The sequence below is a fragment of the Phacochoerus africanus genome, chromosome 14 (genome assembly GCF_016906955.1).
Source record: "Phacochoerus africanus isolate WHEZ1 chromosome 14, ROS_Pafr_v1, whole genome shotgun sequence".
NCBI classification, from domain to species: domain Eukaryota; kingdom Metazoa; phylum Chordata; class Mammalia; order Artiodactyla; family Suidae; genus Phacochoerus; species Phacochoerus africanus.
In genome coordinates this window covers 25,620,779-25,764,550 of record NC_062557.1, presented here as the reverse complement: position 1 = coordinate 25,764,550, position 143,772 = coordinate 25,620,779, and the positions used below count along the sequence as shown (strand labels likewise).

General features: G+C 46.7%; 1 protein-coding gene across 1 annotated transcript; it reads left to right on the top strand.

Annotated features, from left to right (window-relative positions):
• The first annotated feature begins 39,440 nt into the window (after nucleotides 1-39,440).
• Nucleotides 39,441-101,312, top strand: ZNF652 (zinc finger protein 652). The gene is made up of 6 exons (XM_047756874.1): nucleotides 39,441-39,759; nucleotides 84,123-85,296; nucleotides 88,381-88,528; nucleotides 88,890-89,005; nucleotides 89,521-89,665; nucleotides 99,700-101,312. Exons 2-6 carry the CDS (start codon nucleotides 84,385-84,387, stop codon nucleotides 100,209-100,211), a joined length of 1,833 nt encoding a protein of 610 aa, XP_047612830.1. The 5' UTR covers nucleotides 39,441-39,759; nucleotides 84,123-84,384; the 3' UTR covers nucleotides 100,212-101,312.
• The last annotated feature ends 42,460 nt before the right edge of the window (nucleotides 101,313-143,772 follow it).

Here is a 143,772-nt window from a genome sequence, read left to right as displayed (position 1 = left end):
TCAGCCTTTGAAGGGGGGCCGGGTTTATGTACTTTGAATGGCAGAGAGGGAAAGCCGACCTGTGACCGAGAAATGAGCCAATGCCAGTCCCAGTTCAGATCCTCATAGCAACAAAACGGCGACGGCAGCGTACATTGAGCCCTCACCTTGACTGTGCTTTAACCTCTGCTCTCAGGTTAATCCCTGGCTCACCACCTGGCCAAGGAGAGCCGTCTCTTTAAGAGGACGCCGCGAGCTGGTCTCTGACCTGGATCCTGCAGTTCCTCTCCCAGGGTGATGGGCCGGCTGTCAGCTGGGAAAGGTGGGGCCTGAAGCGCAGACTTGGGGCAGGCCGGGGGCCAGTTCCCGCGCTGCACTGTGCTCCCCTCCCAGGGCCTCTCCGCTGGGGTCTCGTGCCTTCCCACCCCTTGGAGCTCTAGGACAAGGGCACGACGGGCTCCCCACCCTCGGCTGACCCTCCCACCAAAGCCTCGTTCTGCTTGATGCTCGGGAGCCTCGTCCAGCCCATCTCCCCACTGTCTCCCTGGCATCAGTTAGCCTAGGATATGTCTTCCCACTTGCGGGGTTTTGTTTCTTGGTTTTTGGGTTTTTTTCCTGTAAGAATAGTGAGGCCTGCAAGGTGCCTGGACTCGCAAAGTGCGTGAAAGATGAGCAGAAAGAGCATGACTGCTAAATAGGTTCCAGACCGGCTTCCACTCAGCCGCCTTCCTCCTTTCCTGCTGTTTATTGCCTTGGACGCCCGTGGGGGGTGAGAGCAGGAGGCTACTCTTCCCCAGGCCCTTTTTAACAGAGCAGTTGTGTTTCTTGCAGTCGGCAGGAGATTGGGTTTCTCACCCAGGTGTGCGAGGGGGGCCCTCCCCAGCTTCTGGGGTCCTCCTGCCTCCAGGTCAGCCCTTTGGCAGTGGCAGCGGCAGGCAGGCAGGTTCCTGCTGGGTTTGCCCCGAATCCTCCCTGCCACGGATGGTGCCAGTGGTGGCCCAGGGGCCTCCTTCTCCCTTGACTTCCGCCAACTGATTCTTTTCACAAATGTGCTAGGGCTGTGAACTGGCTGCTTAGCCCCAGAGTTCCCCCCGATGGCCTCCGGGTTTCTCCAGAAGCTGCCACAATGGGCCTTTATCAGCGAGGGATTCCCTGGGCCTCGGATCAAAAAAGCCGTGTCCTGTCCCGGCCGGGGAGGGGGCCAAGCTGGGAGTGTCTTCATCCCTCTCCCCCTCGGTCAGGCTCAATAGTTCCCTTGTTCAGGCCCGAGGGTCTCTGACTAGGAAGGCAGTGGGCGTTGGACATGGGATAGGAGAGAAAAAACCCTCCCGGGCTTGCCGTTTTCCTTATGACGGCTAGTTTTACACAGGTTCTGCCAGTGTGGACTGATGGGGTGGGGAGCTGTGCTGTCCTCCCCAGGTGGGTCCATTTGAAGGACAGGGAGAGGCCATGGGGTGTCAGTCAAAGCCTGACTTAGCAGATGCTGCTCTGATCAGCCAGTGGTCCAGCAATCAGGGGGGGCTTGCGGTGAGGCCCTCCCCCGACCTCTGCCGTCCACCAACACTGTGAGCAAAGCAGCCTGCCCTGACGGTAGCCTGGGTGAGAAGGTCGCAGGAGGCCATACTTGGTGTCCCCGCCTTTGCCAGGCCTCGGGTTCATCCTGAACACCGCTCTGAACTTCGTTTTTCTAAAGCAGATCTCATCCTCTTCCTCTTGAAAAACCTTCCGCAGCCACTCCTCCCTCCCTGGCTTTATAAAGTGCAGATGCCTCATCCTGGCTAGAGTTCTAGGCCCTCCGCTTGCTACCTTTCTAGTCTAGCTTCAGACTTCACTGGCTGCCTTTGCAGGCCAGCCTCGGGGCTCCCGTGTGATAGGGAGTGGTGTTGGAAGACGCCAGTGGGAAGGGGCAGCGGCGACTGGCACTTGATGGTGGGAAGCAGAGGTGGTAGGGATGCTATAAGACCTCCTTTGCATGGGGAGTTCCCGTCGTGGCTCAGTGGAAGTGAATCTGACTAGCATCCATGAGGACGCAGATTCAATCCCTGGCCTCTCTCAGTGGGTTCAGGATCCAGCGTTGCCGTGAGCTGTAGTGTAGGTCATAGACGCGACTCGGATCCGGCGTTGCTGTGGCTCTGTCATGGGCTGGCAGCTACAGCTCCAGTTCAACCCCTAGCCTGGGAACCTCCATATGTCGCGTGTGTGACCCCAAACCACCCTCCCAAAAAAAGACCTCCTTTGCGTGGGACAGAATCACACAACAAGAAACTGGCCCCAGAGTTCCCTTCATGGCTCAGTGGTTCACAAGTTCACAAACCGACTAGCATCCATGAGGACACAGCTCTGATTCGACTCCTAGCCTGCAAACTTCCATATGCCTCGGGTAGGGCCCTAAAATAGCAAAAAAAAAAAAAAAAAACAGCCCCAAAGTCATGCCAGGGACACCCCCCAATTGAAAACATGCGCCCAACTGAGTTCCTTGCTCTTGTCTGCATACCCCCCACTTTCACGGCACGCCCTCTGCTCACGCTGCCACTAGAGAGCCCTTCCCCCACACTTCACGGGACCAGATGTCCCCATCCTTTGAGCGCTAGCTCAGATGCTTTCTCTGACACAAAACTTCCGCTGATCCACATTCCCGTGAGGCATCTAGTGCTCGCCTGGGTTGCAGGTGTGTGTGTGTTCTCTCTCCAACCCTGCATTTATGGAGGGCGAGATCCTTATAGGATTCGACGTTCCGCCTTCCTCTCTCCCTCTTCTTTTCCCCTCATCACCCCTAAGCTTTTTCCCACGTCAAACATGCCTGGCTCTTGGTGGGAGTTCCTCAATTTGTGAGTTAAAGAGCTGAAGAAATAGATGTATAGGACTGAGGTTAGACGTTCAGGCTGGGGGAGTTCCCACTATGGCTCAATGGATTACAAACCTGACTGGTGTCCAAGAGGATGCGGGTTCGCTCCCTGGACCTGCCCAGTGGGTTAAGGATCCAGTGTTGCCATGAGCTATGGTGTAGGTTGCCAACACAGCTCAGATCCCACGTTGCTGTGGCTGGGGCATAGGCTGCAGCTCCATCTCCAATTCGACCCCTAGCCAGGGAACTGCCACACGCTGTAGGTGCATCCCCCCCACCCCACCCCCAAAAAAGCTACTTCGGAAGAGAGAGTAAAGCTGCTGAAAGGGCAAGGCTTCTTTGGAGGACCTTAAAGCTGTTATCATCCAGAGAGGATGAGACAAATCACCTGGATTAGCCAGGGAATCCTTTCCTCAATGAAAAATTTGGACCATCTAAGTTTGGCTGAATGAGCTGCAAACACTTGGATGAAGGGCTGGCAAACTCTGGTACATGGGCCACATGCAGCTCACCATTTGTTTTTTTTGCTTGTTTGTTTTAGCTGTGCCTGTGGCATGCAGAAATTCTGGGACCAGAGATCAAATCCAGGCCCCAGCAGCAACCTGAGCCACAGCAGTGACAATGCTAAATCCTTAGCCCACTGAGCCACTGGCAAACCCCCAGTGCTTGTTTTGCATAGCTCATGAGCTAACAGTGGTTTTCACACTTTTAAATGATTGGGAAACATTGAAAGAATACTATTTCATGACACATGAAAATCACAGGGAATTCAACCTTCATAAGTAAGGTTTTGCTAGAACATAGAGCTATGCACGTTTGCACTGCAGCAGCAGAGCTGAACAGATGCAACAGAGATTCTGTGGCCTGCAAAGCCTAAAGTATTTACTCTCTGTCCCTTTATAGGAAACGTTTGCTGACCTCTGACTTTAGAGGATTAGGTAGCCTTGGAGGGAAAACCCTGGAATTTGGAGGTCTCAGGCCCCAAGGGAGGGCTGAGGGCTTTGTCAGACACAATTTTTTTTTTTTTTTTGGTCTTTTTGCCATTTCTTGGGTCGCTCCTTCGGCACATGGAGGTTCCCAGGTTAGGGGTCGAATCAGAGCTGTAGCCACCGGCCTACACCAGAGCCACAGCAAAGCAGGATCCAAGCCGCGTCTGTGACTTACACCACAGCTCACGGCAATGCCGGATCGTTAACCCACTGAGCAAGGGCAGGGACCGAACCCGCAACCTCATGGTTCCTAGTCAGATTCGTTAACCACTGAGCCACGACAGGAACTCCAAGTCAGACACAATGTAATTGTCACCTTGATCATGTCCAAGGCTGCAGCGAACTGGGGAGAACTGTGTCACAGTGAGGCCCTGGCACACAGATTTTTAGCACGGTCTGCCTTCCATGGCTGCACAAGTTTCTGGACAAGGAGAGGGTGGGAATGGGGGCAGCAAACAGATGGGAAGTAGGAGGGAAGAACTTAGTAGTCCCCTAGAGGACTGAGGGTCTGCAGGCCGGGAGTAAAAACCACTTCTCTTTCACTCCTCTGGCCTCCAGGAAGGGCTTGCTGCTGGTTGTCCTTCCCAAGCCAGGAGAGGCCACAGCCAAGGAAGGGAGCCCAGTGCACCAATGACTCCAAGATGGTGTCCTTTAGCCTCTGGGTGGAGGAGTCTCTTGGTTAAGACTGTAACTACTGTAAATCAACTATACTTTAAGTAAAATTAAAAGACTGTGTCTAGGAGTTCCCACTGTGGCTCAGAGGTAATGAACCCGACTAGAATCTATGAGGATTCGGGTTCGATCCCTGGCCTCGCTCAGTGGGTTAAGGATCCCACGTTGCTGTGGCTGTGGTTGTAGCCTGGCAGCTGCAGCTCCGATTCAACCCCTAGCCTGGGAACTTCTATATGCCGCACATGTGGCCCTAAAAAAAAAGAAAAAAGCAAAAAAGACTATGTCTATCCTGGACTACCAGAGACCCCAAAAGAACCCACACATGCTCCTCATTGTAGATGGTGCCAACCCTAATATCCACCAAGCGCTCAAGAACAGATGAGCCACCCAGTCCTGGGTATCTATCCAGACAAAAACCGTGATGCAGAAAGACATGTGTGTTCCAATGTTCACTGCAGCACTATATACAACAGCCAAGATATGGAAGCAACCTAAATGTCCATCGACAGAGGAGTGGCCAAAGAAGATGTGGTACACATACACAATGGAATATTACTCAGCCATTAAAAGGAAAGAAATAAGGGCATCTGCAGCAACATGGAGGGACCTAGAAATTATCAAGCTAAGTGACGTCAGAGAGTGAGACACTGACAGCAGATGCTATCACTTACATGTGGAGTCTAAAAAAGGACACAGTGAACTTTGCAGAACAGATCCTGACTCACAGACTTTGAAAAACTTATGGTTTCCAAAGGAGACAGATGGGGGAGGATGGGCTGGGGGTTTGGGATGGAAATGCTATAAAATTAGGTTGTGATAATCATTGTACCCACTATAAACATAATAAAATTCATTGAGGAAAAAAAAGCACAGATGGGCACAACTTTGTAAGTCAACTATACTTAAAAAAAGGAGTTCCTGCTGTGGTGCCATGGGTTAAGAGTCCGACTGCAGCAGCTCTGGTCACTGCGGAAGCTCGGGTTTGATCCCTGGCGGATCACAGTGGGTTTGGCACAGCTGCAGTGTTGTTCGAAGCTGCAGCTCAGATTCAGTCCCTGGCCCAGGAACTTCCGCATGCTGTGGGCACAGCCATAAAAAAAAAAAAAAGAAAGAAAGAAAAGAAAGAAAAAGACCAAATGAGCCAGTAGCCGCCTCTGGCCTCTCTAGCCCTCCCGCCTCCCTCACTTCCTTCAGGGCTCCTTTCCTGTCAACCTTCACCCCCACCGGAGTCGCAACAGCACAGGAAGCTCTTGGATCCTCAGGAACAACCCCTTCATTTGGTGGAGGAGGGGGAGGAGATGTGCCCAGTGTCCCATGGGAAGCAGGTGGCAAGGCCAAGGGTGGGATCTGGGGGTCCACACTCTGCCTAGTACTGGTTCCATCCCATCTCTCAGCTTCCTGTATCCGGGGCCCAAAGTTCTGTAAGTAAAGCCTTTGCTGCTGACAGGTGAGCGAGTGCATGTGGGGACTTCATTCTCTTCGTGGACATGTCCATCCCCGGCTGGACCATCCCAGGCGGGGGGCAGAGACAACGCCTGCTCCTTCGTAAGGCCCTTGCCGCCAAGGAGCTGCAGCCATCCTTGCCGACAATGTGAAACTCCGACCTGGCCTGCAAGTCCCAGACGTCTTGCCCCAGAAGGCAACAAAGTTAGTAGAAAGAACATGGGTTCTAGAATTACCAAGATCTGTGTTTTGACTCTGGCTCTGCTACCCTAACTAGCTTGGGAGACCATGAGTAAATTACTTAACTACTTCAAGCATCCTTTTTTTTTTTTTTTTTCCTTATCAAATCTAAGGATATTAAGGGGTTCTCTTGTGGCACAGCAGGTTAAGAATCCAGCCTTGTCACTGTAGGGGCTTGGATTGCTGCTGTGGCATAGGTTTGTTCCCTGGCCTGAGAACTTCTATATGTCACAGGCACAGCCAAAAAAAAACCCCAAAAAACAACAACAAAAAAAACCTAAGGGTGTGAATATCCACGTTGCAGTGGGGTTCTGTGTGTGCTCGAGGGTTTTTGTTTCATTTTGTTTTGATTTGTTTTGTTCTGTTTATCCTTAGGGCCACAAATGGGGCATATGGAAGTTCCCAGGCTAGGGGACGAATCAGAGCTACAGGCACCGGCCTACGCCACGGCCATGGCAACTTGGGATCTGAGCTTCATCTGCAACCTACACCACAGCTTCTGGCAACGCCAGATCCCAACCTGCTGAGCAGAGGCAGAGATCGAGCCCGCATTCTCATGGATACTAGTTGGGTTCTTTTCCGCTGAGGCACAACAGGAACTCCTGTGAGTTTTGTTTGTTTGTTTTGGCCACACCTGAGGCATGTGGAAATTCCCAGGCCAGGAATCAAACCCCTGCCCCGGCAGTGACCTGAGCCATAGCCATAGCAACATGGAATCTTTAAGCACTAGGCCACTAGGGAACTCTGCCACATTGCAGTGTTGTTGAGAAGTAAGCAAGAGGACAGATGTGAAAGTGCTTAGCACAGGACTCAGCACACAGGAGATGCTCCATGTACTTCTTCCCATGCCTGCTTGTGTTCTAAGGGGCTTCCTGCCTCTCCCTAGAGTCAGAGATCAGGAAACTTCTTGGACTCCTGGGAGAGCAAAGCTCATCTACGTGCCCCTCCCTGATTCCACGCCCACTACTGAGAAGGGAGCAGGGGGACCACCATGGCTCTGACCCTGGTTAGATTCAAACAAGAAGATGGAGGAGTTGAATTCCTCCTCCTCCCAGGAACCCAGATGTCTTGGGGTAGGTGGCTTGACCTCGCATTTAGGAAGCCTGTCATCAGGCCTTCGTTATTTGAGGTTGTGGGTGCAGGTTGACTGCACAAATTCCGAAGCGATTTTGCATAAAGATTGTTGCAAAGGAGCTCCCTGGTGGCTCAGCTCATTAAGGATCCGGTGTTGTCACCGCTGTGGCTCGGGTTGGATCCCTGGCCTGGGAACCTCCTCATGCTGTGGGTGTGCCCCCCCCCCCACAGTTTCCACAAGTCCCTTTATATCATCAAGTCTCCTTTTCCCCATCCTTACAATGAAGGGGTAAGCCTATCAGCTCTTTGCCAACTGAGCGCAGGGGAATGTGGACCGGATTCAGAGGGGCCCTGAGTCCATCCATCCCCTGCTACAGCCAGAGCAATGTTGAGTTCAGCAGTCTTACAGGAAGGCCTCAGTCACTTCCGCTATTTAATGGAAGGGTTCCCCGGCTACCAAGGTTTGAAATCCGCTGTCCTGGAAGCTGTTCTCAAAGGTTCCTTCCGCCTCTCAAGTCTGTTTCAGGCCCAGCCGGGTGAGGCTGTGGCCTCTCTTCTCCACCAGATGGCAGCAGCCTGCCTGCTGCTGCAGGTGCCAGGCTGTGTTGACAAGCACAAGACGTTCAGAAAAAGATCCCAGGGAAGGGACAAGGAGGACCTTAGGGCCAGCTCTGAGGGTAAGTACATAGATGGAGGTGACCCCCTGCAAACAACTTCCTGACAGAGCACCCCCGGCATCTGCGGCTGTAAATGTACCAAGTGCCCGGCCCCAACCACCATCCAGACTGGTGCTATCCGTCTCTTTGCCAGGTGGGAGATCGCCACCCAGCTCAGTTTTAACTCTTCCTAAAACCAGGGAGGCTCTCAGGACACTGGATACTCAGGCAGCCTGAAGTCAGTTTGGGGAACTCATCCAGTTGTTAATGAATAAGCGAGACTCGGAGAGGCTTATCCGCTTCTCTTTCAGAAGCCCCAGGAGTTCCCTTCCAACTTCCCCAAACACTCATGAGGAAACACAAAATCAAATCTGATAGGCTTGGGGGCAGTTTGACCTTCCATTTTGTGGATGCTCTACAAATGAACAGACTAGAACAAGCGTCAGGTACCCAAGTTGGTCTGTTGATTCATCCAACAATTATTGAGTACCTACTGTGTGCAACCTGAGCTAGATGTGTCAGGGGATTAGAGCATAAATCAGACACAGGTCTTTTATAATGAGGTGAATAGGAGCTCCCGCTGTGGCCCAGTGTGTTAAGAATCTGACTTCAGGAGTTTCTGCTGTGGCGCATGGGATCCTAAGCGTCTTGGGAGCCCTGGTACATGGGTTTGATCCCCAGCCCACGGTGGGTAAAGGATCTGGCATTGCTGCAGCTGCGGCTTAAGTCACAGCCGAGGCTTGGATCTGATCCCTGGTCCCAGAATTCCACATGCCTCGGGCAGCCAAAAATTTAAAAAAAAAAAAAAAAGAGGAGTCCCCGTCGTGGCGCAGTGGTTAACGAATCCGACTAGGAACCATGAGGTTGCGGGTTTGGTCCCTGCCCTTGCTCAGTGGGTTCAGGATCCAGCGTTGCCGTGAGCTGTGGTGTAGGTTGCAGACGCGGCTCGGATCCCGCGTTGCTGTGGCTCTGGCGTAGGCCAGTGGCTGTGGCTCCGATTCAACCCCTAGCCTGGGAACCTCCATATGCCGCGGGAGCGGCCCAAAGAAATAGCAAAAAGACGAAAAAAAAAAAAAAAGAATCTGACCTCGGTGGCTTAGGTCTCTGCTAAGGCACAGGTTCAATCCCCAGTCCGGCCCAAAGGGTAAAAGGATCCAGTGTAGGTTGCAGCTGAAGCTGGGATTCAATCCCTGGCCCAGGAATATCCATGTGTCAGGGGTGTGGCATTAAAAAACAAACAAAGAGGGGAGTTCTTGTTGTGGTGCCGTGGAAACAAATCCAACTGGGAACCATGAGGTTACGGGTTTGATGCCTGGCCTCACTCAGTGGATTAAGGATCTGGCGGCTCAGATCTGGCATTGCTGTGGTGTAGGCAGGCAGTTGTATCTCCAATTATACCCTTAGCCTGGGAAGCTCCACATGCTGCAGGTATGGCCCTAAAAAGCAAGGAAAAAAAAAAAAAGCTAAACCTGTAAACCAACCGTAGTGGAAAAAATAAAAATCATTAAAAATTAAAAAACAAACAGACAAACAAACAGTAGCTGGGACATGAAGATCGACGCTGAAGACCAGCAGCTCAGCCCAGTATGTGTGGGGAGTGGGGTGTGAAAAGCTGGCCCGTGGTGCAGACTCGGCGGGGCGTTCTCTTCCATTCCCGTTTGCCCAGCTCTCCAGAAGTGGTCCATTGTTATCTGTCCACAACCACCTGCCTCAGGATACATCAGCTCCTTTACAATCTGCTGCTGGCTGTATGATCTTGAATGAATTGGTTAGTATATCTCAGCTTAAGTTTCCTCAACTGTAAAACAGTGTCAATCAAAGGGCCTCCTGGAGGAGTTCCCGTCATGGCTCAGTGGTTAACGAATCTGACTAGGAACCATGAGGTTGCGGGTTCAATCCCTGGCCTCAATCAGCAGGTAAAGGATCCAGCATTGCCGTGTGCTCTGGTGTAGGTCGCAGACGTGGCTCGGATCCCGAGTTGCTGTGGCTCTGGCGCAGGCCGGCAGCAAGAGCTCCCATTCGACCCCTAGCCTGGGAACCTCTATATGCCGTTGGCTGTGGCCCTAGAAGAGGCAAAAAGACAAAAAAAGGGGTGGGGGTGGCTACTGGAGTTCCCTGGTGGCTCAGTGGTTTAAGGATCCAGTGTTGTCACTGCTGGGGCTCTGGTCACTGCTGCGATGCAGGTTCCATCCCTGACCTGGGAACTTCCACATGCCCTGGGCAAGGCCAAATATAAGAGGTGAATACAATTTAATCCAAATGACAGGGGAGCAGGTTGTGTGTATTGGAGTCATATCGTATATCTTCTCCCTTCGGATTTCTGTTTCTTTTTTTTTTGTCTTTTTTTGCTATTTCTTGGGCCGCTCCCGCGGCATATGGAGGTTCCCAGGCTAGGGGTCGAATTGGAGCTGTAGCCACCGGCCTACGCCAGAGCCACAGCAACGCGGGATCCGAGCCGCATCTGCAACCTACACCACAGCTCACGGCAGCGCCGGATCGTTAACCCACTGAGCAAGGGCAGAGACCGAACCCGCAACCTCATGGTTCCTAGTCGGATTCGTTAACCACTGCGCCACGACGGGAACTCCGGATTTCTGTTTCTTATTGTTTGATTCAGGTCAAAAGTTAAATGATGAGACCATGAAATGAGGGGAGAAACAGGGGAAAACTAGTACAAAGGAAACCAGAGACAGCTCAAACATTTGCCATAAGGAATCCGCAAAATAGAGGGTTGAATTGGCTCCGCTGTTACTGATGTGTACAGATCTTAAAGCGAAGTATTTTCCCCACCTCCTCCCAACAATTTTCCTGGAGAAAGTGGGATCCTAGCTCTACCCTGTTTCATCTTGCAAATGATTCTTTAGGTTGGCTTAAAAAATAATAATACTTATTATTTTCCCTGGTGGCTCAGTGGGTTAAGTTCTGGCACTGGCACTGCAGTGACTTGAGCCTAATATTAATAATAATAATACTTATCCGTTTGTTTTATTTGTTTATTTCCTATGGCTGCACTTGCGGCATATGGAAGTTCCCAGGCTAGGGATCAAATCCGAGCTGCAGCTGCCAGCCGCAGCCACAGCGACACAGGATCTGCATTGCTTCTGCAACCTATGCCACAGCTTGCAGCAATGCTAGATCCTTAAGCCACTGAGTGAGGCCAGGGATGGAACCAGCACCCTCACAGAGACTAGTCTGATTCTTAACCCCCTGAGCCACAATGGGAACTCTTGCTACTTTTATTTTTATTTATTTATTTTTCTCTCTGGCCACCCTTTGGCTTCTGGAGTTCTTGGGCCAGAAATCAGATCCAAGCTACAGTTGCGACCTACATTGCAGCTGCCACAATGCCAGATCCTTACCCACTATGCAGGAACAAGGATTGAACCTACGTCCTGGCTCTGCAGAGACACTACCAATCCAGTTGCACCACAGCGAGAACGCCAATACTTTTTATTTTAAAAGATACAAAGAAGTGAAGTTCCCGTCGTGGCGCAGTGGGTTAAGAATCTGACTAGGAACCATGAGGTTGCGGGTTCAATCCCTGGCCTTGCTCAGCGGGTTAAGGATCTGGTGTTGCCGTGAGCTGTGGTGTAGGTTGCAGACGCGGCTCGGATCCCTCTTGCTGTGGCTGTGGTGTAGGCCAGCGGCTCCAGCTCCAATTCGACCCCTAGCCTGGGAACCTCCATATGCCACGGGAGCAGCCCTAGAAAAGACCAAAAAAAAAAAAAAAAAGACACAGAGAAGCATAAAGAATAAAACAGAATGGGAGTTCCTGTCATAGCTAAGCAGTTAACAAACCCAACTAGCATCCATGAGGATGTGGACTCAATCCCTGGCCTCACTCACTGAGTTGCGTGACCTGAGGTGTAGGTCGCAGATGTGGCTCAGATCCTGCATTGCTGTAGCTGTGGTGTAGGCTGGCGGCTACAGCTCTGATTGGACCCCTAGCCTGGGAACCTCCATATGCCGCAAGTGCAGCCCTAGAAAAGACAAAAAAAAAAATGATGAAAGGAAAGAAGGAAGGAAAGCCATGCATTCAGGAGCACATACGTGTGTCTCTAAGCCCAAGTGAACATGTTCTCTGCCATTCTGATTGTTTACAGAAAAGGGTTCACACTGTTCTGTATCTTGCTGCTTCCATCTACTGAAATATCTTGGACATCTCACCACAGTAGCACAAACAACCCCCCCCCCCACCTTTCTTTTTCACGACTACAGCGTTTCCCTTGGTATGGATCTATCACAGTTCGTTATGTTGTCACTTTGGCTTTTGGATGATTGGTGGTGGTTTCTGCTGTTGCAAACAAAACCACAATGCATGCAGCCCAATTTTTCAGAGGGTCCAGGGGTCTCGGTGCAAGGTTTCCCTACAAGGCAAAAGGGTTGTGCCCAGAGTCCCAGGAAATAATCTTTGGGGTGGAGGATGGCGTTAGCGGAGCCCGCCCCGGGAGCTGCCCGGAGGCTTTATATCATGAATGTGTGACTCTGACTTCTTTGGGGGAAGTCGTTACTCCACCTCCTGTTCCTGCCAAGCTGGCGTGGCTGCAGGCAGGCCAGCCATCCAAGCATGGCTGCCCCCGATGGGTCCCAGCTCTGGAGTCCTGGCTGGTTGAGGGCTTGCTGGATCAGTCGGCGGGCTCCCTGGAGCTCCTGGCTCGGGCCTGAGTGGCTCTGCTTGGCGGGGGGGCTCATGGCTTCACCGTGCTGCTCTGAGATTCACAAACAAACAGGAAACCAGGCCACTTCCTCCTTGCTGGGGCTGGTCCCCCGTCCTTATCTCCTCGTTGGCCCAGAGGGAAAGGGGCAGCCAGGGATTCATCAGGCAGCTTCCTGACAGAGGTGGCAGGGGAAATGTGGGGCCCACTGCCAGGATGAGCTCCCCGGCCCCGTGCACCTATTTGCCCTGCTGGGGTGGCCTTACTGAGAATTAAAGCTAGGCTCCAACCTTGCCCTTTCTGGAAGACTTTTCTGATGAAGCCCACTCTGTTTGGATCCTCCTTAGCCCCAGAGGGCTCTTTCTGAGATGGAGTTCTTTTAAACTTTCACTAAGTGGCTCTCTGGGTGTCTATGGTGAGAGAGGGTTTTTTTTCCCTCAAGGTAATATTTTCTTCTGCCTTTTTCCAGTACCACCCCACGTGGCATCCTCATGGGGGATGCCCAATAAACGACTGAACAACACACCAGCTTCTAAAGGGGTACCAGGGGGAAGCTCTCCTTGTGGGTCAGCGATGACGAGCCCAACTAGTCTCCATGAGGACATGGGTTCGATCCCTGGCCTTGCTCAGTGGGTTAAGGGTCCAGCGTTGCCATGAGCTGTGGAGCAGATTACCAACACAGCTCGGATCCCACCTTGCTGTGGCTGTGGTGTAGGCTGGAATCTACAGCTCCACCCCTGGCCTGAGAGCATCCATATGCTGCAGGTACGGTCCTAAAAAGCAAAACAAACAAACAAAAATGGGTGCCAGGGCATAAGGGAGACATCAGGGTTGCAGTCATGGCTCATGATGGGGCCAGAAAGCATCCATGCTTCAGGCCTGACCGTGAGCAGCTGAACAGGAGGGAGGGTGGGGTGGGGACAGTCAGGAGTGTGTGAAGCAGAGGTGTGGCTGGGGCGGAGGTCGGAGATGAGGGTGCAGATACTCTGTCCGGTCCAGAAATCGCCAGCAGACCTCAGGGACATCAGTTCCCTGGCTTTCGGCCTGTCATCAGTTGGTTACTATAATATGTGTTATTCAGGGGTGCCCTTTGTAAGGCATGACACTTTTTAAAAACACGGTCAACATAAAAACAATGATGAATATACTTAATCCTTCTCAGTGACTCAGAGGGCGCAGTAGGATACTTGGTGCCTGGCCTGGGGCGCTCCTTACGCCTATCAATTATTTTAGAGAACATTAGCCGTGGGCCAGCAGCCTGTGGTGAGTCACTGTCAGTCACTTAGGAAAAAAAAAATCTCGGCTCTCAACTCATTTAGTTGCCACTGTTCTTTTTTTTTAAAAAAAGCCGAGCAGAGAAACCAAACTTAAAAACAAACAATAATAACTCAGAAAGCCTAAAAGCCCAGTGATCTTCTTTTTTTCTGCTTCCTCTTCAGCCACACCTGCGGCCTATGGACGTTCCCAGGCCAGGGATCGAATCCAAGCCACAATCCAGCTGCAGCAAGGATCCTTAACCCACTTTCCCCAGGCTGGGAATCAAGGTTGCCACCGGATCCTTAACCTGCTGTGCCACAGCGGGAACTCCCCCAGTTATCTTCCCTTTCCAGGTGTTTGGGCTTCAGACAAAAGTTTCCCTGTTTCCCTGTGAAGCACCTGCAGCCCAGAGAAGCCTGAGACCCGTGGTGGGTAGAGGCCGCGCCCCTCCCCCATGAGGATGGCGCAATGGGGGTGGGGTGGGGTGCAGGCTGGGACTGAGGCAGAGCATGAAGCAGGAAGGGTCTCCTGGCAGCGGAGTGCTCAGACACCACAGGAAGGCAGAGAGGGAGCTCCCGGAGCTGCATCTCCAAAGCTTCAGAGGTGGCAGATGGCACAGACCAAAGATGGTAGCCCCACTGACACCTCTTGATATGGGTGCCACCGGGAGACTGAAAGGTGACCTTGGTGGCCTGGTGAGGTCAAGGGATGGTGATCCTCACCTGGCTCCATATAGGGTCTCCCAGCGTGGCAGGAGGGGGTCACCTCCCTACGTGCCCCATACAGCTCCCAAATCTTCATCTAAAGGCCACTTTAGGGTGTTTCCCCCAGAAGTGGAGTAGGGAACGCTAAGCGTGAGAGCAGAGCCTGGCCCCAGCAGGGAGGCCGCCAACTGTAGCCTCCAAGGCTGGCAAACCACTGCCAGTAGCCCCGCCTCGTCCCAACCGGACAGTAAGAGGTGAGTGGAAACCTCAGGTTAAAAATACCCAGCCTTGTTGTACAGAGAAATAAGAACAGGAAGGAAGTGTGAAGAGGCAGGCAAACTAGACAACAAGCCTCAGAGAAGGGGAGTGAGAGGTTATGAATGGCGGGAAGTTGATCAGGTAGCACAGGCGGGGGAATGCCCCCCAGGTGCCTGAGGGGCAGGTGGGCAGGGGATGGGCTCGTGGGGCATGGTTCAGGCAGACCCTTCCAGAGAAGTGGTTTGGACCCACGGAGGCCAGGATTCAGATCCCCGCAAGGAACCCTGGCCCAGGAATGGAAGCCAGAGGGCTCCCCTGGAGAGTGGGGAACAGGGGACCAGAGGAAGGCGGCCCTGTTGGCCCTTCTCTCTGGAGGAAGAAGAACCACCCGAGCCACCCTCAGAGTGGAAGGGTGTTCAGCTGGCCTTGGGAACAGCAGCTGCTCTTGCGGAAAGGGAGCAGAGTGAGAAAGCTGAGTGAGGGGACACGGTACTGACTCTATGCTGGCCAGGTTACAGTCAGGGCTCTACCTTCAGGAGGCTGAGTTTGACTCCTGACTCAGCCACGTGACCTTGGACGGATGTATAACTTCTCTGGCCTTCAGTTTCCTCGTCTGTAAAATGGAGATGCCAGGAGTGGTGACCTCATGGTATGGGGTAAGAAGTAAATGAGCTAGCTATTACCCAATGCTTCTAGAACAGTACTGAGTACCTACTATTGCTTTTCAAGTGTTAGCCATTGGGGGAGTTCCCATTGTGGCTCAGCAGAAATGAATCTTACTAGCTCCATGAGGATGCAGCTTCGATCCCTGACCTCACTCAGTGGGTTAAGGTCTGGTGTGACCTTGAGCTGTGGTGTAGGTTGCAGACGCGGCTCAGATCTGGCATTACTGTGGCCGTGGTGAAGGCTGGCAGCTACAGTGGGCGATTCGACCCCTAGCCTGGGAACCTCCATATACTGCAGGTTCGGCTCTAAAAAAGATTTAAAAAAAAAAGTGTTAGCCTTTGGGATGGAGTAAGGAGTCGGGCAGGTGATGGGTAGAAAAAAGTTTCCAACATGTCATGTCCAGGGAACATCCCTTCCCAGAGAACCTGCAGCCCAGACTAGGAGGGAGCACAGGAAAGGAGGGGATAGAGACAAGAGAGATGTGGCCTAAGTATTCAGGAACCAATGGTTTATGGCGGATTGTAAGAGCTAACCAATCACATTTCAGGAGATTTTTGTACCAAGTAACTTTCCCCACCTCAGCGTTTGGGAGTTGCTGGGCCCAGTGGAGTTAAAGTAATGTGAAGTCAGCAGGGGGACCATAGCGTTCAAGGGGGTGGCTGCTGGGTGGCTGGCTGGAGGTTGGGGGGGTGAGGGTGGCTGGGAGTGACGATTTAGAAGGGTCCTTGGGACCTGGCCTTCCAATCCTCTGCCAAGAGTTTGAAATTTATCATGTAGGAGTTCCCATCGGGGCACAGTGGAAGAGAATCCGACTAGGAACCATGAGGTTGCGGGTTCGATCCCTGGCCTTGCTCAGTGGGTGAAGGATCTGGCATTACCTTGAGCTGTGGTGTAGGTCACAGACGCAGCTCAGATCTGGCATGGCTGTGGCTATGGCTGTGTTGTAGGCCAGCAGCTGTCGCTCCCATTCAACCCCTAGCCTGGGCACTTCCATGTACCACAGGAGTGGCCCTAAAAAAAAGGAAAAAAAAAGAAAGAAAGAAAAGAAAGTGGACTCGTTTGGAAAGATGGTAAAGAGGAAGGAGGGGAGACTCCGCTGTGGTTCTAGTCTGGGCAGCAGAGCATTTGGTGGTGTCCTTATTGGAGGCAGGAAAGAAAGGCAGCTAATGGGGCTTGATGAAGGTTTCGAAAGGGTGAGTTTGAGGTGGCTGAGATAGCCAGGAGAGGGTTGGAGAAGAAGAAATGGCAGTGCAGTGATAAAACTGAGATGGTGAAATAGAGCAGGACCCTGTGGTCCTTCCCAGCCATGTCCTCTGCCTGCCTCTTGTCTGTAGAAAAATTTTAGTTAGGAGTTCCTGCTGTGGCATAGTGGGTTAAGAATCTGACTGCAGCAGCCCAAGCAGCTGCAGAGGTGTGAGTTTGGTCCCCAGCCCAACACAGTGGGTTACAAGATCCAGCATTGCCGCAGCTGTGGCATAGGTTGCAGTTGCGGCTCAGATTCAATAGCTGGCCCAGGAACTTACCCATGCCAAGGTTGTGCCCATTAAAAAAAACAAACAAACAAAAAACAAAACTTTAGTCAAAGAATAAATTTAATCAGAGAAGTAAGAAAATGCAGAAAAAAAGGGAAACAATCAAATGAATCCAAATATCAATAGTTTAGTCATTAAATAAAGTCAAGGACTTTTAGTTCTTCCTCCAGGGCAACATTCTAAGCCATATCCTTTGTGCTGTTTTATAGAAACTAAAACCCCTACCAGGTGGAAAAACTTAACTACGTGATGACCAGACTGTAGCCATGACATAAGCTGCCACAATTCTGAGAACTGGCCTCAAAGACATGGAAACAAACTGATCCTGAAACTGAAGGTTACTGTATTTAAAACAATCAAGATGACACTGATCAGACCACAGCCTGACCAAGTTCAAAATGATGGTCAGAACTGACTGTGCTATTTCTGCGTCGAGCCCCCTCCTTTCGCCTATACACCCCTGAAACTCCCCTTTTAAAAGCTCTTGCTGGGAGTTCCCACTGTGGCTCAGCTGGTTAAGGATCTGGCATTGTTGCAGCTGTGGTGTAGGTTGTACCTGTGGCTCAGATTTGATCCCTGGCCCAAACTTCCATATGCTGCATGTATGGCTGACAAAAAAAGAAAGAAAGAAAAGAAAGCTCTTGCTGGGGGAGGAGTTGGCCTTTGGAAACAAGTCCACCCTCCCCCCAGTTTCCAGCCTCTGAAATAAAGCGAACTTTCCTTTCCACCAACTTTGCTCCCCCCTTTGTTTTGTCTTTTTAGGGCCGCACCGGTGGCATATGGAAGTTCCCAGGCTAGGGGTCAGATCAGAGCTACAGCTGCCAGCTTACACCACAGTCACAGCAACACAGGATCTGAGCCACATCTGTGACCTACGCCACAGCCTTGTGGCAACACCAGGCCAGATTCTTCACCCACTGAGCCAGGCCAGGGATCAAAGCTGCATCCTCATGGATGCTAGTCAGATTCGTTTCCACTGAGCCACAACGGACACTCCCAACTTTGCCTCTTTATTGGCTTTTGAGCAGCAAACAGCTGGACCTCACTTTCAGTATCAGTGGGGTTGCAGGAGACTCCCTTCAGATTGAATCAAGGAAGCTTGCACACTGAGCTGTGGGCCACATGTGACCTGCAGAGCCTGCTAGGGAAATGTAGCGGTGCACCGGAGGGGCTGACAGGCCTCCCTCACGCCCTAGCTGACGGTTAGAAAATTGCAAAGTATCACAGTTTCCATTGAGTGGTTAAATGACATTATGGATTATATTATCTAACTTGAACGAAATTAACTTTCACAAAATGGACGTGGGGGGGGGGTGGGTGTTAAAAGATCCCTGCCCAGGAACTGCAGGTTAACGATCACCCTGATTCAGCAAACACTAGCATGCAAAAAAAAAAAAAAAAAAATGGCACAGCTGGCACTTCTCAGACTTTGTTTAAAAAGGGACAATCCGATCAGGCCTAATGCGATGACAGCCACAAAACTTGTTTTGTAATTTGTTTTGGGGGGTTTTGTTTTTCTTTTTAGGGCTGCATGTTCGGCATATGGAAGTTCCCAGGCTAGGGGTCCAATCGGAGCTACAGATGTCGGCCTACACCACAGCCACGGCAACACCAGATCCAAGCTGCCTCTGCAACCTACACCACAGCTCATGGCAACGACAGATCCTTAACCCACTGAGTGAAGACAGGTTTCAAACCCGAATCCTCATGGATCCTAGTCGGGTTCGTTACCACCCAGCCACAAAGGGAACTCCCTGTAATTTGTAATTACCACGGTGACTATTTGAAATGTTAATTACGCTTCCCACCATTGTTAAAAACAAACCTCACCCAAATGTATATTGTGTCTTGAGATGTAATGATAGCAGGCTGTGCATACAATTTGTAAATAATTCAACATATATCAAGGGCACATGCTCAAGTTTTATTACTGAGGAGATGTAACTTCTCAGTATGAGAGTTGTCATCTCGTGCAAGGTTTTGATTTGGGGGAAAATTCATAAGTCATAGGTTTCGGGTCCCAGGGCATGAACTGGTTTCCTACTTTATCTGTTCCACACATCTGAAATACTATGTATTGCATTTACCTCTTAGAACAAAGGATGCTTGTACTCAAATTGTAGCCGCAATGGCTCACTTCCCTTTCATCGCCTTGATCCGTCTCTTCCTTCTGGAGATGAGGCAAAGATTAGTCGCGCTCCCTGGAGAAAAGCATTAAGTAAATACAAGGCGTTGCTGACGTTATGGTTACTATTATTAACAACAGCAATAGGCAGCAGCCGTGAACAGTGCTCCAAGGTGTTCTCATAAGGATCCAGGGGAGAGGTTCCTAAAAACATCCAAGCCCTCACCTCTTAAGGATCCAGGGGAGAGGTTCCTAAAAACATCCAACCCCTCACCTCTTAACAACACTTGAATCTCAGGGTCCTGCTGGCGTTTGAGTCCCATGGGGCAGCGAGGCTGCTGGGGCTTCAAAAAACCAAAGCCCCCAAGGGATGGGATTGCCATTCTCTGAGGGAGGAAGAGCTCACCTCCTGAGAGGCAGACTCCAAGATCAGATGGGACTAGCAACTGCTGGAGGAAAGATCTTTCTCAGGTTGGCCCAATACCCGGGAACTAAGGTACCAGACCCTTGGGTACCTGCATCCCACTACTGAGGAGAACCCACATGCATAAAATTTTACATTAAAATAATTACTTTGGAGGCATCCCCATTGGGGTGCAACTGAAATTGGCGGCATCTTGGGAGCACTGGGACGAAGGTTCAAGCCCTGACCGGGCACAGTGGGTTAAGGATCTGGCGTTGCCACAGCTGCAGCTTAAGTTGCAATCCTTAGATCTGATCCCTGGCCTGGGAACTCCATATGCCAAGGGGCGGCCAAAAATTAAAAAAAAAAAAAAAAAAGAAAAGAAAAGAATTCCTTTGGAGTTCCCGCTGTGGCTCAGTGGATTAAGAACTCGACATAGTGTCCATGAGGATGCTGGTTCCTCTCTGGATTTGCACAGTGAGTTAGGGACCTGCCAATGCTGTGGCTGTGGCATAGGCTGGCAGCTGCAGCTCCCATTCGACCCTTAGCCCAGAAACTTCCATATGCTGCGGGTGCAGTCCTTAAAAAATAAATAAATAAATAAAACCCTCACTTTTAGGAGTCCCCTTGTGGTGCAACAGATTAAGGATCCACATTGTCGCTGCAGTGGCTTGGGTGGCAGCTGTGGTGGTGCAGGTTTAATTCCTGGCCCAGGAGTTTCTGCAGGCCGCAGGTGCAGCAAAAATAATAATAGTAATAAATAATTATTTATTACTTTTACTTTTTCAAAGTACATCTGTGTGAGGAGGTTAATTAATAGGGTGGAGATGATTATTTGCCGCCATTTATGCCCGACACATATTACCGAGCATATGTCGTGTATTCAGGGTGCTGTCCTCGGCACCAGGAGGACACCCAGCTGGAGACCTGGACTCGATGAGGACCCGAAGCACAAGTCAAGAAATGCACATAAGCAGTTCCCGTCGTGGCTCAGTGGTTAACGAATCCGACTAGGAACCATGAGGTTGCGGGTTCGGTCCCTGCCCTTGCTCAGTGGGTTGAGGATCCCTGAGCTGTGGTGCAGGTCGCAGACGCAGCTCAGATCCCATGTTGCTGTGGCTCTGGTGTAGGCTGGCAGCTACAGCTCCGATTAGACCCCTAGCCTGGGAACCTCCATATGCCACAGGTGTGGCCCTAGAAAAGATTAAAAAAAAAAACTAGATTTTCAATAGCCACATGCTGGATGTTAAGATTCAGTTTATCTTCAGTGAGCAAGGGGGACCCTTGGAAAGTTTTGGGACAGATGAGGCAGTGAACGCAAAGACATTAAAAACAAAACAAGGGAGTTCCTGTCGTGGTGCAGCGGAAACGAATCCGACTAGTATCCATGAGGATGTGGGTTTGACCCCTGGCCTCACTCGGTGGGTCGGGGATCCAGCATCGCAGTAAGCTGTGGGGTAGGCCACTGGCATGATTCGGATCCGGCGTTGCCGTGAGCTGTGGTGTAGGCCTGCAACTGTAGCTCTGATTGGACCCCTAGCCTGGGAACTTCCATATGCCTCAGGTGCAGCCCTAAAAAGCAATAGACAAACAAAAAACATGCCCAGGGTCCCACGATGAGTTAATTTGTGGCCCAGCCAGGACTTGAATTCAAATTGGGATTGACACAAGCAAAGCTCCTGGACCTCAGGCTGACCAGACACAGATGTGTCTGTGGGAAAGTGCTCCAGGCCAGGGGTGGCCAGCCGGCTTCTCTGGGAAACAAGGAGCCGGACAGCCTCCTCTGCTGCTGGCTTGGGTCTTGTCGCGCAAACTCTTCCCAGGAAACCTGGGTGGTGGATGAGCAGGTAGCTGGACTTGGGAACCCACATGGGTTGGGCTGGGAATGGCTGCATGTGGGATCCTTGCAATAAAAAGAAGGGAGAGGAGGCTTCGGAGTGTTCCGGGGTGTGGGGAGCACAGGGCGTGGGGCCTCGCATTCCCGGATGGTTGAGACGCCACAGCTGATGATTATCATTATTATTCCAGCTCTGGCTCCTCTGCGCTTTCATCCTGCAGGACCCTGCCTTGCTGGCCGGGCGTCACCAACTCGTAAGTCCTCCTGGGGTGGGGCGGGGCGGGGCGGGGCGGGGCGGGGCCCATGGCTCCTGGCTTCTAGGGAGCACAACAGGACTTCGGGTCTCTTCCCCATCAAGATTGGGGAACTTCTTAACCCTGGAAGCAGGGGCAGAGTTTCTCAAGGGGGGAAACTCAGGCACAGAGTTGGGGAATGATCTCTCTAAGGTCCTCAAGGACCTCCCTCTCCTGTGCCTGCTCACGAGAGCACGCTTAGCCTTCCCCAACTGGATCAGATCTTGTCGGGCTGGGAGGGGAGCCAGGGAAGGTGTGGATCCCAGAAGAGAGAACTGGGTTGGGGCCAGGACAGCAGAGCCGGTACCCTCCTTGCCAGGCGCTGCGGGCATCATGAAGTCAGGCTCCTGGTTTCGCGTCTCTGTGGAAGGTCCTTCCTTATGGGTGGATCAGCCCCCCAGCCCCTGAGGGAGGCCAGACACAGATGTGCAGAAAGCTAGGCTTGCTCGCATCAGACACTTCATTCAGTGCCCACCCGGAGAGGAAGAGCCCGGGTCTCAAAGAGGAGCCAGGCCACGGGCAATTAAGGCCAGGCCACGGGAGTTCCTGTCGTGGGGCAGCGGAAATGAATCCGACTAGGAACCATGAGGTTGCAGGTTCGATCCCTGGCCTCGCTCAGTTAAGGATCCAGGGTGGCTGCGGCTGTGGCTGTGGCAGCTACAGCTCCGATTTGACCCCTGGGCTGGGAACCTCCATATGCTGAGGCCCTAAAAAGCAAAAAAAAAAAAAAAAAAAAAAAAAAAGAAGACCAGGCCATGGCTCTGAGATAGGGAAAGGGGCAGGGGTGTGTGTGTGTGCACACATTTGCTAACACCAGGCTTCCAGCAGTAACGTGTCCCTGCCTGCTCAGATGAAATCAAAGAAGAAAGGCTAGGATGAAAGGTGAATGGCAGCCTGATGACTGGGTGGGGGGCTGTGTGGGATCCTAGCAGCAGTGGGAACCCCAAGGAGAAAAGAGAGAGTGGCTTGAGCAGCTGAGGCTGAGACCCAGCACGGAGGTGCTAGAATCACTTTCCCTGCTCTTCACTGTCCACCTAGAGAGCAGCGATGTTTGGGAACCTCTTCTGGCTTAAACCAGAGGTAGGACCACACAGAAGAGAAGGCTGAGGAGGCTGGAGAAGAGAAGCCTGTAACCAGGGTTTCAGAGGCCTCCCCAAGCTCTCACATCCTCACTGCCTCCCAGAGCCAGCCAACCGACCCCAAGCATTCATTTATCCAATATTTATTAAGCAGCTACTCTGTGCAAGATGCTCTGCTTAGAGCCATGGGTTTAGATGCCTTGAGACATGGCCTCTGGGGGGAGTTCCCTGGTGGTCTTGTGGTTAGGATGCGATACCTCCACTGCTAAGGCTCGGGTTTGACACCTGGTCTGGGAACTGAGATCCCACATCTCAAACCCCTGCACTGCCCAGCCAAAAAAAAAAAAAAAAAAGACATAACCTCTGAGCTTAGAAGGATTCAAAGCTTCCTATATGGTTTCACCCCCACTCTACACAGAGCAACGCCTCGCCAGAATCCTGGGCTGAGTTCCGAGGTGTCATCCTCCTCCTTGGCCATTTTTAGCCCTGGCTTCACTGGTCCTTGCTTCTGTTCCCACCACCAGCTCTGAGTTCACACAGGAGCAAGGCTCACTAGAATTTCTCACCACTTTCTTGACACTCACCTGGCTGAAACATCCACCCTTCAGCCACAGAAGTCATCTCTTGAGCTTGCCACTGTGATTGGGCTGCTCCAAAAAGATGCCCTGTCCTTCAGGTGTCCCTGTCTTCTTCCGGATTATATATGGTCCACAAGACTCCCCGCTCCCGGCACTGCTTGGCATCTCCTATCTGTCAGGGACCCAAAGAAATTGCAGTGGTTTCTTTTTGCTCAGCAGATTCAGTTGGAAGTTTCGGGCTGTTTTCCAGAGCCCTCCCATGTATTTCTCGCTCTTTTTCTTTCTTTCTTTCTTTCTTTTTTTTTTTTTTTTTTTCCTCTTTATTAGGGCTGTGGGTGCAGCATATGGAAGTTCCCAGGCTCAGGGTCGAATCAGAGCTATAGCTACCAGCCATGGCCACAGTCATGGCAGATCCAAGCCTCATCTACAACCTACGTCACAGCTCACGGCCACGCCAGATCCTTATACCCACTGAGTGAGGCCAGGGATCGAACCCGAGTCCTCATGGGTGCTAGTTGGGTTCGGTACCACTGAACCATGACAGGAACTCCCTCTAGCTCTTTTTATCATTACCCAACAATGTCCCTTCTCGTTCTCAGCACGCCCATCCTGTAACCCTACATCTGAGCCAGAACGAAGAGCTCTTGAAGGGGATGACTTCCACATTTATAGATGATTTATTCACCAAATAGTTACTAACAGTCTCTATTTACCAGGTACTGTGACACATCAACTGAAATGGCTCTGATGGTGAGTAGGGCAGACGTACCTCCCGTCCTGAGGAACCCATGAACTAGCCGGTAAGACAGATACTAATAATGAAAACAGAATTGGGGGGGAGGGTGCGGTCAGGCTGGATGACCATATGGGGATCCTGAGAGTCTGGGCATTTCCACTGTGGCTTCATAGGTCTCTTTTACTTCCTACCTGGATTTTTCTTTGTCTTTTTTTTTTCTTTTTAGGGGCACACCTGGCATATGGGTGTTCCCAGGCTAGGGGTCAAATCAGAGCCGCAGCTGCCGGCCTACACCCCAGCTCACGACAACACCGGCTCCTTCACCCACTGAGCAGGGCCAGGGATCGAACCCGCGTCCTCATGGATCCTAGTCAGGTTCATTACCACTGAGCCACAAAGGAAACTCCCTGGATTTTTCACAGCAGTGTGCCTTGCTGGGGAGGAGTGGAGAATGTTCCAGCAGGATGTCCACATGGTGAGACCTCAAAGGGATCAGCCTCCCGTTCTGTTCTCCCCCTGAGGGCGAGGGCCTGCCCCGTGTGAAGTTGGTTTCCTAGGGAAGTGACACAGGAAGCAGAGATGGAATTAAGAGCTTAAGAATCCCACGTACAAACAAACCATTCAGGCAATGAAACCGAGAATGGCTGCAAAAGGCACTTCCCAATTTCACCACGCTGGGGAATACCAGATCCCGCCACCTCTCCTAGAAGCAGCCACCCTGTTGAGGGGGAACTTCACCCGCCTCTGTTCTCTGACTACATTGCCCAGGAGAGGGGGTGCCCTTGTGTTTCATTTTGAAACTTGTCCGTGAATGAAGGCTCTAACCTCTCATGCAGTCGTTGGAGGTTGACTCAGTGTTTAACCACTATAATCAGCAGAAAAGTCCTCCAACTATCTAACCAAGACGAGACGCTGCTCATTCCACCCTCTGGCTCATCCACCGCCCTTGGTGGAACGGGGAAAAGAAGGAAAAGTTATATTCCCGACTCTGAATGTTTCTAGAAAACTTGTATAAGAGTGGCAGAAGTAAAAAGCTTTCAGATCAGATGAACCTCATTCTAAGGGTCAGCATCCCATTCGGAAAATTTTTTAGAGGAAGTGATGGTGGGGTGGGGGGTTGGGGTGCCTCCCATATTCTTGACTGCGAGCCTCCAGGGAGCTTTCCTGGGGCCCTCTCCTGGTGGGGTTCTCTCCCCATGTGGTGCCACTGTCCCCCTGAGGGGGGTGACATTCCTGGTGGTGGAACTGGAATGGGCCCTGGGAATGCGGTGGGGGTGGCGGGGGGCAGGGGGCAGGGCTGGCATAGGAAATGCAGGGGTAGAGAGTTCCTTTTTAGGTGTGCCTGGTAGAAGTGAAAGTGGCTCGAGCGCTAAAACAAGAAACGCATGAGTGAAATAGACATTTTTCCAAAGGCTGCTGTCCTAAGTTTATGGGAGTTTCCTAAATCAACAGGCAAAGCCCTACACCAGAAAAGAGTTCCTTTCCTCTTTCCTCCTCCCTCCCTCCCTTCCTCCTCTCCTTTCTTCCTTCCTTCCATCTTTTTCAATAGGAACACCTCCCTTCTCCGGCCCAGCCTCGATTCTCTCTCTCTCTCTCTCTCTCTCTCTCTCTCTCTCTCTCTCTCTCTCTCTCTCTTTTCCGAGGCATATGGAGGTTCCTAGGCTAGGGGCCCAATCAGAGCTACAGCTGCTGGCCTACACCACAGTCACAGCAACGCAGGATCCGAGCCGCGTCTGCGACCTACACCACAACTCACAGCAATGCTGGATCCTTAACCCACTGAGCAAAGCCAGGGATCGAACCTGAAACCTCATAGTTCCTCATTGGATTCCTTTCCGCTGCACCACGACAGGAACTCCTAAAGGCTAATCTTTTTCATGCACCTTTCCCATCTAGCCAATCTGGGTTGTCCCCTCCTTTCTCTGACTTCCCATTGAATTTCATCACACCCTGTGGTTTAGTGTGACTGCACAACGCTTTGTGTATCCCAGCTGTTTCATGCATATGAATCTCCTCTCCCCAACCAGGCTGTCAATGTCGAAAGGGCAGAGGCCATTCCTTAAATCTGGGAGTCCTTTGGCCCAGGGCTGGGTGTGTCACGGGCCTTTACTGAGACCTCCAATCGCCTTTTCGTTCTCATTAAACATCTGAGAATTCATACAGGAGAAAACATTCACACATGCAATAAACGTGAGTCTTCGTTTGGGTGGAGCAGGCACCCATCTCATACAACATCAGACACTTCTGGAAAGAACCTGATCTGATGTGTCCATGGGAGAGCCCTCAGGGGAGTCTGGAAGCCTGGAAGGTACACCTGACTCAGTGTCACGGAACGCAATTACACTGAACGTGACTGTGGGGAAACCTTCGCTCAAGATGATGCCAACAACGGCAGGTAGGTGCGAGAGAAACCCTGAGTCTGAAGACTGTGGAAAAACCTCCCTCAAGATCTTCACCAACCAACATCAGAGCAAGAGCAAGAGCAAGGCGCAGTGTAGATGCAGGGGGTACAATAGGGCGTGAATTGGCCATAGCTCCTGTCCGCAGGTAACTGGTCTCTAGACCCATTTCCCAGCTGAAGAAACTGAGACTTGGAGAGGAAGCACTGTCTTCCATGGGACAACTGGAATAGGACAAAACTCTGACGCGTACTTTTTTTTTTTTTTTTTAACTTGAAGGACTTCCACGTCTGCTTTCCTTTGTCGTCATCTCTCCCTAGAGAAGGGATGGCTCCCCCCAACGCTTGTTATCGACGGATAAGGTGTAGGGGCTGCATCACTGGTCCAACACACAGGTCAGGATGAGAGCTCTAGCCTCTGGGGATGTTTCTTTTTCTTTTTTTTTTTTGTCGTTGTTGTTGTTGCTATTTCTTGGGCCGCACCCACGGCATATGGAGGTTCCCAGGCCAGGGGTCAAATCGGAGCTGTAGCCACCTGCCTACGCCAGAGCCACAGCAACGCGGGATCTGAGCCGCGTCTGCAACCTACACCACAGCTCACGGCAACGCCGGATCGTTAACCCACTGAGCAAGGGCAGGGACCGAACCCGCAACCTCATGGTTCCTAGTTGGATTCGTTAACCACTGCGCCACGACGGGAACTCCTGGAGATGTTTCTTTGAGGCACCTGGGACCATGCTAGGTGCGAAGGGGTCCCCAAGGTGAAAAGAAAGGTCCTATGCCCTCAGATAGCTTATAATCAATCCCAGGGAGGGAACAGACGGGTCCTTAAAACACTGCTTTAATGGGAATGCATATTTTCATGAGCATGTAGCAGAGGCAGGAAAGGAGCCCTATGTTCTTTGGGGGTTAATACGAAAAGCCTCACAGAGGAGGTATTATTTTAGCTTAGACATCAAGGATGAGGAGTTTGCCAGACAAATAAGTGAGGAGAGGGCATCCAGGTGCAAGAAACAGTGCATGCACAAAGGCATTCACATAAGAAAGGGCAAGGCGAGTTCCCATTGTGGCTCAGTGGAAACAAATCTGACTAGCATCCATGAGGATGCAGGTTCGATCCCTGGCCTCGCTCAGTGGGTTAAGGATCCCACGATGCTGTGAGCTGTGGTGTAGGCTGGCAGCTGTAGCTCTGATTTGACCCCTAGCCTGCGGGTGCTACCCTAAAAAAAAAAAAAAAAGAATTCGGAGCAGGAGAGTGGTGTGGCTGCATGGGAGTGTTGGGCAGTATAGCATTGCAGTTAAAAGATTAGGCTCAGGACTCTGACCACCTGGGTTTGATCCTGAGTCTGCCCTGTAAGCCTTAGGTGACTTCACATCATTTTCTGCTTCATTTCTCTCTGCTTTGGTTTCCTCACCTGTGAAATGGGGATACCTACGGCAAAGGGTAGTTGGAAGGATGCTATGGGGATAACAGAGGTGAAACACTTAGGAAATGGAGATCACCCAATAAACTGGGAACACGTTAGTGCTCCGTATGTGCAAAGACAAGCACCCTGGTCGGAAAAAAGACATTCACAGTCCATGTCAGGCAGAGAAGGACCTAGCTTCCTGCAGGACCATTCACGCAATGGAAGGATTAACAGCCAGGGATTCTCTGAGACAGAGGAAATATGCAGCCCCTCTGCATGGCACCACCTTGCGTAGGGAGGCACTCAGTTCTTCTCTGCTGGCAAAATGAAATGTGGGACGGAAGCCCCTATCCCTTCCCATTCTTAGGTGGGCTTCCATTTGTGCTGGATAATGTTATAGAATGGGTGATGTTTTGACTTACACTTTTTCCTGAGTCTCTGAAACAACTGTTTGGTTTGACCCCGGGGCCAGTGGAGACGTGGCAACATCTTACTCAGACACCCAGGGCAGTGGTGAGCGTGCGTCTCAGAGTCAGTGGGTACTGCTTTTAGGCCTCTTGCTTCCCTGTCCTTTCTGTCCCCATTTTCTGGTACCAGTGAACCTGAAGCTATCAATGTATCTCTCTCAGTTGAATCTGAACTTCAGATAAACAATCTATAATTTTAGTATAAATATATCTCAAACGTTGGTCTCTGTCTAGTGCTACTTTAAAAGCCAGATTAGGAGTTCCCACTGTAGCGAAATGGGATCAGCAGTGTCTCTGCTGCGTCAAGGATGCAGGTTTGATCCCTGGCCCAGCAGAGCGGGTTAAAGGATCCCACATGGCTGCGGCTGTGGTGTAGGTCAAAACCGCAGCTTGGATCTGATTCCTGGCGCCGGAGCTCCATATGCCACAAGGCAGTGAAAAAAAGAAAAGAAAACATAAATAAAAGAAAAAAAAAAGAAAAAACAGATTATTTGCTTGACAAGAATACTCCGTTGCCCAAGTTCACCATAGAACACTTTACTGTATATTCTCTGATGTAACCTACAAGGTCAATTGCTATTCACACCCTGGAAGTTCTAGTACCTTCTTACAGGTGACTTTCTCTGCAGTAACTCAGGAATGGGAGGGAAGGCTATGGTTCTAGAGAGATGGCAAGGGTCAGATAGTGAGGACTGGTCCCTCTTATTTCCCTGATATGAATGGGGATAGCACTTTAGCTGTGACAGTTTCTTCTTCTGCCCAACTCTGAGATTCAGAGAAGCTCAGCTCCTGCTCTTTATCTGCCACCCTCTTCATAAATGGGGTGTCATCCCTGCTACTCCAGGACCTCAGGATGACCAGAGCACCCATTCTGTTTAAGTACATTGGGTTTTTCTGCCTACATTGCTGTCTTTTTTTTTTTTTTTTTGCCTTTTAGGGCCTCACCTGCAGCATATGGAGGTTCCCAAGCTAGGGGTCAAATCGGAGCTGCAGCTGCCAGCCTACACCACAGTCACAGCAACGCTAGATCCAAGCCGCATCTGTGACCTACACCACAGCCAGGGCAACACCCGATCCTTAACTCACTGAGTGGGGTCAGGGATCGAACCTGAGTCCTCATGGATACTAGTGGGATTCTTAGCCTGCTGAGACACAATGGGAACTCCCTGTATTGCTGTCTTTGATCTTGACTAGGATAATGATGAAGACCCTCACTTTCACTTCAACAGGATGGAATCGAAAGTGTCTTTGGAGTGAGTATGTATAATTTGTCGCTGTTACGTGAAGCACACACACAAAAGAATGGTTGACATCTATAAGGCTACTTACTGCTGGCATTAGGTTTGCTCAAGGTTTGGTTCCCAGACTCCCTCTCACATAATGCCCCCAATCTAGAATAACCTTCCTCCTTTTTTTTTTTTTTTTTTTTTGCTTTTTAGAGCCTTCCCAGGCTAGGAGTCAAATCGGAGCTACAGCTGCCGGCTATACACAGCCACAGCAACACCAGATTCGAGCTGTGTCTGCAACCTACACCACAGATCATGGCAACATGGGATCCCCAACCCACTGATCGAGGCCCAGGATCGAACCCACATCCTCACGGATACTAGTCCTATTTGTTTCCACTGCACCTGGAAGGGAACGCCCGACCCGTCCTCTTTTTACTCACCTGGCCCTCACTCTAAACTTTGCTCCTTGGTTGTTGGGGGAAAACTCCTGAAATCCTTCCATTTACCTGGTTTGCAGGCCAAGGCTCAGCCCTGCCACCCGTTAGGGCTTCAGTGACTCCAAGGTCACTCCCTGGTCATCTCCAGGGCACTTTCCACTGAAGCATATTGTTTAGCCTTGGATCCGTCAGGTAGGACACGAGATCTGGGGGAGGGTTGTTTGTTTGTTTTCATTTTTTTGTTTTTTTAGGGCCACACCCATGGCGTATGGAGGTTCCCAGGCTAGCGGTTGAATTGGAGCTGTAGCCGCCGGCCTCCACCACAGCCACAGCAACATGGGATCCAAGCCTCGTCTGCGACCCATATCACAGCTCACAGCAACATCGGATCCTTAACCCACTGAGCAAGGCCAGGGATCGAACCTGCATCCTCATGGATACTAGTCAGATTTGCTTCTGCTGAGCCATCATGGGAACTCCAGGACAAGTTTTCACATCAAAGTTATTTACGCAGCTCTGGTGGCCAATCTCTACATTTCTGTACTCACCCCATTTAGGCATCATTTCAGACTCTAAATAAATGCAAAAGATTTAAAACAGTTTGTGAAACTGTAAGGGAACCCTGGATTTTTGCACCTCTGCGTGTGAACGCTCCCGCCCAGCCAATGGCAGGAAACCCGACTGCACAGGATTAACTGCGCCTCCATTACTTCTAGAAGAAGGTGGCCCTGAGGGCCAGGGGAGTTAATGACTTAATGCCTTCAAAGCTCTAGGAACAACTTGCTGCAGTCTCATTATCGCTAATTGTTGTTATTATTATTGTTATTGTTGTTCTTAACCCAACTCCTGTGAAAAGCTGCCACAGCTTTGTTAAGGACCTCAGGTCACAGGGTTTAATGAATACCTCTTCTGAATGCCCGAGGGCACCCCCCCTTATTTCCACCTCCACACCCAGGCTCCACCTCCTCTGAGCTCCATCCTCAGGGTCCTCTCCATCATTGTTTGGTTTTTTTTTTTTTTTTGGTCTTTTCTAGGGACCTACCCATGGCATATGGAGGTTCCCAGGCCAGGGGTTGCAGCTGTAGCCGTCTGGGGATCCGAGCTGCGTCTGCAACCTACACCAGAGCTCACTGCAATGCCAGATCTTAACCCACTGAGCGAGGTCAGGGATCGAACCGGCAACCTCATGGTTCCTAGTCGGATTTGTTAACCACTGCGCCACAACAGGAACTCTGGCTCCCTCATTCTTCAGTCCTGCTAACAACTCCAGCTCCCATTCCAGCCCCCAACTCCAGACAACTTTGTCTCCTTTGCCCCCTCCCCCCCAATCTCACATGACTCCCTTGGCCTCTGCCTTCCCTTTTCTGCAGTTCCTGACCCCCCAACACATTCCTTTTTTTTTTTTTTTTTGGTCTTTTTGCCATTTCTTGGGCCATTCCTGTGGCATATGGAGGTTCCCAGACTAGGGGTCAAATCGGAGCTGTAGCTGCCAGCCTACACCAGAGCCACAGCAGCACGGGATCCGAGTCGCGTCTGTGACCTACACCACAGCTCACGGCAACATCGGATCGTTAACCCACTGAGCAAGGCCCAGGGGCCAAACCCGCAACCTCATGGTTCCTAGTCGGATTCGTTAACCACTGCGCCAGGACGGGAACTCACCCAATGCATTTCTTTCCGCACCCAAACAGCTCTCCAGAGCCACCGAGCCTCTTGAAGGTCACAAAAGCTAACAGAAGGTTCCCTGAGCCCTGTCCTTCCCGCTGGCAACCCCCACATCCTGTGCTGCATCCCAGGTCTCCCATCCTACCTCTGCGAGAACTTCAGGATTGTTCCTTGGGTGGTGAGGCCGGTTGGGTGGGTTGGCTGGTTTAGGGTTACAGAGTTTGGCACTAACTCACAGCCCCGTGCAACTGCCTTCTTTAATTAATTCATTCCAATTTTTATAAAACCATCGCTTCAACTGGACCTCAGTGCGTGCCTTGGGGGCATATGTCACACCAATTACAGACAACAATTAAGCATGCTGCCTAAAAGAATCTGCGAGCCTCTTTCAAGACTCAAACTTTAAAGACTCAAACACAAATCGGACCTAGATCACTTCCGCTGCTGTAGACAGACCCTGAGGGAGAACCCCCACAGGGGGAGGAATTGGGCTGCGACAGTCCACGCAGAGATGGGAGATGTCCCCCCCCGTGGTGGGTCCCTGCCCTCGGCTGCCCACACTCCCTGACCCCAGGGTTCCTCTTGGCCTTTGCTTTGGTATCTAGGAAGCTAAGCTATCATAGGTGGTGTGGTGGCCTGATTTCTCGGGGGTTGTACCCATGTCCCTCAAATGCCAAAGCCCACCGCCCCACTGTCCTACCTGGCCATCTCGCATGGCTAACAGTGAATCTCAGGCCCTCATACCACAGGACAGGACGAAGCTGATCGGTCCTTCCAACTGTAGAGCTGGTAGAGGTGTGGTTATCTGTAGTTTGAATTAGGAAAATGGTTACAAGTGTGGCTTGAGGGTAGAGATCATTTCTTAATGGTCCTTGAGTCCCACCTTGTAAGACAGACACTTGGTAGATATTTCAGAAAGGCTGATAGAATGGTGAAGATAAGGGGAGGGAAGAGCAGGCAGTGCGGCTACAAATAGTTTTCCCTCTTCAAATTCAAGTAGGCAGGAGCTCCCATTGTGGTGCAGCAAAAACGAATCCAACTAGTGTCCACCATGAGGTTGCAGGTTCGATCCCTGGCTTCAATCAGTGGATCAGGGATCTGGTGCTGCCATGAGCTGCGGTGTAGGTCATAGACAGGGCTTGGATCTGGCATTGCTGTGGCTGTGGTGTAGGCTGGTAGCTGCAGCTCCGACTGGCCCCCTAGCCTGGGAACCTTCATATGGTGCGGGTGTGGCCCTGAAAAAAGAAAAGAAAAAAAAAAAAGCAAGTAGGCAGATGAAACTGGCCTCATTAACACTGTCCTTTCTACCCAACTGGATTTTTGTTGTTGTTGTTGTTGTCTTTTTGCCTTTTCTAGGGCCGCTCCTGTGGCATATGGAGATTCCCAGGCTAGGGGTCGAATCGGAACTGTAGCCGCCAGCCTATGCCACAGCCAACAGCAACACAGGATCTGAGCCACGTCTGCAACCTACACCAGAGCCCATGGCAACGCCGGATGCTTAACCCACTGAGCAAGGCCAGGGATCAAACCTGCAACTTCGTGGTTCCTAGTCGGATTCGTTAACCACTGCACCACGATGGGAACTCCTACCCAACTGGAATTTAAAAAACATTAATAGGCCAGGTAAACATGGCTTTCCTTATCTATTTTACTCATTTCTTTATTGGTGTACAGGAGTTGACTGTGAATCACTTTGTCCTTTTATGTTTGCTAGAACCGTGGCTGTCCGTTTGAGTCCAAACCTCCAGAGAAAGTTCCACTTGCTTTGTATGATGTCCAGCAAAAGGCTGCAGTATCGTGTCACAGATAAGTCCTGGACTTGGACCCTGGAAACCCAGGATTTCGTTCTGGCCATGTTCTCCTTAAAATCTGGACCTTGTTTTTATTTTATTTATTTATTCATTTTTGCTTTTTAGGGCTGCACTCACAGCATAAGGAGGTTCCCAGGCTAGGGGTTGATGGACCTTGTTTTTAATTCAATGTTTTAAAAAATAGTAGAGGAGGCGTTCCCGTCGTGGCGCAGTGGTTAACGAATCCGACTAGGAACCATGAGGTTGCGGGTTCGATCCCTGCCCTTGCTCAGTGGGTTAACGATCCGGCGTTGCTGTGAGCTGTGGTGTAGGTTGCAGACGTGGCTCGGATCCCGCATTGCTGTGGCTCTGGTGTAGGCTTGCAGCTACAGCTCCGATTAGACCCCTAGCCTCAGAACCTCCATATGCCGTGGGAGCGGCCCAAGAAATGGCAAAAAACACACACACAAAAAAAAAATAGTAGAGGAGTTCCCATCATGATGCAGCGGTGACAAATCCGACTAGGAATCATGAGGTTGCGGGTTCGATCCCTGGCCTCGATCAGTGGGTTAAGGATCTGACGTGGCCATGAGCTGTGGTACAGGTCTCAGACATGGCTTGGATCCTGTGTTGCTGTGGCTCTGGTGTAGTCCAGCAGCTGCAGCTCCAATTCGACCCCTAGCCTGGGAACGTCCATATGCCGCAGGTGTGGCCCTGAAAAGCAAAAAAAATAAAAGTGGAAAAAAAATAATTGAAACATTTTCTGCCCTTCCTACCTCCCAGAGTTGAGGGAAAGAGTAAATGAAGTATTGTAAAAGAAAGTTTCTAGAAATTGTCGTATATATGTGGCTTTTAAAAAATTATAAAATGTGGGCGTTCCTGCCACAGTGCAGCAGAAGGGAACCCGACTAGTATCCATGAGGATGTGGGTTTGATCCCTGACCCCTCTCAGTGGATTTAAGGAGCCGGCGTTGCCTTGAACTGTGGTGTAGGTCTCAGACGAGGCTTGGATCTGGCATTGCTGTGGCTGCGGCTAGGCCAGCAGCTGTAGCTCCAATTTGACCCCCAGCCTGGGAACCTCCATATGCAGCCAAAAGAAAAAAAGAACAAAAGAAAAGAAATTACAAAATGTATTTTGATGATAACGACACTGGAGTAACCATAACCCAAACTCTGAGATGTTTCAAGTGGAGAAAGGGGTGTACAGAGGCCATAGGGGGCTAAGAACCAACGGATGGTCCCAGGCCGGGCTGCAGCTAAAACCAGCTGAGACCTAAATGACCCTGGTTATCTCAAGAACCTCCCTCACCTCTATCCTCAAAGCAAAACAGCTCCACTTACACATCTGGCCTTTTAGTGCATCTTCCTTTCTTCTTCTGGAGCATCCTGACCTTTTTTTTTTTTTTTTTTGTCTTTTTTAGGGCCACACCTGTGGTTCCCAGGCTAGGGGTCAAATCAGAGCTGTAGCCCCTGGCCTACGCCACAGCAACTTCCAGATCCCAACACCAGATCCCAACCACAGCTCATGGCAACGCAGGATCCTTAACCCACTGAGAGAGGCCAGGAATCGAACCCACAACCTCATAGTTCCTAGTTGAATTCATTTCCCCTGAGCCATGACGGGAACTCCCAAAAGCATCCTGGCCTTGATTTTAACCTTTCACTGGAACTTAAGCGGGAGTGGTGGGAGCTGAGGAGGCACAGCATGAAAGTGCCCACAAACCACATCCCTTTAAGATGGGGCATATACATATCTACATGTGCCCAAGTGCACCTACAGAGACAAGCCTTGGGGCAGACAAGCCAAGAGTCCAGCTTTCTGGACTGTCTCCAAATACTATCACTTAGAGATCTAAGGGGGGAAAAAAGTGAATATAAAAAGGGAGTCCAGGAGTTCCCATTGTGGTGTAGTGGTTAACGAATCCGACTGGGAACCATGAGGTTGCGGGTTCGGCCCCTGGCCTTGCTCAGTGGGTTAAGGATCCGGCGTTGCCATGAACTGTGGTGTAGGTTGCAGATGCAGCTCGGATCCCACGTTGCTGTGGCCCTGGTGTAGGCGGGCAGCTACAGCTCCAATTCGACCCCTAGCCTGGGAACCTCCATATGCCACGGTGCGGCCCTAGAAAAGGCCAAAAGACAGAAAAAAAAAAAAAAAGAGTCCAGGTCAGCATCATCCATTCTGTAAAAGGGGCAGTTTCCTACAGGAAGGGCTTAGAGATGAGAATTGGATAGTAACTCTTTGGAAAGAAATGGAATTACAAGGTATTAACAAACACAGCCAACTTTCTAGACTAGAATCCTAGGTATCAGCTAAGGAAGGTTTTAAGAGCCATATAATCCCTTCTTTTTACAAAGCCTCAAAGGTGGAGCAATTGAACAAAGGTCACAGCCCTACAGGTGTGAGGACCTAGGAGACCATGACCAGGGCTCTGGCCCAAGTCTGCCATGGTAGGACGAGGTTGCCTTAGTTAATGGGTGGGCAGGGAGCCACAGCCACTGCCCCTCTATAAGTACAGGTGGTAAGAGCTCTTACTGACTGGAGGGTATACGCCTGGAAACTTGGGAGGCAAAGCAATGCAGTGAATAGGGAGCTTGTACCAAGCTATCCCAGGGGCAAGTCCCAGGGTCCTGGATAGAAAAAGGAGGGAAAAAAAACATTAAGTTAAAGGAGATGCAGACATAGAACTGAATATTAGAATTATTAGAATTATTCTCCCTCACATGCCAAGGCTACCAATTTTCCCTCCACAGGAATATGCAGCCCATTTTCCAAGAAGGCCTGTTAAACCCTCTCAGAGGACAGCGCACTGGGAATCAGAAGACCAGGTCCTGTTCTGCCTCCATTGCTGACTGGGCTGGGTGACATGGGCTGAACCAGTAGACATATCTTGGCCTGAATTTCCTTCATTGGGAATAATACCTGTCCTGCCTGCTTTACCTCTCTGTAAAAACCATGAAGCACACTTCAAATGGAAGGTAATAATATTAATATTCCAATGACAAGGAGCCCTTCAGAGGGTTGGCCTATAGGTAGAGGTTCCTGGAGACTTGGAAGGTCATCTTGGGTTTTTTAAATTTTTATTTATTTATGTATTTATTTGCTTTTTAGGGCCGCACCTGAGGCACATGGAGGTTCCCAGGCTAGGGGTCCAATGGGAGCTACAGCGGCCGGCCCACACCATAGCCACAGCCACAGCAATGCAGGATCCAAGCCACGTCTGTGACCTACACCATAACTCACAGCAACACCAGATCCTTAATCCAGTGAGCGAGGCCAGGGATCGAACCCGCAACCTCATGGTTCATTTCCGCTGCACCATGACGGGAACTCTGGTCACCCTGTTTCTTTAGCCATCACTCTGCATACTTCTCTTCCAGGTAGAATGGCCCTGACAGGCAGAGGGTGGGGAGTGGATCAAATGTCCAAGAAGGCAAAGCTAGACATCTCGGTCAGAGGCTCTGGGCTCACAAGCCCCCACGGATGCTAAGTTCTTTCTTCCACTGAATCAATCTTTCCTTTTACCACTTAGGCTTATTTCTTCATGTTCTGCCTGAAGGTTTTCTCTCTACCTGCTGAAATATGACATCATTTTTAGTGTTTATCCACAGAAGACACTTTCTATTGAAGAACATGACCCAAAGCTGCTAAATTGTGAGCCCTGGGGTCTGGAGTCCAAGCGTAATAAAAAAAAAAACCAAGCACCTGTTTTTGGAAGGAGCCAAGGATAGAGCTAGCCCTTGAACCTCTTTGTTTATAATTTTTTTTTTATTTTAAACTTTTTTTTTCGTCTTTTTGCTTTTTCTAGGGCCGCTCTTGCGGCATATGGAGGTTCCCAGGCTAGGGGTCGAATAGGAGCCTATGCCAGAGCCACAGCAATGTGTGATCCTAGCCGAGTCTGCAACCTACACTACAGCTCACGGCAACGCCGGATCCTGAACCCACTGAGCAAGGCCAGGGATCGAACCCGCAACTTCATGGTTCCTAGTCAGATTCGTTAACCACTGAGCCACAACGAGAACTGCACTTTGTTTATAAAATTTCAATCTCCTCCCTAACCTTTTCCCAGACTCAGGTCATTTTACTTCCCACAGGAATTTTTTTTGGGGGGGAGGTGAAATTTTGGGGAGAAGTAGCTGTATCTGTATTAAAAATGTCTAGAGAGGTCAGCCTTAGGGCAAGAACATGTGTGTGGGGTTTTTTTTGTTTTGTTTTTTGGCTTTTGCCTTTTTAGGGCTGCACTCATGGCATATGGAGGTTCCCAGGCTAGGGGTCTAATTGGAGCTGTAGCCACCGGCCTGCACCACAGCCACAGCAATGCGGGATCCAAGCTGCGTCTTCGACCTACACCACAGCTCATGGCAACGCCGGATCCTGAACCCACTGAGCAGGGCCCTCAGGGATTGAACCCGCAACTTCATGGTTCCTATTCAGATTCATTACCACTGAGCCACGACGGGAACTGCACTTTGTTTATAAAATTTCAAACTCTTCCCTAACCTTTTCCCAGACTCAGGTCATTTTACTTCCCACAGGAATTTTTTTTTGGGGGGAGGTGATATTTTGGGGAGAAATAGCTGTATCTGTATTAAAAATGTCTAGAGAGGTCAGCCTTAGGGCAAGAACATGTGTGTGGGGGTTTTTTTGTTTTGTTTTTTGGCTTTTGCCTTTTTAGGGCTGCACTCGTGGCATATGGAGGTTCCCAAGCTAGGGGTCCAATCGGAGCTGTAGCTGCCGGCCTACACCAGGGCCACAGCAATGCGGGATCCAAGCTGCATCTGTGACCTACACCACAGCTCACGGCAACGCCGGATCCTTAACCCACTGAGCAGGGCCCTCAGGGATTGAACCCCTGTCCCCATGGATACTAGTCGGGTTTGTTAACACTGAGCCACGACTGGAACTCCGATGTGTACTTTTAATAATGGAAGGAGAATAAGGAGTTCCAATTAAGATAAGATTTGAAAACATCACGGAAGCTTGGTTTATGGTAGGAAAGGTCATGCCTTGGTTCTACTCCACCCAAGGCCTTTGCCTTGCCTGGTTCATTTCCCCCCTCTGTACTCTAAGCACTTCCAGCTATGGACACTTTCTCTTGGCTCTGAACTTGGATAAATGCTACCTTGTTAGCTAATAGTACCATTAATTATATTAATGATTAATAGCTAATTAGTCATAACGCTGTAATACTTAAATGGAGGCTTCCTTTCTTTTGGCAGCTCTATGTCTCAAGCGCCCACACACACACACACATCCCCTTCCCTATTCCTGGCCACAGAACAAGCGTGGCTCTACATGTGTTTTTCTGACCACTCTGGTGATCTCTAAATTTCTCCAGTTTTTATTGAAGAAAGCTGTCAATAACAGTTGAAAGCTGTCCCATTCATCTGGGTAATGACGGACCACTACGGCTTATATTTTGCCTCCTTTATTTCTATCCCCTGTCACTCCCCCTGCCCTTCAGTAACAAGGAGGCCAGCGTCAAGTTTCTTTTTTTAACCTTCTTTCACAAACCCAAAAAGCTCTTTGACTTATAAATCTCACTTGGGCCTACGTCTCTACTCTGGCCCCCTTTCTCCACTTTCCCTTATACCAAGCCGCCCCCTACTTCGTGGAACCCCACTCCCCCAGCCCAAAGCTCCCTCCCACCTCTGCGTTTTGGCTTCCTTTCAGCAACCACGCCCCCAGAACCCAAGGCGTGTTTTGCGCACGCGCACTTCACGCCTTTACCTGGGCGCTCGGGAGTGGGCGGAGTGGGGGAGGCTGGGGTGGAGCGGGAGTCGGCGGTTATGTGGGCGGCGGAGCGCTCACAATGTGGCAGGAGGGAGAAAAGGTGCGCCAGGGGCCGGCCCCGAGGGCTGCGCATGCGCGCCGCCGCGCCCAGTGGCCGAGATGCCAGGGGGGCGGGCGGAGGGAGGTGTCGGGCTCCCTGTTGGGCGGGGGGGCCGGCGAGGGAAGGGGCCGCGGGCGCGCGCGCGCTCTCGCCGCTGCTCGCCCTCCCTCCCTGCCCCCCTCTCCGCACACACAACCACACACGCACACCCCCTCCCCTGTCTCCCTCCCCGCGCGCCGCCCGCCCCGCTGGCCCCGCTCGCCCTCGCGCGCTCGGAAGGGAGTCGCGAGACGTCGGAGCGGCGGCCACGTAGCGCTGCGGCGGCGGCGGCGGCGGCAGCGGCGGCCGAGGCCGGGTCTGCGGAGCGGCCCTGAGGACAGACGTTGGGCAGGGGGGAGGGGCCGGCCCGGCCGGCGGTTGTTACTCGAGCGCCGCGGCTACAGGCCCCCCGCCGCAGGGATGGACCGCCGAGGCGGCGGTCGGGGCGGCGGAGGCGGAGGCGGCCGGCCCGGGTGAGTAGGGGCCCCTGCCCCCCACGCACACGCCACAGTCGCGGCTGCGCCCCCGGCAGCAGCCCTTCCTCAACGCCGCCCGCCGAGCCGACCCGGGCTCTGGGCGCCGGGTTAACCCTTCGCCGAGGTAGCTGCGTGCACTAGGCCGGAGCAGCCCCCATCCGGCGGGGAGGCCCGGGGCGCTGCGCTCTTCTGGCCCCGAGCCTTGGGCCGGGGGCGCCCGCTTCTGTCCCTTCGCCCCTTCTTTTCCAGACCCGGGCTGGGCTCTAGTTTTGCAGAGTCCGCTCGCCCCGAGGCCCGAGGGGAGGCTGAGGTTGCACGGGTTAGCGGGCTGAGGGGAGATTTGCACCGGTCCTCCTGCGAACATTCTCCTGCCCTGCAGCTGGTGGCTTGCACCCACTGCCTCCCCTGCCCTGCGGCTGCGCCCAAGCCACCAACCCCTGGGAGTATTGTGCTGCCCGAGATAAAATGCATCTAGTGTGTACACCCGCCCAGCACTCACCCAGAGGGTAATGCAGACCTTTCTCCACCCCCACCTCCTCCTCCCCTCCAATCAGGCTCTACTTAAGATTCTTAGATGGGAGCCACTGAAGGTAGTGACACCCCCCTCCCCGTTACATCTGCACAGAACATGTTCATTGTGAAGCATGTCTCCTGTAGACATGATAAATGCCCCTGCCTCACCCCTTTAGACTGTCTTCACGATTTAAGATCCCATATGCTCTTCTTGAAGAGGGGCAGTCTTTCATCACATCTAGCATATCCCTCCCCCATAACACACACACACACACACACACACACACACACACACACACACACACTCTTCCTGATTGCCACACAGCCCCTGTCATCTCGGATCCATTGTCAGGAATGGCTTGTGCCAATCAAAGGAATGTGCTTTTTGCCTTTGGAGAAGGGTGCTTTCCACAACCATGTTCTCAGGATGTTGCTGCGTGAGTCTGTCTTTGATTGTCCCCAGCTTGTCCCCGTATTCAAGCATCAGTGTTTCCCTTATAGGCATCTCCCGTGGACCCTCTAATACCTGAGTGATGCTTTTTTCCCCCCAGGTAATTAGGTACAGATGGTGTGTGGGGATTTCATTGATTTTGTTGTAATGAAGGCATAGTCAATAATACAGCTTGATATTTTGAGAAGAATGTCTGTGTATTTTTTCCCAGAGATGGCCAGGTCCGTATTGTTCTGGGAATGGCAACTAGCACATGCTTTGTTGACAACATGTGTATGCTTACGGAAGGAAATGCTGCTGTAGCTGGCATGTGAGTGTGTGCGCTGAATGCAGGTGATGTTCCCGTCTAGGGCTGATTTGAAAGTGGTGAGCAGTGCTGGGATAGGGCTGGCAGGCATCTTGGATGTTTGTAGCAGGACTGTGCACATGTATGCCAATGCATACTGCCTTTAATTTTGTTTAAAATGTTTGCTGAGTCTTAGGGATCCTGGAAATGTCTACTTCAGTGGTTCTTAACCAGTCTTTGGGGTCATGGAAGGCATTAGGGCCCTCTTCTCAGTAAAATAGACAGTACACAGTTGTGGATACATTTAGAGTCATCTTCAGCCTGGCCTTGGGACCTCAGGTTAAGATCTATATTATGCAAAAGTGAAAGGAATGTGAGTTTTGTGTTTTGCTTTGTTTTGTTTCTCTCTTAAGAGCTGTCATTATTTTCCTCCTGAGGGATAAGCAACAAAGTAGATTGTACATGTATCCTTGTGTTTTGTTCTTTGATTGCAGTGAGTTAGTAAGGTATCATCATGTCCCTGTCTTCCTGTAAAGAGATGTATTTGAGAGTTTCAGAAAAAGTTAAAACCGGAGTCAAAATAACCTGTCTAAATTCGACCAGTTGATAATGTATGTTCCTTGTGCTGTCTTCTAAAATGTAGCACATTTCAGCAGCAAAGTCAGTGGTCTGTTTTATGATGCCTATCTGGAATCCTTATGTGTTGTTTGAGGTTGATCTGATCTCTTAAAAAGAAGGCTTTATCAGGCTGGTAGTAGAGCACCTGCTCTGTGAGGATTTTCCAACTTTATGAAATGTGATTTCATGTCTTTATTCAAGGTGATGTTACCATCAGAATTATCCACTTTAAAATTTTGTTGTAATGGAAGGGTTTTAATTATAATTAGGGAATTCGATCTCCATGTTTAAAGTCTAGAACTAGGCATGACTATTGCACCATTCTAAAACAAGCAGGGGCTAAATACCAGCTTTTCTTGTTTAAATCACTCTGCACTCAGCCTTTTGGTCATAGTTCAATCAAGAGACGGTGTGTGATAGTGTTGTGATGGGCAGTGACATAGAAGAAGCAGGTCCCCAGCTCTCTGGGAGCTTATGATTCTGACAGTATTTTTCACTTAAAGAATCTTTTGGGACCTTCTTCTTCTTTTCTTTTTTTTTTTTTTTTTGGTAGTGGTTGGGTTCTGAGAAGCTAAGGGATTTATGATATTAACAGCTTTTTGGAAGACAAGGGAACCTTGGAATCTTGCATAGAATCTGTTTCATGCGCTGAAGAATAGCATTTATTTTACTAATTATGCATTGTACCCTGTGAAGTTTGAAAGCACACAGAGATTGCAAATATTGCATTTTTAGTATCTAATAAACATGATTGAAGTGGTTTATGTTACAGGTTATATTTTTTTGTTCCTGTCATGCCTAAAGTTTTACTGTCAGAAATTATTTGCCTGTCCTAAACCCAAACTGTTTCAAAGTTGCAAATATGTTACTTTTTTGTTGTCAGTGTGGTAGAGTGACAAACCATTAAAATCTCAAGGGGCAGTGCGCTTCCTTAATTTCATATCACAGAACCTCTTCTCACCAGTCACCTACCTAGTTAAACACCCACACGTCGCAAAGCAGCCGATCATATAACTTGTAAGACTGCGAGAACAGCATTCTCTCTGCCAGATTCAGAGCTTGGAAGCTGGAAAACAATTGCACAGCAGTGAAACACTTAAGGAGTAGTGGTGCCAGCAGCTCCCTCTCATTAATACAAATAGCTTGCTTTAGTTTTTTCGGCGCTCTTCTTCAGACACCCGTCTTCAGACACCCTTCCCTTAGGAGGTTTCAGAGCAGCAGCTCCTCCTCAAGGGAAACAGCACCTACTTTCTGCAACTGTGACCTCAAGATCTGATTCGTGACACTCAGAGCTGTTTCCATTTCTGCTCTAAGTATGGGAAGTAATCTTGTAGCGTGGTAAGAAAATACTTTTCAAGTCTGTAGAAAAAAATTGATTAGTAATGCCGCTGATGTGATTTTGTTTTTTGAATGTCTGAAGCCTATCGAAGAAGTAAATTGTAACAGTGAACTGTTGTTAAAAATTACCCTTTCCTCAGTTTTAGAAAATTGCACCCAAAATGTGACTATACCCTTGAGTTTCATTTCCCTTGTTTTAAAAAGTCACTGGAGAGACAGCCAATAACCAAAAAAACCCAAGTGTGGATTTTCTTGTGTTTTGAAACATAGCCTTTGGAACTAGTTAAGCTAAAGGAGGTGACTGTGTTTCCTTGCTGGGAGCTCCTGAATCTTGTGCTGCAGTTTTAGGTATGATATTTTTCTCATCTATTGTCATCATTTCAGATAGTCAGCTCTTGAATTTACTTTGGTAAAGGTGAGCTGGTATTGCAGTCAGCAACTTTAGCTGAAGGAGGATCAGGGAGAGTGGTCTTTGGAGCCAGGCAGAACTAGGTTTGAATAAAGCTCCCTTGGCTTTATGGCATTGGACACGGCACCTTGACCCCAGTTTCCTCATCAGCAGAATGGGATTTGTTATGAGTGTTAGAGATAATATCTGTGCACTTCTAGAACAGTTCCTGGTGCATGTACACGTTAAGGACACAATAAGTGGTAGGACACGAACGATGTGGGGGTAAAACTACGGATTATTGTGGCTTACAGGATTTAGAGCTCTGGCACTGTGATCTGCATACTTTCATTTGTGCAGACTTGGGATGAAAAAATTGCAAATATTTGACTTGGAGCATACCTAAGTCTTGCAGGTGCACCGTGCTTGTTGGAACTTTGATTTGTTGCTGGATGGTCGGCTGAACTTGGTGGAGACAATAAAACTTAGCTCCAAATTCTACAGTGCTATCCACAGACTGGGCCTGTTTTAAGCCTATTCAGAGCTTTTGTGGTGAAAAGGGTGTTTTAGGACATTAACATAGCTCAATGAGTTCTGTGTCCAGAGTGGAATCACGTGCAAAGCCTTGTATAAATTTTCATGGTTAATGCAAGCCATAAAGTGCTTGGTGGAATCAGTGAGGACATCAGATGCTTATTTTAGTTCATCTGTTTGTTTATACAGCAGTTATCTCTGATTTTTGAAAACACTTTATGGACATTTTTTTCCTTAAAGAATTCCTCTTGCTTTTTTGAGGTTTTGATCATAAACTATTATTAGGGCTGTAGGTTTGAGTGCTTTAGGCATTTTTTGCTTTATTGGGTGAAGGAAAGAAGAATAAAGTCCCTTTACCTGTCAAATTTTAATCAGCTGTCCACTTTAGGCCTTTACCTTTAGAGTGTGTATGTAGTTTCTAGTCGTGTTTTTAGTCGAAAAGGCAGTTTTATGGTAAAATATGACATATTTTTCCTTTTTTAAACCTAGCTTAAGAGATTGGTTACTTTGGGAGTTCCCTGGTGGCTCAGCAGGTTAAAGATCTGACACTGTCACTGCTTGGCTTGGATCGCTGTTGTGGTGTGAGTTCGATCCCCAGCCTCAAAACTTCTGTATGCTACCAGCATGGCCTGAAAAAAAGATTGGTTACTTTGAAAAGTAGATTCAAGGCGATGTATACACTTCTATTCAGTGCATAGAGCTTTAAAAATGGGATTTCTTCGGTTTTCTAGAATTAGGTTATTCTGTCATTTTTGCAGAATATCACCGTGATAAGCCCGTGAACCCACAGGTTAGCTAGAGACTTTTCAGATAAGATAGACACATACATCAGTAATGCATTAGGATTTACCTCAAGGGAATCTGCTAAGCCTTGTTTTCTTTTATTATTGAGCCACTTATGGGTCTGCCCATCAGTGGAGTCAGTCACTAGTATTGGATTGCTGATAAAGAAAGATTGGCAAATAATGATCTTAGACTCTCCTTTGATTTTGCAGAACACTTGAAAAAACTTAACTTTGGCCAAAATGTTTAATAACAACACAGCACTAATGCTGTGTGAGCCCAGAGTGATTACACAAGTAAAATTTGGATGATTGAGTTATATATATATATTTTTCTCAACTGCAGTACATTTTTCTAAGTAAACTTTTTCTTCAGAGGGGAGTGCTTTAAAAAAATTTTTTTTCCCTAGTTTACTAGAGTCAAACAGCTTAGCAGATAGCTAGTTACCTCTGTTAGTTTCTTGATAGACAGACCAGTCCGTGTGTGGTGAGAAGGGATTGTTGCAAGAGAACGGAAATGGAAATAATGCAGAGAATGACTCCGTAGCCTGACTTCTTGATCTTTACCATCATATGGCCTCAGAGGGTTGTGACTCTGGATCTCACTAAGATATGCAGTGTTGGGTGATTTCTTTTTGTCTTTAATGCTGGTGAAGGGTATAGTCTTTAACACATATTGTTCAGTTTGGGGGATTTCAGTGGAACATCACTTCTCAGTGACACTGCGTGACCTATAAAATGAAATTTATTATCTAAAACTAGGCCCTTGTGAATTGTTTTCACCCTTTTGAATGTATCATTTTATTATATCTAGAGTAGTATCAGAGGCCTGTGAGCGTTGGTGAAGTGTTGCTTTGTTTTGTTTTTTGAGGGGGCGGTGAGGAGACTGTTTATGATCTCAGTTTTGTGGATAAATCTGTATTTTTTCCCAGTTCCTCTTAAGACTGTGACCCAGATGCCCAGGGACTTTTCCTGTATTAATACACCAGGAGCTGGAGACTGACATTACCTTGCCTGAAAGATACTCCTTGTAGAGAGCCCCACAGTTTTCTTTTGGGCATACCAGGCATATAACATCATTTAAATTAACTCAGCCAAAGTTTGGAAAAAACCTAAATGTCCATCAGTATACAGTTGGATAAAGAACTTAGGGTATATTCATGCAATACATTTTACATAGCTACAAAAAAGAATGAAGAAACTATATTGCTGTGGGAAATCTCTAAGCTATATGTGTGTCATAAAGTATTACTTATTTGTGTATGGCTTATAAGATTCACCATTAGTTTAGTCTCACATAACATTCCATTGTGTGCCTATATTATAATTTATTTCTCCATTCTACCATAGATGGACATTTGGATTGCTTTTTGATTTTTTTCCTTTCTTTTTTGGCAGCCTCATGACATATGGAGTTCCCAGGCCAGGGATCAGATCCAAGCAGCAGTTGCAACCTGTGCGGCAGCCGCAGGAACGCTGGATCCTTTTAACCCACTGTGCCGGGCCAGGGATAGAACCTGTGTCCTAGCACTCCAGAGATGCTACCGATCCTGTTGTGCCACAGCGAAAACTCCCAGATCTTGAGTAATGCTGCTCGATTCACTATATTCTCTTCCATACTTAAACTTTTTGATCCATGTGAGTATATGCCTACTAAACAGTTTAATTTAAAAAGTATCCCCAGGAGTTCCTTCATGGTGCAGTGGGTTAAGGATCCAGCGTTGTCACTGCTGTGGCACAGGTTCAGTTCCTGGCCCCGGAATTTCCACATGCCATGGGTGCAGCCAAAAAATAAATAATTAATATCCCCAACTGATCTATAGGAAAATTACAGTGGCCTGTTTCAAATTAAATATTGAAATATTTGGTTGAGCAAAACAATTTCAAACCTTTTTTTTTTTAAGTGCATTCTCAAAGATCTAGCTTGGACTTTTACAGTATTAAGAGAGTTCTCAATATTAAGAGCAAACCTGGTATTCTTTTATCCTTAAAGAAAGGTTAAATATGATGGAAAATGTCTCTAAAATAATCACAACTTGTGAAATATTTGTTTGTGTAACTAAGTTTCTTTTACTGTCATTTCACAATACTGAAATCATAATCCTTCCTGCTTTGCTAATTATTAAAAATTTTTACTTAATACAGTTTTTATAACTGCCATGTGTTTAAATGTTTCGGAAACCCAAAGTTTTGAACAAGTAGCAACATGAAAGACTTACCTAGATATAGTTAACCTTGTCTTGAATATTTTGAAATTTGGTAGACCTGTCAACTGCTTGGTTGGTGGAGTGTAACTCCATGTACCTATGCACTTTAACAACTCCTGGGATATCATCATTTCTATTGAAAACAGTGTTTGATCAGATTTTTTGCTTTAATTACAGTAATATCATTTCCTCCTCTCTTACCCAAACATGGGAATAATGATTAATGTGTAAACCTGCAAAGCAGTGGTTCCCAGCCAAGGGCAGTTTTGCCTCCAGGGGTCATTTGGCAATGTCTGGAGACATTTATCACCAGTGGGGCTTAGGGTGAACTACTGGTATTTGGTGGGTAGAGGCCAAGGATGCTGCTAAGCATCCTGCAGTGCACAGGATGGCCCCCACAACCAAGAATTTGCTGGTCTAAAATGTCAGCTGTGCTGAGAAACCCGGCTGTAATGCAGCCTCACTAAACTGATGCTCCTAGGCAGGTAGCAATTTTAGCCTTGACTTTGTTAGATTTAGCACATGAAACTCATACTACTGCGTTTATGTAGTCTAGAGAAGAAATAAGCTAGGTAATTTTCTAAATAGGAATAAGGTTTTAAATATAAAGACTGGTTTTGGTCAACAAATCTTTTTTTTTCCTTCCTTTTTTTAGGGCCTCAGGTGGGGCAAATGGAAGGAAGTTCCCAGGCTAGGAGTTGAATCAGAGCAGTAGCTGCCAGCCTATACCACAGCCATAGCAACATGGGATCCGAGCCGCGTCTTCGACCTACACTACAGCTCACAGCAATGCCGAATCCATAACCCACTGATCTGGGCCTGGGATCAAACCCGAATCCTCATGGATAGTAGTCGGGTTCGTTACCACTGAGCCAGGAAGGGAACTCCCCGTCTTTTTTTTTTTTTAATTGGCTATTTGTATCTTTTAGTGGATAAAGCCAGATTATTTTGGAATTATAGCCATTATCTAAAAGGTTATTCCAGGAGTTCTCGCCATGGTGCAGTGGAAATAAATCTGACTAGGAACCATGAGGTTGCAGGTTCGATCCCTGGCCTCGCTCAGTGGGTTCTGGATCCTGGTTTTGCCGTGAGCTGTAGTGTAGGTCACAGACGCAGCTCAGATCTGGTGGTGTTGTGGCCGTGGCACAGGCTGGCAGCTGTAGCTCCAGTTAGACCAGGGAACCTCCATATGCCATGGGTGTGGCCCTAAAAAGACAAAAGATATAATAATAATAAAATAAAAATAAATAAAAGGTTATTCCAAAGAGTCAAAGTCTTTGTAAATATATTATACAACAAAGACTTTTAGGGGTATAATTTTTTTTTTTTTGTCTTTTTGTCTTTTTGCCATTTCTTGGGCTGCTCTCGCAGCACATGGAAGTTCCCAGGCTAGGGGTCGAATCGGAGCTGTAGCCGCCAGCCTACGCCAGTCACAGCAATTTGGGATCTGAGCCGCATCTTAGACCTACACCAAAGGTCACAGCAACGCCGGATTGTTAACCCACTGAGTAAGGGCAGGGATCGAACCCGAAACCTCATGGTTCCTAGTCGGATTCGTTAACCACTGCGCCACGACGGGAACTCCTAGGGGTATAATTATTTTTCAAACACAGATACATTTTTTACTTTTTTGATCCTGATGTGTATCTTGCTCTGCTCTAAAAGAAAATATTTATTTATTTATTTATTTATTTTTTTTTTTGTCTTTTTGCTATTTCTTTGGGCCGCTCCCGCGGTATATGGAGGTTCCCAGGCTAGGGGTCGAATCGGAGCTGTAGCCACTGGCCTATGCCAGAGCCACAGCAACGGGGGATCCGAGCCGTGTCTGCGACCTACACCACAGCTCACGGCAACGCCGGATCGTTAACCCACTGAGCAAGGGCAGGGACCGAACCCGCAACCTCATGGTTCCTAGTCGGATTCGTTAACCACTGCGCCACGACGGGAACTCCTAAAAGAAATTTAATTGCTTGACATAAAATGTGTTTAAATCTTGTATAATATGGTAAGTTAAAAAAAAAAAACTTATTATCGCCAAGTGAGAAGATGTTCAAACTAGATTTGGAAAATACATTTATGGTGGGAAAATTAGCTAATTTCAAGTGGCCAGTTTCCTCCTGTCAGGTTGTAGTAAAGAACATATACACTTCTGCATCCATTCCAGCTTTTGAGGAATTGTAACAAGACCCAAAAGATAGTTTGTCTTGCCATTCAGTCTCTCCTCAGCCTTTTCCTCACCTCAGATGGCAACTTAGATTCTTTTTCTTTAAAAATGACTTATGCCTCTAAGGTCAGGTGGCGCAGTAGGTACTAAAACACATGTCCTAGAAGCCAACTGTTGCAGGGTTGGATTGTTCTAAATCTAGAATTGTTATTTATTTGATTCCCTATAGCCCTGTTCCTCCAACATTTGGTCCATGATCCACAATAAGAAGCCGTGTATGCGTGCCCACTTGTATTCACTCACATGCATATACCCCCAGCCAGCCCTGAAACAAAACCTTCTTGAGGCCTTACTCTTCCTATCTGTAAGGCAGTCTGCTCTTTCATTCTATTTCATTTGTAAACACTGAGTTGGAATGGGCAGTTTGAAAATCACTGCCCTAAATAGAGCTTGACAAAGTATTTTCTCGAAGTAGATGCTAAGCAAATGCTTACTGGTTTAAAAGGGGGTGGGGCGTGGTAAAATTAAAAGCTGTGCTTAGAGGTATGGGTTTGAAAGAGCACGCTAGGAAATGTGTGTGTGGTGAAGAAAATCATCGTATTTATGACCTTCCTTACTCCATATACAGGGGTGCTTCTTAAAGACCTGTAACTCCTGAAGAGTTAAGGCGGATCCTCATTTTGCTTAGCATTTAAGCTATTTTCTTCCAGGATGTAGGGCAGCTACTATTGCTTAACACATTCTCTCTTTCTCTCACTACCTGTTTATTCATTAAGTCAGGTAGAATCGAGAGGATTAGTGAATATATACAAAGAGATTTTTAAAATAAACTCTGGAGCATAACCTTCTTTAAGACAGAGCCTGGTTTCAACAGCAATTTCCTTGTGTAGTTACAGAATAAAAATACATGAAGGACTCAGTGAAATTTTCACTTCTGTGGAAAGCAGACTCTGGGCTTGGACTGTATTTCAGACAGCTCAATCAGCAAAGCAGTCATCGGAACCTGGTTCTTCAGAAGGACAGAACTTAAAAGTTACTTGGGGAGTTCCCGTCGTGGCGCAGTAGTTAACGAATCCGACTAGGAACCATGAGGTTGCGGGTTCGGTCCCTGCCCTTGCTCAGTGGGTTAACAATCCAGCGTTGCCGTGAGCTGTGGTGTAGGTTGCAGACGCGGCTCGGATCCTGCGTTGCTGTGGCTCTGGCGTAGGCCGGTGGCTACAGCTCCGATTCGACCCCTAGCCTGGGAACCTCCATATGCCGCGAGAGCGGCCCAAGAAATAACAACAACAACAACAACAACAACAAAGACAAAAAAAAAAAAAGTTACTTGGTTGGAGTTGTCCTTCATTCCTGTGTCTAAAGTTATGTATACTGTGAATAAATCTCTTATTTTTATTTATTTACTTATCTACCATATCTGCCATTCAGTCCTCATATAACGCTTCGAGGTCGGTATTATCATCCCCATGTTACCAACAGGGAGATGAAGACAAAGTGAGATTATGTAACTTGTCAAGTTGAATGTATTCTTTTCTTGGCATTGAGATTTTGTAAGGAAAAACCCATGAAGTCATTTTATTTTGCTAATTGAAAATTTCATTTTAAAATTGAATTTTAAAATCCGTAAATCTTTCTGGCTTTTAGAAACCAGAGACTGAGTCGTTTGTTTTAATTTTTAAATTAATGTCCAGTAAAATTGACATTTTGCTCTGTATACAGTTCTTTTTGTATCGGTGCCTGTATAGATTCATGTAACCACCACCACAGTCAGGATACAGAACAGTTCTATCACCTCAAAACTCCTTCCTGCAATCCTTTTGTGTTCATATCCTTTCCTATCCTCCAATCCTGCAACCATTGATCTGTTGTCCACCTAGTTTCATCTTTTTTGGAGAATTCTGTATAAATGGGATCATTCAGTATGTAACCTTTTGAGACTTGCTTCTTTCACTGGACATAATGCCTTTGAGATTCATCCAGGTTTTTGTGTATATTGACACTTTGTTTTTATTGCCAAGTAATATTCCACTGTGGCACACTGTGATGTATTGCAGATTGTTTATTCATTCACCAGTTGAAGGACATTTGGATTATTCCGGTTTGGGGTGAATATAAGTTGTCATTTCTCTAGAGTAAATACCTAGGAGTAGGATTGCTCGATTGTATGGTGTATATGTTTAATTGTATATGAAAATACCACAATGTCTTCCAGAGAGAGTATGCTCTTTTGCATCTCCACCAGTAATACATGAAAGTCCCATTCATTCTGCGTCTTTGCTAACACTTGATATTGTTGATATTTTTTATTTTAGCCATCCTAATAGGTATATAGGAATAATTTTTTGAGGCCAGAATCTGGGTGGTAGGCCCAACTCTGCCATCAACTAGCTGTTGACCTTACAAGGAACCATTTAACTTTTTTGAGCCCCTTTCCTCATCTCTCTTATAATAGAGAATATTGAATGTGATATAAGTTCTCTTGCAGCTCCCCAGTTCATTAGTATGGAAAAATAAATCCTTGGCAAGACTACAGATTTGTGTTGCTTGTGCAAAAAAAATCTATTGACTGATCTCAGCTAAAGTACCAACACTATAAGCATTATACATAATTATGTATAGAATGCATATGAAATAACTTGATATTTATAGCTATAGTTTAGCTCCAGCCAAGCATAATAGTATTGTGACATGTGTCATGTCTGTAAGCTAAAATTATATAGCTAATGCGTTAACATTGACAACCTAGGATCTTTTGACTAATATTTGATGTTTTTTTTTTCTCTTTTTGTCTTTTTTGTTGTTGTTGTTGTTGTTGTTGCTATTTCTTGGGCCGCTCTCGCGGCATATGGAGGTTCCCAGGCTAGGGGTTGAATCGGAGCTGTAGCCACCGGCCTACGCCAGAGCCACAGCAACGCGGGATCCGAGCCGCGTCTGCAACCTACACCACAGCTCACGGCAACGCTGGATCGTTAACCCACTGAGCAAGGGCAGGGACCGAACCCGCAACCTCATGGTTCCTAGTCGGATTCGTTAACCACTGCGCCACGACGGGAACTCCATATTTGATGTTTTTATCATTATTTATTAGCTTTCTAGGGTTATAATTTATAGTAAGTTCAATTTTCAGTCATGAATAGGGGATCACTTTTTCAGAAATCACATATTTGGATACTTTAATATCTATTTGAGTGTGAAATTGTTTCTATATAGCATTGTGAATAGCTTATCATTTTTCTAAAAAATTATACGTATTTATCCAAAATTATTTAAGGATTACAGAGAAATAATAAAGAAAAAAGTAAAATATCCTCTGCCCTACCCTTACCCCTATCCTGAGATATCTCTGGATATAAGCATATATATGCATAATTGTATGCACATAGTTTTACATAATGAGATTGCATAATTTCATTCCCACATGTTCTTTAGTCTTTTATTTTTCACATGTGGACATATTTCTGTGTCAGTTAATATAAATCTATCTCTTAATTTTCGTAGCTATTGTAGTATGCCAGTGTCTGTGTGTACCATTATTTATGTTTGTTGGTTGGTTGGTTTTGCTTTTTAGGGTCACACCAGTGGCATATGGAAGTTCCCAGGCTAGGGGCCAAATTGGAGCTGTAGCTGCCGGCCTACACCACAGCCACAAGGCAGGATCCAAGCCATGTTTGTGACCTACACTGTAGCTCACGGCATCACCAGATCTCCGCCCCACAGAGTGAGGTCAGGGATCGAACCTGCATGCTCATGGATGCTAGTTAGATTCCTTTGAACTCCATTATTTATGTTTTAAGTTTTGTTATATTAAATAGTGCTATAATGAATGCCCTTGGGAGTTCCCGTCATGGCTCAGTGGTAACAAACCCGACTGGTATCCGTGGGGACATGGGTTTGATCCCTGGCCTTGCTCAGTGGGTTAAGATCTGGCATTGCTGTGGCTGTGGTATAGGCCGGCAGCTGCAGCTCCAATTCAACCCCTAGCCTGGGAACAGCCCTAAAAAGAAAAAAAGGAAAAAAAAAGAAGGAAAAAATAAATAAGAAATCAAAGTTAAAAAAAAAAAAAGTCGGAGTTCCTGTCATGGCTCAGTGGAAACAAATCTGACTAGGAACCATGAGGTTGCGGGTTCGATCCCTGGCCTCTCTCAGTGGGTTAAGGATCCAGCACTGCTGTGAACTGTGATGTAGGTCATAGATGCAGCTGGGATCTGGCGTTGCTAAGGCTGTGGTGTAGGCCAGCGGCTAAAGCTCTGATTTGACCCCTAGCCTGAGAACCTCCATAGGCCGTGGGTGCAGCCCTGAAGAACAAAAAAAAAAAAAAAAAAAGTCAGTTTTGTGGTTTCCATTGTGGCTCAGCAGAGAACCCAACATAGTGTCCATGAGTTAAGGATCTAGCATTGCCACAAGCTGCGGCATAGGTCGCAGATTTGGCTCAAATCTGGCATTGCACTGAGGCTCTGATTCGACCCCTTGCTTGGGAACCTCCATATGCCATGGGTGCAGCTGTAAAAAGGAAAAAAAAAAAAAAAGTCAGTTTTTAAAATAAAAACTCACTTTTGAGAAGAGCTAATAAAGCAACTTGCTTCTTTAATTCAAAGAAAATCTTTTTTTTTTTTCTTTCTTTCTTTCTAGGGCTACACCCGCGGCATATGGAGGTTCCCAGGCTAGGGGTCTAATCGGAGCTGAAGCCGCCAGCCTACACCACAGCCACAGCAATGCCAGATTCAAGCCATGTCTGTGACCCATGCCATAGCTCACTGCAACACCGGATCCCTAACCCATTGAGCGAGGCCAGGGATCGAACCCGCAACCTCATGGTTCCTAGGTGGATTCATTAACCACTGAGCCACGACGGGAACTTCTCAAAGAAAATCTTTTAATTAATGAGACTATAATTATTTGTGTTTAATTTTCGATTTTCAAGAAAAGTTGCACAGAGTGTACCCATTTACCACCTCATTGTTAAAGTCTTAAACTAAGAAACCAGCACTGGTACATTACTACCAGTTTAATTCCATATTTAAGTCAGATTTCACTAGTTTTTCAGTTAACATCCTTTTTTATTTGGATACATCCTAAATCAAGCTTTTAAACCCTGCTTAAATAAGCATCAGTATCTGTTCATAGATTAGTTTTAGTCATGCATTGTACGTATGTGTGTACCATATGTAATGTATCTGGGTCTCTGTATTTGTTTAGACAAATTTATGTTATCTTTGACATTATTATCTTAGAAGATCATCTTTTGATGTTCACAGACACTCTGCCCAAGGCCATTTTAGGTAGATCGAAGATCTTTTTCTCCCACCCTTTTTGTGACTATACATAAACATGACTGATGCCATCAGTGAATGTAGCTCTTGCACAGGGGTACCCTTTTCGGTACAGTTACAAGTCCTTGTCTCCAGGAGCGCTTGGAAGATAGCCATCTTTTGTTTACTAGAAAGTTAACTTACGGAGTTCGCCTGTGGCACAGTGGGTTAAGGATCCGGCGTTGTCACTGCAGCAGCTCAGGTCACTGCTGTGTTGCGATTTGATCCCTGGCCCAGGAACTTCCATGTGCCGTGGGCATAGCCCCACCCTCCACGGGGCTATGATGTAAGTTAAGAAAAATTAACTTACACCATATGGTTACTGTCTTGCAGTGTGTGGCTCTGAGAGAATATAAGTACTAAGCGGTTCTTGAAGAAGAAAAAGGTCCTGGTCTTGAGGCAGAATTACCACCAGAGATGGGGTAGTACCTGAGTACCTTTCACTCCGAACTTGCTGATGCAAAGAATCCCTCCTGAGGCAAACTATGGCATACAGACTCACTGTGCTCATTTGAATCATTCCTTGAAGCAGTTTAGTTTATGGAAAAAGAGGGGGAGGAAAAAGGAGGAAGAAATTGGAAACATCATGTAGATATGGATTTTTTAAAAATCATTTTCCTCCCAGCTTAAATGGAACTCTGGAGTATTCCTTCCATTAGCTTACACATTTTTGTCAGGGCCGTACCTGCGGCACACAGAGGTTCCCAGGCCAGGGGTCCAATTGGAGCTACAGCCACCAGCCTACACCACAGCCGCAGCAACATCAGATCCGAGCCACATCTGCGACCTACACCACAGCTCATGGCAATGCCGGATCCTTAACCCACTGAGCGAGGCTGGGGATCAAACCCAAAACCCCATGGCTCCCAATCAGACTCATTTCCACTGTGCCACAGCAGGAACTCCAGCTTACCCTTTTTTTTTTTTTTTAAGGGAAAAAAAAAATCCTCCTGGAGTTCCCGTTGTGGCTTAGTGGTAATGAATCCGACTGGTATCCTTGAGAATGGGGGTTCCATCACTGGCCTTGCTCAGTGGGTTAAGGATCCAGTGTCACCGTGAACTGTGGTATAGGTTGCAGATGCACCTCAGATCTTAGTGTTGCTGTGGCTGTGGCATAGGCTGGCAGCTACTGCTCTGATTCAGCCCCGAGCCTGGGAACCTCCATGTGCCATGCCTGTGGCCCTAAAAAGACCAAAAAAAAAAAAAAAAAATCCTCAGTATTCTAGGAAACAAAAAATAGTGGTCAAGAAAAGCTTCACTTTTGAGCTGGATCTTGAAAGATGGATAGGATTTTATAATCATATGGGGGGATAATGATGTTCTAGGTAGAAGGAAAGAATGATATAATCAAAGGTTTAGAGGTGAAAAAAAATCAAAGTGTGTTTGAGAAATGGCATGAGGATTTTAGGTGGGAAGGGAAGACTGGGAGCCAAGACTGAAAGTCGCTTGGGCTCAGAGGGTGGAGGGCTTTTGAATGCTTTGCTAAGGAGTTGAACTTTATCCCAAAGCTCTTGAAACCAATAAAGGTTTTGTAGCTAGGGAGTTACATGATCCAAATTCTTTAGAAAAATGTAGTTTCGAAGATCTCTGTGTAAATTGGTAAAGGGGTTGAAAAGAGGGAGGCAGAATGACTTAAAATCTGTGTAGGAGGCAATGGGCCTGAATTGGGAGGTCATGTTAGCAGCTGGAACAAGAAGGGCAGGCAGTTTTTAAAAACAGGACTATTGGTTCACTAGATACTGGGGTAAATGAACATGAGGTTTGAATCCTCAGTCAGAGACTATAGCTTCTGCATTTGGATCTTCCACAGGCTTGACCATAAAATGAGAACTTAAAATCAGTAGCATCCTAGAACTGAGGGAAAGTATATTACTTTCTTTAGAATCAGTAAAATGTGCAGCTTAGAACAAAGAATGATATTTTTATATTTGCTGACTCAGGATGGAGGAGTGAACCAGGGAAGGAAGAAGGTAGTTTTTTTTTTTTTTTTTTAATTTAACAGTGAGAACTGTTGCTGTGGCCTGTGTTTAACATCTGATTGTTATACAGTGAAATGCTTCAGACCACTGTTCTTATCATAGCTCATATCAAAAGGTTAGAGGTAATTGTAGTTTTGTTATAAAGCATTTTTTCCCCATTGTTGTCAGGTTATAGTGTCCTGTCTGTTTCTAAATTATCATTTTTGGTCTTTCAAAACCCTTTGATGTTACAGAAATTCTCAAACACAGAAAAGGGGGGAAAGTATAATGAACCTGATATACCCCTCTCCCAGTTTCCACAGTTATTAGTACATGGCTCATCTTATTTCATCTACACTCACCCTCACTATATTCCCCTCCCTCCAGTTACTTTGAAGCAATTTGAGACATCACATCTTAGTATTTATATAATGACAATTCTTTTTTTTTTTTTTTTAAAGACAATGCCATTATTGTACTGAAAAGTTTTCTGGACATCAGGTATTAAGTGTCTATTCTTCCCAGCTGACTCATAATGTTTTTCAGTTTGTTTTTTCAACATTGAGGACACAGGCTAGAATGTTGAAATAAGGTCCAAAGAAGAGTGATTAGTTAATATGTCTGTTAAGTTTCTTTAAGTCTATAGGTTCTCCTTCCTTTCTTCTCTCTCTGCTTTTCCTTGCAGTTTTTGTTGAAGAATCCATCTTTTGTTGTGTATTTTCCCAGAGTCTGGATTGTGTTAATTGTATCCATGTGATATCATTTCACATGTTCCTCAGTCCCTTTTAGTTCCCGTAAATTGGCTTTTAGATCTACAGGCTTGATGAGATTAAGGTTCCGTTTTTCTTGTGGATATGGGACAAAACTAATAGTCGGTGGTGTTTAATTGTACCAGCAGACATGCAGTGCTGGTTGTTTCTTATTTGGTACTGTTTATTTGCCCCTGATCATCTTTGTGGAAACAAATCTGACTAGGAACCATGAGGTTGTGGGTTCCATCCCTGGCCTCGCTCAGCGGGTTAAGGATCTGGCATTGCTGTGACTCTGGTGTAAGCCGGCAGGAACAGCTCCAATTGGACCCCTAGCGTGGGAACCTCCATGTGCCACATGTGCAGCCCTAAAAAGGCCAAAGACAAAAAAAGAAAGAAGGAAAGAAAGAAATTCCTCCCTCAACAAATATTTAGTTTTCTTAAGGTACAAGTCTGTGGGAATGGCAGACCAAATGCTTGATTCTTGCCCTTCACTTATCTGATTTCAGAAGAATGAGTTGCTTCTCTTAGCATCTTCTCAAGGTGAGCAGTGGATTTAAGCATATTTGATGTGTTTCAGTCCACTGCTGTTATTAATCCTGTTGCCATTCACTTGTCCTATTTTTGTCTTTTAGGAGCTTATCAGGCTGGCTCCTGAGCCTTTGTGACCAACCTTGGTAATCTTTGATAGCTTCCTCGATTTCCACTTAGACAGATGTTCCAGACTTACTTGTTTCTTGTCCTGTTTCCTTTTAGTGGGAAATATCTGGATCACAGTATGTTCTCAGTATTGAGCTAGACACAGGCTAGAATGTTGAAATAGTACTTTATTAATTGATTTTTTGGCCATGCCCATGACACATGGAAGTTCTGGGCCAGCACCTGTACCACAGCTGCGACCCAGGCGACTGCAGTGACACCTCTGGATCTTTAACCTGCTGCGCCGCAGGGAACTCCCTGAAGTAGTATTTTTAAAAGAACTACTTGTCCTTACATGGCTTATATAATCTTCGAATTTTTAAATTCATTTATTTACTTTGTATGCATTTTGATGTGATAAAAGCAGATTTTGATTTTCTCTTACTTGATTAAAGCAAGCCTTTGGGAATGCTTCATGGCATTGTGGCTCAGTGGTAGTGAACCCAGCTAGTATCCATGTGGCTGTGGCTGTGGCCAGCAGCTGCAGCTCTGGAATCGACCCCTAGCCTGGGAACTTTCATATGCCGCGAGTGTGGTCCCCAAAAAAGCAAAAAATAAAAATAAAAAAGAATCTTTGATTTTATGTATGACAGGTATATATCAGAATAAGGTGAAGGTCTAAAATAAGTTATTTTTTATAATTTAAGAAAATTTAATGCATAATAAAAATGAGTAAAATGAACTCAAAAAGATAAAACTTGGAAATGATATAAATTTTACAAACCTCTTGCCATGTAGGAACAATCGTATATTTGTCCTTGCATAAAAGGGTAACAATATGGTTAATTGTCCAGATGAGGAACTATGTGAGAGGGACATTATTAATAATTACTGCAGGAGAAACAGGTATAAACCAGGTCTTTGCCCAGCAAAGTAGGGTATGTGGCCACCCTGTTTGTAAACTAATGAGCAATATCACACGCTTCCTGAGGCCAGGGATCGTATGTATCATGCTCATAGTCATGTCTGTAGCACCTTACACATGGCAGGTGCTTAGTAAACATTAGTTAAGTGCTACTAAAAGTCTGCTGATATTCTGAGGCTTGGTGCAAATTTAAGGGTTTTTTTTATGTTTAGTTAAATTATGTTGGAGTTCCCGTCGTGGCGCAGTGGTTAAGGAATCCGACTAGGAACCATGAGGTTGCGGGTTTGGTCCCTGCCCTTGCTCAGTGGGTGAATGATCCGGCGTTGCCATGAGCTGTGGTGTAGGTTGCAGACGTGGCTCGGATCCCGTGTTGCTGTGGCTCTGGTGTAGCCTGGTGGCTACAGCTCTGATTGGACCCCTAGCCTGGGAACCTCCATATGCTGCGGGAACGGCCCAAGAAATAGCAAAAAGACCAAAAAAAAAAAAAAATTATGTTTGCACTTTTTTCCAACTTTCTTTCATCAATGCTTGCATCCGAATGATCTTTTTTTCTTCCAGTTTTATTGAGATATAATTGACATACAGCACTGTATAAGTCTAAGGTGTCCAGCACAATGATTTAACTTAAATGTATCATGAAATGGGAAGTTTAGTGAATCTCCATCGTCTCATATAGATACAAAATTAAAGAAATAGAAATGTATGATACCTCTTAGGATTTAGTCTCTTAACAATTTTCATATATAATATACAGCTGTGTTAATTATATTTATCATGTTGTACCTTAATCCCGCATACTTATTTATCTTATAACTTGAAGTATGTATGTTTTTTTGCTTTTTAAAAATAATCACTTTTTTTTTTCTTGCTTTTTAGCGTCACACCGGCATGTGGAAGTTCCCAGGCTAGGGGTCGAATTGGAGCTACAGCTGCTGGCCTACGCCACAGCCACAGTCACATCAGACCCGAGCTGCACCTTCAACCTACACTGCAGCTCACAGCAACACCGGATCCTTAACCCACTGAGCAGGGCCAGGGATTGAACCCACATCTTCATGGATACTAGCCGGGTTCGTTTCCACTGAGCCACAACGGGAACTTCAAAAATAATCACACTTTTAAAATTTTTGTTTTGAAGTATAGTTGATTTACAATGTTTTGTTAGTTTCAGGTATGCCGCAAAGTGACTCAGTTATACGTATACATTTATTGAGGTGTTGGTGGTTCACTAGTAGAATTCTTGACTCCCATAGACATGTATCCATTCTTTTTCAGATTCTTTTCCCATATAGGTTATTACCGGATATTGAGTAGAGCTGAATATGCTGTACAGTAAGTCCTTATGGATTGTCTATTTTATATATAGTAGTGTGTATATGTTATTCCCAAACTCCGAATTTGTCCCTTCACCACCTTTCCCCTGCGGTAACCATAAGTTTGTTTTTTGAAGTCTGTGAGTCTGCTTCTGCTTGGTAAATAAGTTCATTGTATCATTTTTTTTCTTGAAATTCCACACTTAAATGATATCACATGATATCTGTCCTTCTCTGTCTGACTGACTTCATTTTCAGTGATCTTACACATTGGTTTGATTCATTTGGTTTTTAAGTTTAAGATTCGCTGTTTTGTTTATTACAGAAATAATACATGTTCATTGTAAAAATAGTAGAAAATCCAGATTACCTCTTTATCAGCAGCCCACTTCTAAAAATAAAAAAGAAGAAGAAGTCATCTATTCTCTTGTTGGCTTTTATTCTAAGGGAGAAAAAAAGCAAAGCAGTTTTTTATATTCACCTAGTTCTTAATCTTTCAGAGTCTCTCTCACCTTTTAGCCAGAGGGCCTTTGTTTCTCCTGTTTATGAAAGAGAATACTTATTTGACAGGAACTCTTAGATAAATGGGTTTTTTTTTTTGGCTGGGAGGAGCTGGGAAAGGAAGGAACAATTACTTGAGCAATGTTTCTGTGACCTAAACTCGCTTTGGTTGCTCTAGCCACATGTCATAAAGGTAGGGCTGAAAGTAAGTGATAGAAATTCTGCATTGATCTGAAAACGCTTTGATTTTGGTAAGGGAAGTATATTTAAAGATGTTGCAATAAAAATCCATCTTAGTAATTAAAATCTCTTCTTCAGTATAAACGATGAAGGCAAATTAGTCTTGGTCCTATGTCCCCAGGCCTTTAACTGGGTAGCCTGCTTGGTCACCTTGGCTTGGTTACTTTGATCACTTGTTGGATTTGGATTATGACGAAAGTTGTTTAAAAACAAAACAAGCAGGCAGAGAACTATTTATTCAGGTTTTTGACTGATTGCATCTATTTATAGCACATATATTGTGAAGAGCTGTGGTTTTCTTTAGATTAAGAAAAGCGTCTTATAAAAATCATCTTCCCCACATAAATGTTTCCTCCACCTACTCATCTGTCTGCAAGGCAGGAGTCTGTTCACTTCCTCTTAGACTCAGTGCCTTTGCTCAGGCTCACTTTTTAGACATTCCAGTGCAGTTAAAATATAAATGTCTGAAGTGTGTGTTGTTACTAATTAGTTTATTTTATTCCCTCAAAGTAACTTCTCTGGGGCTTATGGGGAGATGGTGTCTTGAAACAGGTTATTCACTCAGAAATGTGGGTGTTTGGGATTTTTTTTTCTTCTTTTTTTACCTTTTCTAGGGCCGCTCCTGAGGCATATGGAGGTTCCCAGGCTAGCGGTCTAATCGGAGCTGTAGCCACCGGCCTACACCACAGCCACAGCAACACCAGATCCGAGCCGCGTCTGTGACCTATACCACAGCTCACAGCAACGCCGGCTCCTTAACCCACTGAGCAAGGCCAGGGATCGAACCCACAACCTCATGGATTCGTTAACCACTGCGCCACGACGGGAACTCCTGGGATTTTTGTCTTACTGAAATATGCACAGTCACTCATAGTTCAATATAGAGAACCGTATTTTGGGGAACGGAATTAAGAACTTTATGTGGGAAACCTTTATATAATTTGAGTATCTTCCTTTTTCTGCTCAAGGTTATTACTGACCAGTTGTTAAGGCAGGGAGCAAATAGCCAAGAATAATTTTGTATGATGCTGAGGGATTTTTGCTGCTCACAAGCAGATTGTTAAATTGCTTTAATACAAGAATGTATTAAAGGCTGAAAGTTTAGCCTTGAGTTAAAATTTGGGGGTTAAGTCACCAATAACAGAAGTTTGTCGGTATGATACACGGATATGTGTGCTTGTTTGTGTATGTATGTGTTCGTAAGGAGAAGCTTTTCTTCCCATAAACTGAAGAGTTGAGATGTTGTTATAGCATAAAGATGTATTGACTTTTTTTTCCTCCTTTGCTTTACCTGTTATCTGGCATTTAATGAAAAAATCTTGCTCGAAAGTTGCAGATCCCTTAAGGGCAACAAACACTACATTCAAAATGAAACTAGGTTACAGTTTCTGCAACATGCAGTGGTTTGCATCAAAAGCTGTTTTGGTCTTAACTTTGATATTATCCCCTTTTCTTTGAAGTGGTTGTATTTTAATTTGGAGTGGTTTTAAATTTTAGAATTTCCTGAAGTGAACATTAAAATATTTTAATATTTTCTTATGTGGTTATCGTACACAAATTTATAGAATGCTTATCTCCAGACAGCGTATTTCTTCAATAAGACCAAAGGGGGGAAATACTTCAGACTTAAGAATGTATTAAAAACTGAAAGTGTTATAGGAGGATATTCCAAATGGTTTCAGATAGCTGTGTTATAGATTTCCTTAGCTTTAAAAATATCTGAGCTTTTATGGTTTAGTGCTTTGTGTTTAAATATTGGAATCATCTTTATAGTATAACCAAGAGGAAATTACTATTACCATTTATTGGTAATAGTAATTCATTTACTATTACCATTTATTGTCATAGGTAATCTTTTGGTTGGCATGTTCTGAAAAGAGATGGAGTTTAAGATTGTAGCTTCATCAAACTTTTCTTCTATATACAATGTGTTAAAGCTTTATGAACTAATAACCTCCTACTGTCATGAATCCCAAAATGTTTTCTTGTAATGAAGCTTTTTTTGTGGTAAAAGGTATACCTTCCCAACAGCATTTAAACACAGTCAGGTCTTGCCCAGTCTTTTTTTTTTTTTTGTCTCTTGTGTTTTTCGAGCTGCACCCATGGCACTTGGAGGTTCCCAGGTTAAGCGTCTAATCGGAGCTATTGCCACTGGCCTACACCACAGCCACAGCCACACCAAATCCAAGCCTGCGAACTACACCACAGCTCACGGCAATGCCAGATCCTTAACCCACTGAGGGAGGCCAGGGATCGAACCTGCAACCTCATGGTTCTTAGTTGGATTCGTTTCTGCTGCTCTATGATGGGGACTCTTCTCCTAGTGGTTAAAATCGGACTCAAACCCTTTTTCCATTTGGAGCCCTATTGCAGCTTTCATTCCTCCCCCTCTCAGGACAGTCTGACTGCTTGAGACGTCCCATGCTGGGAGTGGTAGCTCCAGAACTCAGCCCAAGCCTGCGCCCTGAAATCTTTTTTTTTTTTTTTTTGTCTTTTTGCCATTTCTAGGGCCACTCCCGCGGCATTTGGAGGTTCCCAGGCTAGGGGTTAAATCGGAGCTGTAGCCACCTGCCTACGCCAGAGCCACAGCAACGCGGGATCCGAGCCGTGTCTGCGACCTACACCACAGCTCACGGCAACGCCGGATCGTTCACCCACTGAGCAAGGGCAGGGACCGAACCCACAACCTCATGGTTTCTAGTTGGATTCATTAGCCACTGCGCCACGATGGGAACTCCTGAAATCTTATATCAATAATTCAAGAGGGCAGTTTTTCCAGAGAGAAGGAGGCTGTGGAAGGACACGGGGGCCTTCGTGTTAAGGAATTATTCAGCCACTAAATTTTCTCTGTTGTAGGTAGTCAATGGTTTAGCAGCATTTGATACAGTTGACCAGTTCTTTCTTGAAAACAATTTTTATTTATTTATTTATTTTTCTGCCGTACAGCATGGGGACCAAGTTACACATTCATGTATACATACTTTTTGAACATAATTTTTTTAATCTCTTGGCTTCTGTCCATCGCAGTTCAATGTTTTCCTTTCACCTCAGGGTTAATTCCTTCTCTCTTCCATATTGGTTTTTTCTCCTCTGTCCTTAGGGTAAAGCACTTAGGGTGCTTTAAAGCTTTCTTTACTCCATTAGTAGTCCTGTCTTTCTAGCCCTCAAATTTAAATTCTTTCTGTCTGCTAAATGTATAGCTCCAGTCCTGACGTCTCCCCATCTTCTATCCAATTGATTACTTGACATCTCTGCTGAGATGTCTAATTTGCATCTCAAACATGACTGTATAAATTAGGATGCCTTGGACTTCAAATGAGAGAAAATCCAATTCAAAGTAATGTGAAAATAAGGAAAATTTATCATAACAAGGAACAAGATGCTTCAGTCTAGGATTAGTTTAAATCTGTGGTTTAGTGATGTCATCAAGGACCTACATTCTTTCCACTTTCCTGCTCTGCCGTCTTGGACTTGTCTGCTTTGTCCTTTGGCAAGGACGTCATCCTGAATGCAAGGTGGGTACCATGGTTCCAGGCATCATATTTAGGCCAGACGACATCCAGCAGAAGGTGGTGGTTAGTGTTTTCCTATGCTTGAGAATTTGGAGATCTTTCTCAGAATCCCAACCCCCCAGCTGACTTCCAGCTAAATCTCACTGCTCAAAACTTAATCCTGGGCACTGGCATGGGATCTAAATCAATCACTGGTAATGGCAATGTGGACTTAGAAATACATTTTATATAATACAGGATGAAGTAAGTGTAATAAAGCCAGTTGTAGTAGAGTGGAAATACACACAGGAAAAGTGATAGGTGCTGGGAAATTTCAGGAAGTATAAGTGGTATTTGAACTGAATATTGACAGATGGGTGAGATTCGGTTGATAGGGAGAGAGATAAGGGCATTCTTGGCTGTCAGGATATGAGACGAGTGACTGACATGAGAATTTATATGTCACACTTAGGGAACACTGAGGAGTACTGAGTAGACAGACCCTGACAGGGTTTGTAGAGGGATATGGAGGGAAATGAGATAAGAAAGGTAAAGTGAGGGCTGATCTTTTTGTGTGTGTGTGTCTTTTTAGGGCCTCACCCGTGACATATGAAAGTTCCCAGGCTAGGGGTCAAGTCAGAGCTGCAACTGCCGGCCTCTGCCGCAGCCTCAGCAATGTCAGATCCGAGCTGCGTCTTCGACCTACACCACAGCTCATGGCAATGCTGGATCCTTAACCCACTGAGCGAGGTGAGGAATCAAAGCTGCATCCTCATGGATGCTAGTCAGATTCGTTTCCTCTGAGCCATGACGGGAGCTCCATTGGACATAATTTTTTGGCGTGGTTGTCATTGTAAAGGAATTTTAGGAATATCTAGCAAAAGCTTATTTAATCACTGTATAAGAGATAGAACTAAATACTGTCTCTGAATTTGGGACTGATGGTCTTAACAGCAGTAAAAAATATGTGCCAATACAATAATTCTTTGAAGGACTAAATAAACATCTTCTCCTTGTATTAGACTCTTGGTGCTTTGCGGGTCAAAGCCCGTGAAGAAAGAGTGGAGTGCAGGAACTAGACAGAAAATGCTTAGTGGATAAACCCTTTTGACCTATAAATTTCTCCTTGTAATCAGAAAAAATAAAAAGCAGAGTTCCCTGGTGGCTCAGTCGGTTAAGAATCCAGTGTTGTCACTGCTGTGCTGAGAGTATGCCCAAAATAATAAAATACATAAAAAGCTCTTTCTCTTTTTGGAGGAAAGAAGGTGGTCTGGGTGTTCACAAGTAAACCTCATGTCTGAGAAGCAGCAGTTTTAACAAACAGAGTCCCATCATTTCCAAACCGTGACACCCTGGATGTCTCATGAGGTTAACTCAGTGTGGTGGTGTTACCACCAAACCCCAGGATCAACCTCTTCTCTGTGTTCAGCTGTACCTCCCCAAAGGGAGGGAGGAACCATTGGTTTATTTGCCAGCATCCAGCGTAGGCCCCCCTCTCGAGTAGAGTTGAGCTTTGTACCACCTACAGAGTAGGTGGCTGCTTTGGCCTTTAATTTTGACACAGTTGTAGCATTGCTACCTGATTTTGTTTCACTCAGCCTACAATGTATATTTTTAAAAGACCATTAAGGAGTTCCCATTGTGGCACAACAGGATGGGTGGTGTCTCTGCTGCGCCAGGACATAGGTTCGACTTCCAGCCTGGCACCGTGCGTTAAAGGATCCCGTGTTGCTGGAACTTCGGCTTAGGTCACACTTGTGGCTTGGATCTGATCCCTGGCCTGGGAACTCCATTTGCCGCAGGGTGGCCAGAAATGGGGGGAGGGGGAGACAGCGAAAGTAAGGTGGCAGTGGCTGCGGCAGGTATCTGAGGCTTCATTGATTTCTTCTACATCACATTTGACAGATTGCCTTAAGTGCCCTCTGGTCAAGGCAGAGGATTATTAAGTAGAATCATCCAAAGAATGGTGTTAAGTGTGGTCATGTTTCCCTCTACCCTGGAGAAGTGTGGTGGACTCAGTGTTGTTTTTGGAGAAAGTTACCTATACCCTGGTTAAGGCTATGGACCCAGTCCCATTTAATGTCATACTTAGTTCAAGACTGTAGATGATATATTCCCCTAACCCAGGCATCCCCCAGTGTGAGATTAATAAGCTAATTTTAGTGTTCAGAAAGTCAAATGGAAGTTATGTTGTAAAAGTTGGACAGTCTAACCAAAAAGTTACGATAAGCTATTTTTTTACTTTGGTTCGTAAAAAAATGTTTAAACTTTGATCTCAATGCAAATTCTTGGACACAGCTTTTAAAGACGGTGCTCCCTGGGAACAGGGCAGGGGCGTGGGGAGGGTCGGGAGGGGAGTATGTGATAGCCCTTGATGCTGAAAAGGTTGGGAATGCTGTGCGGCAGTAGGTGACCAGATGAACTGGGCAAGAGACTGGAAACAAATAATCAGCAGTAAATGTCATTGGTGGAAGGGAATCCCTTAAGTGTATAGTTGAGAAAACCAGGAGTTGGAAAAGTAAAGTAACCTCCAAGCAGTGTGGAAGGGCCCCCAAATCCAGCTGGTCCAAATCCTCCAATGCTCAGCACTGTGCATGGTTTTAAATTTTCTATTCAGTCTGGTTACATTACTGCTGTTAGAGCACAGTTCATCATTTGTGACCAATTCAGTAAATCATTATAAAATAAATATCTAATTTTCAGATAATCTTTTGTTTCAGAATGTCTTTGAATTGCTAGCTAGTATCCATCCAGATAGCCTATTTCATCTCATTTCATTTATTTATATACTTATTTATATTGAGATATAATTCATCTACCATATGACTAGTTCACCACTTGAAAGTGTACAATTCAGCCTGTTTTAGTATATTCGGAAGGTTTTGTAACCGTCACCAATAGCTATTTCCAAAACATTTTCAGCACCTGAATAAGGAACCTGGAACCCATTAGCAGTCACTCCCTGCTCCTCCCTAACCTCAGCTCCTCGCAATCACTAATTTACTTTCTCTCTACAGGGATTTGCTTATTCTGGTCATTTCATAGAACTAGAGTCATGCAGTGTGCAGTCTTTTGTGTCTGGCTTCTTTGACTTAGCAGAATGTTTTCAGGATTCATCTGTTTCATACAAGGTATTAGTACTTAGTTCCTTTCTATGACTGATAGTATTCCATTGTGTGGATATACATTTTATGTGTGCGTTCATCCTCAGCTGATGTATATTTGGATTGTTCCTACGTTTTGGCTTTTCCGAACAATGCTGCTATGAACACTTGTGTACAGGTTTTTGTATGACCATGTATTTTCAGTTCTCTTGAGCACATACCTAGGAGTGGAATGATATAGGTCATATGGTAACTTGGTGTTTGATATTTTGAGGAACTGCCAAACTGTTCTCAAAAGTGGCTATACCAGTTTATATTCCCATTAGTAATGTATGAAGCTTCCAGTTTCTCCATATCCTGGCCTACACTTGCTTCTTTCCATTTCTTTTTTTTTTTTTTTTTTTTATGAGAGCCATCCCTAGTAGGTGTGGATATCTTTTTGTGGTTTCAATTTGCATATTTTAACGATGAAAGGTATTGTGCATCTTTTCCTGCACATATTGGTCATTTGTATATCTTCTTTGGAAGAGTGTCTATTTAAGTGATCTGACCATTTAAAATTGGGTTGTCTCTTGTCTAGTTGTTAGAGTTCTCTATATATTCCTTTCTTTCATCTTCATTGCATCATAGTCACTATGGAAAATGCATGGAACAAATTCTAAAACCATGTAAATCTCTGCTCTGCCAGCCATAACCGACAACTTCCTTAGAAACAATCATCTCAAATAGGAAGGAGAAAGGAGTCAAGCACTGAAAGCCGCCTATGGGTACTGGGAACTTTGCTCGTGCTGTCAGATTAAATAGATGTGGGTACTCTTACTCTAGTTTTACTGGGGAACACACTGAGATCGAGTGAGATTAATTGACTTGGCCAAGGTCACACATCTATCTGGTTAAATAGCACGTTGGAGCTCATACTAAGATTTTTTATTCTTCATTTAATGATGTTACTCAAAATTCAACAGTTAATTCATTTACGACCATAGATAGGCTAGAAAGATTGAGAGAAAAAAAAATAGGAAGAAGAGCAAAGGAGTTAAAAAATTTTTTAATTTACAAACCTAGTCAAAATGTATATTACAAACACAGAAAACTAAAATTTTAGACTGCGCATACTCTTTAGAATTGCATGTAAATTTTTGTGTGTTCATTTTTGGAGGAGAGAAGATTTATAGTTTTCCAAAGATTCTTTAAATTTTAAGAATTGGAGTTCCCGTCTTGGTGCAGCAGAAACGAATCCAACTTGGAACCGTGAGGTTGCGGGTTTGATCCCTAGCCCCGATCAGTGGGTTAAGGATCCAGCATTGCTGTGAGCTGTGGTATAGGTTGCAGACATGGCTCGGATCTGGCGTTCCTGTGGCTCTGGCGTAGGCTGGCAGCGGTGGCTCCAATTAGACCCCTAGCCTGGGAACCTCCATATGCAGTGGGTGTGGCCCTAAAAAGACCAAAAAAAAAAAAAAAAAAGTTTAAGAATTACTGCCAAGGAGAGGAACATACAGCCTTAGGGGAAGGAAAAGGCAGGTTATACATTAGCAGTTTGTCTCTTTCCATTGGACATGTTTTGGGTATGCCATGGTTTGGGTTAAACCTTCCTATTTGGTTTCAATTCATTTTTTTTTTTGGCTGCACCCACAGTAGGTGGAAGTTCCTGGGCCAGGGAGTGAACCCTTGCCACAGCTGTGACCTACACCACAGCTGCAGCAAGGCTGGATCCTTAACCTGCTGCACCTCAAGGGAACTTCCCAAGTATTTTTGTTTTGGATTATTTGTTTAAAACTGGTTTAAGACTAGTTCAGTTAAACTTTTTTTCCAAATGTTAATTTTGAATTCAAAGTTTCGAATGTCAGAATTTTTTTGCTAACAAGAAAACAGCAACAGTCTTTTGTATTTTGATAGGTCAAATATATAAATTCCAACATTTCCTGGTGGCATTCACATATCTAAAATACTTGTGATTTTTTGTTTGTTTGTTTTGGTAAAATACAGGAATGTAATGAGAGCACTTCTCAGCTGTTTTCATTTTCTACATAAGTTTTTAATTCAAGTTCACGATGATCTAGTCAAATTGACATGTATGTAGGCCTCTCGTAATGGCTTGCATTATAGGGAGTAGCCACAGTGTGAACATCTGTGTCTGCTAAATATATCTCAGTTCTTTTAAGATGTTACAGTTAGGAGTTTAAGAAAAGAAAGAGTCACAAGGCCTTTTAAGTCTATGATTTTTCTTAATAAGGCTAATAGGCAGGATATAAACTAATATCAAGACACTTCTATTGATAGTGATTTTGGTAATGGACTAGTGCATTAGTTAACTGCATTCCACAAAACAACCTTTGGTCAAAAGTAGACAGACTTTCTAATATTATGATCTTGTCAATATGTTTTCCTGATTTTTTTTTTTTGGTCTTTTGTCTTTTTAGGGGCGCACCCGTGGCATCAGAAAGTTCTCAGGCTAGGGGTCAAATCAGAGCTGCAGCTGCCAGCCTACACCACAGCCACAGCAATGCCGGATCCGAGCCGCGTCTGTGACCTACACCACAGCTCACAGCAACTCCAGATCCCTGACCGACTGAGCAAGGCCACGGATCAAACCCACATCCTCATGGTTACTAGTTGGATTTGTTTCCGCTGCACCACAACAAGAACTCCCTCTCATGATTTTTTTTAGGGTACCAAAAGTGTTTATGTACCCTGGGCTCTATCAGTATTTTAATGGAAAAGGCAACAATAATACAGTACTCTTACTCTTCTTTTTGAAATAACTCCTTTGCAGGGAATTCATCTGTGGTGCAGTGGGTTAAGGGTGCAGCGTTGTCACTGCAGCGGCTTGGGTAGCTGCTGTGCCACCGGTTCAGTCCCTGGCCCAGGAACTTCCACATGCTGCAAGTGTGGCCACAAAAAATAAATGAATAAAATAAAATAACTCCTTTGTTTAAATTATATTCTCCTGTCTGTAGATGATGTTTGTGAATAGAATAATGGAAAGATGTTGTGAAAATACATTGTGATCATCCAGGTCTGGCAGTGTCGCCTACTTGGTATTTGATCTCTACTTTGGCCCTGGGAGGTTACTGGTGAAAGTTAAGGTTGCTTAAGCCAACTGTGGGATGAGTAATGCACATTAGTTTTTATTGTCTTATATGGAAGTGCGGAGACTGTTGATGCTTGAAGGTAATTAGGTAGTACCTAGGAGGAGCACCTCTCCTAGTTTCACGGGCATTTTACTGAGGAAACACAATGGCCGTCTCATTTAAATGCATAGGTAAAGGATGACAGGGAAATTTTATTTTTACAAAAGCTTTGTCTAAAATTGGTAATAACAGGCATTTCTCAATTTCATTTCTTACAGATAATGAACTGCTTAAAACACAATTGACATTAAATTTTGTTAGAGGGGATTACATTAAAATTAGTTCTATTACAACTATATAAAGTATAGGCATCTGAAACACTTTATGTTTATCTAAAATATGGTCCAGTGATATATGTCATTTGGGGTTTTGTTTGCTGTAAAGTTGACTTTTACATGTCAGTGTTGGTAGCTTTTCTAGTGCATCCCAGGTTGATTTTCTGAGCACCTTTGAAAATGAAGGACATTTGTGAATCTGCTACAGATCCTTTGAACTCAGTGGCTCCAGCTCCTACAGTCCTTACACACTGTAGGCACTTAATAAATGTTTAACAAACGGATCATCAATATGCTTTGTGTAATCTGTAGAGCATCGTGTAAGTGCATATTATTATCACCACTACCATATGCGTTTTTGTAGATCAGAGAGTATTATTCACCAAGCTTTTCAGTTTTGCAGTTTGTTTTCTTGGCTTCCACTTTTGAGATTGGCCGACCGAGGCATGGATTGATAAAATTTTAGGGTTGACAGTTCCAAAATTTCGGTTAAAAATGAATCTTAGTTATCCACAGCAACGTGGGATTCCATTCCGAATGCATCTGACCTACATCACAGCTCACGGCAACGCCGGATCCCCAGCCCACTGAACAAGGCCAGGGATCAAACCTGAGTCCTCATGGATCCGGTCGGGTTTGTTACCGATGAGCCACAATGGGAACTCCTTTTTTTCTTTTTTTTTTTTAATTCTTCTGTTTTCTTCCAGTTTTATTGACATATTGTTAATATATGGCACTACATAAGTTTAAGAGGTGGAACATAATGGATGTGAGGGCGATCTGGCTGCGACCTCTGTTATCTCATTGATCTCCAGGGTTGATCTGACTGATCCGGCTGTTTAGTGGGTGTCCCCTTCCTCCCTCAACACCCTATGTGTATCTTTCCCAAAGTTGCATGCTCCATGGAGAAGGAGGACCTTCTTCCGTCAAGGACATACGAGCAGCCGCACTCCCCTCCTAGAACCTCCAAACAAGTTCTCAAGATGTATAGCATAATGACATGACTTGCTGTGCATCATGAAATGATTACAATAAGTTTAGTGACCATCCATCATCTCATATAAATACAAAATTAAAGAAATGGAAAAAAATTGGTTTTTTTGATAGAAAAATAGAAAAAAGATTTGTTGCCTTGTGATGAGAAATCTTAGGATTTGCTCTTAACAACTTTCAGATGTGACATAGCAGTGTTAATTGTATTAATCACATACGTTACATCATAGTACTTTTTTATCTGTTAACTGGAAGTTTGTGCCTTTTGATTAACTCCCTCCAGTTCCCCCTCTCCCCAGGCCCCCACCTCTGGTAAAGGCAAGTCTGATCTCCTTTTCTACACGTTTGTCTATCTGTCTGTCTGTCTGTTTGTTTGAAGTATGATTGACCTACAACACTATGTTCATTCCTGGTGCCCAACGTAGGGATTCGGCATTTCTAAACATCTAAAAATGATCACCACAATAAGTCTAGTTACGAGTACGTCACCATACGAAGACATTACATAATTGTTGACCGTATTCCCCACTCTGTACATTTCAAACTTGTTACTCATTTATTTTGTAACTGGAAGTTTGTACCTCTTAATATCCACTTGTTTCTCTCCTTTCCCCACTCCCTTTCCTTCTGGCAGCCACCTGTATCTATGTATCTATGTATCTGTTTCTGTTCTGTTTGTTCATTTGCTTTGTTTCTTAGTTTCCACATATAAGTGAAATCATACAGTATCTTGTCTTTCTCTGACTTATTTCATTTAGCATGATACTTTCTGGTCCATCCATATTGTCCCAAATGGCAGGCTCTCATTCTTTCTCATAGCTGAGTAATACTCCTCTGTGTGTGTGTGTGTGTGTACACTGTATTAAGAAAAACCTTTTAGTGTGGACATGTCTTAAACTAGTTTGATTACTATGTAGGGAAAATAAGTAATTTTTCATAAATAAAACGTTTTTAGGGCCACATCTGCAGCACATGGAAATTACCAGGCTAGAGGTCAAATTGGAGCTGTAGCTGCCGGCCTAGGCCACAGCCACACCAGTTCGGAGTCATGTCTGCAACCTACACGACAGCTCACAGCAACACCTTAACCCACTGAGCCAGGGCCAGGGATTGAACCCACATCTTCATTGATACTAGTCGGGTTTGTTACTGCTGAGAAACTCCAAAGAACGCATTCTTGTAAAAAAAAAGTTTGTAAAATTACAACTCGGATATTTTAAATTTTATTGTAGTCAGTACTAATACAGGATTTAGTATAAAATGGTTTGTGCTTTTCGTTTTGTTTTTATCCTAATTCCTGGTATTATTTTCCCTACTTCTATTTTTTCTACTTCAATCTCTTATTTTAAGTTTATTCTGTTTTATTTAATTGTATATTTATCATATATATGTTTCAAAGATATACTTAAATATAGGTCTACAGTTGTTTGCTCTTGTATAATTTGACCCCTAAAACACAACTCTAATTGTGTTAGTTCCTTCTTTAAAATGCTTTGATGCTCTATCTTGTCATCCATATGAACTGCAAACTCTTCAGCCCAATCTTCAAGATTGGCCATAGCATGGCAATGAATTTCACCTATCTTGTCACCTCTCCCTTCATAAAGCCCTGTATTCCAGCAAAACTGAACAGCTTACACTGTCTCTTGTTCAGAAATATATATTCTATTATCCCATCCTAGTTCTCCTTTAGTAGAGATGACTTTTTCTGCTAGCCTAAAACCTGCCAGCCCTTCAGGTTTTCCTGAAATGTACTTTCACAAAAATGTTCGTGGTTTACCCACCTGGATGCAATTTCTCTTCCAGACTTTAACATTTCTTTTTTTTTGTTTTTTGTTTTGTCTTTTTGCCATTTCTAGGTCCGCTCCTGCGGCACATAGAGGCACATAGAGGTTCCCAGGCTAGGGGTTGAATCGGAGCTGTAGCCGCCGGCCTACGCCAGAGCCACAGCAACGCCAGATCCAAGCCACATCTGCGACCTACACCACAGCTCACAGCAACGCTGGATCCTGAACCCACTGAGCAAGGCCAGGGATCGAACCCGCAACCTCATGGTTCCTAGTCGGATTCGTTAACCACTGAGCCACGACGGGAACTCCTATTTTTTTTTTCCACTCATATTAAGCATAGAGTAGTTGTTGGAGTTCCCGTCATGGCACAGCAGACACAAAAAGACAAAAAAAAAAAAAAAAACCATATAGTAGTTGTTAAATAATTACTTGACCATCTAAAAACGTTGAAATTAGTTATTTGACAAATGTGTCACTAACATACTTTCTTGATGAGAAAAATGAATGGCCTTCAAAAGCAGCAAAGCTTTGACCAGAGTATCTGACCATATCGCAAACCCCAGTGTCATCATTCTAGTGGATCATTTTTTTTAGAAGAACTTTGCTGAGATGCATTTATCTTTCCCTTCCTTGTTCCTTTCCATTTCTTGGTGGTTTTAGTTTTGGCTTGTTCCTTGTAGGTAGCTGTATGCCTTAGAAACCTCTCCATTCATGCAGGACCAGGGTCTGGCAGTGCCTGGGTCATCTGAGCATTGGAAGTGGGTCAGGGGACGTGGCTCTGAAGGAGGTGGAGTAAGCAGAGGTACCAGCTTGATATGCCTTCCGGGTTGCCTCTTCCACTTGAAATGACTTGTCCCAGACAGAACCTTTTCAACATACAAGGAGGATGCATCAATACATTTTTTTAATAGAAAAAAATGTTAAATTTGTCAAAAGTAACTAATTAGCTTAATCAATTGATTAAACTTCAGAGGACAAAATTACTTTTCTTTTTCTCTTTTTGCCTTTTCTAGGGCCGCTCCCGTGGCATATAGAGGTTCCCAGGTTAGGGGTTTAATCGGAGCTACAGCTGCCGGCCTATGCCACAGCCACGGCAACACCAGATCTGAGCCGAGTCTGTGACCTGCACCACAGCTCACAGCAACTCGGGATCCTTAACCCACTGAGCAAGGCCAGGAATCGAACCCTCAACCTCATGGTTCCTAGTCGGATTCGTTAACCACTGAGCCACGACAGTAACTCCCTTCTTTTCTTTTTAAAACTAAATTTAAATAAACACTCTTGAAGACTGTGTAAAGTTATTTTGTAGTCTACATGGGAAAAAGTGCCATTGAAAAAAACATTCTGGAAGGTGTGCTTTATATGTGTTGTCATATTTTCTAACTTTTTCTTCAGAATTTTACTTTCTTCCGAGTAGCTGGTCCAGCAGGAGTGGTTGCTTCTCAGTTTGTATACCCCTCAACATAACACCACATTTTTCCCCCAAGTTGTGTGCATTAGTATACATGAATTATAGCAAGACACTAAGGAATGACCCACTTTATTTTGTGTTTGCTTTTGTTTTTTTAATTTTTATGCCACAGCCATGGCATGTGGAAGTTCCCAAACCAGGGATTGAACCTGAGCCCCAGCTTCAACAATGCTGAGTTCGGGCCAGGCATCTACCTGCACCTCTGCTTTTTTTTTTTTTTTTTTTTAATTTTTCGGGCCACACCCATGGCATTGGCAAGTTCCCAGACTAGGGGTTGAATCAGAGCCGCAACTGCTGGCCTATGCTACAGCCACAGCAATGCAGGATCTGAGCTGTGTCTGGGACTTGCACCGAAGCTTTCGGCAACTGGGGATCCTTAACCCACTGAGCAAGGCCAGGGATCGAACCCACATCCTCGTGGATACTATTCGGGTTCTTAACCTGCTGAGCCACAGTGAGAACTTCTGCAGTTGATTCTTAACCCACTGAGTCACAGCAGGATTTATTTGCCCCTTCTCTTTACCTTCAGATTCTTAGAGCTCAGTATATTCAATTAGAGACATGGAAGGTTCTAATTTCCCTAATGTGGTTTTGGTTTTATAAAGGTTACTCTGTTGTGCCCTTAGGAGGTATTTTAAGTTTTCTGGAAAGAGAATAAAGGAAGATTATCACCAAAACTCAGATAAGGGAGAGGGAGCCAAAATCAAATGGAGAAAGTCAAATCTGGGCAGAAAGCCTATGTGTGTTTCAAAGTGAACAATTAGACTGCATCTGCTATTCTGAAAGTGTGATTTGTTGATGTTTCTATGATCTTTCCTTGTTTTAATAGTGATGAGATGTCACTTTCAGGCTCATATGGAATCCCCATATGTTTACATCATTTTAAATAGAATATAAATAATATCACTTCTATGTGGAGTCTAAAATACGGCACAAGTAAACCTATCTACAAAACAGAAACAGACTCGCAGACATAGAGAACAGACTTGTGGTTGCCAAAGGGGAAGGGGAGGGAGTGGGATGGACTGGGAGTTTGGGGTTAGTGGATGCAAATTCTTACATTTGGAATGGATGAGCACTGAGATCCTGCTGTATAGCACAGGGGACTATATCCAGTCTCTTAGGATAGACCATAATGGAAGATAATACAAGAAAACGAATGTATAGGAGTTCCCATCATGGCACAGTGGTAATGAACCTGACTACCACGTATCCATGATGACATGGGTTCAATCCCTGGCCTGGCTGAGTGGGTTAAGGATCTGGCCTTGCTTTGAGCTGTGGTGTTGGTCTTAGACGTGGCTCAGATCTGGCGTTGCTGTGGCTGTTGGTGTAGGCCAGCAGCTGTAGCTCCAATTCGACTCCTGGCCTGGGAACTTCCATATGCCGCAGGTGTGGCCCTAAGAAGACCAAAAAAAAAAAAAAAAGAATGTATATACGTGTATGACTGGGTCACTTTGCTGTACAGCAGAAATTGGAACAACATTGGAAGTCAACTGTAATTTTTTAAAATGTAAAAAAAAAAAAAAAAGAATAAGAGTTCTTATTGTGGCTCAGCAAGTTAAGAACTGACTAGCATCCATGAGGATGTAGTTTCGACCGCTGGCCTTGCTCAGTGGGTTAAGGAGCCGATGTTGTAGGTTGTAGACATGGTTTGGATGTGGCGTTGTTGTAGCATAGGCCAGCCGCTGCAGTTCCACTTCTCCCCTAGCCTGGGAACTTCCATATGCCGCAGGTGCAACCCTAAAAAGAAAGAAAAAATTTAAAAAAAAGAATCTGACCACAGTGCCTCAAGTTGCTGCAGAGCAGAGGGTTCAGTCCCTGGCATGACACAGTGGGTTAAAGGTTCCAGTGTTGCCGCAGCCGAGGCTTGGATTCAGTACCGGCCTGGGAATTATGATATGCTGCTGGTGCATCCAACAAGAAAAATGAATGAATGAATTTATAAAATAGAATAATGTTACTTTAACTTTTTTTTTTTTTTGGTCACACCCTTGGCACATGGAAGTTCCTAGGCCAGGGATTGAACCTGCACTGCAGTTGTGACCAGCACCAAAGCTGGGGCAACACAGGATCCTCAACTTTTGACATCACAAGGAAACAAACTTCCAATTCTAATTTTTTAAAGAAGGAATGGTCTTATTTTCTAACCTATTAAGTAGAGAATTCCCCTGTGAATTGAGCCCTTTGTCTTTGTGATCTTTTTAATTTGTCACCTAGTATTTCAGTCTCTGCTGTCTAGCTTAAAACTGAGACCATTGAAGAGTTCCCTGGTAGCACAGCAGATTAAGAATCCAGCTTTTTCACTGTTCTGACACAGTTTCAGTCCATAGTCTGGGAACTTCCGCATGCCATGTGAATGTGGCCAAAAAGATAAATAAATAATTTAAAAAATGGAGTTCCCGTCATGGCTCAGTGGTTAACGAATCCAACTAGGAACCACAGGTTGCAGATTCGATCCCTGGCCTCGCTCAGTGGGTTAAGGATCCGGTGTTGCCAGGAGCTGTGGTGTAGGTAGCAGATGCAGCTCGGATCTGGTTTGGCAGCTCCAATTGGACCCCTAGCCTAGAAACCTCCATATCATGCGGGTGTGGCCCTAGAAAAGACAAAAAAAAAAAGTCTGAGACCAATTTATATATGTAATACATATCCATATTCATAAAGAACTGTGTTAGCTAGGTTATGTCGCAGTAACAAACCACCCCTCTATCTAGGTGGCTTAAACAATGAAGGATTTTTTTCTCGGTACATGGCCATTTAATAGATCAGCAGGGAAGCTTAGCTCATATCACTCACTGAGCCAGGCTGATGGAACAACCACCTTCGTGTACACTGCTGGTCACTATGCCAATGGGGAAAAGAAAAGTCCCAGCGGTCTCTCATTAGCAGTTAAATACAGTAGCTCAGAAGTGACTCACATTGCTTATTTCACAACATAATGATGGCCAGAACTAGTCATGTCCCGCATAACTACACAGGGCCAGGAAGCACAGCACTGCCTGTGCCAGGGAGACAGCTGAAAACATTTGATACACAGCACCATTCTTTTGGTCACCAGATAGTCAACCCATTCTCCCTCACTGGTAAAATACACACACGTCTCCCCCAAGGAGAGACCCCCCCCCCAAGGTCCCGTCCAGTCATAGCTCGTTTGACGTCCAGGGTCTCTTGAGTGATGCGAGGATGTGATGAGGGGTGGGTGGTCTTTCCTGGAGATGATGCATAGTAGTCTCTGTTGCTCTTTTTCTTCTTTATGTTGCTCTTTTTGATCCATAGATTTATGAGAGAAATTGACAAATGATTTGTGTCCCTCATATGCAGTGTACAGTGGTGACTAGTGACAGGCTGATAAATACTCCCATTTGAAAGGGGAGGAGCAGGAGGCATACAGCAGTCAGTGGATTGCAGCAGATTCTGCTGTCCCTCTGAGCAGCCGTTGAGAGGGCCCCTCCAAGGGTGGAGAATGTTCCTGGGGAGACCCTAACCTGGCTGCTTAGCAGCAGCTCACTTTTCTGTTCTTTCTTTGCTTTCTAGCTTCATCTTCTTGGACCTCGTTCTCCTCCTTCCTTTTTCCCTGTTCAATTCCTTGGCTCTACCCCAAATGGACAATGAGGAATGTGCCGCTTTAGGGGGATGAACAGCTTTCTTAGTCTACTTCTTGCCATACATGCTTAGGAACCCAAGCATCATTTAAAGAAGTCTTGAATAGTCACAGCCTCTCAAGCCCAGGCTGGTAGTTTTTTTGGCAGTATGACTCTCAAAAACTCAGTGGCATTTTTACTTCTTTGTTTCTGGTCAGCTCCTTGTGCCCTAGCCATATCCACGGTTCTTTTCCAACCATACTGTTGGTTCTCTTCTAACCGTAGATTCGCTTACATAGCTTTGCCATACTGCTTCCTTAACTTAATTTTGAATACAGGCATTTCTGCTATAATACCATACATGCTTTCTTGAAATCTGCAAAATTATACACCAAAAGTAACAGAGCTTATGGGAAAAATAGGATTGGGTAGAAGGCTCAAGATTTGTCGGGACACTCTAACCAGTGCACAAATAAAAACAAAATTAATTAAAATACTGGAGTTCCCATTGTGGTATAGTGGAAATGAATCCGACTAGTACCCATGAGGATGTGGGTTCGATCCCTGGCCTCACTCAGTGGGTTAAGGATCTGGCGTTGCTTGAGCTGTGGTGTAGGTCACAGACACAACTCAGATCCCACGTTGCTGTGGTTGTGATGTAGGCTGGCAGCTGTAGCTCTGATTCGACCCCTAGTCTGGTAACTTCCATATGCCACGGGTGTGGCCCTAAAAAGAAAAAATAAGTTGGAGTTCCCGTCGTGGTGCAGTGTAAATGAATCCAACTTAGGAACCGTGAGGTTAAAGGTTCAATCCCTGGCCTTGCTCAGTGGGTTAAGGATCCTTTGTTGCCATGAGCTGTGGTGTAGGTCACAGACATGGCTGGATCTGGTGTGGCTGTGGCTGTGGCATAGGCCGGCAGCTATAGTTCCAATTAGACCCCTAGCCTGGGAACCTCCATAGGCCGCAGGTGTGGTCCTAAAAAGACAAAAGAAAAGAAGAAGAAAAGAAATTAAAGTAAAACTGTAGTATATTAAATCTCCACTGGCGCTCAGCATCAGTCAGTTGAGCTTTACAGACCTAATGCCCGGGGTGTTGGTTTCCTCCTGTGAGGTTTTAGGGTCTTGAAGAGTTCACTTACAATAGAGATGAATTTCATTACAGTAAAAATTTGATCAATGGTGTGGTGTAGTCTGTCTGTCTGTCTGCCTTTCTTCCTTCCTTCCTTCCTTCTTTCTTTCTTTCTTTGCTTTTTATGGCTGCCCCTGAGGCATATAGAGGTTCCCAGGCTAGGGGTTGAATCGGAGCTGTAGCCGCCGGCCTGTGCCACAGCCACAGCAACGTGGGGTCCAAGCTGCGTCTGGGACGGATACTATAGCTCACGGCAACGCAGGACCCATAACCCACTGATGGAGGCCAGAGTTCAAACCTGCATCCTCATGGATGCTAGTCCAATTTGTTTCCACTGAGCCATGATGGGAACTCCTCGTATAGTCTTTAGCAATCAAAAACTTTCTTTTTTTTTTTGTCTTTTGTCTTTTTTGTTGTTGTTGTCATTGCTATTTCTTGGGCCGCTCCCGCGGCATATGGACGTTCCCAGGCTAGGGGTTGAATCGGAGCTGTAGCCACCGGCCTACGCCAGAGCCACAGCAACGCGGGATCCGAGCCGCGTCTGCAACCTACACCACAGCTCACGGCAACGCCGGATCGTTAACCCACTGAGCAAGGGCAGGGATTGAACCCGCAACCTCATGGTTCCCAGTCGGACTTGCCAACCACTGCGCCACGATGGGAACTCCAACTTTCTTTTTTAAACACAGGAGGAGCAACATATTTTCAGCTGCATCAGATATAGAGTGGAAGGTGCAGTAGTTCATGGAGCAGCTGAACCATCCACAATTTGCATTAAAGGAAGGTACAGAAATGGGGTGTTCAGCTTTTTCCTTAATGTCTTGGTATAGTGCTGAGGCTTTCTTTTTAGTTGTGGAAAAGCTTTCTCCTGAACAGGAGAAAATGTCATATGAACCAACATGACTTCTGTGTTGTACTGACACAATTTCCCTATTTATGAATACCGTTTGACTAACTGACGTCAGAGAAGCGTGCTTTGTAACAACACAGACTAAGAGACTGCTCTGGTGAGAGAACCTCTCTTTAGTCTCTTTTTAGAAAAGCTATTTTTTTCATCAGCACCTAAATCCATTGGGAGGTTTTTTTCAGTGGTTGTGAAGGCCAAATATTTGCCTTGATCCTTGCCTCGAGAGTGAACTAATAAAAGGTCTCAGTTTTGTGTTAAGCACTTGCTTCTTTTTTTTTTTTTTTGTCTTTTCGTCTTTTCTAGGGCCTCACCAGCAGCGTATGGAAGTTCCCAGGCTAGGGGTCTAATTGGAGCTGTAGCCACCAGCCTACACCACAGCCACAGCAACGCCAGTTCCGAGCCACATCTGTGACTTACACCACAGCTCATGGCAATGCCGGATCCTTAACCCACAGAGCAAGGCCAGGAATCGAACCTGCAATCTCATGGTTCCCAGTCGGATTCACCAACCACTGAGCCACAACGGGAACTCCATCACTTGCTTCTTCTAACCCTACAAATCATTGGTTTTCTGGACTCACTCCTTTAATCCCTGATTGTAAACTGGTCAGTTCTCTGAATTCATCCTTTTCATGTAATAATTTGTCCAATGTAGCCAACAGTAACCGATACACTCTCTTAATAGTCCATTTCCCCACTAGAACTACAAGTTCTCAGGGCATATTAGCTCTCTTTTGAGATAATTAGGTGATAGTTTAACCCCTGCGTAATATGAGTTGCTATCCTTTAGCCTCCAATAGCTTTTTCCTTGCCTCCTTCCACCCAGGTCTTCTAAGCCTTTGCTCCGTACTTTATGTTTTTGAGAAGACGGCACTGTGCTTCTAAATTCCACCTGTATCAGCTAGGATAGGCCAGGTTTGGCTGCAGTAGTAAACAACGCAAGATCTCAGTGCCTTTGAAAATATACTCTCCATCAAGTTAAATAGAAAACAGAAAGGAGTTCCCGTTGTGGCTCAGAAGGTTAAGGACCTACTGTTGTCTCTGTGAGGATGTGGGTTCCATCTCAGGCCTCTCTCGGTGGGTTAAGGATCCAGCATTGCCACAAGCTGTGGCGTAGGTCACAAATGGGGCTCGGATCCAGCATTGCCATGGCCATGGATGTGGCATGGGTGCAGCTGCAGCTCTCATTTGACCCCTGGCCTGGTAACTTATGCCTCAGGTTGTGCCATAAAAAAAAGAAAAAAAAATTTTAAAGATCCACCACACTAGACATGTCTTGTAGGTCATTTTGTTAGTCAGGGGCTCAGGCTGATAACAGTGACAGCAGTCATCCCTTTGGGGGTTGCTGGTCCCTGTCACAGAGGGAGAAGAGGCCCAGAGGGTCTCATATTGCTCTTTCTTGTGTCACTTCTCAGCTCTTCTGGCTGGAAGTAGTCCTGGGGCTCCACCCAACTACAGGGGAGGGGGAGTCAGAAAGTGCCCTCCTGTCACAGGCCCAGAAGGCGGGGACTGGGAGTATTTGGGAAGAACGCATTAACAACTCTCCCAGGGGATAGCCTTTCATTTGTTTCTCTTTGTCTTCATGCTTTTTGTTTTATTTCTAGCTAATTTGTGATAATTCTTTTAAAATAATTTTTTAGAAGAATAAATCCTGGGGAGTTCCCTTCGTGGCTCAGCAGTCAGTTAATGAACCTAACTAGGATCCATGAGGATGTGGGTTCAATCCCTGGCCTCGCTCCAATTCAGCCTCTAGCCTGGTAACTTCCATATGCCTTGAGTGCAGCCCTAAAAAGAAAAAGAAAAAAAAAAAAAAAAAAAGAATAAATCCCAGGAGTTCCTGTCGTGGCTCAGTGGAAACAAATCTGATTAGTATTCATGAGGACGCAGGTTTGAACCCTGGCCTTGCTCAGTGGGTTAAAGATCCAGCATTGCCGTGAGCCATGGTGTAGATCACAGATGTGGCTTGGATCCCGTGTTGCTGTGGCTGTGGTGTAGGCCTGCCGGCTCCAATTTGACCCCTAGCCTGGGAACCTCCATATGCCATGAATGCAGCCCTAAAAAGAAAAAAATAAATAAATAAAATAGTAAATAAATAAATCCACAAGGAGAGAAAATGGAAGAGAGATAATAGTGGAATGATAGAAATAGTTGTGAATTGCATATATTAGTCGTAATAGTGTAAACAGCGAATACTGATTTAACAAAAAAGTGATAACGGCTGTATTGGGAGGTGAAGGGAGAATTGGGAGCAATAAGGTAAGAAAACTGTAGTGAGAGAAGTTATAATATCTAAAATTGAAAAAGAAGTCAGGAAATAGGAATGTCATCACACTGTTTAGAAATATGGAAATAAATACAGGGGGAAGGGGAGGAGGAACAGCTAAATAGAACACTTTTATCTTGGGCCTGGGACTCAGATGAGATGAGATGGCGTAGGCAGAGGATAGCTGCTTTTGTTAGAAGCCTTGCAGTGTATTTGACTTATGGAACTATATATGCTTTTTTTGTGATTACTTTGATTAAAAATTAAACATAAGTTTAAAAACCAACCCCAGAGTTTTGCAGTGGGTGTTGAATAGAAATAATAAATAACGAGCGCCTTTGCCGTGCTTATGCACCTCTCAGGTATTCACTAAGTACTGGTTTCCTTCTGTCGGTGGACAGAGTATGTGCTTGCAGTAATATTCATATGACTCAGGGGTTTGGTGGTTGGCTAAGCAGCAATGTGAAGTATGTCACAAAGCAAATTATATGCCCTTCTCATCTTTTCCTTTTCAAGTGATGGTTTTATTTTTCCTGGAACCTCGTCAACCTGATGGTTACTGTTTCTTAGAACTTAGACTTCTGTGCAACTGACACATGAAAAATCACCTGATGGTTGCGTGGATCTAGAGAGCAGAGCTAAACGTGGAACACATTTTAAAGTACTTAGCAACTTTTGAAATTAGGAGACCTAAAAACAATATCCATGCGTATTATAAATTGTTTAAGGCCAGGGACGTTTCTCTGTCTTCTGTGGTTAGGTCAGTTCGCTGCTTTCTTTCCCTGCCACAGTGCCTAGCCCACTACCACCTTTCCTCTGTGAGCTCTCACTGTGGCGGCTGGTGGTGACTGATGTCGAGAAGAAAGCCAGCCAGCCTGAGGCTCTGGTGTATTTTATGGATGATACATGTTGTATAACTAGACGGCAAGCTCCTTGTGGACACAGACCGTATACCATGTCCGTATGTCTGGGATATTGAATGCTGTGCAATAGCAGATATTCGCTTAGCCATCAAATATATACTGAACACCTACTAAAGTGCTGGTAGTCTCTGTGCAAAGCTCTAAGGATATCTCAGTGAACTGGACTCCTGCTGTCTTAGAATTTATATTTTAGCCAAATGTTTGCTGAATTCATGTGATACAGTAAAATGATGCCCCCTCCCTGCACCGAACCGTTTAAGCAGGATAAAGAATTGTATATATAAAGAGTTTAGTCATTTTAAGATATGTTTGTTCTATGATGTAAATTCATGCTAAGGGAAGGAAATAAATTATATCTGATCATTTTTCTCTTTGCTTTTCTTTGCAGATAAGATGCTCCAAGTCACGTGTAGCTCTCTTCAAAAGACAAATCACTAGTGCTCTGCTCTTGCCATAATACCAAACCTTTTGACTTATGCTTTGGTGCTGCAACACTGGAAGAATTGCACACAGGTTCCAGGAATACTTTTTTTTTTTTTTCATCTAAGTGATTCTTTGTGGATGGGAAAAGATTTGAGTCCTAATGCTTACCCTGTTTTAAAGCTATTTCTCTGTAGTCTGAACTGCTTAATAAATTGGGCCACTTACCAATGAGCCACACAACCAGTTCTTGTCAGGAGCTGGTTGAAAACTGTGCCGTGCATGTAGCAGGGATGGCACAAGAAGATAGCCGCCGTGGTCAAGTACCATCTACCTTTTATCATGGTGCCAACCAAGAACTTGACCTGTCCACCAAAGTGTACAAAAGGGAATCAGGAAGTCCTTATTCTGTGTTAGTGGACACCAAGATGAGCAAACCCCATCTCCATGAAACAGAGGAACAGCCATTTTTCAGGGAGACAAGAGCAGTGTCTGACGTGCATGCGGTTAAAGAAGACCGGGAGAATTCTGATGACACAGAAGAGGAGGAGGAGGAGGAAGAGGAGGAAGTCTCTTACAAAAGGGAGCAGATCATAGTGGAGGTAAACCTTAATAATCAAACATTAAATGTGTCTAAAGGGGAAAAGGGTGTCTCTTCTCAGTCCAAAGAGACGCCTGTTCTTAAGACAAGCAGTGAGGAGGAAGAGGAAGAGAGTGAGGAAGAGGCCACAGATGACAGCAATGACTATGGAGAGAATGAAAGGCAGAAGAAGAAGGAGAAGATAGTGGAGAAGGTCAGCGTTACACAAAGGAGGACGAGGAGAGCTGCCTCTGTTGCTGCAGCTGCCACTTCCCCTACTCCCAGAGCTACGAGAGGTCGTAGGAAGAGTGTAGAGCCACCTAAGCGTAAGAAGCGGGCCGCAAAGGAGCCCAAAGCACCAGTCCAGAAAGCTAAGTGTGAAGAGAAAGAGACACTGACCTGTGAGAAGTGCCCCAGGGTGTTTAATACTCGCTGGTACCTGGAGAAGCACATGAACGTTACTCATAGGCGCATGCAGATTTGTGATAAATGTGGCAAGAAGTTTGTCCTGGAAAGTGAGCTGTCCCTTCACCAGCAAACAGACTGTGAAAAAAATATTCAGGTAGGTTTCATCACCAAGAGGGCGACCTTTCCAGGATAGAACCTGGTTGTTCAGACGCACCTGGTATCTGCCCAAGAGAATAAATGCAATAGAGGCCGAAGGGACAGTTTTCACCAATTTCTCTTTTTTAAAAGCCCCTGCTTTGGTCTTTTCAAAACCCAGGCTTAACATGTTCTCTCAAAAGCATTAAATTTGACCGACGCTGTTCTAGTGGGAACCCAGGTACGCTGGAAGGGGGATCTGTTATAGGTAAAGTCAACACCGCCTTTGCACTGAGATTTGCTCTTGTAAATATCATTCACTCTGGCATCTTCTCTCTCGAGGTGGGAGAAATCAAGTACAGGTCAGGAGTAGAGAGAAGTCCCTTCCTAAGGTTGAAAAGGATGCCAGATTCTAGTGCAGCTGATGGGGACAAAAACCATAATGACTCAGACTGGTGGAAATGGAAGATCTCCAAGAGTGAGTTTGCTTTTACCAGTGGAGAGATGACAACACTAAATGTGTCAAGAGGCTGAGCCCATGGGAATATGCAGACTTTAAACAAGGCTGAGCTGGTGGAAAATGTTGCCCACCTGGCAGTAGGGTTTTGTCATGCTGCTGTGTGGTATTGTTAAGGTAACAAAAGACAGTCTCCAGACCAGGCTGGTGTCTTGAAAGGACTGTTTTGTGATAAGGTTAAGAGGTGTGCTAATTATATTATGTCGAGTGACTTATATTATGTTGAGCTATATTAGTTTGCACGTGTGAATGCACATTAATGACTCTTCATAAAAGGTAAGTCTATTAATGTCTCCGGAAAACATGTTAAAAAAAAAAAATAGTAACTTGCACCATATTGAAGCGAAACTTCTTTTAGAAGATGAACTCGATTGGTTTTTTTTCAGTGTGTTTCTTGGCGCACTCCTGATTTGAAGCACTCCTTATTTTTTGCTTTTTCCTTCTTGCCTTTAATAAACAGCTGAGATCATTGATTCTCCTTTAAAGAAGTTAGTTTTTTTTTTTTAATGTAAATCATATTTGCCAAAAATGCACTGCTCTTTGATTCGTCAGTTGTGACTTGGTCTCTGACACGCCTGGTAAATAAAAGAAGATTGAATGAATCATGGCATCTGCCCTCCCATAGTTACTGGTGCCCTGGCTTGGTTCTGAATCGGTTGCGACACAACCCAAGGGAGTGTGACGCTGTGCTGCACCCTAGGGGTCAGGATTAGTTCTGTAATGATTCATTGATCTCGATGTTTATGTAGTTGGTTTTTTTGTTGTTGTTGTTTTTAAACTTAACATTTGCTTCATTAAGTACAGAGAAGAAAACATTGAATAGATTCTTTTTTGTGTGACGTTCTTCCCTCTTCCTTATCATAATTTCACTTAAACTTGTATTAGGTTTTGTGGATTCTGCTAAATGATCTCTTTGCATTTCTAATTCTGATGACCTAGTAACAAGTAAAAATTAAAAGTGTGGCCCTGCAAAATGGGAATTGCCTGTCTTTTTCTCAAGCAATGGCCAACCAGAGGCTTATCTTGGTGCCTCCTTCTCAGAGTTCTTGTTTCCTGAAGGGACAATGATGTCAGAGATCTTTTCCTTTTTCTTTTTTTTAAGTATAGTTGATTTGCAGTGTTGTGCCAGTTAGAGCTCTTTACTTACAGTGAGTAACAACTTGTTCCCTTAGGTATTCCAGAGTCTGATGGTTAACTAGAACTTCCCAGTATTGTTCTTAACTAGAAGTATTTTATTATGATACATGTTATCATGTCCTAGACTAGTAATGGTCCACAGTCCCGGACACTAGGCAGCACTGCCTCTGTCTCCTGCAGATGCATGTATGAGAAATCTGGAGCTGGGTTCTCAGGGAAAAGGGAGGATAATACCAACAGTTTGAGGGGTTGTATTCAGTTCTTCCAGAGGGAGTTGTTTAATAGAGAAAATTAGGTTTGGGAAAATATAATAAAATCTCAATAATTTGTGTTAATAAGGGCTCAAAAAGCATTCTCCCTTTCTCTCTCTCTTTTCTTTCTTTCTTTTTTTTTTTTTTTCCTCTTTTTAGAGCCACACCTGCGTCATATGAAAGTTCCCAGGCTAGAGGTTGAATCAGAGCTGTAGCTGCTGGCCTACGCCACAGACACAGCAATGCCAGATCCAAGCCGCATCTGTGGCCTAGGCCGCCACTCTTGGCAACACCAAATCCTTTAACCCACTGAGTAAGGCCAGGGATCGAACCTGCATCCTTTGGATTCTAGTTGGGCTCTTATCCCACTAAGCCGCAACAGGAACTCCTCCAAAGGCATTCTCTAAGCTACAGAAACATTGTTATACTTCTGTAGATCTATAACCATCATGTATGTTTTGTTTCATCTTTTTTTTTTTTTTTTTTTGGCCGCCCAGTGGCATATGAATTTCCCAGGCCAGGGATCAGATCCTAGCCGCAGTTGCAACCTATGCCACAGCTGCAGCAACACCAGATCCTTAACCTGCTGTGCCAGGCTAGGGATTGAACCTGCGTCCCAGTGCTCCAGAGACACCGCCAATCCCGTTGGGCCACAGCAGAAACTCCCGTTTTGTTTTATCTTGTTTTTATTTATGCTAATTTAAAATTAGTTTGTATTCTCTGGTAGACACGTATTGACTGTGTAGTAGCCTATGTGTAGGAAATGACTCCTCTTAGTAATCTATATATTTAAAAATAAAATACAACTTGAAGGTTTTTTCCAAAGGTACAATACTGATTTGATAAAAGCAGTCAATTCTTTGATGTTACTGGAACTTTCCATTTTTGTAAAATTTTTATTTTTTCTGTTATACTTGATTTACAGTGTTCTGTCAATTTCCTCTGTGTCCATTTCTTATTATCTTATTTTTTGCCATTGTTTTCATACTCCCAGAGTGTCTCTAAAAAAAAAATTCATCTTGGAAAATAGAACATAAGTGTGTTGGTATTGGAATCTAGATTCCGGGGAGGAGCAGCACTTGTTTGGATTCTGGCCTGTGCCATGAATCTAAAGCACACTCATTTCAGCCGCCGGTCGGCAGGTATGGCTTTCTGCAAGCCCCTGTAAATAAAGATTGTTTTTATTTATCCTGTTCAGTGTGTTTCCTGTAATAAATCATTCAAGAAACTCTGGTCTCTTCATGAACATATCAAGATCGTCCATGGCTATGCAGAAAAGAAATTTTCCTGTGAAATTTGTGAGAAGAAATTCTATACCATGGCTCATGTGCGGAAACACATGGTTGGTAAGTTTTTTCTCTTGCTTTTCTCTCACACCTGTAATTTTCCCTTGTTCTTCACTGTGTTTTATGCTTTGAATCAGGCAGGATATGAGGAACTGTCATACTTTAATCAGTTTTGACTCGTCGAAACTAAATACAACCTGTCTTTAGTAAGCATCACCAAATTGGTTGGTAGAGTCTTCCCCACCCAGGTTTCTTTTCAGCGTTGCTGTTTTTCCCTTCAGAACTCTGCTATTAAAGCCTCACAAATTAGAGTGCAGTGAGTTAAGATGGCATGACCACCTCACCGTAGAACGTGTCTCTCTTCTAGTTCGAGCCTTTGGGTGGACTGGTTTTGAGTGTCAGTGCATATTCTGTGTTGCAGCACACACGAAAGACATGCCATTTACATGTGAAACCTGTGGAAAGTCATTCAAACGCAGTATGTCACTCAAGGTGCACTCCTTGCAGCATTCTGGAGAGAAGCCCTTCAGATGCGAGGTAAGGCATGTGCCGCCCACCAGCCCAGGCGAGGGGCCGGCTTGTGTATGCGTGGTGAAGCGAGAGAAAGAGAGAGAGAGAGAGAGGTGAGAGAGGTGAGAGAGAGAGAGAGAGAGAGGTGTGCCCCCTGCAAGGCACAGGCTGCGTTTCCACAGATCGATCAGATGCAGGCCCTGAGCATTGTGTGTTACCTCCCTGCCAGCTAGACAGCGGCCACTTTTAACACAGTGAGTGCTAACTCTCTTGGATGAGGTTAAATGTGGAAATGACAAACGATGAGTTATTTTACTTTTCTCAGTAATTCAGAGAAATCCCATAGACCCCGGTGATAGTTATTTGAGGAATTTTCACTTGTGTTAAGAACTCAGTTCCAGAAGTATGGTGGAGCCAAATGTTTGACACAAGCAGGTTCTGTCTTGAGTATGAAAAATAAACCTAATCTCAGACCAGGCAGGGTGGGCGCAAATAAAGCTGCTGTGCTTGGCATTCAAAAATCTCCACTGTGTCCAATGCAGAACTGTGACGAAAGGTTTCAGTACAAGTACCAGCTACGGTCCCACATGAGCATCCACATTGGGCACAAACAGTTCATGTGCCAGTGGTGTGGCAAGGACTTCAACATGAAGCAGTACTTCGACGAACACATGAAAACACACACTGGTAAGAATTCCTTGGGAAAGGTACAGCTATGTCTCAAGCACTTGTTAATGATCACCTGTGAGTCTGTTTATTGCAAACCCTAAGCCACAAATCTGCCTTCTACGTGCATAGTCCACTTTAAATAAACCTGATATATAGGAATACAGATTTATAAGGCGGAAAAATTAGGCCTTCATAACTTTGTTTTAAAAAAAGATTGTTAGTGCCTTTTTAATCTGTGGGTTCTTTCAAGACAATGGACACTTTATTTGGGGTACAGGATCTCCTGAAATTGTATGAAACTTGTTTTGTGTTATGTGTATTTTTCCAAAGAAACGGTTCTGGGCCTTTAAAGAAAAAAATAGAGGACATTGACTGCTTTTCATAGAAGCAGTATGCTCTCAATATTCTTAAAGTTTGATTGGATTTAATTTACCAAAATTGATTACTTTTCACAAGCGCAACCATCAAATGAGGTTAAATAATGTTTTAACTGCTTGTGTTTTCAGGGGTATATATATGCTTCATAGCATAGATTTGAATCTTGTAAGCATTTGATCACCCAGCCTCCAGGGAGCTGTTTACAATACTAGCCCCCCTGTAAACACTGGGGCATTGAATCTCTGTCTCAACTTGACGCTCTGGAATTAGCTGTCTTTGCACAAATCAAACAGTATGAAACATGGTTCAAGTTTCTGCAAAATCTAGTCACAGAATTCTAGGTTATTTTAGTCTACAGAGTAGCGGAGCTAGAAAGAACCATAAGAGATTATCCTGTTTAGCCTGCATAACTAGTGATGAGGAAATTCTGCCCATGGCTGGGCCTCTGTCATTCCCATTTCTCTGTTGAGGTCCAAAGAAAAATGCCTGCCCTGTGGGCTGCTTTCCCATTCAGAGCTGACTTTAAGGATTAAGCTAGAGGAAGAGTCATGAGAGGAGTTTAAGTAAATTGCATCTCAAAAGGTAATGATAATGGAGTTCAGGTAGTGGTTAACGAATCCAACTAGGAACCATGAGGTTGCGGGTTCAATCCCTGGCCTCGCTCAGTGGGTTAAGGATCCGGCGTTGCTGTGAGCTGTGGTGTAGGTCACAGACATGGCTCGGATCCCACGTTGCTGTGGCTCTGGCGTAGGCTGGTGGCTACAGCTCCGATTCGACCCCTAGCCCGGGAACCTCCATATGCCTCGGGAGCCACCCTCAAAAGGCAAAAAGACCGGAAAAAAAAAAAAAAAAAAAGGTAATAATAATGAAATTCATTGAGTTAAAAGCAGAAAAAAAAGGGGGCGGGTTTCCTGTCCTGGCTCAGCAGAGATGAACCTGACTAGCATCCCTGAGGACACAGGTTCGATTCCTGGCCTCATTCAGTGGGTTAAGGATCCAGTGTTGCCTTGTAGGTCAACAGACACGGCCTGGATCCTGCGTTGCTGTGGCTGTGGCGTAGGCTGAGGGCTACAGTTCTGATTCCACCCCTACCCTGGGAACCTCCATACGCTGCAGATGCGGCCCTCAAAAGACCAAAACAAACAACAACAACAAAAAGTGATAATAAAACTGTGAAGCCTAGGAAGCAGGACATATCAGAGTATTCGACAAATTCTCTTGTCATCTGGTGGATCTTAGATAGGCTCTTAGTTCTGAGTCACTTTTAGGATGCAGTGTTTTTGTGAATTCAGCAGGAAACTATGGACCTAGATAGAAAATAAGTTTTTTTTGAAGGCAGAGGCTGTGTCACATTCACATGCAGTGCTTGGCACATGGTAGATGCCGGGTAATTGTCTGTCGTTGCAAGATTGGAGGGAACCTGCGCTACTCAAGCCTCTACCTCACCTCCTCTCTGCCCGGCTCCCTGCACAGCTTCCATCCTCTCCTTATCTTTCTGCATTTCTTTCTCTTTCTTCTTTCCCCTTTATCCTTCTTTCTTTCTTCAGACCCTTAAATGTCCTAATATGAAGCCAAAGTATACATTTCATGATTAACATATTTCTCGAATGAAATTTTGGTTAAGAATTCTTCTTTGACCAAAAAGGCAAGCTGAACATTTCCTGTTTCTTGTAAAGGAGGACAAACACCTAAATTTACTTAAATTTTTGTTCTTTTCTTTAATAGTACATATTTATTAAAGTATATTAGAAAACGTGAAAATTGAAATGATCTTATCACTGAAAAGATCATTTCATTTTCGCATTTTTTTTTAATTCCGTAGTTTCTTAACATACATAGAGATAGATACTATGCATAAGTGTTTATGTATTCATGTATATAGTCATCAAACAAAAACTGGGTCTTTATGCTCTGTTATTACCTGCTTTTAATTTTACTGTAGTATGTCATTGACAGCAATATCATTTTAACAGTTGCATGATATTCCTTCTTAGAAATTTTCTGTAATAAGAGCCATCATTTATTATGCACGTATATGCCAAGTACTGTCTTAAGTACTTTACAGTTACTATCTCATTTTATCAATATAACCTTTACACAGTCCTATATTTAGCTGGTTCCCTATTAGACATTTAGATTACCTCTTTTTCCAATTTTTTTACTTTTATAAATAATACTGTGACCAAACAACTTTATGGCTAGCACATCTGTGACTATTTAGGATGAATTCCTGGAAATGGGGTTATCAAGGCAGAGGGATGTGTGTCTTTTTAAGACTTGGGGGCTTGTATTGCAAAATAGCCATCCACATACTCTTAGCAGCTGTGCATGAAAATACCCATTTCCTCAACCCTTTCCCATGCTAAATAAAATCACTGTTGAATTCATAGGTGAAAAATAGTTTCTTTTTTTTTTTTTGTCTTTTTGCCTTTTCTAGGGCCGCTCCCTCGGCATATGGAGGTTCCCAGGCTAGGGGTCCAATCGGAGCTGTAGCTGCTGGCCTACACCACAGCCATAGCAACATGGGATCTGAGCCGCGTCTGTGACCTACACCACAGCTCATGGCAACAGCGGATCCTTAACCCACTGATCGAGGCCAGGGATCGAACCTGAAACCTCATGATTCCCAGTCGGATTCATTAACCACTCGCCATGTCCGGAACTCCAACAATAGTTTCTTATTGTGTTAATTTGCACTTAATTGCCAAGTAAAATTTAACTTTTTTTCTTTCTTTCCTTCTTTTTTTTAAATTATTTGTCATTTTATGGCCACACCCACAACATATGGAGGTTCCCAGGCTAGGGGTTAAATCAGAGCTATAGCTGGTGGCCTACGCCACAGCCACAGCAGCACCATATCTGAGCCATGCCTGCGACCTACACCACAGCTCATGGCAATGCTGGATCCTTAACCCACTGAGCAGGGCCAGGGATCAAACCCGCGTTCTCATGGATGCTAGTCAGATTCTTTTCCACTGAGCCGCAACAGGAGCTCTGAACCTTTTTTTTCATATGCTTATTGAGTATTGGTATATGTTCTTTTCTGAATTGCTTGTGCCTTTTCTGTATTCATCTTTTCATTACACTGTTTGAATTTTTCTTATTGTTTGTGATAGCTCTTTATATATAGCTCCTTGTATATATTCACTTCTCTTAGACCTTGTTTAACACTGATACTAAAATACTTTCTGCTGGTTTGTCATCTGCCTTTTAATATTGTTTGTAATACTCACACTGGGAAACCTGCTGGATGGTGGAGTTGGGCAAACCTGGCTCTGCCACTCACTAGCAGTGTGACCTTAAGTGAATTATGCAACCTCTGTAGGCTCTGGTTCCTTGGTACCTGAGAAGATCCAAGGAGAACGGTTAGGTTTAACGAAGAAAAGGGGGAATTGCCGTCATGGCTCAGTGGTTAATGAACCCGACTAGTAGCCATGAGGTTACGGGTTCAATCCCTGGCCTCACTCAGTGGTTCAGGATCTGGCATTGACGTGAGCTGTGGTGTAGGTCGCAGAAGTGGCTCGGATCCCGAGTTACTGTGGCTGTGGCGTATGCTGGTGGCTACAGCCCCGATTGGACCCCTAGCCTGGGAACTTCCATATGCTGCGGGTGTGGCCCTAGAAAAAGACAAAAAAAAAATTATATTAGAAGCTAAATTACAATCTCAAGATCATCAGAACAGGAAATTACAGCAAAGGAAGGTAATTGAATGATCTTAATGGTGAGTACCATCCTAGATTGAATCCAAGAAGTCGTCAAGTGTAGCACAAACCCAATTTATATATTGCTAAGAAAATGCTGCAGGAGTTCCCGTCGTGGCGCAGTGGTTAACGAATCCGACTAGGAACCATGAGGTTGCGGGTTCGGTCCCTGTCCTTGCTCAGTGGGTTAACGATCCGGCATTGCCGTGAGCTGTAGTGTAGGTTGCAGACGCGGCTCGGATCCCGCATTGCTGTGGCTCTCGTGTAGGCCGGTGGCTACAGCTCTAATTAGACCCCTAGCCTGGGAACCTCCATATGCTGCGGGAGCGGCCCAAGAAATAGCAAAAAAAAGGACAAAAAAAAAATGCTGCAAATTAAACAGTGACATTCCATTGATTGTTATAGTATCAGTTTCACAGATGTTAATATGTAGGGCGAAGTGCAAGTCTTAGAATTAAACTTTACATTAAAATATTAATTAAAGATCTACTAAATGGGACTACTGTACTGAACAAGACTGAACTCTCCTTAGGTCCACAGAGCTTGTAGTCAGGTTAGGGTGAAGGACAGGCAAGGCACAGCTATGGTTTGGTGATGAGAGCACAGTAAGTACCTGCAGCTAAATGAAGGTGGCTAGAGTTTAATGGATTGGGGGAGGAGGGGCGGCAGGGAGATAGGGGGTGTGATAAGCCATGATACTGCAGTCAGCAAGGGTTGGGTCTCAAGCCATGTAGAAAAATTTGAGCTGTATTCTCAGGACAGTGGGAAGTTCTTAAACGGTTTTAAGCAGAGGGCAACACAACTGTCTGAAAGTTTGCTCTGGCTACAGTGTAGAAAATGGATTGGAGGGTGAGGAGCAAGAATGGAGATGGTGAAACCAGTCGGTGGATATTGCAGTGATCCAGGGAACAGTTGTGATGTTTTAGCAGGCTAGATACATAGATACACAGATTTCCCATGCTGCTCAAGGATATTCATAAGCAGACTTGGAATGCTTGCATTTATTAGCCAGATAACCTTTTCCTTTGAACTGTGCAAAGGATAGCTAACTAGGACTTCCCTGGTGGCCTAGCAGTTAAGGATCTGGCGTTGTCACTGCTATGGCTCTGGTCACTGCTGGTCAGGTTTTATCCCTGGCTCTGTAACTTCTGCATGCCATGAGCATGGCCAAACAAAAAAGGGCAGGAGTTCCACCACGGCTCAGCAGAAACGAATCTGACTAGTATTCATGAGGACACAGGTTCCATTCCTGGCCTCAGTGGGTTAAGAATCTGGCATTGCTGTGAACTGTGGTGTAGGTTGCAGACCCAGCTCAGATCTGGCGTTGCTATGGCTGTGGTGTAGGCCTGAGGCTACAGCTCCAATTCAGCCCCTAGCCCAGGAACCTCCAGATGCCTCTGGTGTCGTCCTAAATAGACCAAGAAAAAAAAAAGGCAGCTAACTAGCCAAACTCTTGCTCTTTTCTATCTTCCTTGCAGATACTCTCTTCATTTATAATGTGTGCTCTTCAGACTCATTACAATACCATTTCTTACAATTAGTTAACTCTGTATGTAACAGGTCACATCATAAGATGTATTGATATATACGCCTTGATGGGTTTAGCTGTTAGCGTACCCCCCAGCCACACATTCACTAGCGCTCCCTTAAAGTGGGACGTTGTAAACGTGATTGGTTTCAAGTGTTACCTTTTGATTTTTCCTTGTTTCAGCCTCATTGTAATCTTACTTGAGGTTTAGGGAAACTTTATCCTCAGTCATTAGCACAATTAGGAGATGGGGCCTAATGAATAATGAGAGTTAGAGTTGCGTGGGAATACATGGGTATATGTCTGGAACAGCAAATGCAGAAAATTTGGTAGGACATCAGGAAATGGATAAAAGATTATTAAGTATTTAAAAGAACCCATTTAAATTGGGGAGTTGGGTGGGTGGGGTTTTTTTGGGGGTGCGGTTTATGGCCGCACCAGCAGCACGTGGAAGTTCCCAGGCCAGGAATTGAATCCAAGCACAGCTGTGACCTGTGCTGCAGCTATGGCGACACTGGATCCTTGAACCCACTGAGCTAGGCCTGAGATCAAACTTGTGCCTCTAGAGCAACCTGAGCCACAGCAGTCAGATTCTTAACCCACTGTGCTACACGGGAACTTCTTTTTTGTTTTTCATGTAAATTTGAATACATGGATTTGTGGTAGGCCCATTCTAATAGTTTTTGATCTTTCTGTGGCAGATCATTATAGCCTAGAAGACTACAAGTGAGAGATGATTAGAGAGATCCAGGCTTGGACCAGGTTTGAACACATGACAGACGGTTCCATGTCCACACAGTCAATTTTCAGTGAATAGAGTGTCCAGTGATCCTAAGAAGTGATTAGTGAATTAAGTGGAGGGTGTTTTCTCATATTAGACTAATAATTCAAAGATTAGGCCCTTTGGCTCTGGTTCTGTTTGGCTGTTAGGAATGAAGAATATTAACTCAAGGGAATCAAGGAGGGAGCGGTCCAAGGGGTTGATAGGGTATCAAGCAGGTGTGCTTTGAGAACATTTTATTGTATACATAGGTCATGTTTATTTTAGAAAACAAAGTACATATAAGCATAAAAATGTAGTAAAATATCACTCATAATCCTGTTATCTGGGGGTGATCACTGGTAACATTTGTGGAACTTCTTTCCATATTTTCCTAAACATATTTTTCATTAAAAGTGGATAATTCAGAGTTCCCGTCGTAGCTCAGCAGAAATTAATCCAACTAGGAACCATGAGGTTTCAGGTTTGATCCCTGGCCTCACTCAGTGGGTTAAGGATCCAGCGTTGCCACAAGTGTGGTGTGGGTCGCAGACATGGGCTCGGATCTGGTCTTGCTATAGCTGTGGTGTAGGCCAGAGGCTACATCTCTGATTCAGTCCCTAGCCTGGGGACCTTCGTATGCTGCAAATGCAGCCCTAAAAAGACTAAAATAAAAGTGGATAATTCCATGCATCCATTTTCATAGCTTGCTTATTTTACTTATTAGGCCATAGATAATAGATTATAGATTTTCATGTTAATAATTACATTTGTAAACTTTGATGATACTGGGTTTGGTTTGGTTTTGCTTTTTAGGGTCATGTCTGGAGCATATGGAAGTTCCGAGGCTAGGGGTCGAAAGCCTACACCGCAGCAACGCAGGATCTGAGCCACATCTTTGGCCTACACCACAGCTCATGGCGATGCCGGGTCCTTAACCCACTGAGCAAGGCCAGGGATTGAGCCCGAATCCTCGTGGGTACTAGTCAGGTGCGTTACCACTGAGCCACAATGGGAACTTCCTATAATAATTGTTTTTAATGGCACTCTCCATCAGATGGGTATACCGCAGTTGATTTATCAATTCCATTTAACATAGAATGTGAAGTTTTTAAGGTAATTGGAGGAAATTAAAAAGATTAAAAAGAGGATTAAAAAGCAGGAAAACAAGCAGACACAAAACTTATCTAGAAATATGAATATGAATCACAGTGAAGAGCCTCACAGTGGCCGTGATTGAATAATGAAACGTAGGAAAATAAAAGAAATGCTATAGGCAGCAAGTAGCACTGGTAACTATGGAGAAAACCAATCCCTCCTTATGGTTCAGTTTAGTCCCAGGGAAAGGGAGGAAAATTCTGGCTTCCGTGGAAGGAGGGCAGTAGGAGCTACCGGGTTTCAAAGGCAGAGAGAAGAAATGAGGACTACGGCACGGACAGAGGCATTTGCTGCTAGTGTTAGAAGGGGTCCCACAGTGGAAGGAACCAGTAAGAAAAGAACATTCCTTTGTGTTGGCAGGAATGCACAAAGCATTGAGGTGTAAAGTGCTGTGGCTTTCCTGTCTGGGGCCAGAGTGCAATTTGTTTGTTTTGGGTTTTTTTTTTTTTTTTTTTTTGATTTTGATTTTAGGGCTGCACCCCAGGGTATGTGGAGGTTCCCAGGCTAGGGGTCCAGTCGGAGCTACAGCTGCCGGCCTGCGCCACAGCCACAGCAACTCCAGATCCGAGCCTCATCTGCGACCTACACCACAGCTCACGGCAACACCAGATCCTTAACCCACTGAGTAAGGCCAAGGATAGAACCCGAAACCTCATGATTCCTAGTTGGATTCGTTTCCACTGCGCCAGGATGGGAACTCCCAAACTGCAGCTTTAAATCCTGGCTCTCCACTAGCTGTAGAACCTTGAGCAAGTGTCTTAATTCCCTATCAGTAAAATAGGGACAATAACATACCTACCTCGAATGGCTGTGAGGCTCATCAGAGGTTAATAAGACGTCAAGTGATTCGAACAGTGCCGGGTACACAGTAAGATTCAATACGCAGAAGCTCTTATTTATTCAGAGTAGAGTAAGGACACTTACTAGAAAAAAAGGGGGGGGGAGGGAAGCAATAATTGAGGTGAGGGCAAACTCTCTTGTAGCAGGAGTTACAGTAAAGATACCAGCTACATACACTGAGAGCTGATGAAGGAATTGATAAATACAAGCATATGGTCACTGAAGGGCATGTACACAGGGACTCCACACCACACCACAGCACTCCATGTGAAGTGATAATGGACAGGTATGTTCAAAAGTCATTCTGTTTCTTCTTTATAGCCTGGGGAGAGAGGCAGGCAGACATAGGGTGGAACTAAGCAGTAATTCTGAAGGAAGGTTAGGGAGCTTAAAAATTAAAAATTAAGCCCTTAGAGCCCAAACCTAATTTCCTCCCTAAGTGCTCTTAGAACTGAGACTTTTGGAGTTCTTGTCGTGGCGCAGTGGTTAAGGAATCCGACTAGGAACCATAACGATCCGGCGTTGCCGTGAGCTCTGGTGTAGGTCGCAGAGGCGGCTCGGATCCCGCGTTGCTGTGGCTCTGGCGTAGGCTGGCAGCTACAGCTCCGATTTGACCCCTAGCCTAGGAACGTCCATATGCTGCAGGAGCGGCCCAGGAAATAGAAAAAAAAAAAAAAAAGACAAAAAAAAGAACTGAGACTTTTGTGTGCTTTGGGGTTCCTTGTCCCTGTGGTTCTCAACCAGGAGTGGTGGCCTGCCTCCCAGCCGTCCCCACACCCATGGGCATTTGGAAACGGTGTGGAGGCACTCTTGATCATCTGAATTTCTTGGGGGCGTTTAGTAGTCTGGTGCCAGGCCCAGTGAGTGCTCTTGAGAGGTGCAGACAGTCCCACGTAGTGAACTGCCTGCAGAGAAACGCTGTGATGCCAAGTCCATGTTGTAGGGCGAGTCAGTCCAGTATTTCCCCACACGCCCAAAAGTAAGCCACCACACGCGAAGGATTACATATGAGTAGACATGAGGAGACTTACTCCATAGGACGTTTTCAGCAAAGTCCTACTTTGGGTTGGAATGTCAGAAATTGCTTACAGATCAACCTGTGTACGCTCAGAGGCAGAGCTTCATCCCTGGGCTTAGTTCCACTGAGCAGAAGAACCGTTTGAACAGTTCTTCACTAGAATGGGGAAGATCACTACCTTAGATGCTTTTTGTTTGTTTTTTAGGGCCCGAACCTGCAGCGTATGGAGGTTCCCAGGCTAGGGGTCGAATAGGAGCTATAGCTGCCAGCCTACGCCACAACAGCAATGCCAGATCCAAGCCGTGTCTGTGACCCACACCACAGCTCATGGCAATGCCAGATCCTTAACCCACTGATCGAGGCCAAAGAGCGAACCTGTGTCCTCAGGGATACTAGCCAGCTTCGTTTCCGCTGCGCCATGGTAGGAACTCCTTTTTTTTTTTTTTTTCCTTTTAACCAAGCCCAGATGGTAGGTTGTATGTGAAGTTTTACTCGTCCTTGTGCTTTTTTTGTGAAGTCCCAACTTTGGGGGCCTCTTTTATGACAATGAGACTATAAAACACCACATCGGAGAGGAGCGGTGACCTCCTTTTCCAATACGAGGAATAGCAGGGCACGTAATTGCTGCCTCGTGTGTTAATCGGGTGCTTGCGTCTGTGTTCATCTCAGGAGAGAAACCCTTCATCTGTGAAATCTGCGGCAAGAGCTTCACCAGCCGTCCCAACATGAAGAGGCACCGCAGAACTCACACAGGCGAGAAGCCCTACCCGTGCGATGTGTGTGGCCAGCGGTTCCGCTTCTCCAACATGCTTAAGGCCCACAAGGAGAAGTGCTTTCGGGTGACCAGCCCCGTGAACGTGCCGCCTGCTGTCCAGATCCCACTCACCAGCGCCCCAGCCACCCCAGTCCCTTCCGTGGTGAACACCCCCGCGACCCCCGCCCCTCCGATCACCATGAACCCCGTGAGCACTCTGCCCCCCCGGCCCATCCCCCACCCCTTCTCGCACCTTCACATCCACGCTCACCCCCACCACCCCCACCACCTGCCCATCCCCCCCGTCCCTCACCTGCCCCCCCCTCCAGCTCTCTTTAAGAGCGAGCCCTTAAACAACCGCGGCCAGGGCGAGGACACCTTTCTGCGGCACCTGGCGGAGAAGAACAGTTCGGCGCAGCCCCACTAACAGCCGTCTCCTTCAGTGTGTGCTCCCCAGCCGCGCGCCCCCATGTGAGTTGGCAGAGCGGGGCGGGCCGGGGAGCTGGTCTGCCGCGGTGGGACCCTCCCCAGCTTCAGCTGCCGCCGCCACCGCCGCCGGGAGCCTTGTCGTTGTCTCGGGGAATCAGCACAGCCGAGGGAGTGGACGGGAAGACCCGAGGGAGCTCGCGGAGGGCACTGGCGTCTAAACCAGGGAACCACGGAACTAAAGCCCAATTTGCTTGCATTTTCTGGTGACTTTTATAACTTTCAGATACTCGGACTTGTGGGATTTTATAATTTCATATCAGCTGATGAGGTATGCTTGCTTTTATATCCTGGACGTCTCCTCAAAGAGGGGACAGGCCTGGTTTCCTTTGTACTAATCGGGAAGGCTGTGAGATTAATCCAGAGCATTAATTGTATCACTGTGTATTGTAACAGATTCTTTTCAGCTTTTGGTGCTGGCTTCAGAGTGGAGCCAGCCACGTTTCACCGTATATCAAGCATTATAGAGAAAGACAGAAATTTTCTTCTTTGTGTAGCTCTCCTAACACACTCTTTATTTTACTACAGAAATTATTTTAGAGTTTTTGTATAGACTTCTTTAGTAGTCTGTTTCTAAAATGAAATGTATTTCAATAAGCGGTGTAATTTTTTCAGTGTAGCTGGACCTATGTTGTAAAATAGAAAAAAAATTTTATAATCATCAAAATGTGATTCTTAAAGATGCATATAACTTCTATAGTTCAAAGTTATTCTTACATCCGTACAACTCAAAGGTGCTTCAGAGACTAGATGTACCTTGAGAGGGTCTCCAGACCAGGCTAGTGCAAAAAGGAGGTTTTGCTTTCTGAACTTGGAATAAATCCTCGGTCGTTTTCTAATCTCTGCTTAACACTCAAAGGTCTGCTAGGCTCGCCGACATGCTCTTTGCTCCACCTTTCACTTGGTTCAGTTAGTGTGTGTTACATGGACTGATTTGCAGAGGGTGGAGCCTTTTCCAGGGAAATTACCTGAAGCTGGCCTGTTTTGAACGCCTGAGTGGAGCTGTTTACCATCAAGAGGGGGACATGGGGACCGGGTTGGGGGGGGGGGTGCTTCATCTCAGTCACATCTCTTTCTCTCTTCCCTTATAGCCGTGTTCATGTTCAACCTTTCTGGGCGGCCAAATTGAAATCTCACAGTACACTGCTCGTTTTGAGCTTGCTCTGTTTTTCTAGAATTGTTAGGAAGAGGTAAAAGGGTCCACTAAAATCACAAACGTTGTTGCTGACCGTGGCTGAGAAATTTGGATGAGAACACCAATTGGTTATGCCTTTTAAAATATCTCTTCCACGATATATCCACAACTTTTGAGCTAGTCCAACACAGTTTAAATGGCGGTAAAGGAGAGAACATGACGTCTTGCTGCCCTATCCTCTGCAAGTAATTATGTGACAGCAGGCTTCCTGGTGATGAGAGCCGCATCTCCAATTTGGGCCAGGTCACTTTGTCAGGTTTGGGGAACTTCAAAAGTGCACGGGCCGTCAGGAGCTCATTATAGGAAAGGCTGAACAGAAGGGCTAACATACTGGTTACACATCTACCCAGACTTGGTGTAGCAAACACATTTTGTAATTTCTCGTCTCAGTGAACTGAGTTCCAAAGCAAGGTCTGCTGTCTCTCTCTCTCTCTCTCTCCCCCTCCTTTCAATTTTTAATCTGGAAATGTCTTCATTTTTCCTTTCCTCAGGCTCTTAAATCTTTGCCTGAATCAGAACCCTGGCTTTTATTTATTTTGTGTTTTAATATTAACATGTGCCGATGTACTTTAAGCACTTTTCTGGTTGATGAGCTCTGTGGCAGGAAAAAATGGAACTCTTTCCATTGAGGTCAAATACCTGTTTTTAAAATACCGCATTCTTGGTTTTTTGGTTTAATATTTCCAGATTTTTTTTTTTTTCCTTCTGATGATTGTCTTTGTCTTCTGTAATGAGCATAGGAAAATTCGGGAATGATGGAGAAAAGTATCTCAGGATATACTTTTCTTCCTGCTTTTGGATGTACCTTCTAAGGAATATTGTTTTAAATATTTGTATACATTCCTTGAACACCCAAGTACCCAAACCAATAAGAAAAGTTCATTTGTTATTTAGGACTGTTATATTTAGTGGCTGCCTCCCTCAATCTGCTTTTCGTCCCATGACAAGTTTGTGGATCTTCTCCTTTGTGTGGACATATCATTATTTCTTGTCCAAGCTCGTAATATTAAAATCATTTTTAATGCAGCTTAGTTAATTGGTTATACCTTACTTTGTACTAAATAAATTTACAGTATTGGGCAGCACTTCTGAATTCTAGACTTGAGACCATTGAATCCACCATTTTCTGAGGTGTACTATAACTATACACTGGAAGATTCAGGTAGTCATCTTTGATATTTCATTCAAGTGAAAATAGCCATAAGAAAATATCTGCTTACACAGAAAAACCAGTATTAAGCACATAATCACCACCACCCTTAAAGAGAGGCAGAAAGTGATTATCTTTTTTTTAAAAGAGCAGCCTTGTCATGCAGTACAGTTCTTAGTCAAATGTATCATGGAACAATCTGGAAACTTCCAATTTTTTCCCCCCCTAGATGAGTATACCTTCCCTGATTTGAGGTTTGTGGTCTTCAGAAAGACTTCTCAGAACATAATGACTCCTCGTCAGTGTCGTGTTACGTCTGCGTAGTGAAATATGCACTAAGAACATTCGTGACATCAATGCTTCTGCATAGAAGAACTGAAGGATTAAGCCTTAAACATGTATGCGCATCAGGTTTAACATGCTTAAGCCTCAAACTCAGGGTTGAAAATTTGATCGGGGTCCTTTACTAAGACAGAAGTTGCATTATTTGGGGTGTTCCCTCCCACCTTTAAACTTCTTCACAATTTATTACCTACCTGTTATATCTATTTATAAAACAAAAGAACTCCGGAGGAGTTTGAGTTCTCAGCCCTTATCTGTACTTATATTTAAAGACAACAAAGGCTGTGTTTCAGCATCATAGTGATAGCGAATTGAGACTCTTTCTCTTGACTTAATTGTACTGTCTTCAGAGGCTCGTTTCATTGCTAGGGTTAAGACTTACTTGAGGAAAAGTCCCAAGGACTTTCTTGAGTTGACATGGCTGTTTAACTTTTTCCTTTGCGTTTTTCGATGCTTTTCTCATCAATTTATCATTCAAATCCAAACTCTTCCTTAGCCTCAATGAAAGGCTGCTTGTTGCTTTCTCAAATCGAGTCTGACTGGCTCATTAGTATTTAGATTTTACATTTGAATGAAGACAAGTAGGTGAGACCAACAATTGCAAGGCACATGGCTTCATTTCCACCTCTATTTGTGAAACGATTCTTGTTTTTAGCAGGCAGGGCAGTCTCCCCGTGAAATTTTACTGTGGTACTTCGGAGTAAGCTTTCCAAATCAGTTGTGTACGCTTTTAGGTATACTACCATTTACATTCCCTGTTGTAAATGAATGACTGAGCGTGGGTATTACCATCGATGTACCATCTTTTTAAAAGCTGCATTTGTCGGAAGTACCTTTTCATTGTGGTTAGAAGCCTCCCTATAATTTGATCGCCCCTTATATGCTAAAGGAAGGCAAAATCCTCTGAAGGGATGCTCTTAAACTTCCAGTTGTCTACGTCTTGACATTTTTTCCCCCATGTTTATGTTTGCTGAGTAGATATGTTTGTTTAGCTTAATTTCTTATTTCACTGGATGTTTTAAGTTGGAAGAAAATCGAGCAGAAACAGAAATCCATTGCAGATGTGTATATGTATTTATCCCATTGTGAAGATTTCAGTTAGTGCAACACAGCATGGTCGGTGGGGTTTTATTGTTTAAAGAGAGAGAAAGAAGAGAAATGGAAACTAAAGTTAGAGGAAACCCTTCTGTTTGAGCTACCGTGTAGAAGAGACAACTTGTATTATCTTGCTGATCCACGTGCTGAACATTTCTATGCTGGTCTAGACGGTATGGGGAGGATTTGATGAAACGGGATAAGTTACATTTAAGAATTTGACCACCTGTCTCCCATTACAAAAATCCACTCCCTTGGAATTCTTCAGACTCTAAAATGGAGCAAGTAAATCCTGGGTTTTAATTTCCCTTTGCCTAAACCAAGATAGGAAGTTTCCCAAAAGGTCATTTTTTTTTTTTCTTTTCAGGAATGCAAGGTCATTAGCCATTAGAGATACTAGCATTATTATGCACTTAGCAGCACCCTAGCTACCCTGCTTCTGTCATCTCTAGCATTTGTAACCATGACCTTCCAACTCTGGACACTACCTCGACAAAGCAAACCAGAGGTCCTCTCTACACTTTCTATGGAAGCCATAAAAATTGCCATCAATTTACCTACTTTCGTAGTTTCTGTACTTTTATACTCGCTAGACTTTTTATAGACTTTGTGATCAGCTCTTTTTGTCTTAGAGGATAGGTATTGCAAGATTCAAAGGAAAATCAAGCCCCTTGGTTGTCGCAGCCTTGAAGCTTTAGCTTCAGTAAATTTGTGTAAAGAACTAGATAAGGAACCATTTATCCAATTCTTCATTTAAGTCAAGACTCCTGTGCAGAATTGCATATCCAGAAAACAAACTTCTCTTTCTTATTCTGTAAGTCGAAGCTATATTGTTGTAAGAAACTGCTTCCAAAGTGGATTTCTCTCTTATTAGACTCTGTGTATAGCTTGATAATATATGTCTTGTTGCAGTGCCCCTGGAGTTGTTTTTATTTCCCTGTGACAGATTAGTGAGTGTACATCTCCCTCAAATCCTCTGTTATCTCACTGCAGCTTCAGTCTCTCTCACTCTGTTCTTGAGTGCCTTCAAAAAGCCAGCCTCCTGGAACATTCTCTTCCCGATCTAAATCCTACCTCTGACTATTTCATTCTCCATGAGTATTGGAACTCACCCCTATTCCAGTTGATTTGTCTCTACAAACTAGCTAAAACCTCGGATGAGACTTTTTTACGTATTTCTGTTCTGTTCCCCCATGTCATTTTTAGATTACATTTTAAAAATTATTTGTATCTTATTTCTTCCCGTATGACATCGCTAATGACGAGAGATTTTTTTTTATCCTTGTCTTAGTCCTCATTCTCTTTCCCCAGAAGCTAGATGTTCCCTTAAAATGAAAGGTGGAGTGTCTTCTTTGACCATCTCTTTCTCACCTTAGTCTTCCCGAACGCCTCCCCTTTCTGATTAAGGGATCCTTGAATGCTGCTCTTGCTCTGCCCTCTTCCTTCATGCCCTCTCTCTCCCAGAAACATTTTGCCAGGGTGTATCCATGATTTTATTTTAGTCACATTAATTTAAAATGACTCTCTGAGTTTATCAAAAGTCCTTCATTGATTTGTCGATCTGCCTCTCTCGTCCTTCTGTCCCTCAAAAACTTTATTTTCTTTTCTACTTGTTCTCAATTAATTTTCAAAATATTGCTGATACATAGTATATGAAGGATAAGTCAAAAGGGGGTTGCCGTGTGTTCCCCATGTGATAGGAGCACCTTATTGATACAACACTTTTGCAGTTGGCTCATCTTTCACAGTCAGAACTAAAGTTTGTTCTGTATACAGGCCTCTTGGAGGCTCCCTTTTAGTTCTCCTCCAAAACAGAAAACAAATGGAACGTATTAAAATGAGGAAAATTAGATTGCCTTTTTTTTTTCTTTTCTTTTTTTTAAAGTGATGAAAGCTATTGAGTTGAGTATTTTGGCCTTAGTCCAAATCTTTCCTTTCTGACTTAAAGCGTCAGGCCTCTTTCCTTAAAGTTAATAATACTAATACTCAGGTTTTCAAGACTAACTAATAACCACATGAAGTGGGAGTCTAAGAAGGCAGCTGTTAGTAAATTCTGAATCCTTTTTGTCTGATGACAGACGACAGGTTATCGGTGGGACAGTGCAAAATTGTGAGAGTGCTTCTGTTTGATAACGAATACATCCAAGACATTTGAAAACGTCACTGGCTCTTTGGAATGGGAATGCTGGTTTACTAAATGCAAAGGGTATTTCTTTTACTTAGAGAAATAAGTAAGAAGACTCTCTTGTTGGTGTAGATCTTTTTGCTTTGATTACTGACCTAGAAGTTTGCCTCTTTTAGGTAGTAACTGGCTCTCTAAAGTAACCACTTTGAAATCCGGGGCTTTCCTCCTCGGAATCGCAGGCAGGACAGCAGTGGAGAGCGACGGTGGGCTCACACCTGAGGAGCCCCAGCCCTGAGACAGACTGTTGGCTTGTGGCATGTCCTTGTGTGGTCGGCGATGTTTGGCACACGTATCCAAGGGCCTTTGCCCCCTGAGAAGGATCCCCTCTACTTTCTAGTTTGATGCTCCTTGAGCTTCCCTGGTGAGATCAGGGATATTACAAATTACTTGAAAATGATTTGGGGGATGGGACAAGAGAAGGGGTGGGAGCTGAGTGTTTGCTTCACTTTGGAAGGAAATCTGGTACTTGCATTGTTGGTTGTGATCAACCAAAGAGCCTGTCTCTCTAAGTGGATGTACCAAAGAATCAAGTTCTTTCCAAATATCCAGCTCCTTCTCAATGAACACAGTGTCCTCCCTACCTGGCTTTTTTACAGGTGAAAAGGGACCATGTGGTCACCAGGCCAGAGACCCCCAACTCATGTTCTGCATAGGACTTGAGGCTGTGGTTAACTGCATTTGAAAATCGGTGGGAAATGTTTTCGTCTTTTAGAAACTTTTTAACCTGTCCTTTTGCTTGATTGTTCAACTCACTAGGTTTTCTTCAGAAGTAAAAAAGAAAGAAACTATGTGGTATAATTTTGGTGTTTCCTGCTAAAGTTGTATCGCCAGCAATATAGATGCAGCCTCTGAAAATCAGATGAATTTCTCTCAATCTTCCATAAGTTTGAATATCCATTTTCTTCTCTTGACACCATGGGCTGTCCGATTCGGCTCCACCAGCAGTACTGGCGTTGTCCACAAGGGGGCAACAAAACACTTTGATCCTCGCCTTCTAAAGCAAGATCCTGCCTTTAAATCCCTTGTAAAACATTCTCTCTTGGCGAAATGCTGATTTATAGAGCTTGGTTTTTAAGACATTTTCCCTTATTACTTAAGTACTCAGCCTTCATGACACAAAGGTCGATGTGGGGGTCAGCGGTCCTTGGGAGTCAGGCATCTTAAGTAGCTTTTTTACATAGTGGTGCCCGAGATGGAACACCAGGACCTTCCCATGGGGGAGCTGTTGTGTGCCAAACACTGAGCAGGAAGGCAACCCTCACTCCTTTCTCCCAAATCCCACCTCCGGCCATGGCCATCACGTCTCTCTGAGAAGAACAAAGAGCAACAGGGGTACCTCTGGAGTTGAAGGAAATGCTTCTCACCTTCTCTGCTCCACGTGGATGTCTGTTACATCAGAGAGTGCGGCCTCGGCCTCGGGGTCAGCCCCGCATCTTGACCCCCTAGGAGGTCCCCTGCGGCAGCCACTCCTCCAGGTTAGGGTTCCGCTGGCGTTCCCTCTGTGTCGGTGACTTGTCTTAGGGCTCCTAACCCTCGTCTGCTCTCTGATCCCAAGTTCCATTTGTGCTCCTCTCAGCGTCTTCTTCACAAGAAGCAGGTCAGCAGTCAACTAAGAGGAAACACCCGACCCTAGCTATTTAGCCTGCAGACATGGGAGGCGTTAGCCCCTGGGATGGCCTTCTGATCGGATCTCTGCCTGGCCCTTTGTCCCCGGCCAAGTCTGACCCTGAGCAGTACAGGTCGCTGGAGGTGTCCGCTTAACTCCAACACTTGACGAAAAATGAAACTAAAGCTGTGATCGGTTTAGATGACGAGGGGGCCAGGTGGGACTTGTTTGTCTTTATTTTTGTTTTTCCCAACAGTACTGAAATCACTTGCACTTTTCCTCACTTCTTAAAAAAAAAAAAAAAGAAAAAAAATCCAGTTTGCTTGCCACGAATTGTTCAGCGTTAGGTTTACAAAGCTCGTTGTTGAATGTTGAACATTTGTCCAAAGGAGTTTGACAAAACAGAAGCTGCTTGGTCCCTGTTCTGCCTGCTAGGTCATAAGGATTAAGGCCACGTGGCTGGGGTACTTGTGTCAAGTCCAGAAGAGGGCAGAGTCCCTCTCCTACCTCTGTGAGGACGCAATTGAAGGTCAAGTTGTAGGGCAGGTACCTCTCATGCTGCAAAGAAGTTTAGAGGAGTCTTTCAGTTGGGGAGGTGACAGGTAATAGGACAGGGTTTCTCACGATGGCAAAGATACTAGGGAGAGGAGAGCTGCTGGGCCCCGGGGACTGTGGTGAGACAGAAGCCAGCTCCCCTCCTCCGTCTCCACACCTGCCTCGCTTCCCTGAGTCATCCGTATTCCAGCATCCTGTCAGATCCCTCAATGGACTGATTCCCACTCCCCGCCCCCCTTGTGTTAACTATACCAATATTATTTTTTTAGCAATTGAAATGCACTTTTTTTATTTCAACTCAATCATGATTTTAAGTATAAAAAAATTTATAGACTGTTAAAACTACTTTTTTGTGTATTTTTAACCACTTGATGTAGCATTGTCTATTTTATTCTTATGAGACTCTGGTACAAGGTGTGCCACTTCATGATATTTCCGAGATGCTGGGCCTTTGGATGTGTACGGTAACCAACTTAATGCTAATGTTCACAGTAAAAAAAGAAAAAAAAAAAAGCAGCCATTGCTATTGTGTGTCTTTCTTCATGTCTTCCTCACCCTCAGGTGCCAGTCCTCGTAACAGGTGGCCCGGCCCACAGACCCTGCTGACCTCTGGATGAAGAGTGACCTGTTTCCAAGGCTGCTGGCCAAAATGAGCGTGGTTCGCTCTCCTTGCGCTGCCCGGCTCAGTGCTGCTGTGTTTCGGTAACACTGTTCTGGGTAGCTGAGCACTCATCTGAACATACCCTGGAAAACAGTATTTGAAAAAAAAAAAAAAAGCATCGTGATTGGGTTCTGAATCAGTTGGAAGAATAAACCAGGGGGAAACAACTTACAAAGTACACCTGGGGAGTTCCCTCTCGTGATTCAGCAGTTAATGAACCCTACTAATATCTGTGAGGATGCAGGTTCGATCCCTGGCCTCGCTCAGTGGGTTAAGGATCCAGCCTTGCCGTGAGCTGTGGTGTAGGTCGAAGACGAGGCTCAGATCTGATGTTGCTGTGGCTGTGGTGTAGGCCGGCGGCTGCAGCTCCAATGAGACCCCTAGCCTGGGAATCTCCATATGCTTCAGGTGTGGCCCTAAAAAGACAAAAACAAAAAAAACAAAACAAAAAACCCTAAAAACAAAAAAGAACACTTGGTGAGAAGTGGTAATTATAAAACGTGGTACTTGGCTGAGTCCCCTTCTCCTACCCCTGTCCCTGTCCATCCCCTCATGTGTTTATTCCACAAATGTTTACTGAGTGCCTGATAGGTGTCGGGCACTGATCTGGCTCTGGGGATCCAGCAGTGAACAAGACACCATCCCCGACCCCACGGAGCCTATGTTCCAGTGGCAGAAACCGAACAATAAACAAGGAGATGATGCTTTGAGGTCACGTGTGAGGTGTCTGTGAGGCTGGCCCTCAGATCTGTTACCGACCGGTAGCCAACTATAGAATCAACTGTTCTGTCCCAAACCTTTCTAGGTCAGGATCCACCCTGTTTTGTTCCATCTAAGGATTCCAATGAGGGACTTAGGCATATAGAATGGAAATTTTTTTTTTTTTTAATCTTTTTGTCTTTTTAAGGGCCGCACCCGTGGCATATGGAGGTTCCCAGGCTAGGGGTCTAATTGGAGCTGTAGCCGCCGGCCTACACCAGAGCCACAACAACACAGGATCTGAGCTGTGTCTGCAACCTACACCACAGCTCACGGCAACGCCGGATCCTTAACCCCCTGAGCAAAGACAGGGATCAAATCCAAGTCCTCATGGATACCAGTCAGGTTCGTTACTGCAGAGCCACAACGGGAACTCCTAGAAAGGGAATTTTATTCAAGGTTCCTTTTGTTTAAAACTTCTTAGAATGGACCAAAACTGCCCAAATCACAAAATTACCATTCTTACTCTCTACCATTTTGTAACTCTGACTAGGTACTAATGTTAACACACTCTTTTCCTGGATATAAAGTAGATGCTCCCTCTACCCCAGTATATACTAAATCAGTGGCTTTCAAATTTTGTGATCTTTAATAAGAAATGTATTTTTGGAGTTCCCTTGTGGCTCAGCAGGTTAAGAACCTGACTAGTATCCATGAGGTTGCGGGTTCACCCTGGCCTTGCTCAGGGGGTTAAGGATCTGGCGTTGCCGTGAGCTGTGCTATAGGTCAAAAATGCGGCTCGGATCCTGTGTTGCTGTGGCTGTGGTGTAGGAACCTCCATGTGCCTCGGGTGCGGCCCTAGAAAAGAAAAAAAAAAATAATAAGTCATCTGGCCACTCTGCCTGTTTCCACATCTGCAAAGGAGGACATTAATAGCATCTTCCTTAAGGTCACTCTGGGGATTAAATAAAGCAGTGCAGGTAAAATGCTCAGCTCAGTGTCTGCCAGGTAGTCATTGTGACAGGCAGCTCTAGGATGGTCCCAACGGTCCCCACCTCCGGGTATTCACTCCCAGTGCAATTCTCTCCCCTTTGGTTGGGCTGGATTCAGAGACTTGCCTCTAAGGAAAGAATATGACAAATGATGCAATGTCAAACAAGATTAGTTACCGGAGTTCCCCCCATGGCACAGTGGGTTAAGAATCCGACTGCTCTGAAAAAAATAAAAAAATCGGAGTTCCCGTCGTGGCTCAGTGGCTAGCGAATCCAACTAGGAACCGTGAGGTTGAGGGTTTGATCCCTAGCCTGGCTCAGTGGGTTAAGGATCCGGCGTTGCGGTGAGCTGTGGTGTAGGTTGCAGATGCGGCTCAGATCCCACGTTGCTGTGGTGTAGGCCGGCAGCTACAGCTCCGATGAGACCCCTAGCCCGGGAACCTCCATATGCCTCGGGAGTGGCCCAAGAAATGGCAAATAAATAAATAAATAAATAGGAGTTCCTATCATGGCTCTACAGTTAACAAACCCAACTAGCATCCAAGAGAACGAGAGTTCGATCCCTGGCCTCACTCAGTGGGCTAAGGATCTGGTGTTGCCATGAGCTGCAGTGTAGGGCACAGTCTCGGTTTGGATCCCGCGTTGCTGTGGCTGTGGCATAGGCCGGTGGCTACAGCTCCGATTGGACTCGTAGTCTGGGAACCTCCATATGCCGCGGGTGGGGCCCTAGAAAAATAACAAAATAAAAATAAATAAAAAAAGAATCTGGAGCGGCTGGAGATGCTGGTTTGATCCGTGGCCCAGCAGAGTGGATTAAAGGATCTGACATTGCCACAGCTGTGGCTCAGATTCAATCCCTTGCCGAGGGCTTCCATATGCTGCAGCTGCAGCCATAAAAATTAAAAAAATTTAAAAAAAAAAAGATTAGTTGCAAAAAGCTCTTGGCCAAGGTCTGTCCCTCTACAGTCACCAACTGCCATGTCACGAAAATACTTGAGGCAGCCCAAGGAGGACTTGACCAGGAATAAGAGCTTACCAACCGCTGCCTGGTGAACTTGGAAGTGGGCTCTCCAGCAGAGGCTGGAGGTGACTGTAGCCCAAGCCAGTAGCTTGGTGACAACCTCATGAGAGACCCTGACCCAGAGATACCTAAGCTGAGCTCAGATTCTTGACCAGTGAACTAGGGAATATAAACGGTTGTTTTAAGCTACGAAGTTTGGGGGTAATTATGCAGCAATAAGTAGACAATGAACACAAAGCATAAATATGCTCTAATAGCAGACAGAGAACACAGTAGGCGCAGTAGATGCTGCTGTGTGCTTCCCAGGCTGTCGTCCTTCAGGCTTGAGGCGCTTATACTCCCAGCTGCTCCAGGGCCTTTGTGCCAACAGCTCTCAGCTGAGTCCCTCCCCAGGAATCGCTCTCAGCCGAAGACAGCCACCTCCTTCAAAGGGGCAGCCCACATCCAAGGACTGGTTGGTGCAGAAGTATAATAACCTGGACCTGTTGTCTCAAGTTGAGACAATTATGTTTTTTTCTACTTTTTTTGTTTTTTGTCTTTGTCTTTTTTAGGGCCGAACCCTCGGCAAATGGAGGTTCCCAGGCTAGGCGTCCAATCGGAGGTGTACCTGCGGGCCTACATCACAGCCACAGCAACGCAGGATCCAAGCTGTGACTGCGACCTCCACCACAGCTCACGGCAACGCCAGATCCCTAACCCACTGAGTGAGGCCAGGGATCGAACCCACAACCTCATGGTTCCTAGTTGGATTCGTTTCCGCTGTGCCACAATGGGAACTCCCTTGCCGTGTTTTGATTCTCCTGGGAACCTGACCTATTAGAGTCGGTACCAGGATTCGCTTGGGAGGCAGAGTCTAAAATGGGATTTTGGGGAGTTCCCATCGTGGCGCAGTGGTTAGCGAATCCGACTAGGAACCACGAGGTTGCAGGTTCGATCCCTGCCCTTGCTCAGTGGGTTAACAATCCGGCGTTGCCGTGAGCTGTGGTGTAGGTTGCAGATGCGGCTCGGATCCCGCGTTGCTGTGGCTCTGGTGTAGGCCGGTGGCTACAGCTCCGATTGGACCCCTAGCCTGGGAACCTCCATATGCCATGGGAGCGGCCCAAAGAAATAGCAAAAAGAAAAAAATAATAATAATAATAAAATAAAATAAAATAAAATGGGATTTTGGACCCTTGTTAGGCAGCTAGTGATGAAGTCACCATCACTAGTGATGGGTGGGGCTATTGTTCAAATTGTCATTCGTGGTGAACCCAAAGAAGGGAGTGAATTTGGGGATGTGGGGGGGGGGATGCAATATCACAGGCTTTTAACAGATGGTGGGGTAGGGGGTGTTACTTATTCTAAAGACTGTGGAGGAGTTCCCATCATGGCTCAGTGGAAATGAACCTGACTAGTATCCATGAGGATGCAGGTTCAATCCCTGGCCTCACTCAGTGGGTTAAGGATCCAGCATTGCCATGAACTGTGGTGTAGGTCACAGATGTGGTTCAGGTCTGGTGTGGCTGTGGCTGTGGTGTAGGCCAACGGGCACAGCTCCAATTTGGCCCCTAGCCTAGGAACCTCCATATGCCATGGGTACGGCCCTAAAAAGACCAAAAAATGAGTAAATAAATAAAAAAATTAAACTGAGGTCTCATGGTAAATAAAAGCCTTAAATTTTTTTTAATAAAAACATTTTTAAAAAACTTAAAAAGACTGGAATCAGCAGGCTATTGGTGAGTGTCATTGATATGCTAGGGAAAGATAATGCAGAGTTCCCATCATAGATCAGCGGAAATGAATCTGACTAGTATCCATGAGAACAAAGCTTTGATCCCTGACCTTGCTTGCTCATTGGGTTAAGGATCTTGCGTTGCTGTGGCTGTGGTGTAGGCTGGCAGCTACAGCTCCAATTTGGCCTCTAGCCTGGGAACCTCCATATGCCGGGGGTGCGGCCCATAAAAAAAAAAAAAAAAAAAGACAAAATAATGAATTGTGGAAGGTGTTTAATCACCAACTGAAGGCAAGTGTGAAAGCCAGAGGGCCTTGTGTTTGTTTAAAGTCCCCCCCCCCCCCCCCCCCGGCCTGTGCTGCAATGTGTGATATTTGTTTGCAACTAGAAAACCAAGACATGTGTTGGGTACCTTGAAGCTGCGTGGGGTAATGAGCACCTAACAATGTAGCAATGACACTGGAATTGGCAGAAGAATTTTTAAGGAGCATGACATGAATTGTCTTTTATTTATTTATTTATTTATTTATTTATTTATTTATTTATTTATTTATTTTTGTCTTTTTGCCATTTCTTGGGCTGCTCCCACGGCATGTGGAGGTTCCCAAGCTAGGGGTCTAATCAGAGCTGTAGCTGCCGGCCTACACCACAGCCACAGCAACGCTGGATCTGAGCCGTGTCTGCAACCTATACCACAGGTCACAGCAACGCCGGATCCTTCACCCAGTGAGCGAAGCCAGGGATCAAACCCGAAACCTCATGGTTCCTAGTCGGATTCGTTAACCACTGCGCCACGACGGGAACTCCTTGAGCCGTCTTTTAGGAGAAATATCTATGTTACAGACACTGCAGGTCAAAGGAACATGAGGAGCAGTTCCCTTGGGGCACAGCATTTAAAGGATCCAGCATTGTCACAGCTGGCCTGGGTTACTGCTGTGGTGCAGGTTCAATCCCTGGCCTAGGAACTTCCACATGCCACAGGCATGGCCCAAAAAAATGAGGAAAATTTAGAGATCCTAAATTGCCTTAGAGAAAACCTCAGTCTCCATGAAAGTTAGTAGAAACATGATCTTAAGACTCCGAGAAGAAGGACTCAAATGGAAATGAAGAATATGCTCTTCGGAGGTCTCGTCGTGGTTCAGTGGTTAAAAAATCCTACTAGGAACCACGAGGTTGCAGGTTCGATCCCTGGCCTTGCTCAGCGGGTGAAGGATCCGGCATTGCCGTGAGCTGTGGTGTAGGTCGCAGACACGGCTCGGATCCAGCGTTGCTGTGGCTCTGGCGTAGGCTGGCGGCTACAGCTCTGATTCGACCCCTAGCCTGGGAACCTCCAAATGCGAGGGAGCAGCCTTAGAAAAGGCAAAAAGACAAAAAAGAAAGAAAGAAATGGTAGCCCCAGAGTGTGGCCAGCCTGAGTGGGTGGGCACAGATAAATCCAAAGCAGACTTTCGCCGCAAATCTCCCACTTGAGCAAATGGGCAGGTGCTGGTGCTGGGGTAGGGCCAGGGGTCCCTGCAGGAGGATGGCAGCCAGCCCCCTGCAGACCCTCCTGTGTGAAGTGACCAGGTTAAGCCCTGCAAGGCGTCAGAAGCAGAGGAGCGAGAGGTTGACCAGTCAGAGCAGTGAGGGGTGCTCCCCTGGAGGCAGGAATATTGAACTGAAAAATGAGAACAGTCGGCATTCAGCAGGTGAAAATTACGTTTCTTGTTTTCGGGTTGGGACTTTGTAAAAATCAGTTTAGAAAGCCATCGAGCTGCTTTGACTGATGTGCTGATTTCGCAGCTGGGACTGTTCTTCGTCGCCTGCTGGGCCAGGTGGAAGGACATTCATTACTGCAGGCCAGCCCGGTGGTGGATGAAAATCAGGGAGCACGTTGGCAAAATGCCAGCCCAATGCTGGCCGGAGCCGCAGACCTTACAGGAATGTAGGCAGGCCAAGATGACAGACGGTGGCCTGGGTTTAGCAAATAATATCCCAGACAATCTTAGACCACAAAATAGTATTCACCCTGGAAAGCTACAAATTTAGAACTTCAAACATGAGCGAGTGGCCAAATGAAGACTCTCTTATTTACCTTCCTTGCCCTCAGGGAGCCGCATCCTTCTGCCCAGGGTGGCACCACCAGGAGAATGAATAGAATTATGTCTTTGAGGATAATGTGACATGCTTGTGCTGGGTCTCTGAAGACCCACCCCCCGCTGTCTTGTGTGAAAGAACAGGGCCCTTTTCAAAGGATTCCGGTTTTTTCCACCTCTTTGCGATCCAAGTTACCAGACCCTACAGAAGGATCAAGGTCAGAGCTGGGGACTTCAGCTCAGGAAACCAACCATGGAGCATCTGAAACCTCCACCGGGAGTTCCCGCTGTGGTTCAGCCGTAACAAATCTGACTAGTATCCATGTCAGAATGAGGGTTCGATCCCTGGCCTCACTCAGTGGGATAAGGATCTGGCGTTGCCGGGAGCTGTGGTGTAGGTCGCAGACGTGGCTCGGATCCCGAGTTGCACCTGCTGTGGCGTAGGCTGGCATCTGCAGCTCCAATTGGACCCCTAGCCTGGGAACTTCCATGTGCCCAGGGTGCGGCCCTTGAAAGAGAAAAATAAATAAATAAATAAATTAATTAATTAATTAATAATGCATGGAACCTCTATAGCACTCGGGGACTCCTCCAGCACATCCTGAGAGCTGCCCTGTCACTTGAACCACAGGATGCGGAAATGACAGAATAGACTCCATCGAAGCGGCCTGGCCAACAGCTGGCAGAACCATCTAAAGTCCCTCTGCCTCCTCTGCCTTCTTCCAACCAGCCCTCTCATCCCGAGCTCACCCTGGAGCCCCCAGCCCCGAACTCACTCTCCACGTGGTCAACCAGGCTGTTTTTTTTTTTTTTTCGCTGTACCTATGGCATGTGGAAGTTCCTGGACCAGGGACTGAATCCGTGCTACAGCAGCACTCCTGGCTGCTATAGTGACAACACCAAATCCTTAACCCACTGAGCCACCAGGGAACTCCCACGCTAGCTCTTGTGCTCTAGGCTGATGTTCAGGACTGTCACCAGGAGAGGCTGTTTTCTACGGGGGTTAAATTTAGGCAGGTGGGGAGTTCCCTCTGTGGCTCCGCAGTAAAGAACCCGACTAGTATCCATGAGGACTCGGGTTAAGGATCTGGCGTTGCCATGAGCTGTGCTGTAGGTTGCAGACGCAGCTCAGATCCCACATTGCTGTGGCTGCGGTGTAGGCCAGCAGCTGTAGCTCGGATTCAACCCTTAGCCTGGGAACTTCCATATGCCACAGGTATGGCCCTAAAAAGACCAAAAAAAAAAAAAAAAAAACTCAAGCAGGTGGGCTTCAGTTTCAAGAGTCCGAGCTCTCTAGGCCTGCACTTGAGGTTTCACAGTCCTAGGAGTCTCAGCCCTCATTTGATAGGTGAGGAAACTGACTCTTAGAGAGAAGTGACCACTCAAGGCCACCCTGTAAGTTCATGGCAGAGCCAAGGCTACATCCCTGGGAAAGTCAGTCCCAAGATCTACAAGGAGCACTCCTATCTCATCCTTCAGCTCGCACATTGCTATTTCTCTTATTTCAGTCTTTCAAAATAACGTGAAAATTCTAATTCATTCATATGTTAAAGGAAGCAATCCCTCAAACAGTGACAGGTTCCAGCTTCGTTTTTACTGGAGAGTTTATATTTATCAGATATAAAATACAGTCATTTTGGAGTTCCCATTGTGACTCAGCGGTAATGAACCTGAGTAGTATCCATGAGGATGTGGGTTCGATCCCTGGCCTTGCTCAGTGGCCAGTGGGTTAAGGATCCGGTGCTGCTATGAGCTGTGGTGTAGGTCACAGACTCAGCTTAGATCCCACAGCGTTGCCATGACTGTGGCATAGGCTGGCAGCTGCAGCTCCAATTCGACCCTAACCTTCCCACTTCCATATGCCGTGGGTACAGCCCTAAGAAGCAAATAAAATAAGTCATTTTTACTAGATATTCTAAAACTGTGTGGTTTTTTGTTCATTGTTTTGTTTCGTCATTTTTGGCTGCCCCTTGGCATTTGGAGCTCCTGGGCCAGGGGTCAGATTGGAGCCAAAGTCGAGACCTAAGCCACAGCTACAGCAACGCCAGACCCCTAACCCACTGTACCAGGTGGGGGGTTAAACCTGCGCCCCAGCGGTTCCCAAATGCCACCGATCCCGTTGTGCCACAGCGGGAGCTCCTATAACGACGTGTTTCATGCAGGAAGTTGCCTTCTGAGTTGGGTTTGTCCTGCGCTCAGACATTTGCATCCCAGGCTGGATGGCAGGGACAAAAAGTCTGGGAAATAGTTCCTTCACTAGTGGATAAGCCACACTCCTGAGAAAGAATCCAGTGCTCAGATTCACTGGGCCCTCCTTGTGTTGCCTATGAGTGGATAGAGAAATGGAAACTACCTCTCCTCTCGTAGCCTAGGATAAACGGAACGATGAGAACCTGGTTTCCCTCTAGGCGATGTCAAGAATTGAAGGGTTCGGGAGTTTCCGCCGTGGCACAGCAGAAATGAATCCGACTAGGAACCATGAGGTTGCAGGTTTGATCCCTGGCCTTGCTCAGTGGGTTAAGGATCTGGCGTTGCCATGAGCTGTGGTGTAGGTCACAGATGCAGCTCAGATCTGGTATTGCCATGGCCGTGGTGTAGGCCAGCAGCAACAGCTCTAATTTGACCCCTAGCCTGGGAATCTCCATATGCCATGGGTGTGGCCCTATAAAGACAAAAAGACAGAAAAAAGGGAGTTCCCGTCGTGGCGCAGTGGTTAACGACTCCGACTAGGAACCATGAGGTTGCGGGTTCGGTCCGTGCCCTTGCTCAGTGGGTTAACGATCCGGCGTTGCCGTGAGCTGTGGTGTAGTTTGAAGACGTGGCTCGGACCCTGCGTTGCTGTGGCTCTGGCGTAGGCTGGGGGCTACAGCTCCTATTCGATCCCTAGCCTGGGAACCTCCATATGCCGCGGGAGCAGCCCAAAGAAATAGCCAAAAGACAAAAAGACAAAAAAAAAAGTGAAGGGTTCATACAGCAGAAATTGACACAACATTGTAAATCAACTATAATTTTTAAAAAAATTAAAGGGAGAAAAAAAATCTTTCTTTTTTTTTTTTTTTGCCTTTTAGGGTCACACCTGCAACACATGGAATTCCTTCCCAGGCTGGGGGTCGAATCGGAGCTATAGCTGCTGATCACAACTGCCATAGCCACTGCAATGTGGATCCAAGCCATGTCTTCAAACTACACCAAAACTCATGGCAACCAAGATCCCCAACCCACTGAGGGAGGCCAGGGATCGAACTCGAATCCTCATGGATACGAGTCAGATTCATTTCTGCTGTGCCACCATGTGAACTCCAAAAAAAAATAACTTGAAGAGTTCAAATCTCCACTGCTGCTGCCTAGCATGGTCTACTTGTCTGAGAGGCTGGCTCTCATTTCCTCCCTCAACTGCCCAGGCATCTCTGGTCTTGCTAACAGATGCTGGGTCAGGGCTAAACCAAATAATGGCCTTTCCCAGTCTACTGTATTGGTGCCCCATTTCAGGCAGCCAGGAATTCAGGTCTTCGTCTTCCCCATCAAGTCATCTCAAGTTGCTAGAACCAGTGACCACAGGAGTTCCCGTTGTGGCTCAGTGGGTTAAGAATTAGCATCTATGGAGTTCCCGTCGTGGCGCAGTGGTTAACAATCCGACTAGGAACCATGAGGTTGCGGGTTCGGTCCCTGCCCTTGCTCAGTGGGTTAACGATCCGGCGTTGCCGTGAGCTGTGGTGTAGGTTGCAGACGCAGCTCGGATCCCACGTTGCTGTGGCTCTGGCGTAGGCCGGTGGCTACAGCTCTGATTGGACCCCTAGCCTGGGAACCTCCATATGCCGAGGGAGTGGCCCAAGAAATAGCAAAAAGACAAAAAAAAAAAAAAAGGGGGGGGGGGAGTTCCCGATGTGGCCCAATAGGATCAACCTCGTCTCTGCAACTCCAGGACTCAGGTTCAATTCCCTGCTGGGCCTAGTGGGTTAAGGGATCTGGCGTTGCCACAGCTGCATGGCACAGGTTGCAGCTGTGGCTCAGATCTGATCCTTGGCCCATGGAACTCCATCTGTCACAGCATAGCCAAAAATGGAAAAAAAAAAAAAAAAGAAAAGAAGAAGAAGAGAATTATTATTGTAGCTCTGCTGTAATGAACCTGACTAGTATCCATGAGGATGCAGGTTCGATCCCTGGCCTCGATCAGTGGGTTAAAGATCCAGCCTTGCTGTGAGCTGTGGTGTAGGTTGCAGATGCAGCTCAGATCCCTCATTGCTGTGGCTGTGATGTAGGCTGGCAGCTGCAGCTCTGATTTCACTCCTAGCCTGGAAACTTCCATATGCTGCGGGTGTGGCCTCAAAAAGACACCCCCCCCCAAAAAAAAAGAGGAGAAAAATAGGTACAACAGGTACAAGATGGTAGAAAAATCAAATTTACCTCCCATTCCCAATTTGACTCTAGGTATTCTTTAAAGATAGAGAGGAAAAAAGGCAGCAAGAGGTCAAATCAGGTCTCTGGGCATTTCTGCCCCTTCCAGGTGCCAGAGGGCATTTTTTTTTCCAGGGAATGGGAGGTAAATTGCTTAGGAGGACACACACGATGGGGAGGAAGAGGAAGAAGGGTGTGCTTGGAAGGCCTGCTGCAAATGTCCAGCAAAAGTCTGGCCGATTTTTCAGAGCCAGTGGGTGAGCCCTTATAACTCTCTGGGCCCCTGGAAACAGCTTTTATTAGAAACCTTCCATTTTTCTGGCATTTCACTAATTTAGCCAAACCACTCTTGGCAAAAAAAAAAAAAAAAAAAGTCTTACTGTCCTCAGCCCCAGGGTGGATTTGATTTAATTTGATGTAGGTAGAGGAGTATTGGAGAAAGGACTCTGAGCTGGGTGACAAAAAACGTAGGCTCCAGTCCCATCCGGACAGTAACCTACAAATGGGACCTTGACCTTGAACAACCCGCTCTCTGGACCTCGGTTTCCGCAGCAGTAAAAGGCCCAGGGTCGACCCCAGGCTCTCTACATCCTGCTCCACCATACGATGCCATCCTACAGTTAGTTCTCAGATTGACTCATCTGAGTAGAGGGAGCGTTACCCAGACGCGGAGGAAGCGCTCTCTGGACCGAGACGGCGCGGGAGGGCGGGGGGTGGTGCCCAGAGGCCCCGGTAGGACACTCTTCCCTGTTGGCTCCGATCCCTAAATTGCTGACTAGAGTTGAGCACGTGTCCGGAACTGATCAAAGGGGCCAGCGGGCACCGTGCGCCATGCAGCCGCGAGCTGCCACCCGGTGCCCCGGGAGCGGCCACGTGTGGCCAGGAAGGGCGCGGGCTCTCGCGTCCGAGAAGCGACTCTCCCAGTGGCCGCACCCGTCCGGGGGACGTGGCGCCGCCAGAGGCGTGGCTGGGAGGGGGGTGTGTGGCGGCGGGGGGGGGTGGCGGGGCAGGGGGAGGCCACTACTCACAGACGCCTACCCGGCCTCAGGCCAACTCGTTCTTCCTGGACGTGATGCGCTCCGAGGCTCCCGCGACAGCGAACCAGGAAGCACCGGGGACGCCTGGCGAGGGTGCGGGGCACCGGGTGTTGAGGGGGACGGGGCAGCCACCATGGCAACGGGGTGGGGGCCGGGAGGGGACGCGTGTGCAGCGCTGCTCTCTCCACACGTCGCTGCGCAAGCCCCCGCTCACCACCCCCGCCGTCTGAATAGCTGTTCTGTCTCGGCGGATCCCCGCGTCTGCTGCTGATTGTTTAACTCCCAGACTGGCTGGCTCTGTTGAATTTACAGACGCCTCTTTGGGACAGGTCCTGGGGGAGGGGGGAGGAATCTGTGTTCAGGAAAAGCCGGGCACACATAACCTTGCCTCTGCTCTCGTCTCTTTTGATCCTCTTATGCCATCCAGGCCTACGATTTGGCAGGGACAGTGACCCCATTTTTCAAATGGCAAAACTGAGGCGGGTAAAGCCATTTGGCCAAAAGTGCATTGTGAGAAGTCCAGTCTCCTCCTCGTCAGTCCCCAGAGTGAAGCTTTCCGAAAACGGTCTGGTTGCAGGGCTCAGAATCAGAGAGGCGATGGAGTTCCCCAAGTGGTCTAGCAGAAACGAATCTGACTAGGAACCACGAGGTTGCCGGTTCGATCCCTGACCTCACTCAGCGGGCGAAGGATCCTGTGTTGCCACGAGCTGTGGTGTAGGTCGCAGATGTGGCTCGGATTTGGCATGGCTGTGCCTGTGAGGTAGGCTGGCGGCTACAGCTCCGATTAGACCCCGGCAACCTTCATAGGCCACGGGTGCCGGTGGGTGCGGCCCTAAAAAGACAACCCCCCCCCCACCCTCTGCAAAAAAAAAAAAAAGAATCAGACAGCTGGATCTCCCCTGGTCAGGGAATGGCAGCCTTCAAGGATCTCTAAGCCAGGAGACAGAGAACCTAGTTCTGGGCTCCCTGGCTTCTTTTTTTTTTTTTTTTTTTTTTTGAGTTTTAGGGCCATACTCTGAGACATATGGAGGTTCCCAGGCTAGGGGTCCAAAAGGCTAGGGGGCAAAAAGACCAAAAAAACAAACAAACAAAAAAACCGCTTAAATGTTCTAACCTGTAGAACTTGGGCAAGCCCCTTCCCCATCATGAGCCTGTTTTCTAGCCTATATAAGAAGGACTGTCCCATTGTGGCACAGCAGAAACAAATCCAACTAGGAACCATGAGGTTGTGGGTTCGATCCCTGGCCTCACTCAGTGGGTTAGGGATCTGGCGTTGCCGAGAGCTGTGGTGTAAGTCGCAGTTACAGCTTGGATCCTGCGTTGCTGTGGCTGTGATGTAGGCTGGCAGCTGTAGCTCCTATTTGACCCCTAGCCTAGGAATCTCTATATGCATATGCTGCAGGTGAGGCCCTAAAAAAAAAAAAAAAAAAAAAGGACTGTATTAACCCCTAAAGAGCCTTTCAGCTCTGATATTCCAGGATTCTATTTCAGATACTTCCTCTGCCAGCGATAGTCTGCCATAAGGAGTTAATTTTTCTTTCTTTTATCTAAATCATAATTATACTTATCTCCACAGCACTGGTGCACATAGTAGCACTCAATAAAAGGCTATTAGGGGGAGTTCCCGTCGTGGCACAGTGGTTAATGAATCCGACTAGGAACCATGAGGTTGCGGGTTTGATCCCTGGCTTTGCTCAGTGGGTGAAGGATCCGGCATTGCTGTGAGCTGTAGTGTAGCTCCGAGACACAGCTCCGATCCCACATTGCTGTGGCTGTGGTGTAGGCCAGCAGCTACAGCTCCGATTAGACCCCTAGCCTGGGAACCTCCATATGCCGTGGGAGCGGACCTAGAAAAGACAAAAAAATAAATAAATAAATAAATAAAATAAAATAAAAGGGGGGCTATTAGCGAATTCCCATCTTGGCTCAGTGCTTAACAAACCTGACTAGTATCCATGAGGACATGGGTTCGAACCCTGGCCTCACGCAAATGGGTTAAGGATTCAGCCTTACCATGAGCTGTGGTGTAGTTTGCAGATGCAGCTCAGATCCCAAGTTGCTGTGGCTGTGGTGTGGCCAGAAGCTGTAGCTCCAATTCAACCTCTAGCCTGGGAACCTCCATGTGCTATGAGTGCAGCCCCCCAAAAAAGACTATTAGGAGTTACCTAGTGTCTCAGCAGGTTAAGGATCAGGTGGTGTCACTGCTGTCGCTCTGGCTACAGCTGAGGCACAAGTTCAGTCTCTGGCCTGGGAACTTACCCATGCCACAAATGCAGCCCCCCCAAAAATTAATTAATTAAATTAAAAGGCTATCAAGGGAGTTCCCGTCATGGCAAAGCAGAAAAGAATCTGACTAGGAAACATGAGGTTGCAGGTTCGATCTCTGGCCTCACTCAGTGGGTTAAGGATCCGGCATGGCCGTGAGCTGCGGTGCAGGTCACAGACGCCGCTTGGATCCTGTGTTGCTGTGGCTGTGATGTAGAGCCAGTGGCTACAGCTATGATTCGACCCCTAGCCTGGGAACCTCCACGTGCCACAGATGGGGCCCTAAAAAGCAAAAAAAAAAAAAAAAAAGCTATTAAATTAGTATAAAGGTATACCCATTGCCTGCCCCACCTCTACTAAAAAATTCCTAATGATGACCAAAGAAACAAATAAGTGGGCTTATGGACTATTTCCAAATCTCTGAATCACCTTGCATGATGAGATGCTGAACTCCTGAGGCTGGTGGGGCAGCAGAAAGCTTTCGGTTAAGAAGCTGGGTTTGGAGTTCCTGTCATGGCGCAGTGGTTAACGAATCCGACTAGGAACCATGAGGTTTCGGGTTCGATCCCTGGCCTTGCTCATTGGGTTAAGGATCTAACGTTGCCGAGAGCTGTGGTGTGAAGTTGCAGACTCGGCTTGGTTCCCGCAGCTACAGCTCCAATTCGACCCCTAGCCTGGGAATCGCCATATGCTCCAGGGGCGGCCCTAGAAAAGGCTAAAACGCCAAAAAAAAAAAAAAAAAAAAGCTGGGTTTGAATTTGATCTCTGCCCCTCCCTTACTGCCTCTGGCATATAGCCTCTGGTTTTCTGTTTTCTTTCCTTTTTTATGGCCACACCCATGGCATATGGAAGTTCCCAGACCAGGGACTGAATCCGAGTCTCAGTGGTGACCTCCGCCACAGTTGGGGCAAAGCCCAATGCACAGAGCCGGGGATCAAACCCCGGCCTCAACCTGAGCTGCTGCAGTCAAATTCTTAACCCACTATACCACACCAGGAACTCCCTGACACATAGCCTCTTTGAACCCTTGGAGTTAGGTGTTCCCAGGCCTGTGGATGTCTCAGAAACAACAGCTCCCATTTTACAGGTATGAAACCAAAGAGGTGACGTGACCAAGAGCACAGCACAAATACAAGACAGCAGATACAAGATCGTGTCCTCACTTGTTCCATGAAGATGATAATAATAATGCCTGTGTGGAATTCCTTTTGTGGCTCAGTGGTTAATGAACCTGACTAGGATGCATGAGGAGGAGAGTTCGATCCCTGGCCTCGCTCAGTGGGTTAAGGATGTTTTTGCCATGAGCTGTGGTGTAGGTCACAGACACGGCTCAGTGGGTTAAGGATCCTACATTGCTGTGGCTGTGGTGTAAGCCGGCAGCTACAGCTCTGATTCGACTTCTAGCCTGGGAACTTCCATATGCCGTGGGTGAGCCCCCCACCAAAAAAAAAGCCTGTTTTACAGGATTGTAGGAAGCATGGCTGGACCAGAAGAAAGGCTATCCGGAAGCTGTAACCTGCTAGTTGTTGGATGCTGCAGTAGTATCAGTAATACTGCTGCCTGGCGTGGGGCGATGGGATGCTTTCTTTCCTTAGGTATTAGCATGGGGTCCAGAAACAGGGCTGGGCATAGGTGCTGTACACAGAGGATGGGAGACACAGTCTATGTTTTTTTGTTTGTTTGTTTTGCTTTTTAGGGCTGCCGCCGTGGCATATGGAAGTTCCCAGGCTAGGAGTCAAACCAGAGCTACAGCTGCTGGCCTACCCCCACAGCCACAGCAATGCTAGATCGAGTCATGTCTGCAGCCTACACCACAGCTCACCACAATGCCAGATCCTTAACCCACTGAGCCGGGCCAGGGATCAAACCTGAATTTTTATGGATACTAGTCAGGTTCATTACTCCTGAGCCACAATGGGAACTCCCAAGACAGAGTCTTTGCTTTGGTAGAATGGATGCTGGAGGCAGAAGACAGCCAAGTACACAGAGGAGGACAATACCTCAAGGCTTTTTTCATGCAGTGCATGGCCCCCGGGCTTGCAAGCAGCACCACCCTGTTGGTGCAATGGGTTTGTTTTGTTTTGTTTCTTTGGTTTGTTTTACCATCTCTGCCATCATTAGCCGCTCCCTTAAGGGAAAGGGAGCTTGGGTGCCACACCTAAGGTAGAGGTCAGTTAGGTGACTTCCGGGTTGTCTCTTCTTGAGGTCTCTGGGTCACCTTGTGTAACTTTCCCCAGAGGCCATGGGGACAAGTTTGCTGGCTTTCCCTGTCATTCAGCTTTGACCACATATGGAAGTTCCCAGGATAGGGGTCAAAAGGGAGCTACAGCTGCAGCCTACACCATAGCCATAGCAACTCAGGATCTGAGCTGCACTGGTGACCTACACCACAGCTCACGGCAGTATCGGATCCTTAACCCATTGAGCGAGGCCAAGGATCAAACCTGCGTCCTCCCGGATCCTAGTTGGGTTTGTTAACCGCTGAGCTGTAAAGGGAACTCCTTTTCTTAGTTTCTCATATATCCTTCCAGAAATCAAATACTCTCTTTCAGGAATCTTTTTTTTTTTTTGGTCTCACCCTAGGCACATGAAAAGTTCCCTGGCTAGGGAATCGACTTCAAGCTGCAGCTGTGACCTATATCTCAGCTGCAGCAATGCTGGATCGTTATTCATATCAAGACATGCTCCACGGACCGCCTGAGTCAGAATCACCAGAGCGCCTGCTCTCTGATCTGCAGTTTGTACAGTTAGAGAACACTGCTTTGAAGAATTTCACAGCTTATCATCCCATGGTTGGAAAGCTATTTCCATACGTTTCTATTTCTAGATGAGAAGACTGGCCAAACCTGGTCAACTTCATGCCGGATCCAGAACCAGAGTTTCCAATGTCTTCAGCTACAGCAGTGTTTCACAGACTGTGTGTGTGTGAGAGAGAGAGAGAGAGAGACAGAGAGATTAGTAGTAAATCCTTTTTTTTTTTTTTTTTTTTTTGCCATTTCTAGGGCTGCTCCCGTGGCATATGGAGGTTCCCAGGCTAGGAGTCTAATCAGAGCTGTAGCCGCCAGCCTACACCAGAGCCACAGCAACGTGGGATCTGAGCCGCACCTGACCTACACCACAGCTCACGGGCAGTGCTGGACTCTTAACCTACTGAGCGAGGCCAGGGATCAAACCCACGACCTCATGGTCCTAATCGGATTTGTTAACTACTGAGCCACGATAGGAATTCCTTTTTTTTTTTTTTTTTTTTTTGCTTTTTAATGCCGCACTTGCAGCATATGGAAGTTCCCAGGCTAGGGGTCAAATCGGACCTACAGTTGCCGGCCTATGCCACAGCCACGCCAGAGCTGAGCCGACACCACAGCTCATAGCAACATCGGATCCTTAACCCACTGAGCGAGGCCAGGGATGGAACCCACATCCTCATGGATACTGGTCAAAATCAGCTCCCTTCCGCTGAGCCACGATGGGAACCCCCAAATCCTTTTTTGAAAGGAAATTATAGCTGGAAACACACATGTAAAAAGAAGAAAAGCCGGCTCCTCCTCCTGTGGGGTGGGATGGGGTAGGGGGAACTCAAGTCTCTTCTCCACTATGGCAGCCCCTGGGCACCTCCTTGGAAGCCAGAGGTTTTCCAAAGACCACTTTCTCATCTTAGGGGACATCCTAGAGGCGAGAGGAACTTGGTATTTAGATGGTCAAGTCCAAGGCGGGAGACTCCTAGGTACCCCCAGTGCCTGGTTTCCTCACAGCCCTCAAGCTCATGCAGGGCACTTGTATGGAGAAGGCTGCTGGGAGCCCCCACGTGCCCAAGAAGAGAGGTGGCCTCCTTTGAGCATCTACGTCCCAATCAATAAAGCCTATTTACGGAGACTTCCAACATGCCCAGTGCAATAAACTCCCAGCAGTTTAAAGTAGTCCCTGCAGGAGTTCCTGTCGTGGCTCAGCAGTAATGAACCCAACTAGGATCCTTGAGGTTTCGGGTTCAATCCCCGGCCTTGCTCAGTGGGTGAAGGATCCAGCATGGCCGTGAGCTGTGGTGTAGGTTGCAGATGTGGCTCAGATCCCGCGTTGCTGTGGTTCTGGTGTAGGCTGGTGGCTACAGCTCTGATTTGACCCCTAGCCTGGGAACCTCCATACGCCGCAGGCACGGCCCTAGAAATGGCAGAAAAAAAAAAAGGAGAAAAAATAAAAAATAAAATAAATAAAGTAGTCCCTGCACTCCTGCTGCTCTCAACACAGCCAGAGAGAGAAGCCATAAATGGAAGTAATGACCTTTGCGTGCCTGGTGAGAGGTAAAGGCAGGTGAGCAGGCAGGTAAGTCATCTCATCTCTGGATTCGAGGGAGCTAGAGAAGGCCCGTGGGAGGAACACAGGGGACTCTGCCTGCCAGGGGAAACTGGAGCACTCCCCCTCCAGACACGGTCAACCAAGCCGCAAATTGAAACCGAAACCCTTAACCCCAATGACAGTAACTGCCTTAAGGGACTTGGCTTAGAGTTTAGGCCTTTGTAGCAAAAATGTCTATCCTTTGGGAGTTCCCTGGTGGTCTAGTGGTAAGGATTCAGTGCGTTCACCCCTGCAGTCCAGGTTCAATCCCTGGTGTGGGAACTGAGATTGCACATCAAGCCACCACATGCTAGGCCAAAACCAAACCAAAACAAAGCAAAAAACAACAAAAACCTTTTTTCCTTCATACCTACTTTTTCATAAATAACAATTCTCCCCTTCCAGTGGCCCCACGGGCTTATTCTGTCACACACACTGGCCTCCTACTGCTTGTTCGCTCTCCTTAAACATCAGCATACCTGGATCCCTCCCTGCACCCCACACCTGGTCAGGGGACCCCAGGCTTCTCCAACTGTCTTTAAATAAATAGTACCTTGCGCCCACGCTCAATGCTCTCCCCTGCTCTCTGTTCTCCATAGCATGTATCACTGTCTTGCGTTCTATGTTGGTTTCTGTTCCTGTTAGCTGTGAGCTCCATGAGGGCAAAAATAACCTGTGCCCCTGGTGCTTAGAATAGTACTGGACACACAGTAGGTAGCGAGGCCAGGGATCAAACCCACAACCTCAATGGTTCATAGTCGGATTTGTTAGCCACTGAGCCACAACGGGAACTCCACTCCCACTCCCTTCTCCGGCTTTATTTTTCTCCGCAGCACTTACTGCTCTCTCGCAGGCAGGGTTCCTTCTCTCCCTCCAGCATTTTCTCCCTCCCTTACTTCCACTGTCTGCCCCCTTTCCATAGAAGGTAGAAGCCATTTTCTGTACAGTTGTATCTCTGGTTTATGGTTTACTTCTCTGTGGCCGTGTAACAGATGACCCTCAAATTTTAGTAGCTTAAAACCAACCTGGAGTTCCAGTCGTGGCTCAGTGGTTAATGAATCTGACTAGGAACCATGGGGTTGTGGGTTCGATCCCTGGCCTTGCTCAGTGGGTTAAGGATCTGGCGTTGCCATGAGCTGTGGTGTCAATCGAAGATGAGGCTCGGATCCCACATTGCTGTGGCTGTGGTGTAGGCTGGTGGCTACAGCTCCGATTGGACCCCTAGCCTGGGAACCTCCATATGCCGCGGGAGCAGCCCTAGAAAAGGCAAAAAAAAAAAAAAAAGAAGAAAGAAGGAGAGAAAGAGTGGTAGAATGAAAGCATAAAGGTAGGAATGATTTCAGCAGAAGTCAGTTTTCATGGGGAGCTAATAGCTGTGACCACTGCCATATCCCTGAAGGATCTGAACCCGACTCAGCTTCCCTCAACCCCCACCCTGTCCCCATGTTGTCCTCTTATAATTCAGCTCCACCTCTGCCCAGCTCTGCGATCTTGGGTAAGCTCCTGTTATGGGGATTAAAAGAGATGAGGGGGAGCTCCCATCGTGGCTCAGTGGTTAAGGAATCCTCACAGCACCCATGAGGATGCGGGTTCCTTCCCTGGCCTCGCTCAGTGCATTAAGGATCCAGTATTGCCTTGAGCTGTGGTGTAGGTCGCAGACGTGGCTTGGATCTGGCGTGACTGTGGCTCTGATGTAGGGCGGCAGCTGTAGCTCCGATTCAGCCCCTAGCCTGAGAACTTCCATATGCTTCGGGTGCGGCCCTAAAAAGACAAAAAAGAAAAAAGAAAAGAAAGAAAAGAGAGAGATGAGGATGCAGGTGTGAGCATCATAGCGTTTGACCCACACAGCCCTCAATAAATGCAGCCACTGTGGGCAGGACGGTGGATTAGAGGGAAAAACCAAAGTATCTTCCTGGCGTCTGAAGCGGTTTTAGAGCTGCGTGTGGCTCGTGTGTACTTGTGTTTCTCAATGTTGACTCCGTGAGAAGTGGCTGAGAGGAGCTGTCCAGGGTCTCCGTACCCAGGATGGCTCACGCGGTCCAGATACCGGGTTTATCACTTGGGCCAGAGATGATCACGTGCTGGGGCCTTCGGCACTCGAATAAGCAGGACAGACTGCTGAGCATATGGGCTGCTGTCCACTTACACTGAGTAGCATGTGTTACACCTGTGGTGCTTAACCTTTTTGCAGGTGGGTAGGTGGTGTCTGGAAACCTTTTGAAAGCTTACACAAAAAATACACATTGGTATATAAACACACGAAAAAGCATATATAATAAATTCAGGCTGCTCACAGATGAACCACAGATTTGAAATGCTAGCACTGGACTATGGCTTTCCTTTTCTCCTTTGCTTTTTAGGGCCACACCCATAGCATGTGGAAGTTCCCAGGCTGGGTGTCAAATCGGAGCTATAGCGGCCGGTCTACACCACAGCTTATGGCAACGCCGGATGCTTAACCCACTGAGTGAAGCCAGGGATCGAACCTGCAACGTCATGGATCCTAGTGGGGGCTGTTAACCGCTGAGCCACAAAGGGAACTCCGGTGGCTTTCTGGAAGGCAATGAGGAGCTTGTGTTTCCTGAACCAAGGAATGAGCGCATGCATGAATAAAACAAAACAAAAGTGCCAACTGCCAAAAAAAGCCAAAATCTTGGAATCTTTGCTGTTTCCTCTGGTGAAGTTGCTTCAGGAAAACTGGAAGACTCCAGAAGGCCTGGGTTCAAGTTTTGCCTTATCCACCTTACTAACTCTATGACCTTGGACTTGTCACCTAACTTCTCCTAGCCTCATTTTCCTCATCAGGAAAATAATGTGAATGAGAGAGTGTTTTGTAAGCTCCAAAGCCCAGTAAAAACATGAGGGACTCTTGGTGTTCCCATCGTGGTGCAGCGGAAACAATCCGGCTATAACCCATGAGGTTACCTGTTCGATCCCTGGCCTCGCTCAGTGGGTTAAGGATCCAGCGTTGCCGTGAGCTGTGGTGTAGGTTGCAGACGTGGCTCGGATCCTGTGTTGCTGTGGCTGTGATGTAGGCCAGCAGCTGTAGCTCCGATTTGACCCCTAGCCTGGGAACCTTCATATACCTGAAAACACAAAAACAAAATCCAAAAAAAACTGAGGGACTCTTATTTTGGTCAGACTCTTATTCTGGTGGGTGCATCTGGGTTTAGGCAAAAGGAACCAAAAAAAAAAAAAAAATGTTCCTATCTACTGCCCTCAAGGCCTCCAGCTCCCATCAGCTTGGGGATGGGGAGATTCCTGGGTAGGGCAGGTTGCTCCGAGGAAAGTGTGAAAAACACACCGAGTTGCCAGCCCTGTTCTTTGTTAGCCTATCCATGATCAGATGCCCAGGTTGCAATACAACTGAGGCAGGGACAGCTGGCTTTGGTCTCATTCCAGGCCTTAGGCCACACCCTACATCAGTAGATTAGATTGAGACTCCCGTGATCATACAGGTGACAAGTATTTATTGAGCTCCAGGCCTGTGCTAGGTGCTGGGGTTGCCATGGGAGCAAACCCACCATGGCCCTGTCCTCTTAGAGCTGACAGTCCGATGGGAAGCAGACGTTAATCAATCACCCAGGACAAGTACGGGGTGCTCTCGCCATGTGGAAGGGGAGTCCTGACATCAGGGTGGGAATAACAAGTTTCCTTTTAGAAGTGACGTATGAGGGGTGTTCCCATCGTGGTGCAGGGGAAATGAATCTGACTAGGAACCGTGAAGCTGCAGGTTCGACTCCCTGGCCTCACTCAGTGGGTTAAGGATCTGGCATTGCCGCGAGCTGTGGTGTAGGTTGCAGATGTGGCTTGGATCTGGCGTGGCTGTGGCTGTGGTGTGGGTTGGCGGCCACAGCTCTGATTTGACCCCTAGTCTGGGAACTAACATATGCTGCAGGCGCGGCCCTAAAAAGGCCAAAAAAAAAAAAAAAGAAGGAAGGAAGGGAGGAAGGAAGGAAGAAAGAAAGAAGGAAGGAAGGAAGGAAGGAAGGAAGGAAGGAAGGAAGGAAGGAAGGAAAGAAAGAAAGAAAGAAAGAAAGAAGAAAGAAAGAAAGAAGAAAGAAGAAAGAAAGAAAGAAAGAAAGAAAGAAAGAAAGAAAACCAAAATAAGAATCCGTCCTGCCCACTTGGCGAGCATAGCCTTCTTGACTCCTAGTAACAGAGTCGCTGCTTGTAAGTGACCCATGGCCTGGGGACTCCCTCTTTCTGTGCCTTCCTCCCTCTCAGCACAAGGATGCCTGCCTTGTCCTACGGTGCATCCTCAGAGCCTCTGAGGGCTCCCCCCTGTCAGACCCAAGGCCATCGCAACTGTATTTTCCTGATGACAGTACAGCAAACCTGAAATTATACTTAGAGGACAAAGGGACAGACACTGAAGATGAGGCTTTCTGGGAAAATGAAGAGCTCAAGGTAGGAGATACCCCTGCTGCCCCCCACCCCCCCAACATACACCAGAGACCCATCTCCCTGGAGGAGCAGAGGAGCCATCCATTTATTCATCAATGCGTTCTTTCAATTAACTTTTCTCGAGCACCTACTGTAAGCCAGGGCTGGGTTCAGTGCTAGAGAAACAGTATCAGCAAGACAGAGTGGGAGATCTTCCGTGGCTCAGCGGGACAAGGTTCCAGTGTGGCCACTGCTGTGGCTTGGGTTGCTGCTGCCATTTGGATTGATCCCTGGCTATGCCATGGGCATGGCACCCCCTCCCCCCAAAAAAAGACAGATTTCCTGCCCTGAGAGCACTTACAGTCAGGGAGGGGGAGAGACAGGCCCACAAACAAAGGACATCCATCCCAGTCCCAGGGGAGGCCCAGGGAGGAGTGTGTACGTGTAGTGATGTCAGGGCCATGAGACGTGACTTCTAAGCCAGTGTGAGTAGGAGACAGAGGAAGAGAACAGGGTGTAGGCAGGGGAAGAGCTTGTGCAAAGGTCCTGAGGTGAGAGAGGTGGTAGAAAGGGCAGAGGACAGAGGGTCCCAAAGGCCAGGAGGAGCCACTGAGGGTTTCACACAATCACATTTGCATTTTATTTATTTATTTATTTACTTACTTACTTGACTTTTTTTTATGGCTGTGGTATGGAAATTTCTGGGTCAGGGATTGAAATCTGAGTTGCAGCTCCTGTCCCACAGCTGCAGCAACGCTGAATCTTTCAACCCATCGTGCCAGGCTGGGGATCAAACCCGTGCCTCTGCAACGACCAGAGCGCCTGCAGTCAGGTTCTTCACCCACTGTGCCCAGCGGGAACTCCGCATTTGCATTTTAGAAACATTACCTTTTTGTGTGTATTGACTCTACGTCAATAAAACTTAAAAATAATAATAGGAGTTCCCATTGTGGGTCAGTCGTAACAAACCCAACTAGTATCCGTGAGGATGTGAGTTCCATCCCTGACCTGGCTCTGTGGATTAAGGATCCAGTGTTGTGCCCTGAGCTGTGGTGTAGGTTGCAGAGGCGGCTCAGACCCTGTGTTGCTGTGGTTGTGGTGTAGGCCGGCAGCTGCAGCTCCGATGGGACCCCTAGCCTGGGATCCTCCATATGCCGTGGGTGCAGTCTTAAAAAGCAAATAAGTAAATAAATAATGTATTATTAAATAACAATAATAATAATTAAGGAATAAGTAGTTATTGACTGCCCCACCCCCACCACTTTTCACGGCCCATATGCCTGAGCTTCCCAGGCTGAGGCAGGGGCCTTTGGGGAGACCACAGCCCCAGCCCACCCAGTCCCCAGGGGATTGGGGGCAAAAATGACAGGCTGGCCTCTGTTCTGCACCTCACCAGCCCAGGGCTGACTGCAGGGTCAGGTTCCGAGGGCTGCTATATTGGGCTCTGGCGGCGGAGGGATCCAAGCCTCCTCTGCCCGCACTGGGCCCGCCTCACCCCGCCCCCCGGGGGGGGGGGGATTGAGGGGTCATTTGTATCTCCAGGGTGGCAGGGCCTCCGCCCCAGAGCCACGGGCGCCCAAGATAACAGGGCAGCCGGGAAATGTTTATGCAAAGCCAGGCTCGTGGGGGTGGGCAGGGCCAGAGGGAACGGTGACTGCTGCCACAGATAGCAATTGGGGCGGGGAAGTCTGTCTAAATTACAGCTCCCAGAATAGAGGGACCCGGAGGGAGTGGTGGGGCATCCTACCGAGGAGGCCCTGGCAGCCTGCCGGGCACGTCCGGGCTCCAGGCCCTGCTGCGGGCAGAGGCGGGGTGACCACACGCCGGCGGGGCCCTGGGGGATGCCATTCATCCTTGGCCAAGGCAGTCGGGCAGCTGTGGGGTGGGGTCAGCCGGTGGCAGGGAGGCTCCCGGGGCCTGGGAGAGAGCCCTGCTGTGACCTTCTGGAAGGGGGTGCACGTATGAGGGGGAGGGGAAGCCTGGGATGAGGAAGGGGGTGACGTCTTGGGCGCCCCTGGAAGAGACTCCAGCACCCGTCTGGGGATAGTTCACAGAAGAAGTGTGAGCGACTATAAAAATAACAAGAATGACAGGCATAAAAATAGCAGCTATGTGGCAGGCACTGCTCTCAGCAGTGACACACATCCCTGCTGCTCACCCTCCCGGCTCCAAGTGCGGGAGGGATTATTACCCCTGCTTCATAGATGAGGAAACCGAGCCGCTGAGAGGTGAAGTCCATGCTAAGTACAGCTGGGGGCGGGGGGACGAACCGGGGGCTCAGAATCAGGTTCCACTGGCCTTTTCCCACTGGGTTTTCTTTTATGCATCAGAGTCTTCCTCTCGGTGTCAGCTGGCAAGATCACCAAGGCTGAAAACCTGGCTGAATTCGATGACTTCGCCACTTTATTTTCTTTCTTTCTTTCTTTCTTTCTTTTTTTTGTCTTTTTGCCTTTACTAGGGCCGCATCCTCAGCATATGGAGGTTCCCAGGCCAGGGGTCATCTCAGAGCTGTAGCTGCCAGCCTACACCACAGCCACAGCAATGCGAGATCCTTCACTCACTGAGCAAGGCCAGGGATGGAACCTGCATCCTCATGGATGCTGGTCAGATCTGTTTCCACTCCGCCGCAATGGGAACTCCTGACCCACTTTATTTTCTCATCTGCAAAATGGGCATCTTGTAAGACACTCTAAGGATCTGATGAGAATAGATATGTGGGAAACTGTTGGTCTTTTTTGAAGGCAGAGTATAAATAAAGAATGCCACATTTCAAATGATTGTTATGTGGAAGCTGAATATTTATAAAAGCAATGATTTCCAGTTCACTAGGGAAGGTGACACAAGCACAATATCCCCAGGGAGCTTTTTTTTTTTTTTTCATTTTAGGGCCGCACCTGCGACATATAGAAGTTCCCAGGCTAGGGGCTGAATCGGAGCTGTAGCTGCCAGCCTATGCCATAGCCACAGCCACAGCAATACTAGATCTGAGCCGATTCTGTGACCTACACCACAGCTCTCAACAACAACGGATCCTTAACCAACTGATCGAGGCCAGGGATTGAACCTGCATCCTCATGGATACTGGTCTGGTTCTTTTCTGCTGAGCCCCAATGGGAACTCCCATCCTTTTTTAAAATGTGGACTTGCCCCTTGGTTTATCCCGGGTAACTATGCAGTTTTCCTGCAAGTGGTGGCTTAAAGGAAGACACCCTCACTTTCATCCTTCCTGAGGATGTGCTGCCCCCAAACTGCATTTCTTTGGAGGACTTCCCTGGTGGCACAGCAGGTTAAGGCTCCAGTGTTGTCACGGCTGTGGCTCAGGTCGCTGCTGTGGCGGGGGTTCAATCCCTGGCTTGGGAACTTCTGCATGCACCGGATGTAGCCAAAAGAAGAAGAAGCAGAAGAAAGAAACTGTATTTCTTCAACTTCTTGTAGCTGAGGTGCTGATTCCCAGCTGAGGTCTCCCACCCTCCCACCTCAAGTTCTCAGCCACCAGCTGCTTTGGGGGCTGGGGTCTCTATATGGAGAGGCAGGCGTGGCCCTGGATGACCCTGGTGCCCAGGCTGCCACTGGCTTCCGGAGCCGCCTGCCCTCCCAGGTGTGTTACTTAATGTCCCGCAAGGTCCTCCAGGCTGCCCCGGGGGAAGTTTCGCAGCAACAAACCCCAGAGGCTGGGACTTGCTGATTCATTCGGGGAGGCAAGGGCAGGTTAAGGGCACTGCATCTGGGGACAGCAGGGGTCACCTGGCCCGCAGCCTCACCGACACTCTCATTACACCTGACTGCCTCCTCTCTGTCTCAGTCCCTGGGCTCAGTGTCTGTGGTGACCGATCATCCTGCAGGGAACAGGGAACCACGCCTCCCACTTGCTCCTCCCAAACCCCATGGTGGGCCCTTCCCAAGGCCAGATCTTCCTCCTCGTCCCAGGATCCTCATCATTCACTACGAGGAGCTGGTTCAACTTGGCATCTGCACCTTCTGGTGAGATTTACCAGCCGCTCTTACGACTGCTCATGGTGTGGTGAAATTGCCCCTGACCTAGCTGGCTCCTATCCCTGAACTCAGAGCTCCTGCCACCGTGAGCAGCCTCCTCACCCCAGGGAAATTCCACGGAGAATACTTTTTAAAATTTTTTTTATATTTTGGAGTTCGCATTATGGCACAGCAGAAACAAATCCAACTAGGAACCATGAGGTTGCGGGTTGGATCCCTGGCCTTGCTCAGTGGGTTGAGAATCCAGCGTTGCGGTGAGCTGTGGTGTAGGCCAGCAGCTGTAGCTCCGATTTGACCCCTAGCCTGGGAACCTCCATATGCTTTGGGTGCAGCCCTAAAAAGAAAAAAAGAAAAAAAAAAAAAAAGACCCATGGGAGGGAGTCCTAGAGAAACCCAGGGGGAAATGCATCAGGCAGCAGGAACGGCAAGTGCAAAGGCCCTGAGGTGGGAGCATGTCTGGATCCTGGGACCCACCAGAGGTCACACTTTGCATGTTTTGCCACTAGATTGATTGTCCTCACCAGGCTTGGTTTTGGCCACCTCATCACACAGCCTCCCGGAGCAGAAGGGTGGTTATCGGACCCCCCCACTGCTCTCCTGTTCTCTCCCTAAAAGACCTGGGCCCTAGACCTGGGAGCTCTAAAAAGAAAAATAAAAGAAAAACAGTTGGAGAAGCTTTATGGTGAAGGGTACAGGCATACTCTGGAAGGGGCTTGGGTGGTGTCTACATATTCCGGAAGGGACTTTTTTTTTGCCTTTTTTTTCTTTTTGGCTGCAACCACAGCATGTAGAAGTCCCCAGGCCAGGAATCAAACCTGAGCCACAGCAGTGAGAATGCCGCATCCTTAACCCGCTGAGCCACAGGGGAACTCCCCACGCAGGGACCTGGGCAGAGGAGTCTGGGCATAGAAATGGGGCAGAGGCCCCCAGAGTCCAAGCTTTAGTTGATTGAAGTCAGAATTGATCGGTGTCATCACTCCTGTTCGGACCAGTCTAGGGTCTCAGCGTGTAAGTCACCCTCCGCCGTCTGGGTGGGGCCTTCGTTCCTGCAGAACTCAAAAGATTTCTATCAGATTGTTCCATGCCTCTCTTGAGGAGGAACCAGGACTCAGTTTTTTATAGATGATCTATTGTTTCTTGACTGCTTTTCCTTTGTTCCTGTCCTTCAAATCATGAATGACTGAGACTGTTTAAGGGCACGCCTTGTGGCCAGGCTTAGATCACAAAATGGCCTTGGCAAGAGAGCCACGCCTGGCTGTCTTTCTCCAGGGACCGTCTACTCTGCTTACAGAAAGATGCAGGGATGGGGGTGGAGTTCCCATGGTGGCTCAGCAGGTTAAGAATCCGACTAGTATCCATGAGGATGCAGGTTTGACCCCTGGCCTGGCTCAGTGGGTTAAGGATCCGGTGTTGCCCTGAGCCTGTGGTATAGGTTGCAGACGCAGCTCAGATCTGGTGTTGCTGTGGCTGTGGTGTAGGCTGGCAGCTGCAGCACCAGTTTAACCCCTAGCCTGGGAACTTCCATATGCCATGGGTACAGCCCTCAAAAGAAAAAAAAGAAAAAGAGAAAAGAAAGATGCAGGGGGAGTTCCCATCGTGGTGCAGTGGAAACAAATCTGACTAGGAAACATGAGGTTGCAGGTTCAACCCCTGGCCTCAGTGGGTTAAGGATCTGGCGTTGCCGTGAGCTGTGGGGTAGGTTGCAGATACAACTCAGATCCTGCATTGCTGGGGCTGTGGCTTAGGCCGGTGCTGTAGCTCTGATTTGACCCCTAGCCTGGGAACTGCCATGTGCGGCAAGTACAGCTCTAAAAAAAAAAAAAAAAAAAAAAGCAAAGAAAGAAAAAAAGAAAGATGCAGGGAAGGGGAGGTTGTTCTGGAGTGGTTCCAGGCTGCTCAGGGAAGGTGGCCAGAGAGGGCAGGGGAGAGCGAGCAGCAGCCGAGAATAGGAGTTGGGTGGGCCAGGGAATGGGGCATCTCAGGTGGTTCCTACCCTTGGATTATGTCTCTTCACTTTCCTGGAGGACACCTCAGGTCCCAGCTGCCTTTTATCTGGTGAAGGACAAGACAGAATGGCCCTAGAGTTCCCATCGTCCCTCGGGGTAACGAACCTATCTCTGAGGATTACTCTGACTAATATCCATGAGGATGTGGGTTCGAACCCTGGCCCCGATCAGTGGGTTAAGGATTTGGTGTTGCCGTGAGCTGCGATGTAGGTTGCAGACTCGACTTGGATCTGGTGTTGCTGTGGCTGTGGTGTAGGCCTGTAGCTATAGCTCTGATTCCACCCCTAGCCTGGAAACTTCCATGTGCCGTGTGTGTGGCCCTAAACACACACACACACACACACACACACACACACTCTCAGAAGAAAGACAGACTGGTTCTGATGGTCACAGGTAGAGCAGATCTATCAGTAATTCTCTGAGACTTTTTTTTTTTTTTGTCTTTTTAGGGCTGAACCCATTGGCGGCACATGGAGGTTTCCAGGCTAGGGGTCAAATCGGAGCTACAGCTGCCAGCTTACCCCACAGCTGACAGCAACGCAGGATCCTTAACCCACTGAGCAAGACCAGGGATTGAACCCGCAACCTCATGGATCCTAGTCCGGTTCATTACCGCTGAGTCCCGACAGGAACTCCTGGGTCTTCTCTCTAAATTATACCTCCTGGAGGGCAGGGCCAGTGTCTTGTTCAACGTCCTATCTCTCAGTGCCTAGTGCAGGTAATACTCACCAAATGAATGAAAATACAACACCCGATACTGTGCTGTGATAATGATCTGGAGGTCGGGAGACCACCCACCACTGCTGATGGGACCCAGCTCTGAAGATCTGAGCCTTGATCTATGTTGTCGCTAGATTTTCCCAAGGTCTAGAAAAAGGTGAGGCAATCGATTCCAATCCATAGAAAGGCAACTCTAAAGTCAGTAACGGAGTTCCATCGTGGCGCAGTGGTTAACGAATCCGACTAGGAACCATGAGGTTGTGGGTTCGATCCCTGGCCTTGCTCAGTGGGTTCAGGATCCGGTGTTGCCATGAGCTGTGGTGTAGGCTGCAGACGCAGCTCGGATCCTGTGTTGCTGTGGCTGAGGTGTAGGCCGGCGGCTATAGCTCTGATTGGACCCCATATGCCACGGGAGCGGCCCTAGAAATGGCAAAAAGACAAAAAAACAAAAACAAAACCTCAGTAACTTTTTTTTCTTTTTTGGCTGCGTCTTCAGCATGCCAAAATCCCCTGACCAGGGATCCAACCCGCGTCACTGCAGCAACCCGCAGCCTCTGCAGTGACAATACTGATCTTAACCCACGGAGCCACCAGGGAACACCTGTGCCTCATTTTGCTCATCTGTAAAATGCAGGAACTAATCATAGTCTTGATGTGAGAATGAAGGCTCTCGGAACACTGCTTGGCACACATTAAGCGCTCTGTCAATGTCAGTAATTATTGTCTAGGAAGGAGATGAGAGGCCTGGCCAGGGATTTATTCAGCCCTGATTCCTAAGCCCCAGCCCAATGCCTTAGACCCAGAGATCCTGCCGAACTGCCTCAACGGGCTCACTCCCCGTGGCCTCTTCCACTAAGCCCACCTGCGTCTGTTGCTAGATCCCCGGGGGTCCTGTGTCTTCTGCAGACAGAGAAGGACGGACCTAAACCTCTGGGCTGACCGCTACTTGCTACACAGCACCCTTGGGCAAGGTGCTTTCTTAATGGCCTCGAGCTTCTGCTTTCTTTTCTTTTCTTTTCTTTTCTCTTTTCTTTTCTTTTTTGCTTTTTCCGGCTGCACCTATGGCATGTGGAGGTTCGCAGGTTGGGGGTTGAATTGGAGCCTTTGCCACAGCAGCGTGGGATCTGAGCTGCATCTGCCACCTACACCACAGCTCATGGCAACACCAGATCCTTAACCCACCGAGTGAGGCCAGGGATCCAACCTGCATCCTCATGAATACTAGCTGGGTGCATTACCGCTGAGCCACAAGGGGAACTCCTAGCTTCTGCTTTCTTCACTGTAAAAATGGAAATCCTAAAACCCATCTGTCAGGATGGCTGTGGAAATCGTGTGCCCAGCACCCGGTCGGTGCTCGAATGCAATTGTCCCTCCAGCAATCTGGATCTGCTCCTCTCTCTGGCCCGTGCCCCTCCCAACACCAGAGGCCACTTTCCTGGACTCCTGGACTCCCAGGCTTTACCACCGGAATCCCAGGCAAGAGTTACGCCCTCTTTGTGAAGACCCAGCTGGAGCGCTCCATCCCTGGCCTCCTGAGTCAGGGTTCACCAGGGACTCCTGTGCGTGTCACCTCAGATGACTCCCGTCCCTGCCAGCTCTCTGCCAGATGGACTGACCTGAGTTCTAAGGCGAACCCTACAGGCGGGGAGGAAGTTCTGCAGCCTGGGCGCTGGGCAGAGGCCTCAACCTTCTGGGGGTGGGGATGGGGTGAGGTGGGAGGTGGGATTCCCATTCCTTCTGTCCCCATCTTTAGACACCCACACAAACGGATCATCCAACTTGCTTACTCACTGGCATAATGAGAGGGGCACGTTTAAAGAGAAACAAGTTTGGGAGTTCCCACTGCAGTTCAGTGATAATGGAATCCAGCTGGTATCCATGAAGACATGGGTTCGATCCCTGGCCTCACTCAGTGGGTAAATTGCCCCGTGTTGCCGTGAGCTGCAGTGTATGCCACAGACTGTGGCTTGAATCCTGTGTGGCTGTGGCATAGGCCAGCAGCAGCAGATCTGGTTTTACCCCTAGCTTGGAAACTTCCATATGCAGCATGTGCAGCCCTAAAACGCAAAAAAAAAGAGAGAGAGAGAGAAACAATTTTGTGTCCTAAAATTTGTGGGGGGGGGGGTGTGGGTAAAGCAGTACCTGCAGCATGCAGAAGTTCCTGGGCCAGGGATCAAACCCATGCTATAGCTGTGATCCTGAACCCACTGAGCCACCAGGGAGCTCCTGTGTCCTGAAATTTTTAGTGCAGGGGGAATTAGGAGTTTCTACATTTATTCCACAAAGGTGATTTGCATGAAGTCCCTGGGAGCTTTGGTATTCCCATCTCAGGAAGGCAGAATCAGGCAGAAGGAACTCACTATGAGCAGCTCCAGGAAGTTCTCTGCACACCCCTCCCCCAGCCCTAGTAGTGAATTTGGCCCCAAATAAAAGGTTAAAAGTGCTGCTAATTGCATCATAAGGGATTCTAGGGCCTCCTGGAAGCATGTGACCCTGGACAAGTCATTTGATCTCAATTGGCCTGTTGTAAAATGGGGATAATACTGAAGTGACCTATTGGTGTGAAGACGGAATGCGTCCCCTCATTCCTTCGCTTAAGGAGGGAGCAGTGATGTCAAGGTGACCATGGCAGGGGACACTGATTCAACAACAAGTATCTAAGGCCTACTGCGTGCCAGTGTCTAGGGGGACTTTTTTTCTTTTTTTTTTTTTCATTTTTGGCTGCCCCATGGCATAAGGAATTCCCAGGCCAGGGATCAGATCCAAGTCACAGTCTCTAAGCCACAGCTGTGGCAATGCTGGATTTTTTTTTGGGGGGGGGGGGCTGCACTCTTGGCTTACGGAGGTTCCCAGGCTAGGGTCGAATCAGAGCTATAGCTGCCAGCCTACATGTGCCACAGCCACAGCAACGCCAAATCCAAGCCGAGTCTGCCACCTGTACCACAGCTCATGGCAATGCCAGGTCCTTAATCCACTGAGCAAGGCCAGGGAGTGAACCCGAGTCCTCATGGATACCAGTCGGGTTCGTTAGCCACTGAGCCACGATGGGAACTTTGCAATGCCAGATTCTTAATCCACTGTGCCAGGCCAGGAATTGAACCTGTGTCCCAGTGCTCCCAAGATGCCACCAATCCCATTGCTCCACAGCGGGAACTCTGACTTTTTCTTGGCCATGCCCACAGCATGCGGAAGTTTGCAGGCCAGGGGTTGAACCTGCACCCCAGCAGTGACCCAAGCCACTGCAGTGACAATGCCAGATCCTTAACCACTGAGCCGCCGGGGAACTCCTAGGGACATAGGATTACACAAGGCCAACATGGTCTCCTCCCTCTTGTTGCCTATGGGAAGTAGGGTAGCAGACAATGAGGGAGAAGGATGGGTGGTATGGGGTGATGATCAAGGCCACCGGCTTGGAAACCCAGCTCACCATTCACCAGATGGGTGGCCCTGGTCCAGCTCCATCCCTTATTTTTTTATTTATTTATTTTTTGGCTTCATAGGGCCACACCAGCAGCACATGGAAGTTCCCAGCTAGGGGCTGAATCAGACCCACAGCTGCCAGCCTACACCACAGCCACAGTAACATGGGATCCGAGCCGCGTCTGTGACCTACACCACAGCTCACAGCAATTCCGGATCCCTGACCCACTAAGCGAGGCTAGGCGTCGAACCCACGTCCTCATGCATACTAGTCCAGTTCATTTCTGCTGCATCAGAAGAACTCCCTAGCTCCATTCTTTGTGCCTTGACTTCCCAACAGTAAAGTGAGCCGTGCACGCACGTGATGGGGTGGTAGGGACTGCATGAACGGACCCATGGAAAACGATGTCACCTAAAAACTGGGTTGGCCTGAAGAGACAACCAAACGAGAGCGCGGGAGAAGGAAGAATTTGAACACGAGCGATCTTTGCCAAAGCCGTGTGTCTCCCCAGCAAAACTGGGGCATTTTCAAGCTAAAGGTACACACATATTCACGAAGGGGCTTGAGCCATGGAGAATTCAGCACAGAACGGGGGCAGAGGTCAACCGAGCTCGAGCTTTAGTTGACTGAAGTCAGAAAAGTCCCGTCCTCGTTCCATCCTCGACCTGGGTGGGGCCCTTAGCCCCCTCCCGAAGAACTCAGAGATAAGCATCAGATTGTGCTGTGGATGCCTTGAGGAGGGACTCGGACTCTATTTTATCTCTGAACCATTGTTTCTTGACTGCTTTTCCTTTGTTCCTGCATTTCCTCCCATTCCTTAAGACCTTTAATTACTCCTGAGGCCTGTTAAGACCTGCAGTGGTCAGGCTTAGATCACAAAATGGCTTAAGTCAAAAAGGCCCCTTTTTTTTTTTTTTTTTGGCTTTTGAGGGCCCTACCCACGGCGTATGGAGGGTCCCAGGCTAGGGGATCAAATCGGAGCTGCAGCTGCCGGCCTACACCACAGCTACACAGGATCTGAGCCTCATCTGTGACATGCACCATAGCTCATGGCAACGCCAGATCCCTGACCCACTGATCAAGGCAAGGGATCAAATCTGCATCCTCATGGATACTAGGCGGGTTCATTACAGATGAGCCAAGACAGGAACTCCAGCCTTTTTTTTTTTTTTTTTTTTGGTCACACCCATGGCATGTGGAAGTTCCTGGGCTAGGGATCGAACCTCCACCACAGCAGCAACCTGAGTCACAGCAGTGATAATGTCAGATCCTTAAACGCTAGGCTGCCAGGGAACTCCCCCCAAACGACCTCCTCTTATGGCCAGAAAGCCAAGCCTGGTTCTCTTTCTCCCCAGACCCCCTCACCCTGTCTGCCTTATATTCACAGCACCTACCACAGGCTCTTAGCACACACGTGATCCGTATAATAAAAGGAGCTGCGTGATGTGTAACAGGGCAAGAGATGATGCCAAGGCTGAGCTCGCCCAGCAAACTGGGTCAGGCATGGTCCTGAGGAGGAAAGGGCCTGATGCAGGGGAGCAGGAGGAAGGGCCAAGGAGTGGAGACAGGAGTAGGAGATGAAGCGGAGCAGCAAACCCGTTTAAGGAGCTGGGGCCCTGAGAGTTGCTGGCAAGGGTTTTAAGGATCAGGTTTGCAGCTTCAA

What these genes read in the sequence shown, in the direction of transcription:
- ZNF652 (XM_047756874.1), top strand. Translation starts at nt 84,385, where the DNA reads ATGAGCCACACAACCAGTTCTTGTCAGGAGCTGGTTGAAAACTGTGCC. An exon ending in ACTGTGAAAAAAATATTCAG is followed by an intron (nt 85,297 to 88,380) that starts GTAGGTTTCATC and finishes TATCCTGTTCAG; the next exon opens with TGTGTTTCCTGTAATAAATC. An exon ending in AGAAGCCCTTCAGATGCGAG is followed by an intron (nt 89,006 to 89,520) that starts GTAAGGCATGTG and finishes TGTCCAATGCAG; the next exon opens with AACTGTGACGAAAGGTTTCA.